The sequence below is a fragment of the Lissotriton vulgaris genome, chromosome 5, assembly GCF_964263255.1.
Source record: "Lissotriton vulgaris chromosome 5, aLisVul1.2, whole genome shotgun sequence".
Lineage (NCBI taxonomy): Eukaryota > Metazoa > Chordata > Amphibia > Caudata > Salamandridae > Lissotriton > Lissotriton vulgaris.
The window spans coordinates 1,459,143,913-1,459,288,091 of NC_141693.1; positions in this window are offsets into that span (position 1 = coordinate 1,459,143,913).

Below are 144,179 nucleotides of genomic sequence, written 5' to 3' on the forward strand. Positions count from 1 at the left end.
TATACCTATGCATTTGCGTCATGATTGAGTGACAAAATCACCCTTAAATCGTAGTTTTCGTCTTGAACCCTCGGGTTCCATTTTGTGAGCGGCATCCATCTTGTGGTTGCCCTTACATAGTCAAAATGACCAAGACCGAATTCAATCTGAAAGGACACGTACACCTTTGCTGACTCCTCTGTGACCTGGGCGAGCTGACTCCACTGCCTCCAGCCAAACCTGTTCGGGCATTACCCAACCCAATGGCCGAGCGTGATTAGCATCAAGGCACAACATGTCATAAACCATTCACTGCATACAAGCAATGGCTAATCACACACACACCTGTCTCTGTTTCTTCTTTATGGCTAGTTTTACAAGGAGGAGGTGCCCGATTTTATTGGGGGTTCATCGCTATCTGATGGAAGTTCTGGGCCTTGCTGGGTAATCTATCACGAACTGGACAAACAAAAATATGGGCTTGCCAACATGACTCTGCTTTTTCTTTGTTGTGAAAATATGTATATGACCAAACTGTAAAACTAGGAATGCTTGCCTGAAGTGTAATATTGTGTATAAAAAGAGAAGGCTGGTTCTGTAAAAACGAACAGTCTCCTGAGAATATACACACCGTGCTGTTGTACTTCTAGGACGCTTGTTACTTGTTTGCAGCCAATAAACTCGATCCTTGACATCACCTAGAAGACTCTGTGTTTCTGTGGTCCAAAACAGGAAGGACTCAAGAGGTCTTTGGGTGTTCCCCCCTGGCACGGCCGGGTCCCTAAAAACCCGGTACCTCAGTTGGCGCCCAACTCGGGGCGGTATCAAGCGGTGTCGGTTCAAGCCAGATGTTCGTGAGGAGCTTTGTGTGAAAATTCCAGAGGACGGCCAGCCACTTCAGCGACCCCTGTATGTCGACGTGGTTCCGAGGGTCTTTGCTGCTTATCCCCGTGTCCCGACGGCTACGAAGGACTGCTGCCCTGACTATCGCCCTGTTTTGGACCCATTGATGCTTGGTAGAGCGAAACGATAGACGAGTCTTCTAGTGATGTCATCGATCATCAATACTTCAGTTAAGTATAAGTGGAGCGTCTCCCAGTCCTTAGTTTGATTCTTAGTTTTGGTATCCTTGAGATACGCTTTGATTTGGAACTTGCAAGCGCCAAAGCCGAGGAACTCGTGTATTCACGAGACTATCGTATTCGATAATCCTTTGAAGTTTGAAGCTAGACTAGAGAGCGAAGATGCTTGGTCTTAGCAGACTTGGAAACTTGTTTTGTCTTGGTTGTAATAGGGACTCCCGATTGGAGGATTCATGTCCGGTTCCTCCGATTGGAACTCCAACATATGAGCTCTATGTGAAGCATGGCGTAGGCCCTATCAGGTATAATGAAGTGTGGATCCGATACACCTCAAATGATGGTGTTTTAAAATGGCCTCAATATGGTAGCTTTGACACAGAGATTTTAGATAATCTAGAGGTGAAACTGTTCAAGAAGAAAGCCCGGCCGGCGATGTTTGACTCCTTTCGCCTGTGGCGCAAAGAAGTCAAACAGAAGGAAATGAAATTAGCAAAGAAAAATAAACGAGGTATGTCAATGGTACAAGCTGCCATTGCATTCAGGGATAAAGAGGAAGAGCAAGAGAGTGAAAAAACGCTTAGAAGTAGGAAGTTAGCAGTAGACAAATGCTACCCAGTGTTGGCACATAAAGGACAAGGATCAAAAGAAACACCTGAGAAGGATACTTTAATGTCTCATCTACTGAGTTCTCCACCTCCATATGCGCAAAGTGCTACAGCACCGCAACAACCTTTGGTTGTACAACCCCCTATTGTTGGACAACAGGTCCTAATACAAGCACCAGCTCCTCTTCAGCTGGTTTCTACTCCTCCAGCGCAACCCTCTCAAGGGCTGCCGCCTTTGCTACATACACCATCTGCTTTTTCTACGACTTCGCCTACTGCTCCAACTGTTTATCCTAATACTCTTTCTGCTACTGCCTCGACTTCTACTTTACATCAGCCTGTCTTTTCTGACGCATCTGCCTTTCCGCCAGCTTCTCCTTCTGTTCGACAGAGAGTGGCAAATACTGTCACTGGTCTTTTCTCGTATCGGTATCAATAGGAGACTAGCTCTAGAATGGATTAATCTGACACGGTTATGGTAGATTAATATTAGTTATGTAGCGACTCAGTATTTTGCCGGGTGGCAATGGCACCTCGTGGGTGTCTTTTGAAAGCCCTCACCCACCAACCTAGTTGGTGGCATGCTTCATCATCGGGCCCACCCAGTGACACCTAGCGTGTCCCGGGTGTGCTTCGACGCCTGATTACAGCGGAGCAGGTATGTCACTGTGTGTGCGGTGTGAGGTGCTAAGGTAAGTGAAGTTAAAACGGCTTGGCAGGTGGTCCCTGGGGTGAGGATACTTTATTAAAAGGGCCTCTGCCAGCGGTTAAAAATAAGGCTGTGGGACGTTAGAGGCGGGTTACGACCTCCTACGTCCTTGAGTAGTCAACATGTTTCAGCCAGTGCCTTATATTAATCTGGCTTTCATCAGGACAATAAATATGTGTGGGTTAAAATTAGGGGTTGTGTAGTGTAGTCTATGTGTCTACACGCCCTAAAGTGTATCTAGCTGTGAGATGGGGGATTCCCTTCTCAAGATCACGCTTTCAATGCTTGTTGGTAGCTCCAAGGTTATTGAAGTGGCAGGGTGAAGCCAGGATTTCTGGCCAGCACCAGCGTGGGACCTGTTGTGCCTCCTTCGCAGAACTGGTCTTTTCTCACCTTTCTTTGGGTCGCCTAAGACGACCCCTAACACAGAACGTAGACAGTTGCGGAGTCGACTGCCTGACTATCAAGAGAGAGAAGTACTGAATGAGTTAGCGCGTAAATGGGTTACCAATACTGTAAAGTATGACGTTCAGTCCGTCATGGAAGTCTTCCGTCAGTGGGAAGCATCCACACAGAGATATGTTTTTGAACAAATGTGTATATTCCTGTCTGAAGATTTGGAGGAACTTGATCGAGAATACGACATGAATGAATTATTCCGTGTGCAATTCAAGTTCGCAGAAGGCATGATTGTGGGTGCCGATGTTGAACAAGCAATTGAGATGTTATTGTCTTATAGGAGTAAGGGAAGCAATTCCCGATCACTGTCTGAGCATGACATGCCAGGTAGGAAAAAGGCGCAACAGTATCCCATGAGAGAGGTTCCTCCAGTTTGGGGGGAAGGTGATGCAAATGCGAATCCAGCAATTCCGCTGCATTTCCAGCGAGTATGGGTACATGTCCCTTGGAAAAGATCTGAGGTTTTGGCTCTAAAGCAGACATTGCCTGATCCCCGTAAAAATCCTGCAGGATATTATAAGGAATTATCACAGACTGCCAGCTCCTGTATCATGAATCTAGCCAATGTAGACATGTTGTTTGGAAATGTTGTTCCACAGCCTCTATGGGGAAAGATCCGTCATGCAGATCATGACCAAGAGTTAGGTGATACATTGGTTAATATTGCTGCTGCTGATGCTAGACAAGTTGGTGGCTCTAAGCCCGAGCCTTTAGTAGCAGAGCTTCCTGGTAGAATTATCACGTATATGAAGACTTTAATGCCCGAATTGCGTGTGAATTGGGACAAGTTGTCTGCATGCAAGCAGAAGAAAGATGAGAATGTGTCTGACTTTTTCACGAGGTTTGAAGAGACTTTCGTCGATCATAGTGGTCAGGATATGGCTACAGAGGGTGGCCAAAGATTGTTTGTTGACAAGTTTGTACATAATTTGCTTCCTGAACTATGTAATAAATTGAAGGATTCCGAGAGTGCTTGGGCTGTTTCCACGTCAGCCAGATTTTAGCTACAGCCCAGTACTATGAGAATAGACGCAAAGATGAGCTAGAGAAGGCAGATAAAAAGACTAAAGAATTGAAAACTAAAGTCCTTCTCCAGCAAGCTTATCCACCTCGTACTGCTAGTCAGCACGATTATAAGCAACCTCAGCAGTATTCGAGAAACTCGCAAAGAAACGAGTCTTCTCAACAGCGTTTACCGTATGGTCCGAATCAGTGTGCGTATTGCAAGGAAGAGGGTCATTTCAAGAATAGTTGTCCGGCTTTGTTACGACGTATGAATGGTGTTTCTGGTGCAAAAGGTAGAGGTGTTCAACAAGCTCCTAGAGGTAGGGGCCGTGGAAATTTCCCCCAGAACGCTCGTCCCTTTCCGCCTCAGAATTCTATGAACAGCTTTGACCAACAGAATAATGCGTCTTCTAGGACAGCTCAGTACTATGCTGATGACTACTAGGCAGAGAACGAGAATGAGGGTAATGATTGCTAGGACAGCCATGGACAAAGAGAGGAAGTTGTTTCAGTTCCAGTAGATCAGAATGGACCTTATGTTGAGGTGATTACATCAGGTGTGTCAGAGCCTTTTCTGTTGGATACTGGTGCTACAAAGAGTTCTATTATGCACTCAAAACTTCCTGGTGCACCTTTGTCTGGCGAAATGAATGTTTCAGTAGGTTTTTCTGGCGCCCCGGTTAGGAACCCGATCTCTAGTCCTATGTCCCTTTCTGTTGGGCCATGTGAATTAGAAGTACCCCTCATTCTTACAACAGGTTGTGGTGAAAACTTGTTGGGATTGGATCTGTTAAAGAGATTATATGCGATTTTGTACTGTTCTCCTTCGGGAGTACAACTTACCCTAGCTAAGAAAGTGGTTTCTCCAATGTATTTGTCAAGGGAAAATATTCCAACAGAATTGTCTTCTCTTCCAGATAAACTTTGGGCTACTGGTTCTAATGATGTGGGTCTTTTGGAAATAGCGCCCTATGTAATAGCATTGAGAGCCAATGTTAGATTGCCACGTATTCCCCAATACAAGATCTCTAGCGAAGGTGAAAAGGCGTTGTTAGCAATTATTTATGATCTGATTAAGAAAGATGTAATTGATGAGACAACAGGGAACATCTGTAATAGTCCTGTTCTGCCGGGTTTAAAGCGTACTGATCCTTCCCAACCACCTGTCTATAGGTTCGTGATTGATCTTAGAGAAGTGAACAAGATTGTTGTGCGACAGTTTCCAGTTGTTCCTGATATCACTGCCTTATTGACTATGGTTCCAGCGTCAGCCACTTGGTTCTCGGTGATTGACTTGAAGAATGCTTTTCTTCAGCATCCCGATTGCCGAGGAGAGCAGAGATATTTTAGGCTTCAATTTAGGAGGCCAAAGTTTCCGCTTCAAACACGCTCCTCAGGGCTACTGTGAAAGTCCATCGATATTCAGTCAGGCTCTGAAATCACAGCTTGACACGATTGTTCTACCTGATGGTGCGACCCTTATTTAGTACGTCGATGATTTGCTGGTTGCTGCAGATACTGAGGAGATTTGCAAGCAAGCCACTTTGTCATTGTTGCGTCATTTATGTGATATGAAGCACAAAGTCTCTCTTTCGAAATTACAATTTTGTCGAAAAGAAGTGACCTACTTAGGTCACATCTTATCGAAGGAGGGAAGGAAGCTGACCCCAGAGAGAATTAAGGCAATTGCAAAATTGAGTGTCCCAAGGACACCGAGAGAAGTGCGTGCTTTCTTGGGCATTACATCATATTGCAGACAATGGATACCAAATTTCTCCTTGTTGGCCAAACCTTTGGTGGCGTTAACTTGTAAGGATACACCAAAACCCATTCCGTGGTCTGAAGAGTGTCAGAAAAGCTTTCACGAATTGCGTGATGCATTGTGTTCGGCTCCTGTGTTGGGTACCCCCGACTACAGTAAGCCTTTTACGTTGTATGTCCACGAGAAGGAAGGTTGTGCATTATCAGTCCTGACACAGTCTTTTGGGGACAAACAGCGTCCATGCGTTCATTCAGCAACTTAAGATCCGGTAGCTAAGGCATTGCCAAGTTGCTTGAGGGCCACTGCGACAGCAGCTGTCTGTATTCGACAGTCTGCTGGGTTAGTAATGAATAAAACCCTAATAGTCATGGTCCCACATGCAGTAGACATTTTGCTAAACAGAACAAGGACACAGCACTTAACTAGTGCTCGACTGTCAAGTTATGAGCTGACACTACCAGTGAGTCATGTACACATAAAGAGGTGTGATACACTCAACCCAGCCACGCTATTGCCCATTCCAGCAGAGACAGATGAGGTCGAAAAACATGACTGCTGTTTTAGGACAGAAGAAGAGACAAAAGGGAGAGTAGACTTGCAGGACACTCCTCTTCCTAAATGTAATGATACCTTATGGGTTGATGGTTCGTGTTTCAAGCTACCAAATGGTGATACGACTGCAGCATATGCTGTGACAACATTGCATACGATTGTTGAAGCTGCACGTATCCCACACAATTCTGTGCAAGCAGCACAGTTGATTGCACTCACAAGAGCATGTGTGTTGGCCAAAGGAAAGCGAGTGAATGTGTACACGGACAGCCAATACGCCTTTGGCATGCCTCACAGTTTTGGACGATTGTGGCCTGAACGTGGGTTCCTGACTTCGCATGGTACAAAGATCCAACATGGTCAGCTAGTAAATGAGCTTCTCGAGTCACTGACCTTGCCACTACAATTTGCGATTGTGAAATTCAGTGCACACAAAAAGGTGACGGATGATGTTGGTCGTGGGAATGCATTTGCAGATGAAGTTGCAAAAGAAACTGCAAGGAATGTGATGAGTCGAATGTATGTTACAGGCCCTGCAAGATGGATTGGTTCTGGGAATGTGTGAGGACACGATTGAGAGTGTGAAGTCTATCCAATCCGAAGCCACAGAGAAAGAGGTGAATGAATGGAGAGAAAGTAAGGGTAAATTGGATGCGAATGGTTGTTGGATTCAATTGTCAGAGCATCAGAGATGGCTGTTACCCGATGCGTATGTGTTTGCAGTGGTGACAATGGCTCATGGAATGGCTCACATCAGTGTGAAAGGGATCTGTAAGTTGGTGGCTCCAGTATGGCAGAGTAGTGGAATCCCTAAATGTGCAGAGAACGTGGTCAAGAACTGTATGGTGTGTCTGAAGTACAATCCTGGTAAGGGAACTCCAACTCCAGCTGGTCATTTTGCGCCTCCAACGTATCAGTTCGAGGTTTTGCAGCTAGATTTCATCCACATGGAAAGGTGCAACAATCGGAAATACATACTCGTTGTTGTTTGTGCCTTTTCCAGGTGGGTGGAGGCGTATCCCCTTAAGGACAATACTGCCTTATCCACAGCTAAAGCCCTTGTCAAAGAATGGTCTGGAGTGATAATGGGAGTGAATTCGTGGGATGAGTGATGAAGAGAGTGTGTGAAGGGCTAGGCATACACCAGAAGTTCCATGCTGCAAATCACCCCCAATCAGCTGGATTAGTAGAGTGCTATAACGGCACTCTAAAGTTGAAACTAGCCAAGATTCAAGCAAGCACAGGTCTTAAATGGGCTGACGCCCTGCCTTTGGCGCTCCTATCTACAAGAATGACTGTTCACTCTAGAGTGGGACTTAGTCCGCATGAAATTGTGTTCGGCCGCCCGGCCAACATATGGGGAGTGCCAAGGCCCACAAGGTTCAGTGAAATTGAGCATCCTGTACTGCTTGACTATTTGCACGAATTGACGACTAAATTGCGTGTTTTACACCAACAGATCCACAGTTCTTCACCACCAGCGTCTGATGATCCAGGCCACGTGATTGAACCTGGCACCTGGGTCCTGGTGCGCAACTTCCAGCGAACCAAGAACGAGCAGCCTCGCTGGTCCAGACCCTTCCAAGTGTTGCTGGCTACCCGCTCTGCAGTACGTGTCCATGGCAAGAAGAACTGGGTGCACGGCGCCCACGGCAAGAGGGTTCCGTTACCCCTTCCTTATGACCGGTGGGTCCAGGAGGGAATTGCTGACTCTGAAACTGAGACTGTGCCTCGCTTCTTACCCTTCAGTGATGCACGTTTGAAAGGAACTACTTCTGAAAAGGAAAGCGATAACATTCTGCAAGGATCTGTGCCACCGTCAATGCAATTGGACACTACTGAGCCTGAACTCCTGTTTCAAGACCACACAGCTCCTGGTCGAAACCGCTATAACTTGAGGCCAAGACCTATGACTATGGACAAATAAAAAACGCTTTTTCTTTTTGATTGTGCAGCTCTCTCATCCAGGAAACTTGCTCATTTTTGATTTTCGAACCGCCATCCGGTTCTGCTGCTAGGGTCGCGGTTGCCACAGTCTTTGGAGTGCAGCTGGAGACGGTTAGGTCGACAGTTCTTTTGGTTCAAGGGAGTTACCCTGGATTGACAGAAGCACTCCTTAGCAGAATCAATCTCCCACCGCGGGCAGCAACTTAGAGGATGGAGTTTCTCAAGATGGAGAAACCTGCCAGATCAACGAACTTTGAAACGAGAATATGCCCTGTGATGGCAAAAACACGATTTTTAATAATATGCATTTTCATGTTTTGTAGTATAATGATGTTTTTGGTGGGCTATACTTTATTCACCTTTCAAGTATCATTTGCACACACCACACAGCCAACACCTCCTCCTACAGTTTCCCCGCACTCTTTTCACCCTTTGCCTGAACACGAGTCTGCCAGAAGATTAGAATTCAAAAATAACTAATTCGTCCAGCTCCTACACCAGCACCAGGTTGTAATGAACACAACAAATTGTTGGGTATGTGGACTTATGCCACACACGACAGACAAGGGTATCCCATATTTTGTCCTGCCATTTAGCTACTATGGTTCTCTGTGGGCATTTCAAACCATGTTCCTATTCGCCATAGAACCATAGCCCCCGCGTCCCACGGGAAGAAACTCGAGCAACAAGGCACTAGTGGCAGAAATCAGAAATATGAGCAGAGATATCGACACGTAACAAACGATTCCCAAAGACGAATTTAAGGCATACAGTAGATGGAATATATATAACTAAATATGGAATTTCCTTGAGTGAGAGCCAACGAGCAAAGAAATCCTCCCCAATCTGGATAGTACCCCACCAAGGTCACCTATGTCTGCAGGAAAATGGCAAAAACCCCAGAGCTCAGCTAGGGAAGAGTGTCTGTACCGAAACTTATGTCTTCTCCTCTCAGACATCTCCTTCATTCTTAGCAGCTAAGGGTACCTACTTCGTCTGCCATGATAGAGCATACACATGGTTGCCCCCTGACTTTTCGGGCACATGTTTTATCTTGTTCCTACTGCCACCCACCTACACAGCCGAGGCAGATTACCATCGGACAAGGACAGTTAGGGGTGTTGTGAGTAAAGATGACACTGCGGAACAGGAGTTTGGACATTTCACGAAGGGTTTTCTGCCGTTTTGGGGGCCTATGGTGAACAGCAGGAACATTCGCCAATTGACGAGGGTAGTTGAATCCGTCGTGATTGAAACGGCTGGTGCCCTTAGTAACTTGACTGCGCAGCTCCAGTCGGACCGCCTTATGACTCTTCAGAACAGGGTTGCCCTAGATGTCATACTTGCAGACCGTGGTGGGGTATGTAAAGTGATCCAATCCAGTTGCTGCATTTTTATCCCAGATAATGCTCCGACAGTATACCAGGCCATCTCCAAACTGCATAAGATCTCTGAATCCATTCACGTGGATAAAGGGGACTGGTCCTTGCTGGGGTGGTTCTTGGAACTGATATCTGCCTGGGGATGGAAAATTCTGATATTCATTGGGATGGTCTTAGCCATTCTGTTTGTATTCTGCCTGTGTGTACAGTGCACTCCTGCAATATGTGACCTCTGTGCTACATCATGTGTAAGGAAGCCTGTATAGAGAGATGAACTCAGTAACAGGATGATGCTACAACAGCATCTCAATGACTTCATGAATACTGACCTGGACTCAGATTAGCATGAGTATGGGTTATTGCCTATATAAGGGCAAAAGGAGGGTCTGTGGTACTGAAAATTCTGGACCCCGCTATTGTATGGTACCGAAGCTCTACACTCGTGTCAGAAAATATCATCATACCATGACGAATTTGGTATCGGCAGACCGGTAATGATTGGGACATTATACCTATGCATTTGCGTCATGATTGAGAGACAAAATCACCCTTAAATCGTAGTTTTCGTCTTGAACCCTCGGGTTCCATTTTGTGAGCGGCATCCATCTTGTGGTTGCCCTTACATAGTCAAAATGACCAAGGCCAAATTCGATCTGAAAGGACACGTACACCTTTGCTGACTCCTCTGTGACCTGGGCGAGCTGACTCCACTGCCTCCAGCCAAACTTGTTCGGGCAGTCCCCAACCCAATGGCCGAGCGAGATTAGCATCAAGGCACAACATGTCATAAACCATTCACTGCATACAAGCAATGGCTAATCACACACACACCTGTCTCTGTTTCTTCTTTATGGCTAGTTTTACAAGGAGGAGGTGCCCGATTTTATTAGGGGTTCATCGATATCTGATGGAAGTTCTGGGCCTTGCTGGGTAATCTATCACGAACTGGACAAACGAAAATATGGGCCTGCCATCATGTCTCTGCTTTTTCTTTGTTGTGAAAATATGTATATGACCAAACTGTAAAACTAGGAATTCTTGCCTGAAGTGTAATATTGTGTATAAAAAGAGAAGGCTGGTTCTGTAAAAACGAACAGTCTCCTGAGAATATACACACCGTGCTGTTGTACTTCTAGGACGCTTGTTACTTGGTTGCAGCCAATAAACTCGATCCTTGACATCACCTAGAAGACTCTGTGTTTCTGTGGTCCTAAACAGGAAGGACTCAAGAGATCTTTGGGTGTTCCCCCCCTGGCACCGCCGGGTCCCTAAAAACCCGGTACCTCACTCAATGGGGTCACAAATTGCATGCCTCATCAATATTCATGAGGCACTCGCAATTTGCGACCCCATTGAGAATGGCTGGCCCTCCCAGGTATGGTGACCTGCTGGGCTCAGCAGACCTCCATGTCTGGCACTGCTTTAAAATAAAGCAGTTTTTTTTAAATGCCGCTCGTTTTCCTTAAAGGAAAACGGGATGCATTTAAAAAATAATAATGCAACGTTTTTGTTTAATTTTTTTACGGGAAGGTAATGGTCCCTGGGACCACTGCCTGTTCCTAAAAAATATTTTCCCCTGCATTTGCAAAGGCGAAGGGATTTCCTGAAGACCCTTTCCCAATTGTGACTGCATTACCACCTTCTTGAAGAGGGCGGTAAATTGCAAGTCTTTTGCGACCGCAATTGCGGTTGCAAAACATTCATACATGGGGTTGAGAGTCATAATTAGGAAGGGACACCCATTGAACGCCCCATCTTATTTGCGAGTCACACATCCTATTTAGCGAGTCGCAAATAAGTTGCGACTTGCTAAATAGGGTTTGTACATGGCCCTGTAGGTTTTTGCATTAGCAAACGGGTTGCAAACCTGTTTGCGCTGGCAGAAACAGATTGTACATCTGACCCCTAGTACCTTATCCTGCTTACTCCTTAACTGCAGTTCAGCAGTGAGACATGCCACTGAACTAGCTGAAACTATACTTGAAGATGGAATCAACAATGCATGTCTTACGGAAACCTGACGCAACTAACATTCTACTGAGATGGGACAGGCCAGGACAAACTGGGGGTGGGCTAGAGATCATCCACAAAGATGAAATTCAGCTGAACACAATAGAACCGTTGAGATTTTTGACCTTCCAATACCTTGTAGTCATGATTACAAAAAAAGCCACCACTCCCATGAAACTCCATAAGAAAAGCATTCTCCAACAGATAATGTGTTTCTTAAAGGTTTTCCTTTTCCCCTATACATTCCAGTCGCACTTCTGTGTGTTTCTACTTTAATTAGGGGAAAGTAGGCCTTTGGTAGGGATCCCGTCTCACTCTAAACCCCTTTGTGCAGTAACTTTATAATATGTTGACATGTTTCAATCTCCTATGCGTATTGGACCCCTCTGTCTGAAAGTCACAGGGCAGAGTTAAGTGTCTTCATGTTGACAACATTTCTTGTTGTAAGCAGTACTCTTTACTGAACATCCTAGATGGCTGTCTGCCATAGTCTAACAAAGTAGTTCCGTAGCTATATTCTTGCTGTACTCTTTGCTCTACAATTTTCAAACAGCAGCATACTAGTCGTTAAAATCAAAGTTGGTAAAGCTGTTGTATCTTGTACAATTTAAGTCAATCACTTCTGCTAGGATTTAAGCATGCTAAAAATTCTTTACACCTGAACAAATCATCTGTACATTGAAGCGACAACACAACATGCATGTTTTCATGCGTGTGACATGCACGCCCTTCTCTCCCTCCCACCCTTATTTTCCAAGTTGCAGACACGAATTTGCTTTTTTTTCTTAGCACTTACATCACTCAAACCAGGTCCTTTCTTTAGTCCAACTCCTACCCCGAAAGAAAGTTTAGGAGTGTCCAGTCACTGGAAGTCCCCTTTCTGCTTGGGCCGGTCATGTTCACAGGGCGGTACCGCAACTAATGTCTAGTTAGGCAGTACAGCAAGTACGATATATTCTCCCTGCAGAAGAAAAGAAATCCCCCCTGCAGTTGCAAGGAAGTGATATAATTCGTAGACTATTTTCGACGAGCTTCCGCACCTATTTAAAGACTGGCCTTTAAGGACTCCACCCCTTCCCCTTCTGCCACAACTTCTGCGAACGTTCCCCCCGGCAGAACAGGTTTTACTCGTGCGTAACCTTAATGCTCCTGATACTGACTCTAGACATGCAGAAGGTTTCGGGAGTTGGTGTCTCAGCAATGTCAGTGTATGTGTTTTGCTTAAAGACTTTTGTAAAAATGCAACATGCCAGGAAAACAAGCGAAGAACCACATGTGTTCAAGAGGGAATACGTCTATCCGAACTTTCAGATGTCTCCTCCCTGAATGAATGGTGTACTCTTCTATAAAATGTAAATCCAACACGAAGCTAGTGAATCCATTGGAGGTCTACACTTAGGCAAAATACAAGAATGTCGTGTGGCAAGTGAGAGTAAGGGTTGCGTTCTCAGATAATTAATTTGTAAATCGCCAATGACCATACCACCAACTGCAGCATCCTCTTTCTCCTACGCTCCACATGTTCTCAGGTATCATTGTCCTGTCTTTGTCTGCCACCATGGCAAGTCCATGGGATCTCTCCCACTGTGAACGTGACAAATTATCCTCAATGTCATTTTCCTCCCCTGACAGATGCTTTGCTCTCAAGGCAACATCATGCTTCAAACAGCACAGCATGAATACTTGGAGCAGCTTAAGTGCCTGTTCATCCCTTGAGGAATGCCTGCTTACCATGTGTACGACTGACATGCTATCCACTCTGAATAATACCTTGGTGTTACCTCTGGGTAAACCACTTTTCAACACTGTACTCGTGTGGCGGGGATGACGAAGAACGGACATATGAGAGCACAGAATTAGAGACTTGTGACCCACTCATAGGGCTAGATGTAGGTAGGAAAGATTTACCGATTTTAAATTACCGAATTTTACCGATTCGGTAATTTAAAATCGGTAAATCTATGGGTCTGACATGTAGGTATTCCAGATGTGCTGGAATACCGAATCGGTAATGCCCATTCATTCCTATGGGCTTTGAAGCCCATAGGAATGAATGGGCATTACCGATTCGGTATTTACCGAATCGGTAAATACCGATTCATACAAGGGTTCAGGGGGTGTCACTTTGACACCCTCTGGCACCCCCAAAACAGGTACAGGTGCCATGTGGCAGGCAGACCTGCCCTAAGGGCAGGTCTGCCTGTCACATGGCATAGGTGTGCATGCACACATGTGCATGCACACCGGAATCGGTATTTTACCATCAAATTGCATTTGATGGTAAAATACCGATTCGTTAAGGCTCCGGGGACTCTGAAGAGTCCCACCTACATATGGGTGGCTCCGAATCGGTAAATTTACCGATTACTTATTTTACCGAATCAGTAAAATAATGCCCCCTACATACCATTCGCCTATTTACCGATCGGTAACGGCCGAAAATACCCATTTTCGTCCGTTACCGACCGACGTACATCGGGCCCTTAGAATTTAGTTTGGCTGATACTATATCCGCTATTAATGCAGTCAAACATGGCAAAAACCCCGGGCCGAGATAGAATACCGGGCGATCTCTGGAAACATGAGAACCTTTCATGGGCCACGTTTATTAATTTACTGAGCAATGAGATTTTAAGAGGAGCCCCAATTCCGGAGACCTGGCGGGGCACAGAAATTGTAACGATTTTTAAGAAGGGAGACAGATACAATCCATCGCACTACAGACCTATTAGTCTGATAGATGTGCTCCAAAACATTTTCTCCCAACAACTGTTAAGTAAGTTGAATATGTGGATCGAGGAAAATTCTATTTTTACAAAATACCAGGCAGGTTTTAGAGCTAGAATTAGCACGGTGGACCAGTTTTTCAGATTTTTATGCTTAATCTGGAAATACATTAACATAAGGAATTCCCACTTATATGTCGCTTTTGTGGATCTTAGGGCGGCCTTTGATCTGGTCCCGAGGGGGAAATTATGGAAATCATTAAGGGTCATGGGTGTCCCAGGGGACATCCTCTACCACCTAATCAGGCTGCATGAAGGAAACTATGCAAGAGTAAGGTGGGAACCCAATGGAGAGTTAACAGAGAGAATAGGCATAAAAGAGGTGTTAGGCAAGGTTGTGTTATGGTGCCAACCCTCTTCTCTCTATATGTAAATGACATCCCAGACACCCTCTAGGGCTGCGAGCATGACTCTCCCAAGCTGTGTGGTCAAGCCGTTCCGGCATTATTATTTGCGGATGACACGATTTTAATTTCACAGACCCCTAAAGGCCTACAAAACCAGTTGAATAAATTTCAGTCATATTGTATGGACAAATGCCTTGAAATTAATTCTTCTAAACCAAGGTTATGGCGATCAGCCCTCATAAAGGTTTTAATAAAACATTTAGAGTAAATAATGAAAAGATTGAACATGTCCAAAATTTTAAATATCTGGGTATCACCCTTGACACTAAAATGAATTGGAAGCCACAAATAGAAAAATCGAGGCTATTATTAACACAAATCCAAGCCCCCATAATTAGGAAGCACAAGAATAGCTTAGTCAGAGCAGTCTCACCAGCAATTGAGCTATTTAAGTACAAAGCTCAATTGGCTACTTTGTACGGGGCAGAATTATGGGGCCATGTAGGCAGAGATACCTACTCTGTACAAGAGAACAGCTTTTTTAGACAACTCCTAGCTGTTCCAGGTTGTACTCCCCTAATTCCCCTATTTTGGGATTTAAACATACGTCATTCAGATGATCATACCTCTCTACGCCCATTGCTATACTGGGTCCGCCTGGGGTCTACTGATGAGTTAGCGGACTACAGGGAAGCACTAAAGGAAATAATGCAAATAAAGAATGTTACCCGGCTGGCATGGTTAGTGCACATTGAAAATTGGTTTTTAAAATTGGGCCTGTACAACCTCTGGACAGATAATGATTCTCTTACTAACCTTTCTAAAAAAATGTTGAAAGCAAGGTATTGGGAATATATCCACAGTTGTATATTACATAATTCTAATATTGGAAGACTGACCCTCAAATTCTTTGATGGTAAAACTGAAAGTAAATTTGAATGCTTCATGGACGAAATTCTGCCAGCAATGGCAAAATCACTTTACCTAAAGTATCGCTATGGCGTCTGCAAATTAAATCTAGAACATCCAAGTGGGCGGGTGACAAGGGGCCCATAGTAAATCCCAAACCTTATATGTGCGAACTGTGTGATACAGGCACTAGGGAAGACGAGGCTCATGTCTTATTTTTCTGTCCTGCATATCTGCAAGCTAGGAAAAAGTGGATTAAACCCATCTGCCTCCTTTTAGGCTTTCGGAAAATTAAAGATGGGGAAAGTGTTCAAGGGGGACACATCACAGACTATAGTATTTAGCCTGAGCCGCTTTCTCCTTGCTGTGGCAATAGTCAGGAAAAGATATGGACTAAAAATATAATAGGACAGTACCAACAAGAAATGAATTGGTTTTAACTTAACCCACGGAATGGTAATAGGTCAAGCAGAAGGTCGTCTATAAAAGTCACCCTTACAAATTTAAGTTTTAAATTCTCCTTGTATAATGTTCACAGACTGTGATGATTCGGATAATTATTTACCGTACTACCTCTACTACACTAGTTCCTGGTATCTTTTAAGTCTTTTTAGATTGTATTTATTTATATATATATTTTTAAAAGATGTATTACCTCAATAGATGAATTCACATTGTCTCTGTAAGATTTTCCATCCTGACCAAATTTTGTGCCCTAGAAACCTAACCCCTAACTGTACAGATATTTTATGTACGTTTGAACTAAGGTTACTTTTCATTGGTACCTTATCTTATTTTACAATGAATGTATAAATATGTACTGCATTCTTTTATGGTTATCTTAACCGAAATAAAGAAAGAAATAAAGAAAGAAAGAATAATACCTTTCTGTGTGCCAGCTCCTGTCCCCACAACGTCACAGTGACAACTAATAGTAAGAAATCCAGGCAAGCTATACTCCTGGCCCTCTGCTTCCATGCTGCCTGCCACTCTTCTGTGCACCACCCGCCCTGCCAGTAAAGCCCAAATGTGATTACTCCAGATGCATCTGAATATATCTGCACATGCCACTCCTAGTCCTGTGGACTAACCATGGGAATACCATTGAAATCATGCAGGAATCTGTGCCACAATCGCAGGTCCTCACTCGGACCTGCAGATAAACGCATGTGATGATGAGGCAAGGACAGCCCTGCCAAAGACATGCCCATTCGGATACAGGAAGTTCTACCCGTCCCGACTACCCTACACACAAAATTAAAATGTCCCAGCAAGTCTTACACCTCTTTGACCATCACCTTCGGTTTGTCCAGCATTGCACCCCATAGCAATTGCATTTGCCCCATCTTGTCCATGGGAGGAGTGCTTCTATAAATTTGGAATCCAGTTCAATGCCGAGAAACTAGCCCCACAGTTATTTCTGGAGCCAGCGATACCCTGATGTCACCCATGAGCTCTTGAAAAAAACTGTTGCTGACAGTCCACAGAACCGGGCAGTTCCACTGAAAGAAGTCGTCCAGATAGGGGGTTACTGTCCTTTTCCCCATGTGTGAGGTAAAACCCCACTGTAAGAAAGAGCTAAACCATTCAAACAGTGCACAGGATATCACACAGCCCATGGAAAATGGAGTATCCACAAACCATTGACCTTCAAACTGTATGCCTAGCATGTAAACATCCTCTGGATGAACTGGCAACAGCCGGCAGGCTGACTTTATGTCACACTTCGCTCTGAGTGTGCCCCTTCCGATCTGTTCCACCAATGCCATTGCCACATCAAGTGAGAAATATGACACAGAGGTCACCTCACCTGGATTAAAGCATTTAACTGAGTTCCCCTCCAGCCATGATAAGTGCTCTATGAGACTGAAATGTCCCAGCTCTTTTTCTCTACCACCTTGATCGAGGATTCAATTAAATTGGGCCTAGGGTATTGGTTAAACGATCCTGCCATTCTACCCTCCTGCACCTCCTTTGCCAGTTTCTCCCTCACAACTTGTCTATGGGTCACAACAGATTTAAAGGTGTCAGCCCACCTTGTGACTCTAGGGCCCCTGTACCCCAAATCAAACCCCTCCCAGAAACTGTTACTCAATAACTTGGCATCCTGTCTGTTCTGAAATCCCATCAACAACACTTCAAGCCGGTCACCCTAATTGACGTATGAGCCTTTGTCCATATTGTCATGTGTCTCCTGTCCTCCTCAGTTTGCCGCTGCTAGGTTACCCTGCTGCCTGTTTTATTCCCCTGTGATACTCGTTCCACTATCTTGGTTGATTAGCCTCTGTGGTTCCTCCCGCCCCATAGCACTGGACCATGGAATGTTGCCCCGCAACTTTGAACATTTATGTTTGAACTTGCAGTAGTCCCAAGTACATGATCCTTTATTAAAGTCCCTGCACATCCCCATTTTATCTCCCTGTGTCCTGGCCGAGGTACCCACACCCCACGGGAGGGACAGGGCAGAAGGGGATGATACACCAATGATTATCCACTCATGTATGTTGTTTTGCCGAACTTCACTGACCCTATTGTCTGCTGAAATAGGCCAGTGTCAATCTCCCCCCACTTCGCCTCTGTGTCCCATGCCATCTGTGCAATAAACTCCTCATCCTAATGTGCCCATGCACACACCCCCAATGAGATGTGCGCCCTGCGGAATACGCTAAAATATTTAAATAGGGATTCACACTGCTCGGGTACTTCTTGCAATAAACACTTGCGAAAATGAGAAAGGCTGCCATCCAGTTCAGTTCTCAGTTCTTCTAGGCAACTCAACTTCCTCCTCTTTTGACCCTTGCTTGGCCCTCAATTCTCTGTGGAGGAGCTTCAGTATTTCTACATATTCCCCCTTCCATAGTTTTTCCTTCCTTGCTACCATTGAATGCGCAGCCAGTGGCTTTGCTCACCCCCTTATATGGCAATATCAGGAAATGTATTTCTTTACTTTCTTTCATTTTTGTCTTATTCTGATTGTCTGTCCCTTCCATTTCCACTCCAGTGTCCTTCTATTGCTGCTATGTTTTCCACTTTCTCTTCTAGGCCCTTTAGGGGTACTGTACCTACCACTGCTTTGGCGTTGTCAACCTGTACCTGCATCCTTCATGTTTTGCCCTTTATGCAAAGGAACATCCCTCACTTCTTTGTCACCCCTGCCGTCACCCTCATGGAGACCCTGCCCTGTTGCTGTGCTATTGTCCCTGTTGATACCAGCACCCTTACCTGACATCAAGGTCGACCTCCTCCGTGGATCCAGCTAATCAACCATTTGTGAAGGGGCTCCACCAGCCGAGTCCATCTGACATGTCACCGGTCCGTTGTGATGCTCCTGTAATGAGCTTCAAACAAGTGCATAATGTGAGCCACCTTGTGCACCATTCGCCCACCACCTCTCTTCATCGTCCTGCATATCGTCCACAATTTCCCCTTCTTATATGCTTGCCTCATCATAGTCCAGTTGCTCCTGTTCCACCCCAAGTTCTTCTGGCCCTAGGGCCCCATAGCCTGCCTCTCCTCACCAGAGACCTCCCCACCGTTAAACCGTGCCGGGCATAGATCCTGAACAGGGGGCTTCATGCCACGCACCTCCCCACCCTCCATCCCCCCCTCCCTTTCCTCCAGACACTCCTCATCACTGCATTTCAGGGCTGCCTCAATTAATTCTCATGCCAGACCCTCTACGTATTGCTGGGCCCCTTCCCCTGGCAAGGGCACCCCATTCCACTTGCTCTCTACAGCCCATGTTTCACTCCCACCCACACCTCTCCAGCCCCTGATAGTGCTTTTGGGGCCTTCTCTAGCCACGCCCCTGTATCCAGAGATACCAGGGCCACACCACCTTAGTGACATCTGCCCACCTCTTCCTCTGCCCCCATCCCCTGCTCCCTCCATAACCACAACTTTAAAGGGTGCTTGCTGATCTTTGACCACCCCCCAGTCTGCTGCCCAGAGGCAAGCAGCTCATTCCTCTCCATCACCACACCCTCCTCCTTCCAATACTATCCAAAACATTCTCTCTCTCAAATCCCCTCCTTGGCCTCCATCTCCTCCTGCACTGCCTCTAGTTTAAGGGCCATGGCACTGGCAGTGCCTGAGGCATTCCCCTGCTGTCCCGGCTAGGCCTTGGCCCCACCCACCTCCCCCCTCTAAAGGCCAGTGAGGGAACAATCAATGGGCCGTTCCCAGTGTGTGAGCCACATGCGAGCCACATGATGCTCCTCTTGGGACCGCTTTCCTACTCATGCAGCAGCCCATCCCCATTACCTGTACATTATTGAATGTGCCACGTAGATTCTTTGATGTATATCTCCTTTTATTAGATCATCACACCAATGGGAATTCACAGCCAGCCGACACGTGTTTCGTTATAGGTCTATACAATTCTAGACACTATAACTCTTCAGGGCTCAATGGCTGGATCTCTATCTGTAAGGGCCCTAGTCCGGTGATAATTCCAACCCGGCAGGGTAACCTATTAGTAGGAGGATGACGGCGTAGTAGTTCCGTTAGAACAGTTCAAATCACACTGTAAAGAGGAGACGCCAAATTTCAGCATATCTGTGCCATCAACAAATCCATGGTCCAAATCGTGGAGTAAAAGAAATTCTTCACAGCACACCACATGGGTACGTGTGGTGTCCAAGTTCTGGGTAGAATCACCCTTGATGTAACTCGCGTCCCCGACCCAGCCTTCTGGGTCGGGGACGCGAGTTACATCGAGGGTGATTCTACCCAGAACTTGGACACCACACGTACCCATGTGGTGTGCTGTGAAGAATTTCTTTTACTCCACGATTTGGACCTGTGCAGCCAGGGCCGGACTCCCTTTCTCATACTCTTGCATTTCCCAGGTGAGCAGCCGGCTAAGGCGCTCCTTTAAGAGTAGGATGGGCTGCAAGTGATCCACCTCTACCCCAGCGCCCCATTCCACTTGCAGTTCCTGCGGTTTGTTGCTGCTTTAAAAAGTGTTGCTGGGTCTGAATTTGGTTTCCAGCACTGCCCTGTGTGGTGCTGTATCAGTATTCAATGAAGGATATTAAAGGAAATGAGAGTAGCATTGGCTTCAATGCTTATGCTCTATGTACTGCTGCCCAGGCAGCACTGCCACTCATGAGTCTGCCTGGCTCTTTCTGCACAACAACTCACTCACGTCTAACCTAGGAGTCATGTGCATTTCATGGAAATAATACCAATTAGTGAATCAGTCTTAGAAGTCCTGCCAAAAAGAATCGCACAGACAAAGCTGGCTCGGTGCCATGTCTACAACCCGCCATTGCAGCACTGAAAGCTATTAATGAAACAGCAAGCCAGCAAGCCTGGAAAGCCAGGGATAAACAGTTGCGGTATACATGAATATTCTTGCAACAATTCCAATGGGGTGTCGGCCCATATATTTATACCTGTATGGAATGGGGAGTCTGTTCCCTCCCTAACAGCATTCTGCCAAGATGTGCCCTACAGCTTCTTTGGAGTGGGAGCTTAGTAAATGTGACACAGCAACTTCATTATGCAAGCCTGTGTGAGGCATCTTTTCTCCTTCAGACCCTCTCGTGCCTACCTATTGTTAGGCTATACCTCAGACCCTGGTTGGAGAAACAGCATTTATAGGACAAGAAATAGGACAGCATTTATAGGACAAGAAATGCGCTGCTTGAAGGACAAGAAATGCGCTGCTTATAGGACAAGAAATGCGCTGCTTGAAGTCTCTGATATTATCAGGGAATCAGTGGATAGGGGCGAGGAGGCCATGTTGGTCCTCCTCGACCTATCCGCTGCTTTTGATACTGTCTCCCACAAAATACTTACCTCCCGCCTACAGCAGCTAGGGGTCGGTGGGACAGTGCTGGCCTGGATTATTTCTTTCCTGTCTAGCCGTTCCCAAAGGGTTACGATGCACCCTTTTGAATCCGAAGACAAACCCCTCCTGTGTGGAGTGCCCCAGGGCTCTGCCTTGAGCCCTCTACTGTTTAATGCTTATGTGGCTCCTCTGGCCAAGGTAGTTGAATCCTGTGGCATCAGGGTGGTCTCCTACGCTGACGATACTCAGCTTATCTTTTCCTTTCGAGACCATTCTGACTCCCTCTTCTCCAACTTTAGAAACTGCCTTGGTAACATATGCTCCTGGATGTCAGCCAATCACCTTGCCCTTAACACCGACAAAACCGAGGTTCTCTTTTTCAGAAAAAAATCCCCCCCCCTGCAACTTTCTGGTGGCCTACCATTCTGAATCCCCCACCCTCTCCCGTGAAGGCAGCTCGTAACCTGGGCTTCATTTTTGACAACTCTTTGTCCGGAAATGCCCAAGTTAACAAAGTGGTAGGGGCCTGTTTCTCTAAACTTCGCATGATCAGAAAAATCTTCCCCTTCCTCCCTCTATCCTCACGCAAAACTGTAGTCCAGGCCCTTATCATCACCCATCTAGACTATGCTAATAGTCTATATGCAGGTGCCCCGCACTATCTTATTGACCGCCTGCAAATAGTCCAAAAAGCGGGCAGGCCGGCTCATCGGTAACATCCCTGCCCGTACTTCAGTCAGAGCCTACCGAGAAGAACTTCATTGGCTTCCCATTTCACGACGCATAGACTTTAAAATTCTGATCCTGACATTTCGGGCTATCCATGGTACTGGCCCACTTTATCTGAAAGAGCGTCTCAAGATCTCTGTTTCAGCCAGACATCTCAGATCCAATAACCTTCGTCTTCTGTTGGTTCCTAGATTCAGGCTTTCTCGGACTGGCGGCAGATCTTTCACCGTCACTGCCGCCAAGCTCTGGAATAGCCTCCCCCTTGACCTCAGGTTCTGCGAATCTGAGCCAGCCTTTCGCCGCAAACTCAAGACCTGGCTGTTCACTAGGCGGTAGGACTTGGAACTGTCAACTCCTCACCGTTTCCCATTTTCTCTGTGAGATATGATCTTGGTTACTCCTCATGGGGACAGTTATGTAATCTTAGCGCCGGGACACCTCCTTCGGAGGTAGCTGCGCGCTCTATAAGCTCCATAAATAAATAAATAAATAAATAAATAAATAAATAAATAAATAAATTCCCTATAGTTCCTGTTCATGAAAAAGGTGCACATTGTATACTATAGAACTCAAGCATCACAGGCTTGAGGGCGACTTCCAGCCTTCCAGCGGTCCCGGTCACGGTGTCTTGCTCTGGATGGCTGCTCCCCCTGGGCACTGCCGTCCTGGCTGTGCCTTCCATCGCCTTGGTTGAAGTGGTGGGACGCTTCGGAATATTCATGCCCTCTCTGCCCTCTGAGCGGGGGCTTGTCGGTCGGGTCCATCTTTTCTCTCCCCACGCCTCAGGGAGAGAATGGAGATCAAGTTCTCTTTTAGGGAGTGTAAAACATAGTAATCCCACATTAACTGGCCACACCCTAACAGATAATAATCGTTTCTGTGATTGGATCACTACACTTAGTGGACAAATGGACTCCCCATGCCCAGTAAACTCACTCGTCTTAAATATGGAATTAGGCGAAGTTAGAACACTGGAACGGAGGTGGTGCCAAAACTATGAGAACGATGACCATATCATCTATAAAGCAGCTCGGAGGCGGTATCATGCCTCGATTAAACTTGCAAAAAAAAACTAATATTCAGAGGCTATATCCTCCGCTAGTAATAGACAGAAGGAGATTTTCAGGATTGTAAATAGCTTTAGTAATCCCAGAATGCTTTCGCAGGAAATTCCACCTTCCTTGACCCTCTGTAATTCCATCGCTAATTACTTTGAGCAAAAATTTCCTAGACATCATTAAGGATTTTCCCCAACCGGTGCCTCTCCCTATGGATGGGCTGATTGGGGAGAATTCTGGGACTGCCAGTTTTAAAGCGTTTTGTCCCATTAGCCTAGAAGAGTCTCGCCTGGCCATTTTATCAAGCACCTTTTGATCCCTGTCCCCGGATGTTTCTACGAGCTTTGGTGGATGACTTGAATCCCATCATTAATGCGATTATTAATTCATCATTGTCCTCCGCAGAAATCCCTAGGGAATGGAAACTTGCAGCGGTGAAGCCTTTACAGAAAAAACCTTTAGCTGACCCGAAAATTCTCTCGAACCTCCGTCTCATTTCATTACTACCGGTATTATTCAAACTGACGGAAGCCTTTGCAAATAAACAGCTCACTAAGTTCTTAGAGGACAATGATATACTGCACACCAACCAGACAGGGTTCAGGGCCAAGCACTCAACAGAATCTGCCCTCCTGTTTACGGCTGAGACCCTGTGGGCTGCCATTGTTCAGGGGAAGAAAGCCGTCCTGATTTTACTAGATTTATCAGCGGATTTTGATACGGTCTCGCACCCTATACTAATTGACCGCCTAGTAAAATCAGGGTTAGGAGGAGCAGTGCTGGCGTGGCTGAAGAATTTTCCTAGTCAAAGGCGTCAAGTCACTGTACTGGGAGAGTTCTGTTCTGAGGAGAAGGCTATCATGACAGGGGTGCCGCAGGGCTCTAGTTTGAGCCCTGTACTTTTTAACTTATAATGGTCCCCCTGATTGAACTAATTTCTTCTTTTCAGATCAGTACAATATCATACGCTGATGATACTCAGCTTATCCTAGTACTGGATAGAGAGTCGCCCGGATCTGCAGAAAATCTTAAAAATTGCCTGGCTTCCACATTTGATTGGATGAGGAGTAATCATCTCAAATGTAACTCGGGCAAAACCGAAATGTTGCCATTCGGGCATCAAAACCTGTTCTCACCCAAACATTGGTGGCCGGAAGATACTGAAGCTCCCCCCCAATACCATTTCCACCACCCGTAATTTGGGCATTAAGTTTGATGTCTCCCTGTCATTTAAACGACAGGCGGTGATGGTGGCTGGTACCTATTTTAACATTATTAGAGGCCTTAGAAAGTTTTTTGACTTCCTTCCTCTGACAGAAGGAGCTGAGGATCATTCAAAGTGAGCATAGAATGCCAGTTAAAGCACTCATTCAGGAGGTGCCAACTAGTTGGAACTCAACTTATTACATGCTTGAATGTCTGTTTGAGCAGTACAGACCAATCAATGAATATGTAATGAAAAGAGGGGATGCTGCTGTGAAAGGCTTGATCATTGAGATGGACAAATGGGGCCTAGTTAAATGCCTGACCAAGATGCTACTTCCTTTCGAGCTTTTCACACGTGAAGTCAGCAAGGAGGACTGTACTATGGGCCAAGCTATTCCATTGTTGCACATGCTACAGGAACAGCTAAAGAGGGTGTCTGCAATGTACACAGGTGTGGAGGAAAAAAAGAAGCATATGAGTTGGTGGAGAGATTAACCCTTTGCTTATCTGAAAATTCAAGGGTGCAGACTGGCATTGTGTCATCCTACCATTACATTTCTGCCACAATTCTGGATACACGGTACAAACAAGTACTGCACACATTGTTTCCATTTTAGAAGGCAATGTTACCAAGTTCAATACTGGGATAGCTGCGGAAGTCAGTCGCTTAGAGCAAGAACAACTGGGAACTAGAGGCCTGCTACTCCACGGGACAACAACTACTGCGGTGCAGCCGGTGTCAAGTTCAACTTGCAAATTCCGCAAGTGGAATGGTTGGCTCACAGCAGTCAAAACCACCAAAAACACCAAGAACAACATCAACAACAACAAGAACAGGAGCATCAGCCCCACCAAAATCGGCAATGGAATGGTTTTTACAGCAAGGGCTTGTTAGGTCTAGGGGTGGGTGGAATTTGCATAGTCGCGCTACGCAAAGCTCCATGAAAAGGAAGAAAATCTCCACGAGCATGCGCAGAGTTCCGGGAACACGCGGAATTGCTTGTTTCACCCGTCTGCAAAGGCTTTTTTCCTGTTCACGAATGCTGTTTGTGTGCTCATGGGGAAATATCTTGCGAACACGCATTTTGAAAGCGCGAACAAGCAAAAAGTTCCCAGAAGCCGCGGATCGTGGAATTTCTGGCAATTCCGCGTTCTCTGCCGAGTTTGAATTACCCACATTCCGCAAATTCCGCAAGTGGAACGGAATTTACCACCCAGGCCTAGCTAGGTCCAGTGCTGAGGCAAAGGCAAAAGAGGCAGAGCAAAGCAGATCACACCTGAACATTGAGCAGATAATCCAGGCCTATCTGGATGACCCAACATAGGTCTACATTGATCAAGACCCATTGGTGTAATGGTATGGGAAAAGGCGCCAATGGACAGTGCTCAGCAGGCTGGCGATAAACTATCTGGCTTGCCCTGTCGCAAGTGTCTCTTCTGAACATTTTTTTGGTGCTGCTGGTGTCCTTCAGACGGTGAGAAGGACAAGTCCCTCGCCCCAAAGCGTAGAGAGGTTAACCATGATCAAAATGAATCAGCACTTTATACCACTGGATTACACCATACTGAAGTAGTACAGCAGAAAGATGATGAGTGTGATTTAGGTCATGGAAGTAGTGTGTTAGATGACCTAATTCTGGGTGAACCACCAGAGTTTGAGGATGAGCTCTACTTCTCTGACAACTAGGATTTTTTACTTGTTACTTTCTTTCTTGCTTATCTACTTTTATTACTTGTGTGTGTTTGAATCACAAGAAATCCATCGCCACCGTCTTACTCTTATATTGCTGGATTGGAGTTGCAACTGTGTGCAGTCAGTGAAGAAGTAGGTCCACTCCTCCGAGTCCTGCACCAGTAAACTGCTGACTCACCTTAAATCCATTTTACTCAAGCCCGTCATTGTATGGAGAAAAGTACAAGAAATGTGTGCCTGCCTCGTCGAGTCCCTCCAAAGAACCTGACTATAGATACCCTCCTTTCCGAGCAGAGAGGGACTGCCCCTTAGGACAGGTAAATTATTGCATCCATTAGAGTCTGACTCTGAGTGATTGGTATTTGTGTTGTTGCTGTGCAGGAAGGCTACTAGAATAATCTACACACAAAATGTGACTCAATTCAATGTTTCCCTTCTTGTTGTTTAAACCTTTCGGTGTGTCAGATGACTCCCGGCCCTCCGACGTCACAGTGGGTGTGTGAGGAGGATGGCCAGGGGCCGTCCGAACCACGCCCATCCATTATTTCACCCGCACCGCAGTGGAATTTGCGCCGCATTCAACGGGTTAATAACAAAATTGTACCACTGCAGGCCAAACCATTGCATTTTTGATTCTGGAATCTGGACTCACTTGGTACACTACAGAGTTGGACACCGTGATGACCATACTATTCTCGAGGTCAGTCAGTAGGATCGGAGATGATTGATGGAATAACTCGGGCGTTTCATGAAGTGGCCTAAAAGGTAAACAAGTCAACAACAACCACACCAGACCTACATGTCTGTGTATTGGTGGAGGCAAGTGTAGGGGAATGACTGACAGCAGTGCATTGATTTAATTAGTTAATTTGGAAAATGCTATGTTGCTGTATATGTGTGGTCAGTGCTGTCTGGCTCAAACTCCAAGCTCAGTGGAGGTTGGGTGGGCCCCGTGGGCCTGCTTTGTCCTGTTTTTGTTGTGGGTTAATGCTGGAAACAGAGGAGACATGATTTAGCCATGCCGCCTCTGAAAGTGTTCTTGTTGCATTCCTCCTTAATTTATGCATTTTATCTTTATTTTTCTCCTTAATTTTTCAATATCCCTTTTCTTTTTCCATCTACACTTACAGGTCAGCCTTTACCCTGTTCTATACTAGGAAAAATAACTCACAATCTCCTTTCCAATCCACATCCGGCAGGCAGGCAGTGGCACCCAAGATTGACTGACAGAGCGTCTATGGAAGGAAAGAAGGACCAAGAGGAATGCTGAGATGCAACTCCCAACAGACCATAACATAGTTAATAAAGGCATCATCATCTTTTCATTTTATTCATTTTTTCTCTTCAATCATTATGAAATGAGTATGTTGTTGTTTATTATGTTTGCTTATATCTTTGACCCCTACTGCTATTTTTTAATTTGCTTTGCTACCTTTACTAGTGTAACAGAACATAAAATATATGTCATTTGGGCCTCGTTGGGGGTAGACAGGCAAGGCAATTGCATAATGATAATAATACTTAATAATATACGGCTGCCCTGTACAAGTAGTCTAGTACTACTCATCATTCATGAACCATCAAGTCATCATCATGCATGCATTTCCTTTTTCTCCCTTAACAGATTTCTGATGGTCTTCTGCCAAGATTATGTGTTTTCCATGTGTAGTGTTTTTCTTTGGCAAACCTTTCCCTCAAATAGCCCTTCCCAACCATTCAACAAACCATAACCCTCTTTCCCCGAGCTGTGTGATTTATATTGAGGTATGACTAAGCCCAGCTCACCCCCTTAGTAGCTTGGCACAAGCAGCCAGGCTTATCTCCAAGACAGAAGACTTCAGTATGTGCAACCACACTCACAGTAACCCCATGATGTCATCACAAATAGACTCCACACGAGTAGTGATAAAATGAGTATAATCTTTATATAAGCAATTATCCGATACCACACAGTACAAAATCAACACATAAGTATGGGTAGTATTCTTTCCAGTGGTTTGGTAGGTTCTAATCCCAACCACCGCTTCTAACCAACAGTTAAGCTCACTTCTAACCATTTCCCAAAACGTTAGGCAAGTCGTATTGCAAGAATCACACGCGTTGCAAAACGAAACCATACTGCAATGCGTAACGATATTCTCTTATACTGTGCAAGAGAGAAACAATGCCATACGTAGCACCACAGTCATGTACTATGCAAGTGAAGGAATAATGCAATACGTATCACCACCAGCATTCCCTGTACCAGGAAGAAACAAAGCAATGCATCACGCTACAATCCTAAACAGTGCAACGAAGAAATAATACACTGGGCCACGTTATACTCAGATACTGTGCACTGAAGAAATAATGCAATGCGTCACATTACAATCAGGTAATATGCAAGGGAGAAATAACGCAGTGCGTAACGCATCAAGCATAAAGTTTGTCAGGCACCAATGAGGTCAGGCGTCATACGACAATGTGATAGTTCGTTAGCAGCAATAATGCATAGTGTAATACAACAGTTTTACCTGCTCCGTTAACAGTACCCCCGATGTGGATCAAATGATGACTCAAAAAGTACTGCTTCCCTCTCCAGCCCCAGTACTGCCCCGTCTTGGGTCAGCACGGGCCGAGATCCGAGCTACAGCAACGGCTCGTGCAGCTGATTGAAGCGGGAGACAAAGAGAGTGTCCATCCGGGCCCACACCCCACCCCAGGTGTTGATTCACCTTACCTGGGGGGCGCAATCTGACTCCTCCCCCCAGCGTCAGCAACTTGGGCCTTAATCCAGATCTACGTCATGGGCTGCGGTGGACTCGGGCCGGCTGCTAAGTTCTTCCGTGGCTGCCGGTCCGGCTGCCGGTCCGGCCCGCTGCTGATTGACTCCAAGGGCCCCAATGATTTCCCCTTCACTCCGGCAGACTCAGTCCACACCAAGACCCGCCCTCAGCACTGTGGAGACTTTACTTCAATTTGGTGCACACCCTAACCAGGCACTCCTCACCAGCACCTCAAGTTGCACATCGGCATTCACACCACGTGTCTGAGACTCGCCACTTCTCTGGTGCTCACAACAATCCCGCACTCTTCACCAATGCACCGCTTGCACCTCAATACGCACCCTGCACTTTCAAGCCTCTCCTCTTCTCCCGGTGCACACCACGACAAGGCGCTCCTCACCAACACCTTGGCCTGCACCAATGACACGCATGCAGCACGTCAGAGACTCCGCTTACTCCTGCGTGCCCACGATCACAAGCCACAACTTCTGAGGGTCTCAAGCTGCAAAAGCACGTGCACACCATGTTGCATTGAACTTCTCCAGAAACTTTTATGGTCCTGTATTTTCAAACAGGGAGCCATCTCACCTCGGGCCCTTGGGGTTACAAGACAAAGCACAAAGCACAGTCTTCTTCAAGCAGGGGGACCCAGCTCCTCCAGCACAGTCCCAACAGCCTCTCTCCTGGTTAGAACAGCAAACTACAGACCAGCCCAAGATCACAAAGCAAGGACTGGTCTTTCCACAGCAGTCTCTTCAGTGGCTCGTTCTTTAGAAAAGGTTCATCTCGACCCAGAATGGGTCCAAGCCTTTTCAGCCTCAATCCATTTCTGTTACATTCCAACGTTCAGGGGCTTCAGCTCTCATAGTTCATGGGTGTTTTCCTCCCAGTGTCACTTCTCTCCCTTTGATGCTGTTGGTCTGGAAGCTTAATCACTCAGCAGGAGATGGGTCAATTAGTTTATAGCACCAGCTCAGGCCTTTTCACCTCACAGGCTACTCCTCCCCTACTCTCCAGATGCAGGGCAGCCTGGTGCCATCTCAAGCCCTCCCGGGGTCAAGACCTCTTCCAGCTCCTCTCACCTCTCGGTTCCAGACAGACAATCCACATGTTAGATACACATAGAAATGCTCAGAGCACAGAACTCTGCCAATTTCTAAAAGAGTGGTTTACAAACACACAGTGAGAAAACCACCTTCCCAGAAAGATGCATTATGACACTGTGAGTCCATACATACTAAACTTCACCTCTCCATTATAAACTGACAGGAAACTAGGCTAACAAGCTGAGCACCCAGCCTCCTCTATTCTGTCCTATGGGCAGAAAGGTCTTTCAGCAGAGAAAAACAAAATGTAGAGTTTTTCACTGTAAGAACGTAACACAAACCTCAGTTTATGTCTGCCTTTTACCTACACTGCACCCTGCCCAGGGGTTACCTGGTTCCTACCACTGGGGTGCCCCATGTGTATTGAAAAGGGAAAGTCAGGTCTGACAAGTGGTTGCACTTGTCAGAACTACATGCTAACTTAGCACTCTGCGCGTAGGCCCTACACTGAAGGCCTGAGTTACCTTCTCTGCGCACCCTTGCATTACGAGCCCTTGCACACACAGTGCACATCACTAGGGACTTTTACTAGTAAGGCAAACATACCACTCATGGCCAACCAATAACCATTACATTTTGCATAGAGAACTCCTGTACTTTGTACTTTGACACTGATCAGCATCTAAATTGGCATCTCAAGGTCAGGAAAACGGTCTAGGGGAAGGCACAAAGTTTGGGGAACTTTAACCAAAAAGGCCAAGTCCTGCATATATATGTATATATATATATATATAAATATATATATATATATATATATATATATATATATATATGTATGTGTATATATATATATGTATGTATTACCTACTGGCGGTCGCCAGTAGGTATATATAGTTAGGATTTTTTCCCTATGGGATTTTTGAAAATTCTATGTCTAATAACTTTGGCGTTTGTGGACGGAATTGGCTGAAATTTTCTGGAAAATGGCACATTTTGTTTCTGAGCAGCCCCTGAAAATTTGGGGGGGCCGAGAAAAAAGGGGGGTCCCATGTTAATTTCCATAGGGCGGTTGGCCTCACTTTTAGCTCGAACGGCTGAATGGATTTGCACGAAACTTGGCAAAATTGTAGGGACTGTTAGCCCGATGTGCCTTTGCTAGGTCTCAATATATGTGCTCAGGGGGATTTTGAGACATTAACGTTCAAAAAAAGATATGTATCTGTAACAGCGCTCCGGGCAGCGTTCCGGTTCGCGTACTTTTCGCGCAACGGAGCTTTGCGATGCGAAGCTGATTGGCTCTTCGGTGTCTGTCAACATTCTAAACAGTCCGGAGCGGCCGCCATCTTGTCTCTCGGTAGGATCGAGAGACAAGAGGAGGCCAAAACAAAGGGGGAAATTACCATAAGAGGGCATAGTAGATCCTCGTTGACCCCCTAGGTTTTATGTGGAGGTTTTAAAAGGGCCCAGCAGGGCAAAAAAAAAAAAATAATAATTTTTTGCGTGGGGAGCGGCCGGTTCGCGAACCGGAAAGCGTTCTGGGCAGCGTACTATAAGGAAAAAAGAATGATAGACTTTTCAAATACTGTATGTTAATTGATTGTTGGTTTTGTTGATTATTTTTTATTTTATTTTTTTTTAAGCAATTTTTATTATTGTGATTGTGTTTCATAATTTAATAAACTTTCTAACATTTCACTGTCAGAAATGTCATTATTTTCATTGAACATAGTTTGTAGTCTCTGAGGGTGTAAAATGTCCTCATTTTTAAGGAGGTCATCTACTGCTTCCACACATTGCAGTAGTTCTTGGTCCCAAGTTTCATTCATAAATTCAATTTCATTTGGATCAATGATTTCTTGGCTGCTCTCTTGCAGGACAATTTGAAATTCAACTTTCTGTTCGCCTTCCATTTTGCCTGAAATTTGGATAAAAAAATATATATTAGTAGAGATAGGGCACTGCTGGGATTAATTTTAGATAGGCAGTTTTTATCAGTGAATTTATCTTTTGGCAGTGTATAGTATCAGAGTGGAAGTAGGAATATAAAAAAGTGTATGTGATTTAACGTAAGTAAATTCATAATTATACAAGAGAAGCCTAACTCCATCCATAACTATAACAGAGAAGTCTATCTAAATCTATAACTACTACAGAGGGATAGTATATAACTATCGGAAAAAGTTTACCATATTAATTTATAGTGTACAATATACTTCAGTTTTAAAAATAACAACTTACCTTTACAAACAAGTCGAAGTGTTTAGTGATAATTCAATTGAAATGTACAACAAGAAGTAGCAGTCAAAATGGCTGTGTTTCCTTCTCTTCCTTTATATATATTCAGGTATATAACCAATCAAATGTCAGGTAATAAAAGTAGAAAATGAAAGTAACATTTTCATTGGTTGTCAATTCCAACACTTCAGATGTGTTTTGTGAAGTAATTTACCTCATGGTATTTAGAGAGGTCTACAGGCTAAATGGCTAAATGGAATTTCAATCAAATTTGTGAAAATGAAAGGGATTGTTATGTAGTATGAGCTAATCTATATTTGGTGAGAGTGTCTCTAGTCGTTTTTCTGTAAATTACTTTCCCACCTTTTTTTTGGACCGCTTCCCGGGAAGCGGTCCGGTTCGCGAACCAGCAGCGTTACGGGAGTCCACCATTTTGTGTTTCGGTCGAATTAAGATACAAGATGGAGGGCAAATAATGTTCAGAATGGGTAGAAGGGGGCACGGTACAAGTATCTTGACCTCCTAGGTTTTCTGAGGGTGGCTGAGGAGGCCCATATGTGCGGGCAAAACATTTTTTTTTTTGAAAATTTGCGCAGTTAGCTTCCGGTTCGCGTACCGGGTAGCGCTCCGGGGAGCGTAGTTTGTTGAAATTTAGAGAAAAAAGTTAGAGTAAAATAATAATTGTGAGTGATCAGATGTAGGGTAGCTCTGAGAAGAGCTTTTGGGTTTATGGTACATTTTGGTACTTATAAGTAGGTACCAATGCACAGTCTTAAATTCAAAATGAAAATTCTGTTGCCCTCATCTGAGAAGTGAACGCCATCTCCTCTGTAGATATCTTGCATGCAGTAACGCAAGTTATTGTTGTACATGGAGCCCATTCCATGGTCTCTCATGTAAGCTGAAACAGATTTGTTTACATGCTTCCTCGACTTCTCAATTTGTGGAGAAAATTGGTTGGACCACCTCCATTTCTGTCTTTGGCATATATTTGAATATACCAAGGCAGTTTGAGGAAAAAGTGCCATTAATTGCTCAAAGGTGTCCTTTAAAAGCATTTCTAGACCTACCCCACTCAAAGTGCCCAAATCATTACCTCCACAGTGCACAATTAACAGGTCAGGTTTTGGCAAATGCCTAAAGGTTTTCACCAATGGTATCAATTGGTGACATTTTAATCCTCTTTGGCCCAACCACTTAAGTTCCACATCTTGTAAATTGAGGTTATGTAAATTTCTGTTCTCAGCATACCTTTGAGCCCAGTAGATGTAACTATGTCCAACAATCCAGACATAAAACATGGTGAGAGAAGGTTGTGCTGCAGTCAGATGAAGTGTGGTAATGAAAGGGCAGTTGAAACAGTAGGAGTTTGTAAAGAAAAAACTGTGGATTTCCAGTGCTAATGATTCATTAGCAGTGATTGGTGCATTTCCATTTCTGAAAACAGAAAGTTAGGGTGCATGGATGTGTTCTTTGAAAGATGTAATTTGAATGGTCAAGGAAAAAACATTTAATGAAAGATTGCACTGGATACGCAGGTGCACTGAGAGTTCAGAGTTCAATTGAAACATTGTTGTGTGAACTTGCAAACATGAGAGGTCTTTCAGGAGGTGGTTGCTAAGCAAAAAAGGCAGGGAGGGCAGAGGGGGGAAGGGTTTTGATTTGAAAAAAGTGAGGGAAGAGTTATGATTGGCTAATATGAGAGATATGTGTAATGAATATCAGCATTTCTGTGCTTTCTATAGCTGCAGCCTCTGGAGTGCATCCTCTTTGTTCTGCTGAAGACAATTTGGTGTATTTCTGAGACTGTTTTGAAACTCAAAAAGTATTTGCTAAGGTGAGAAAAGATTTATTTAATTTAGATAGAGAATAGTATAATTTAAGGAGAAAATGATGAAGAAAGCTGTGTTTTTAAAATGTTGCTTTGTCTCAAGTGATATACAAATAGATTTTGTTTCTTTGAGAAATTGTAAATGCATATTCTGTGTTGAAATCTTGCATGCAGTAACGCAAGTTATTGTTGTACATGGAGCCCATTCCATGGTCTCTCATGTAAGCTGAAACAGATATGTTGTGTTTAAAAACGATTTTTGAAAACAATTACATTTCTGGATATGTTCTGCTAGAGCTTCATAGGTTGTTTGGGCCATATTTATAAGGCATTTGAGTGTCTCTGATGTTATTTTTCCCATTTTAATTGAAGAGCTTTCTCCATGGGGCAAGTTTCTTGTAAATATGCTCCCACCTGTGCTTGGCAAATTTAGATTTTGATTATGGGAGTTACATAGCCATGTTAAAAATGACCCAAAAATGGTGCAAGGGCAATCAAAAAAACGCTTTCATGTGTCTTAAGGACATTTTTAGTCATTTCCTCTTGAATGTAGGTATACAATTGATTTATATGTTGTGTTTAAAAACGATTTTTTGAAAACAATGACATTTCTGGATATGTACTGGTAGAGGTTCATAGGTTGTTTGGGCCATATTTATAAGGCATTTGAGTGTCTCTGATGTTATTTTTCCCATTTTAATTGAAGAGCTTTCTCCATGGGGGCAAGTTTCTTGTAAATATGCTCTCATCTGTGCTTGGCAAATTTAGATTTTGATTATGGGAGTTACATAGCCATGTTAAAAATGACCCAAAAATGGTGCAAGGGCAATAAAAAAACGCTTTTATGTGTCTTAAGGACGTTTTTAGTTATTTCCTCTTGAATGTAGGTATACAATTGATTTATATGTTGAGTTTTAAAACGTTTTTTGAAATCGATTACATTTCTGGATATGTACTGCTAGAGCTTCATAGGTTGTTTGGGGCATATTTATAAGGCATTTGAGTGTCTATGATGTTATTTTTCCCATTTTAATTGAAGAGCTTTCTCCATGGGGCAAGTTTCTTGTAAATATGCTCCCACCTGTGCTTGGCAAATTTAGTTTTTGATTATGGGAGTTACATAGCCATGTTAAAAATGACCCAAAAATGGTGCAAGGGCAATCAAAAAACGCTTTCATGTGTCTTAAGGACATTTTAAGTCATTTCCTCTTGAATGTTGGTATTCAATTGATTTATATGTTGTGTTTTAAAACTTTTTTTGAAATCAATTACATTTCTGGATATGTACTGCTAGAGCTTCATAGGTTGTTTGGGGCATATTTATAAGGCATTTGAGTGTCTATGATGTTATTTATCCCATTTAAATTGAAGAGCATTCTCCATGGGGCAAGTTTCTTGTAAATATGCTCCCACCTGTGCTTGGCAAATTTAGATTTTGATTATGGGAGTTACATAGCCATGTTAAAAATGACCCAAAAATGGTGCAAGGGCAATCAAAAAACGCTTTCATGTGTCTTAAGGACATTTAAAGTCAATGAGGAAACACAGGTGATGTAATTCTGAAATGAGGAAAAGAAACTCCACATTTTTCAATTACATCACTAGTGTTTCCTAAGTTTATGAATGACATTGTGCAGATGAAGTTTAGGTCTGACCACAGATTCAAAAGAGGTCTGCCCTTTGTTCAAGAGTGAAGTGGACATGACTTACTTCATTGGTAGGACTTCACATGTATTATCTCCTTTGTTTTCTTCAACAAGCGAAAATCTCATCTGCAACCGTGTGTTGGCCTCACCTCAAACAAACAAAACAGGTGATGGACCGAATGTGGATCAATGTCACACATTCACCCCAGTCCAAAGATCTGGGCCCAAACAAACCTCTAGATAGGCCACACCTTATCGTCATCCTAAATCAATCATTTAAAATGTTAGGGAGAGATTTATGATAGGTGTATGCCTGTTTTGTACCACTGTGCGTCACTTTTGTGACGCAGTGGTGGTGCAAAAGATTTGCTATGTTAAATAATAAGTAGGGTGTAAAGTTTTTGATGACTGTTATTCATTTACTGTTTGGTAATAGTTGTTAATAACATTTTTTTTTATATTTTATCACAGATTCAACTGCAGATCATTTCAAAATTTGAAAATGCCAACTAAGAATCGAATTAGAAAGGCTAGAAAACGTCAAAGACAGCAAGTTCAGCTATTACTGCAGCAGTCCTCTCCCAAAAAAACTTGTCAAATCACCAAGAAAGCTCCGGGTAAGACCACAAAATCATTCATAAGAAATATTTGTAGTAAAAAAAAGTATTTCTACAGAAAATGTTTCAGTCCAGAAAAAGAGAAGCAATTTAAATGGAAAGGAAAGACCAATCAAAAATGTTACTGCTAGAGCAAGAGATAACTCTGTGCATGATAGTAGAAGGAAACAACAGTTTAGGGACATTCGAAAACGAATGTTCCGCAACAGGATAATAGTTAATTTATTAAAAAATATTAAGAAAGGCCAACAGAAAGTGGCATTTTATAAGAAAAAGAAAAATGTAGAGAAAATTATTGATCATGCTTTTGAAATTAAGCGAAAGTTATTTATTTTGGTAATCAATAGAATTAGGAAACTAAACAAGGTAATTTCTGATTTCAAATCAAATAGTAGATGGAAGAGAGTAGTTAATCGAAGTAATTTTTGTGAAGTTTTTTCCGGAGAATGGATGCATAGTTCAAGTTGTGAGGCATTTTTTAATGAGGAGAGTTATTTTCAGGATAATGATTTGGTGCTTGCAGTTGACACCAGTGGTCGAGCTTATGAAGTGAAGGATGGTTGTCCAGTTGAAAAAGAAAAACTTGTGACAACAGAGATAGAAGAGGTGTTAGGTAATGAGGTTTTAGAAAGACGTCCTAAAGGTCCTGTGTACATTTGGAAGTGTAGTTCTATTTGCAGTGTGCGACAGGATTCCATCAATTTGCTTTGTGATTTTGTACGGACATTTAATAAGAAAAGTTTGAAGCAGAAAATGAAGTTGTTGCAAGAATTAGATCCTTGCAGAGTGAGATAAGTGACAGGTTTGCGTGGTCATTCACTGGCTTGTCTTTCCAGGAGAGTATGCCAGAGTGTTTTTCATCATTTCAGGATGCTAGCAGTGCATCATAATAAAGTGAGGAAATTAGTCAGAATGTTGTATTATGCTAAGAGTCCAGCAATTATGCTTAAACAATTATGTGCTGCTCTTTTGCATGGTTCTGAAATAGATGTCAAGAATATTTGTGAAGAAATTGAGTTTTGTTACTTTGGAAGTAAAGATGAGAATGTTCAAATTGACCCAGAAGTAGAGGGTAATGTTGAAGATAATGTACAGGTTTCCAGTACAGATAATTTTCAGAAGGAAATTGCCATGTTTCAGGTGAAATCAAGTGAGAGGCCTAATTTCTCTTGTGTGTGTTGTCGACGCACTTATTATAAGAATCAGATTAAGTTAGTGGATTTATATGCAAAAAGTGAAAGGGAAAATAATAGTGAATGGAAGGATTTCGCAACATACTTGATGGTAGAAAATTGTTTTGATTTGGGATCGGATCAACGTGTGTGTACTTATTGTTGTAACAAATTAAACTAAAAACAGATGCCTGCTAGGGCGGTTCATAATAATCTGGAATTGGTTGAGATTCCTTCTGAATTGAAGGATTTAAATACTTATAAATCTATTTTGATTCAAAGTATCCATCCCTTTCAGGCTATTGTAAGAATGGAGCCAAAGACAGGGAAGTTGCCTCCATCAGATTTACAGAGAGGATTAAAGGGAAGAGTTGTTTATTTGCCTCTAGATTTGAACAAAAACATTAACACAATTGGAGTAGAAAAAGTGGAAGAGGAACCTCTGGTTATCTTAGTTAATGGGGTTCCGACAAAGAATAAGAAAATATGGCAAGATTTAGTGGATGTTAGGAAAGTCAAAAAGGCAACATTGTATTTGAAAAAAAATAATAAGTACTATAAGAATGTATATGTTGCAGAAGAGGAAGTAAGTGATGAAGACGATAGTTTGTGTGCTGGCCAAATTGAGAAAGTAGAAGCCTCTAAAAGTGAAGAAATATATGAACATTATAGTGTTCATCCTTTGCATTCCAAGGAAGTCATGGGGAATGCTATTGAGTTGTTTCAAATGAAACAAGCCAAAGGGAGTCCAATCAGTGTTTGGGAGGAAAGTTTGGAAGCTCGGTGTTTCCCACAGCTATTTCCAACAGGTCAAGGAGGAAGATATGATGAGCGACCACATCAAATTCCTGCTTCTGAATACCGGACTTTACGTTTGTATGCAGAAGATCCTAGGTTTCGTCAATGCATTCCCTATTTGTTTCATCTCCTGTTTGAAAGCGATCTGTCTGGACTGTCATATGCAGTGAACCACATCTTGAAAAGTGGTATACAGATGCGAAACATCTCGGCAAGTGACTTTATGCATAAAGTCAATGTCCAAGACAGTATTTTGGATTCTCACCTAATTAATCTCATGGCGTGTCAGCGTGGTACTAATGAGTACTGGTACCGTCGTCATGGTGATTTAAAATGTATGCTGAGGAACTTAGGAACTCCGACATGGTTCCTCACTCTGAGCTGTGCCGAGTATGGCTGGGAAGACTTACTTGAATTTCTACGAGAGGCAAATGGAAACATTGAAAACATTGAATTCAAGACACCCGGAGAACTGTGTTCTTTGGATCCAGTGAATGTATGCAGGTACTTCAATCATAGATTTGAAGCTATGATGTCTTTTATCATGAATAAGAAGAATCCACCTCTTGGAGAGGTGTTGGATTTCTTCTGGAGAAAGGAGTACCAAGCAAGAGGTGCTCCTCATATACATATGCTGCTGTGGATCAAGGATGCACCTAAATTTGGAACAGATCCGGATGACTTAGTGATGAGTTTCATAGAACAGTATTCTACGTGTGCTGTTCCAAACGCAACGGAGAAGAAAAGCCTAAGAGAACAAGTTCTACGTTTCCAAAGCCATCATTGTGGAAAGTACTGTCGTCGTAAATTCAGAAACAAGGACAAGTTCTACACCAAATGTCGTTTCAACTTTCCACGACCGGTGATTTCTAAAGGAAGAGTGAACAGTTTGATGTCTTCTCTGCGACATAATGTGACGAGGAAATCACCCAAAAAAACATACAATTTGAAAAGGAACGAAGAGTCCAAGTACATCAACGATTACAACCCAGTGATTTTGTCCATGTGGAATGCTAACATGGATATACAGTTCGTGGCTGACAACTGTATGGCTGTGGCTCGGTATGTCACATCTTACATCACCAAAAAAGAAAAGACAGAATTGAAGGATATGTGGGAGGACATTTCCCATGAAAAGAGCCTCAGTAAGAAGTTGTACAGTTTCAGTCTGAAGATGTTGTCGCATCGAGAAATTGGAGCTTATGAATGTTCTGACCGGTTGTCTTCAGCAAGTCTTTATGCCAAATCCAGGAGTATCGTTTGGGCGAGTCTTGGTCTTGCTGCAACGCGTAATCGAGTTCTGAAACCTGTGCGGGAAATTGAGTATTTGGCGGAAAAGGAGCCAAACAGTACCGATATTTTGAAGACCAACATGTTGGATACATATTATCCAAATCGAAGCAGTCACCTTGAGAATGTTTGTTTGTATGAGGTTCTACAAAATTACATATTCAAGAGGAACATCAAAGAAGATATTGAGAAAGGAGTGTATGCTGTAATTGGAAGTGAGGGATGTCTGGTCAAGCAAAGAAAATGCCAATTAGTAAACCATCGAAAATTGAGTGGCGAATCTCCAGAAAAAAAGGAGTTTTTCTATTTATCACTTTTGCAACTTTTCAAGCCTTGGCGTGCAGAAGAGGAACTGCTTGGAGATTTCCTGTGTTACGAAGACTCTTTCACTGCCGCCAAGGAGACCATAGAATGTCCTGCTTTTCCCAAATATCAAGAAATGTTGACTTTGGAAATTGAGCAGGAAGCAACGATTGCAGCCGAGATTGCCAGAGACAGTTCTCAGGACAGTCAGAGTTCTGTTTCATTGAGTCAGGATCCACTAGGAGGACCTATTATCGAAAATGAAGCTGCCACTGCTATGAATGAAGTGGAAAGAGCCATGGCACATGCTCAGGAGGATGCGGTTAACTTAGAAGACTTGGAAAAACAACTCAACGTTGAGCAGAGGAAAATATATGACGAAGTTACCAAGCAAATTGATCATGGATTAAGTCATGAGAAGAAAGAGTGCTCATGTACGTCGTTGAAGCCTGTCCGACTGTACGTGAGTGGAGAAGCGGGAACTGGAAAAAGTTTCCTTATTAAAGCAATTTCTTGTTATTTGCAGGAAAGGACTCATCGCTGTCTTGTGTTGTTACCGCTCCAACTGGACTGGCAGCACATAACATTAAAGGTATTACTTTGCATCGTCTACTGATGCTGCCAGTGGAGCATGACAACAAAATACAATACCACAAGTTATCTGGAGATGCTTGTTGTGAAATTTCAAGAGTCTTGAGGAAAATGAAACTTCTTATCATTGATGAAGTAAGCATGGTTTCCAATGTCATGCTTGCCTTTGTGCATTTGAGAATGCAAGAAGTTCTTAAAACTGAGTATGATGTGTTATTTGGTGGCAAACACATCATTGTTTTCGGAGATCTTCTGCAGCTGACACCAGTAAAAGGACAACCTGTGTTCAAAATACTCACGCATAAAGATACCAGGAAGTGCCTAGGGAGCATTGGCAACGTCAATATATGGTTAAACTTCAATTATGCTGAACTGCATGAAAATATGCGTCAGGCAAAGGATGAAGATTACAAGAATATTCTACAAGATATTAGAATTGGAAAAGTGACCGAGAATGGGAAAGAAGCTTTAAATGCACGATTACTGTCAAATTTATATCCAGAACAAGACGTTGTGCCTGAGAATATTTTTCAGAAAATTACTGAGAAGAATTCCGGAATATGTTTGATGCCAACTCTTGCAGAATGTGCCATCTTCAACAACAAAATGTTGCATTTAGAAAAGCAAGAGATTGTGAAACTGGAAGCTATTGACAGAATAGAGCATATGGGATCAACAATTATTTTGTCTGAGAATTTGAAATCAAATTTGGATGCATTAGAGAAAACAATATCTAAAACAGCGGGTTTTGAAAAGACTTTGAATGTGTGTTTAAATTGCCGAATCATTTTGAGAAGGAATTTACATGTTGAAAGAGGTCTGGTAAATGGATCAATGGGTAATGTTGTTGATTTTGAGAAATACAGAAGTAGAGATGGAATTGAATTTTTAAAAATTAAATTTGATGGCATTGAGGAAGTACAGCTAATTGGTCGTTGTTCTGCTAGGTTTTTGCTTGTTAAAGACTTATATGTTCGCCGTAAGCAGTTTCCTGTTTGCTTGGCATATGCGGTGACAATCCATAAATCGCAAGGTTTAAGTGTAGATAGTGCATTGGTGAATATTGGCAGTTCTGTGTTCAAGGAGGGTATGGCATATGTGGCATTGTCACGAGTTAGAACTTTATCGGGATTGTACTTGATTGACTGTGATGTCACAAACATTTGTGCGGATCTAGATTGTGTTAAGGAATACAATAGGTTAAGAAGAGAGTATGCGCCACATTTGCCTCAATATCCTTTGTTTGAGAAACGTGTGGTAGGCCGGAAACGAAGAAATATTAGTAATAGTAGGGAGGTTGTAGCAAAAAGCCCAAAAGTCGATGAACCGAAAATTGTAAGCAGAAAGAAAATGGATTCTGTTGAAGATGTTGTCGGTTTTCAATTTGAAAACAGTTCTGGTGTCAACTGCTATGCAAATGTAGTGGTTAATGTTCTCTTTTCACTAGAGACTTTAAAAGAACAGATTGTGTTAAATTCGGAACGAAGTTTATGCTGTTTGTTGAATTCTGTGTTAGAGAAATGTAGCACTGATCGAACAAAAGTAGAAAGTGTGTCTGAAGTTCGTTATCTGTTAGACGAATGTTCAGGTCAAACAGACTTCTCTGAAAATAATCAGCAGGACTGTCAGGAGTTTTTAATGTATATGCTTGATGTATTGCAAGATGAGGGTGTAGATGTAGATCACCTGTTTGGGCTTTCTTATCAATGGCAGCATGACTGCGAGAACTGTGGGGTATCAAGTACATCTAGTGTAGACTCAGAAAGATTTATATATTTAACTTTGCCAGACAGTAAATCAGTGTCCTTTAATAAGCTAGTAAAAGCAGCTGATCACAACATGGAGTGTAGCCAATGTAAATCTGAAATGATGTCAACATTATTTATACGAAGATATGGCCAGTATGTCATTTTAATGTTCCAACGATGTAGGCCTGATGGAACAAAATTGACAACTTTAATAAAAAAAATTGTTGCTTCGCAGTTGTCAATATCAGGAAGGACTTTTGTAACTGTAGCAATAATCTATCATGACGGTCCTTCAACAACATCAGGACATTACACAGCTTATTTAAAGTCCAGAAACGGCTGGTCATTCTGCAACGATTCTGTTATAACTTTCAAAAAAAAATTGCCGTATGACCATAAAAATTCTTACCTGGTGTTTTTAAAACCAAAATTTTAGGGAAAGAATCTCGGGATGTGCTCTGAGGAATTTCAAGAGGTTCATGGAGTAGAGGGAATGTAAGTCTGCAATGCTGTCTAGATTATTGGTCCAAAATTTTGATTATAATGTCATTTTAAAAATCCAACTATATAAACCTGATGCAAGTAAGTCTGCTTCATAGTAAGCAGTATCAGTGTGATAGGAAAAGTAGAACATGAGTGAGCAAGAAGAGTAAGATATTAGTAGTCCAGGATTGTGAAAGTAATCTTAAACGTTTTCTTTCTGAAAGTTGCGAAAATAGAAAATGACGGGATTTGGTTACAAGAATTCCAAAAGTTGTAAATCGCTCTAACATGATTTGGCCATGTGGAAACATGTATGTAACATATTTTTCAAAACGATGGAGGTTTTCTTTCAGAAAGTGGCGGGCTGAAAATATTAATAGCACAAAGGAGTGTAAGGTATTCATAGGACATCCTTCGACGTCATGGAAAGTAAGTTAATTTTTATGAGTTTTGAATTCAGATTTCTTATGTTGTATGGGTTTTTTAAACACAATCATTTTGATTGTGTTTTTTTCCCCCGCTGTTACATGATGAATACCTTCAAGTCACTGTTTTAGTGAAATTTGATACATTCTGAGAACAGCAAAAATAAACCATTTAACATGTATAATTAATTCTCTACTTTTTGTACTTATGATATACATCTAGAAATGTGAGGTAGATATGGAGAAACTGAGGCTTCTGTAAGTGTCAAAGTTAATGCTTACAGTACTGCACTTCTGGGTACTGTTTTTTTTTTAAACCTGAATAGGCCTCACCTCAAACAAACCTCTGGAAAGGACACATCTTATTTGCATCCTGAAACAATTATTTAAAAAGTTAGAGACAATTTTATGATGGCTTTACATCTCTTTTGCGCTGCCATTGCATCACTATTGTGAGACATCAGCAGTGCAAAAGATGCACCATGTTCCAAAATAGGCCTCACTTCATCAGCATCAAGATACTGTTTGTTTAAAATATATATCTTTAGGACTGTGTAGGGGACGTAGAGAAGCAGAGGCTTCTGTAAATGTCAAAGTTGTTGAAAAACTGTTTATTCTTGAACCTTTTCCCTTGTCTTTTCTAATTTTTAAATACATGTTTTAATATTTTTGAAATGTTTGTTCTCTCTTTCACAGATTGAAAGTATGAAAAAAGAATTGAAAAAGTTAACAAGAATTATAAGGTAAATGTTTTCTACTCTTTTCGTTACATTTCAATCACATTCACCTACTATAGGGCTTCAGACTATAGAGCTTTAAACAAAGATTATTTAAATGTGCAAATTTGGAGCTGTGCCCGTGGGTTTTGGTTCAATACACAAGTGTATTGACCTAAAATGCGTGTGCACATTACCAAATCGCCGTCTGTTTCCTCAGGCGTACTCCTCACACACCTTTGAAGTGAAGTTTAGCTTCACTATAAACGCCCCGGCTGCTTTACCTTCTCATTCTACTGTCCCCGCTTCGTCCCCTCTCCTTTCTGCCGTGTGCATTTCTCCTCTCCCCCCCTCACAGTAACGTCACTCACACACGCAACGCCATTCACACACGCAACGCCATTCACACACGCAATGCCACTCACACACACAACGCCACCCACGCACACAACGTCACTCACACACACTACGCCATTCACACACGCAATTCATCCACGCAATGCCACTAATCCACGCAATACCACTCATCCACGCAACATCAATAATCCACACAACGCCAATTATCCACGCAATGCCTCTCATCCACACAACGCCACTCATCCATTTGCAAAACCAAAAGAACAAACTCTTCTATTGTGAAACCTATTGCATTTTCAATGCTTGATTCTTTCACTTCCTTATGTATTTTGTTTTCCACAATTATATCCTCTTCCTTCTTTTCTTAGGTAAATAAATCTATTAAACACCATTTCTGGTTTAGTCCCTATAGCTGTCTTTCTTTTAACATTACTCTCTGTTTTCTTCCCTTGTACTTATTCCTTTTTTTTTTTTTTTTTTAAATTGGGGTTAGCTCCCGGTTCGCGAACCGGCGAGCGAACCGGAAAGCAAACTAAAAAAAAACAGCTTGCCAGAGTGTTACACTGTAACGGGGTCGGGTTGGGCTGCCAAGAGGAATGGTGGATTCCTGATTGTACCCCTTCTTCTTCACAGACTTCAACTACGAGGGGGGGCCTGGGACGCGGAACCACCCGATGAATCGTCCACAGTTCCCTTTAAGTGGGCGTATGAGGACTTCCCGGAGGATACGCCTACCTCTGACGTCGACGATCCTGGATGGCTGAAAACGGGGGAAGCCCTGTACGCGGCGTGTGACGTCACCAGCGCACCGAGAGACGGAGGACGCGAGGAGAACCGAGCGGGTGAAGAAGACGAGAGAGAAAACGGAAGGCGAAAAGAAGAAGGAGAGCCAGGAGGCCAACGTCCCTGTGTTCCGCCGTGCCACGCTCCCGAGGGAGGAGTGTGGCTCAGCCAGGTACGGCGGCGTTGGGCGGCTTGGGTGGGGAGAAAGAGTTCCCCGTGTGAATAGCGTTAAAACCCCTGTGTGTACCTTCCCTCTGTGTTTCACGTTCCCTTTTGCTAAATCCAGTTACCTACCCGGTTTTCTCCTCACTCGCTTCCCCTCCCCCGTTACAGCACAGAGTCACTAGCGTGTTTGTACGATACACCGATGTCCCTCACTACCACGGGTTCCCCTGGGTGCTGAAGCTTGTCAGATAAAAAGACTAACGGCGTCCCTCTGTCCATTTCCTTTCTTACATGTGGACTTATCGGGGAGAGCAACCCCAGAGACGGGGACCTTACTAGAGTGACGACAACCGGCTTCTTTCCAAGAAGACATCACTCCTCCTACATTCATCTCTGAATAGCGGGACTTTTTCCTATCACCTGCCCTGTGTGCCCCGAAGACCTCCACCACGGATAAGATAGAGTTTGCGAGGGAAAGACTAACTTTCCGCACAAGACGCACTTTGAAAATAAAACCTAGTTTAAAGAGATATACGGGTCTAGTGTCTGTTGAGCCAGAGTTTGTTACCACCGCAAGCGTTCCCAATCTCCCTGCCCAGACTACATTGGTGTCAGAAGTGGGATTGCGCCCCTCCACTCAAACAGCAGACATGGAACAGGTGGTGCAACAACTCATTGAAGGCCAACAGAAATTGGAATGGGCTATCAGCCAACAAATGTCGGCTGCGGACGCTGACAGGGACATGTTTAAAAATTCCATTACAGCCCAACTCGAGGGATTACACAAGGTAGCACAGAACCCCGGGGTACCGCCCACAACAGAGCGAAGGGGATTTGGGCCCCATCCGTCCGGAATGCAGTTGCAGAAATACGTGCCAGGGGAGGATCCCGACGCGTTTCTACTAAACTTTGAACGAGCAGCCAGAGCATGTGGTTGGCCCGAGGAGAAATGGCCATTCTTTTTGGCACCACTACTGTCAGGTGAAGCACAAGCCGCATACCAAGTGGCCAACCACGCGGGAGTAACTCCGTATGCGACCATTAAAGCAGTCATCCTAGACCATTTGGGGTTGGACGCAGAGGCATATAGACTGCGTTTTCGAAAAGAAAAAGGGGTAGCAGGGGAACATCCCAAGACATTATACTTGAGGTTAAAAATGGCCACCGACAAGTGGTTGAAGCCTGAAAGTAGGAGCAAAGAGGAAGTCATGTCCAGCATATACCTGGAACAGTTCATGGAAGCCTTGCCCTATGGCACTCAGAGATGGCTCAGACAACATTCAGGCCTCACCGCTGAACAGGCCATAGAGATGGCTTCGAACTACAATAGAGCGATGCCCCGAGCCTTGCCATGGGATATGGACAAAGGCAACAAAGGACCTATGGGGGTGGCAAAACCGGAAAAAAAAAAAAACCAGCACCAGAACAGTGGAAACCTCGCCCCATAAGATATGAGCCCCCCACCCAAAGAGGTCCTCAGTGTTTTGACTGTGGAGAGTGGGGCCACATAGCTAGAATGTGTCCCCGGAAAAGATCAACCGAGGAGCCTATGGAGGTCGGATACATACCAAAGGCCGTGATGTACACAGCGGAGATGGGACCTTCCTTCTACGCAAGGGTAATAGTGAACAGTAAATGCATAAAAGCCCTCCTAGACTCCGGTTGCAAACAATCTGTCATAAAAAAACTACACGTACTGCCCTCTCAGGTGGGTCCTGACCTGAAAGTACACATTAGATGTGTACATGGTGACGTGAAACCGTACCCAGTAGCTCATCTTACTCTTAAGCCCTTGGGTGGTGAACCCTGCAGAGTGAAGGTAGGGGTGGTGGAGTCATTACCTGAAGACCTAATCTTGGGGTTAGATAATCCTGATTTTTTGAATCTCTTCCGCAAGCAGTTAGAACTACCTAGAGAAGCATTGTTGTCCACTGAACCCTGGGAGACAGACCGGAGTTTTAAGTTTGCCCAGAGTAATGACCCTACGCTCCTGAATGCATGGGAAGCAGCCCATATCAATGAAACCACACCTTCTCCTGGGTATCCCAGATTCAAGATCATTAATGATCTGTTGTATAGGGAAGGGAAAGCAGGTGATTCCCCACAGCTAGTAGTACCAAAGGACTTTAGAGACCAAATTCTGTTCTATGCCCACACCCACCTAACGGCGGGTCATAGCGGGGCTGAGAAGACCCTACAAAACATCACAAGGCTGTTCTTTTGGCCTGGCATTTATAAAACCTCCGAAGAGTATTGTAGACAGTGTGAGGTATGCCAAAAGAAAAACATGAGTAGACCCCCGGCAGTACCTCTCCAACCACTACCCATCATAGGCAACCCTTTCGAAAGGGTGGGCATGGACCTCATTGGCCCCCTACCCCGTACCTCCAGAGGACACACCTATGCCCTTGTTATCGTCGATTATAACACCAGATTTCCTGAAGCTTTTGCTCTTAGTGCTCCGACAACCAGGAATGTGGCAGATAAATTGATCAAATTGTTTTCAAGGGTTGGGTTTCCAAGAGAGATCCTCACGGATCAGGGGACCCCCTTTGTGTCTAAAATGATGGCCGAGGTTTGTAAAACTCTAGAACTGAAACACATACGCACCTCGGCGTATCATCCACAAACGGATGGGTTGGTTGAGAGATACAACCGCACTCTCAAATCCACATTAAAGAAAATGTTGGCAGCCGAAAACAAAGACTGGGACAAGTTGTTACCGTTGGCCCTCTACGTGCTGCGGGCCCAAGTACAGAGCAGCTTGGGGTACTCCCCGTTTGAGTTGTTATATGGCCGCCAACCTAGGTCACTATTAGAGATCACGAAGGACCCTGGGAAAAAGAAGGGGAGGTGGAACAAAGATCACTATTAGAGTATACCAATCAGTTGAGATCCCGGCTGGGTAAACTCAGGGACCTGGCATACTCCAACTTGGAAAGATCCCAGGTGAATCAGAAACACCAGTACGACAAAGGCAAGAAATGGCGGGTGTTGAACAAGGGGGACTGGGCACTAGTGCTTCTTCCTTCATCAAGCCAAAAGTTCAAAAGTGAGTGGAAGGGACCCTACCTGGTCATAGAAACCATAGGCAAAACTACCTATCGACTTCAAATCACACCGGGAAGACAACAAACTTTCCATATCAATCTCTTAAAAAAATGGATAGGTCCCCCACCTAAAGCAGCAAACTTCACATTGCCATCGAGGAGTGAAGGATCTACCCTCGATAAACTACCTCTCAATCCTGAACTAACAGACATTGAAAAGGAAGAACTAGCACAAACTTTACAACAGTTCGCTCCAATGTTTTCAGATGTGCCAGGTCGCACTCATTTAGCCGAGCACTGTATAGAAACTGAACCCGGCAAGGTAGTGAAGCAAAGGGCCTACCGCATTCCGGCGGCCAGGAGAGCCGACGTAAAAAAGGAGGTACTGGACATGCTACAGTTAGGGGTTATTCGGCCCTCACACAGCAACTGGGCGTCCCCCATAGTGATGGTGCCAAAACCGGACGGGTCCACCCGGTTTTGTATGGATTTTCGCGCCCTAAATGCCATCTCTTCCTTTGATGCCTTCCCGATTCCACGAGTTGATGAACTCATAGAGAGAATCGGAGAGGCCAGATATATCACAACTCTGGACTTAACTAAGGGGTACCGGCAAGTGCCCCTGCGTGAAACGGACAGGCACAAAACAGCGTTTGCCACGGATGATGGTTTGTTTGAGTTTACAGTGTTACCTTTCGGGTTACACGGAGCCCCAGCAACTTTTCAGAGACTTATGAACACTGTATTAGCTCCCCACACCAAGTATAGCTCCGTGTACCTCGATGATATAGTCATCTTTAGTAAGACCTGGAAGGAGCATCTTGTCCATTTCACCAACATCTTACGGGCCCTACAAAATGCGGGCCTACATGTAAATGCAAAAAAATCGAGGGCTGCTTTTCCTAGGGTAAAGTATTTGGGATTCATGTTGGGCGAGGGGGTCATCGCTCCTCAGGAGGAGAAAATTAAAGCAATCACCAACACCACCTTCCCAACCACAAAAAAAGAATTGCGTGCATTCCTAGGTCTGATAGGATATTACCGACGGTTCATCATGAACTTTGCAGAGACCGCGGCTCCCTTGACAGACCTTCTAAAGAACAATTCCAAAAACAACCTGGGGAAGAACCCTTCCACAGACGCCTGCTTAGCCTTTGAGCGATTGAAAACAGCGATCACATCCAGTCCTGTGTTGATACCTCCGGACTTTAACAAGCCCTTCTCCCTGGCAACTGATGCCTCTGACGTGGGGATTGGGGCGGTGCTGTCGCAAGCGGGGAATGACGGGTTGGAACACCCCATTCTCTTCATCAGTCGAAAACTGCATCCTAGAGAATGTAAATACCCCACGATTGAAAAGGAGTGCCTGGCGATCCGATGGTCAGTAGACAAATTAAGGTATTACCTGGAGGGCAAGCCGTTTACACTGTTCTCGGACCATGCTCCGCTACAGTGGATGCAGAGGACCATGTCACAAAACGCCAGGGTATTGAGGTGGTTTCTGTTCTTGCAACCCTTCTCGTTCACCCTAGTCCATAGGAAAGGCGTACACAACGGCAATGCAGACTTCCTATCAAGAACTCCCATTCTCCCCGATCGGGAGAATCCTAGGGGGGAGCAGTGTAACGGGGTCGGGTTGGGCTGCCAAGAGGAATGGTGGATTCCTGATTGTACCCCTTCTTCTTCACAGACTTCAACTACGAGGGGGGCCTGGGACGCGGAACCACCCGATGAATCGTCCACAGTTCCCTTTAAGTGGGCGTATGAGGACTTCCCGGAGGATACGCCTACCTCTGACGTCGACGATCCTGGATGGCTGAAAACGGGGGAAGCCCTGTACGCGGCGTGTGACGTCACCAGCGCACCGAGAGACGGAGGACGCGAGGAGAACCGAGCGGGAGAAGAAGACGAGAGAGAAAACGGAAGGCAAAAAGAAGAAGGAGAGCCAGGAGGCCAACGTCCCTGTGTTCCGCCGTGCCACGCTCCCGAGGGAGGAGTGTGGCTCAGCCAGGGCGGCGTTGGGCGGCTTGGGTGGGGAGAAAGAGTTCCCCGTGTGAATAGCGTTAAAACCCCTGTGTGTACCTTCCCTCTGTGTTTCACGTTCCCTTTTGCTAAATCCAGTTACCTACCCGGTTTTCTCCTCACTCGCTTCCCCTCCCCCGTTACAGCACAGAGTCACTAGCGTGTTTGTACGATACACCGATGTCCCTCACTACCACGGGTTCCCCTGGGTGCTGAAGCTTGTCAGATAAAAAGACTAACGGCGTCCCTCTGTCCATTTCCTTTCTTACATGTGGACTTATCGGGGAGAGCAACGCCAGAGACGGGGACCTTACTAGAGTGACGACAACCGGCTTCTTTCCAAGAAGACATCACTCCTCCTACATTCATCTCTGAATAGCGGGACTTTTTCCTATCACCTGCCCTGTGTGCCCCGAAGACCTCCACCACGGATAAGATAGAGTTTGCGAGGGAAAGACTAACATTCCGCACAAGACGCACTTTGAAAATAAAACCTAGTTTAAAGAGATATACGGGTCTAGTGTCTGTTGAGCCAGAGTTTGTTACCACCGCAAGCGTTCCCAATCTCCCTGCCCAGACTACATACACTTTCTAGCAATTTTTGTAAAAAGGGGAGGTAGTTCTGAAAAGAACTTTTTTTTTAATGTTTTTATTGTTTTATATTTTGTTTTCCTTTTTTGAACATTATTAGTTTTTTTTGTATTTTTTGAACACTTTTTTGTTTTTTTTGTTTTTTTTCAAAGGGAAAGAACAAAAAGAGGCATTGAAAAGGGCTCAACAGGAGCAAAAAAAAAAATTAAAACTTGGGGCGTTCAGAGCATCGGTGTTTCTCGAATGCTAAATTAATTGATTTCACACTCATATTTGCGCATGAAATTAATGTCCCACAATATAAGCAAGTAAGCTTCATATGGACAACATTTTTTTGAATATTTGGCACGGTTTCGTTTGCCTCTGCAACTGTGAGAGAAATATCAGTAGATGTTCTGGCCACCGAAGTTGGGGGGTTCTCCTGTAGTTCAAGCATCTCTGCCCGACTATAATTTAATGGATGCCACCTCTGCATATGTCGGTGCATCGTGTAGTTTCCATAGCTGTACTTTTTATCAGGGCCCCTTGATAATTTATCTTTGCATATAAGGCACGTAGCATATCGTGCATTGACTTTTTTCTCTCCTGGTGGAATGGAAAAAAATTGCCAAATAAAGCTATTTTTGTGATGAGATACCCGGGGTAACTCTTTGATAAATCGTGGTGCCTCATCTTCCTCTCCCTCTTCTGGATCCTCCTCCTCCTCCTCTGGGTTTCCTTGAAACTGTGCAGGTGGTCCTCTCTTCCTATGAGGAGATGGTGGTGGTGGTGGTGGGGGTGCACCAGCTGAAGCTACTATTGAAGCCATTTTTTAATCAGAGCAAATGATCAGGTCTTCCTTTCTCAAAGTTGAAAGTCAAAGTGAGAAAAAAGGTGGGGGCTTTCATCATTTGTGAAAAAAAATAGTTCTAAACCAATGAAAAGTGTTATTTTTAGGTCACATGACCTAGTCTTACATCATTAGGAAACCAAAAGTGAAATGAACCAATGAAAACTTTTATACACAAGTCACATGACCTGTTCCGCTCACGTTACGCGGTGCGCGCCGCGCCCCGGATCGCTTCCGGTTCGCGGTCCGGAGCACTTCCGGGAGCGCCAACGCGGCGCGTCATAAGACGCATTACGCGACAACGTGATATGTCGCGTTTCCGCGACGCGTCACGATGTTGATTTCTGATGCGGTAGTTGCGCAAACGGAACGTTTACAGGTTAGCGGACCGGGTCGCGGCATCAAATTGAGCTAACGGAAAGCTTCACGGTTCGCGAACCAGGAGCGAACCCAAAACATATTTTTTAAAAAATTAATCATAAACATATAAAATATAATTTGGGATATAAAGAAAAAGACATTTTACAGCTACAGATATTAGCTTTTAAAAAACCATTAAAATTCACTGAAAAAACCATAGGTTATAGACCATATATAGTTAGGAATTAGCATTTACAAAACCATATTTTACTCACACAAAACCATTGAAATTTCATATATAGTTAGTTGCCCTAACTATATATCGCGCACCCGCAATCCACTGCTGATGATGTCACATATTACATCATTCATGACATGGTCAGTGACATCACTGATGACATCACTGATGACATCTCAAATGACATCACTGATGACATCACTGATGATATCATCCAGTGACTGTATGTTGCAGTAAAGTAAAAATATGTCTTACATATTGAAGAATGAGTGGATGTTTAAGTGTCTGGATGAAGGATTTAGTAGGTGCATGACTGACTGTATGAGTGAGTGATTAAATGTGTCTCACTGAGTGCATGGGTTAGTGACTAAACTGTCTTAATTTGTGCATCATTATGTCTGTTGTTCTGTAACCTGCTGCATGTGTTGATCAGTAGCTATATGAGTAACTATATGGGTTATTGATTGGTTGCCCAAGTATTTGTATGGGAGACTGAGTGTGTGTGTGAGTGGCTGGGAGGTGTATGACTCTGTGCATAGATGTGTGAGCAATTGATTCACTAGATGTGTGGGTTCAAAAGTGCATGTGGAATCAGCTGTATGGGCGGTTGACTGTGTGCATGAGTGTATTGGTGAGTGAATGGATATCTCAGTGCTACATGTCAAAGTAAGTACATATGTAAAACACAGTACATGTGAGAGTTGACATATATAAATAACTGTGCATTAGAGCCAGTGAATGTGTGAGTGGCTGTATGGATCATTGTGAACTTTTATTAGGGATTATATAAGAGAGTAAATATGTGTTAGTATATGTTTGAATAAGTAAGGTGTGTATAACTGTATAGTTGAGGAAATGGAGGTGTGATTGATTCTTTGCATGACTGACTAGGTGTGTGAATAACTCCATGGATGAGTGACAGTCTGTGAGTGTCTGTTTACACTGAGTGTATCTAAGGTTATATTAGAGTCTGAAGAGGTTCATCGTATTATCACATGAATGATGTCATCAGTGATGTGATCAGTAATGTCAAATGAGATTTCATCAGTGATGTCATCAGTGATGTCATTTGAGATGTCATCAGTGATGTCACTGACCATGTCATGAATGATGTAATATGTGACATCATCAGCAGTGGATTGCGGGTGCGCGATATATAGTTAGGGCAACTAACTATATATGAAATTTCAATGGTTTTGTGTGAGTAAAATATGGTTTTGTAAATGCTAATTCCTAACTATATATGGTCTATAACCTATGTTTTTTTCAGTGAATATATATATATATATATATATATATATATATATAAATATATATATATGTATATATATATATATATATATATATATATATATATATATTACCTACTGGCAGTCGCCAGTAGGTAGTTATAGTTAGGATTTTTTTCAATGCAAAATCTCAAAATTCTATTTGGAATAACTTTGGCGCCGGTTGACGAATCTGCCTCAAAATTTCCTCAAATTTGCCTCGCTGCGCTCCTGTCCATCCCTGAAAGTTGGGGGGGGATTCGTCAAGCGGGGGCTGAGATAAAAGGGAGGTCCCAAAACGCATTTTCCCCATGTTAATTTCCATAGGGCGGTCGATTTCACTTTTAGCCCGAACAGCTGAATGGATTTACACCAAACTTGGCAAAATTGTATTGACTGGTAGCCCGATGTGCCTTTGCTATGTCTCAAGATATGTGCTCCAGTGGATTTTGAGTAATTTAGGTTAAAAAAAATATATATATCTGTAAGCGCGCCCCGGTACGCGCTCCGGGGAGCTCTCCGGGCGCGCTACGTGACTTGCGCACGGAAAGCTGATTAGCTTTTGGGTGTCTGTAAACATTCCAAACGGCCGCCATCTTGTGTCTCGGTATGATCGAGACACAAGATGTGGCAAAAACAAAGGGGGAAAAGACCATTAGGGGGCAGAGTAGACCCCCCTGACCCCCTAGGTTTCATGTGGGGGCTATAAAAGGGCCCCGCGGGGCAAAAAAAAATAGTTATTTTTTTCGATTTGCGCGGGGGGAGCGCCCGGTACGCGCACCGGGGAGCGCACCGGGGAGCGCACCAGGGAGAAAAGAGAATAGCAGAATTTTAAAATGTAAGTCATTTTATATAAATGGGAGGTAGTTCTGAAAAGAACTTTTTTTTATTCTTTTTGTTGTTTTTTATTTTTTTGGGGGGTTTTTAAACATTTTTTTCTTTTTTTGGTTTTTCTGAAAAGTTTTTATTTTTTTGTATTTTTTAAGGGGAGAAACAAAAAACAGGCATTTCAAAAGGGCTCAACAGGAGAAAAAAAAAAGTGCAACAAATTAATATCTACTTTGGCACTTGTGGTTTTCCCAAGCACGATTAATAAGAGTGATGCATTGCTCATCATAGCAAATCGTTTGACCACAAAATTTACAAACCATTTTAAAATTTGTAAAGTTGGTTTGTATGATGGAGCATGTCTCCCTAACTTCCGGTCCTGATGGGGTGGAAACAGTAGTTTGGGAGGTGCTGGCAGAAGATTGGACAGGGTTTTTGGCCAGTTCCCTGACCTCTGCCCTAGCATAGTTATTGGGATGCTTTCTAAGCATATGCCTAATCATTGTGTGGTTGCCGAAGGAGTATTTCTTGTTGGGATTCCCCCTTGACAGCTCCTGATGACAGATTTGGCAAGTTGCTTTAGGTGCATTTGCTTTTTTTTTGTCACTCAGGATAGAAAACAATTGCCATATGATGTGCTCTTTTGGCTTGTAGGTTATGTTTTCCTCTCAGACGAATCTACTCTCCTCTTTGTCCTCATCCTCCTCCTGTTCTTGATCTCCACCACTGTGAAGTTGTGGAGGTCCTTGTGGTGCTGGTGGTGGTGGTGGTCCAGAAGATCCAGCAGCTGCAGCTAATGTAGCCATTTTCGACAGATATAAGTAAAGGTCTTCCTCTCTCAAAGCAAAAAGGTAGAATAAGGAAAAAAGGTGTGGGCTTTCATCATTTGGAAAAAAAAAATATCCTGAACCAATGAAAAGTGTTAATTTTAGGTCACATGACCAGGGGTTTCATCATTATGAAACCAAAAGTGTTATGAACCAATGAAAAGTGTTATTTTTAGGTCATATGACCCAACGCGCTTACTCTACGCGCCCCGGGCGCGTCCCGGGGCGCGCCCCGGGTCGCGTCACGTAAGCGCGTCGGAAGATTACGTTGCACGATCGTATTCGCTCGAGTGTTTCCGGGTGCGCTTACGCCGTGCGTATCACGCGGATGCGGCTACGCGATACGTCACGATCATGTTTTTGTTCGCGAAAATGGCGCTTACGGGACGCTTTCCGTTGCGCTCCCCGGGTCGCGCACCGAGAGCGCTCCGATGCAAAAAAAATAAAAAATAAAAAATGTTCTAAAAAAAATATTTGAAAAATTGAAGGGACTGGTAGCCTGATGAGCCTTTGCTATGTCTCAAGATATATGCTCATGTGGTTTTTAAGAAAATTAACTTAAAAAAAATATATATTGGGACACATTGGGCTATGTTAGAGCCCAAATGTAGCCCAATGTAGCCCAATGTAGACCAATGTACTTATAAAGTGAGACTTATAGATAGGAATTAGCATATAAAAAATCTATTAAATTCACTGAAAAAAACAGAGGTTTCACACCAGTTATAGTTAGGAATTAGCATTTAAAAAACCTATTAAATTCACTGAAAAAACCATAGGTTTCACACCAGTTATAGTTAGCTGGAAATTTTACTGACATAAAACCATTGAAATTCCATGTTATAGTTAGTTGGACTCACTATAACTTGCGCGTGTAATGCACTGCTGATGACATCACATATTACATCACTCATGACATGATCAGAGACATCACTCATGACATCACTGATGACACCATCCTTATGACAGAGTGACAGACCTCCTTTCACTGTAAAGTAACCCTTGAAACATATATTCAAAAATAGAAACTAACATTTTCCCAAAAAGTGGTGATACCCATACCAGTTACAACAACCAATTCAGTAATACCACCATCTATATACACATCCACTCATTCACCAACAGTTCTTCATAGTCACTCATACATATATTCACTCATCATATGTAGTGAAACACCTATACATCCTATTACACACCGACAGTCATCCAAAAGTTACTCACACACATAATCACACATGGAAATAAACTATTGAGCATCCATTAATTTGCATATACAGCTATACACACACTACCACCTTACTTCTAAGGAAACTTACACATACTTACTCTCTTAAACAATCACTTATAGAAACACATACTTATTTAAACAGGAACTCTTACAATCTCTCACTCTCACATATACTCACTTTTATACATCAATACTCACATATACTAGATTAAAACATATGTCGTTACTGATAAAGACAATAGTGAGACAGTCATTCACTCACTAACACACACATATCCACACTCATCCACCCATTCAGTCCTGCCTATATGCTGTCTTCAAAACACATACAAACAGTGAGTCAGTCACCAACCCATGCAGCCACTTATACACAAAGTGAAACACTGATACATACATTTCAATAATTAAACATTACTCGCTAAAATATGTATTCACTAAGATACACTTAATAAGCCAGTTAACCAATCAATTGTTTTAAAAAAAACATCCAATTAGACTCTTATTTAAACATTTATTCTTCCATCGACCTTTACATATACATATATAACACATATTTATTTATCAGAAAGACACACATTCACTGGATGGTGTCATCAGTGATGTCATGAGTGATGTCACTGACCATGTTGTGAGTGATGTAATATGTGACGTCATCAGCAGTGCATTACACGCGCAATTTATAGTGAGTCCAACTAACTATAACGTGGAATTTCAATGGTTTTATGTCAGTAAAACTTCCAGCTAACTATAACTGGTGTGAAACCTATGGTTTTTTCAGTGAATACATATATATATATATATATGCCTGGCCGCGGAGAGAGCACCATCGCCTGCTGTTCTGTAATGGTGAGCGGCAGGATGAAGCTCATAGCATCCAAACCTTTGGCTGTACAAAGAGCGCAGGACTCGTCATTTAATTACAGCGCGCTAAAGCACAACAAGCAGCCTACTTAAGGTATGAAATCAGGCATCATGTACCCAAGACGATCAATGTGTTTGCATCACCATGGACTACAAATCCCATAATTCCAGCCAAATAGGACACATGCTTGTCCACGGATTTGCCTGATAGAAAGTGTCCATAAAACAGGTGACGAACATTAAGAATCTACTGGAAGCAGCCCCTGAAGACGGGGGGAGTCCCCCAGAAACGCGTCGGGCATACTATTCCATGCAACGTGGTGAAGCGCACTGAGACATTCCAGCCCGGAGGGGAGAGCCCTGCAGTGTGCCTCTCATGTCACAGGCATCTTGTATAAACATTTCTACGCGGCTGCCTGGCCACGGAGAGAGCACCATCGCCTGCTGTTCTGTAATGGTGAGCGGCAGGATGAAGCTCATAGCATCCAAACCTTTGGCTGTACAAAGAGCGCAGGACTCGTCATTTAATTACAGCGCGCTAAAGCACAACAAGCAGCCTACTTAAGGTATGAAATCAAGCATCATGTACCCAAGACGATCGATGTGTTTGCATCACCATGGACTACAAATCCCATAATTCCAGCCAAATAGGACACATGCTTGTCCACGGATTTGCCTGATAGAAAGTGTCCATAAAACAGGTGACGAACATTAAGAATCTACTGGAAGCAGCCCCTGAAGACGGGGGGAGTCCCCCAGAAACGCGTCGGGCATACTATTCCATGCAACGTGGTAAAGCGCACTGAGACATTCCAGCCCGGAGGGGAGAGCCCTGCAGTGTGCCTCTCATGTCACAGGCATCTTGTATAAACATTTCTACGCGGCTGCCTGGCCGCGGAGAGAGCACCATCGCCTGCTGTTCTGTAATGGTGAGCGGCAGGATGAAGCTCATAGCATCCAAACCTTTGGCTGTACAAAGAGCGCAGGACTCGTCATTTAATTACAGCGCGCTAAAGCACAACAAGCAGCCTACTTAAGGTATGAAATCAAGCATCATGTACCCAAGACGATCGATGTGTTTGCATCACCATGGACTACAAATCCCATAATTCCAGCCAAATAGGACACATGCTTGTCCACGGATTTGCCTGATAGAAAGTGTCCATAAAACAGGTGACAAACATTAAGAATCTACTGGAAGCAGCCCCTGAAGACGGGGGGAGTCCCCCAGAAACGCGTCGGGCATACTATTCCATGCAACGTGGTGAAGCGCACTGAGACATTCCAGCCCGGAGGGGAGAGCCCTGCAGTGTGCCTCTCATGTCACAGGCATCTTGTATAAACATTTCTACGCGGCTGCCTGGCCGCGGAGAGAGCACCATCGCCTGCTGTTCTGTAATGGTGAGCGGCAGGATGAAGCTCATAGCATCCAAACCTTTGGCTGTACAAAGAGCACAGGACTCGTCATTTAATTACAGCGCGCTAAAGCACAACAAGCAGCCTACTTAAGGTATGAAATCAAGCATCATGTACCCAAGACGATCGATGTGTTTGCATCACCATGGACTACAAATCCCATAATTCCAGCCAAATAGGACACATGCTTGTCCACGGATTTGCCTGATAGAAAGTGTCCATAAAACAGGTGACGAACATTAAGAATCTACTGGAAGCAGCCCCTGAAGACGGGGGGAGTCCCCCAGAAACGCGTCGGGCATACTATTCCATGCAACGTGGTGAAGCGCACTGAGACATTCCAGCCCGGAGGGGAGAGCCCTGCAGTGTGCCTCTCATGTCACAGGCATCTTGTATAAACATTTCTACCCGGCTGCCTGGCCGCGGAGAGAGCACCATCGCCTGCTGTTTTGTAATGGTGAGCGGCAGGATGAAGCTCATAGCATCCAAACCTTTGGCTGTACAAAGAGCACAGGACTCGTCATTTAATTACAGCGCGCTAAAGCACAACAAGCAGCCTACTTAAGGTATGAAATCAAGCATCATGTACCCAAGACGATCGATGTGTTTGCATCACCATGGACTACAAATCCCATAATTCCAGCCAAATAGGACACATGCTTGTCCACGGATTTGCCTGATAGAAAGTGTCCATAAAACAGGTGACAAACATTAAGAATCTACTGGAAGCAGCCCCTGAGGACGGGGGGAGTCCCCCAGAAACGCGTCGGGCATACTATTCCATGCAACGTGGTGAAGCGCACTGAGACATTCCAGCCCGGAGGGGAGAGCCCTGCAGTGTGCCTCTCATGTCACAGGCATCTTGTATAAACATTTCTACGCGGCTGCCTGGCCGCGGAGAGAGCACCATCGCCTGCTGTTCTGTAATGGTGAGCGGCAGGATGAAGCTCATAGCATCCAAACCTTTGGCTGTACAAAGAGCACAGGACTCGTCATTTAATTACAGCGCGCTAAAGCACAACAAGCAGCCTACTTAAGGTATGAAATCAAGCATCATGTACCCAAGACGATCGATGTGTTTGCATCACCATGGACTACAAATCCCATAATTCCAGCCAAATAGAACACATGCTTGTCCACGGATTTGCCTGATAGAAAGTGTCCATAAAACAGGTGACAAACATTAAGAATCTACTGGAAGCAGCCCCTGAAGACGGGGGGAGTCCCCCAGAAACGCGTCGGGCATACTATTCCATGCAACGTGGTGAAGCGCACTGAGACATTCCAGCCCGGAGGGGAGAGCCCTGCAGTGTGCCTCTCATGTCACAGGCATCTTGTATAAACATTTCTACGCGGCTGCCTGGCCGCGGAGAGAGCACCATCGCCTGCTGTTCTGTAATGGTGAGCGGCAGGATGAAGCTCATAGCATCCAAACCTTTGGCTGTACAAAGAGCACAGGACTCGTCATTTAATTACAGCGCGCTAAAGCACAACAAGCAGCCTACTTAAGGTATGAAATCAAGCATCATGTACCCAAGACGATCGATGTGTTTGCATCACCATGGACTACAAATCCCATAATTCCAGCCAAATAGGACACATGCTTGTCCACGGATTTGCCTGATAGAAAGTGTCCATAAAACAGGTGACAAACATTAAGAATCTACTGGAAGCAGCCCCTGAAGACGGGGGGAGTCCCCCAGAAACGCGTCGGGCATACTATTCCATGCAACGTGGTGAAGCGCACTGAGACATTCCAGCCCGGAGGGGAGAGCCCTGCAGTGTGCCTCTCATGTCACAGGCATCTTGTATAAACATTTCTACGCGGCTGCCTGGCCGCGGAGAGAGCACCATCGCCTGCTGTTCTGTAATGGTGAGCGGCAGGATGAAGCTCATAGCATCCAAACCTTTGGCTGTACAAAGAGCACAGGACTCGTCATTTAATTACAGCGCGCTAAAGCACAACAAGCAGCCTACTTAAGGTATGAAATCAAGCATCATGTACCCAAGACGATCGATGTGTTTGCATCACCATGGACTACAAATCCCATAATTCCAGCCAAATAGGACACATGCTTGTCCACGGATTTGCCTGATAGAAAGTGTCCATAAAACAGGTGACAAACATTAAGAATCTACTGGAAGCAGCCCCTGAAGACGGGGGGAGTCCCCCAGAAACGCGTCGGGCATACTATTCCATGCAACGTGGTGAAGCGCACTGAGACATTCCAGCCCGGAGGGGAGAGCCCTGCAGTGTGCCTCTCATGTCACAGGCATCTTGTATAAACATTTCTACGCGGCTGCCTGGCCACGGAGAGAGCACCATCGCCTGCTGTTCTGTAATGGTGAGCGGCAGGATGAAGCTCATAGCATCCAAACCTTTGGCTGTACAAAGAGCGCAGGACTCGTCATTTAATTACAGCGCGCTAAAGCACAACAAGCAGCCTACTTAAGGTATGAAATCAAGCATCATGTACCCAAGACGATCGATGTGTTTGCATCACCATGGACTACAAATCCCATAATTCCAGCCAAATAGGACACATGCTTGTCCACGGATTTGCCTGATAGAAAGTGTCCATAAAACAGGTGACGAACATTAAGAATCTACTGGAAGCAGCCCCTGAAGACGGGGGGAGTCCCCCAGAAACGCGTCGGGCATACTATTCCATGCAACGTGGTGAAGCGCACTGAGACATTCCAGCCCGGAGGGGAGAGCCCTGCAGTGTGCCTCTCATGTCACAGGCATCTTGTATAAACATTTCTACGCGGCTGCCTGGCCGCGGAGAGAGCACCATCGCCTGCTGTTCTGTAATGGTGAGCGGCAGGATGAAGCTCATAGCATCCAAACCTTTGGCTGTACAAAGAGCACAGGACTCGTCATTTAATTACAGCGCGCTAAAGCACAACAAGCAGCCTACTTAAGGTATGAAATCAAGCATCATGTACCCAAGACGATCGATGTGTTTGCATCACCATGGACTACAAATCCCATAATTCCAGCCAAATAGGACACATGCTTGTCCACGGATTTGCCTGATAGAAAGTGTCCATAAAACAGGTGACAAACATTAAGAATCTACTGGAAGCAGCCCCTGAGGACGGGGGGAGTCCCCCAGAAACGCGTCGGGCATACTATTCCATGCAACGTGGTGAAGCGCACTGAGACATTCCAGCCCGGAGGGGAGAGCCCTGCAGTGTGCCTCTCATGTCACAGGCATCTTGTATAAACATTTCTACGCGGCTGCCTGGCCGCGGAGAGAGCACCATCGCCTGCTGTTCTGTAATGGTGAGCGGCAGGATGAAGCTCATAGCATCCAAACCTTTGGCTGTACAAAGAGCACAGGACTCGTCATTTAATTACAGCGCGCTAAAGCACAACAAGCAGCCTACTTAAGGTATGAAATCAAGCATCATGTACCCAAGACGATCGATGTGTTTGCATCACCATGGACTACAAATCCCATAATTCCAGCCAAATAGGACACATGCTTGTCCACGGATTTGCCTGATAGAAAGTGTCCATAAAACAGGTGACAAACATTAAGAATCTACTGGAAGCAGCCCCTGAAGACGGGGGGAGTCCCCCAGAAACGCGTCGGGCATACTATTCCATGCAACGTGGTGAAGCGCACTGAGACATTCCAGCCCGGAGGGGAGAGCCCTGCAGTGTGCCTCTCATGTCACAGGCATCTTGTATAAACATTTCTACGTGGCTGCCTGGCCGCGGAGAGAGCACCATCGCCTGCTGTTCTGTAATGGTGAGCGGCAGGATGAAGCTCATAGCATCCAAACCTTTGGCTGTACAAAGAGCACAGGACTCGTCATTTAATTACAGCGCGCTAAAGCACAACAAGCAGCCTACTTAAGGTATGAAATCAAGCATCATGTACCCAAGACGATCGATGTGTTTGCATCACCATGGACTACAAATCCCATAATTCTAGCCAAATAGGACACATGCTTGTCCACGGATTTGCCTGATAGAAAGTGTCCATAAAACAGGTGACAAACATTAAGAATCTACTGGAAGCAGCCCCTGAGGACGGGGGGAGTCCCCCAGAAACGCGTCGGGCATACTATTCCATGCAACGTGGTGAAGCGCACTGAGACATTCCAGCCCGGAGGGGAGAGCCCTGCAGTGTGCCTCTCATGTCACAGGCATCTTGTATAAACATTTCTACGCGGCTGCCTGGCCGCGGAGAGAGCACCATCGCCTGCTGTTCTGTAATGGTGAGCGGCAGGATGAAGCTCATAGCATCCAAACCTTTGGCTGTACAAAGAGCACAGGACTCGTCATTTAATTACAGCGCGCTAAAGCACAACAAGCAGCCTACTTAAGGTATGAAATCAAGCATCATGTACCCAAGACGATCGATGTGTTTGCATCACCATGGACTACAAATCCCATAATTCCAGCCAAATAGGACACATGCTTGTCCACGGATTTGCCTGATAGAAAGTGTCCATAAAACAGGTGACAAACATTAAGAATCTACTGGAAGCAGCCCCTGAAGACGGGGGGAGTCCCCCAGAAACGCGTCGGGCATACTATTCCATGCAACGTGGTGAAGCGCACTGAGACATTCCAGCCCGGAGGGGAGAGCCCTGCAGTGTGCCTCTCATGTCACAGGCATCTTGTATAAACATTTCTACGTGGCTGCCTGGCCGCGGAGAGAGCACCATCGCCTGCTGTTCTGTAATGGTGAGCGGCAGGATGAAGCTCATAGCATCCAAACCTTTGGCTGTACAAAGAGCACAGGACTCGTCATTTAATTACAGCGCGCTAAAGCACAACAAGCAGCCTACTTAAGGTATGAAATCAAGCATCATGTACCCAAGACGATCGATGTGTTTGCATCACCATGGACTACAAATCCCATAATTCCAGCCAAATAGGACACATGCTTGTCCACGGATTTGCCTGATAGAAAGTGTCCATAAAACAGGTGACAAACATTAAGAATCTACTGGAAGCAGCCCCTGAAGACGGGGGGAGTCCCCCAGAAACGGGTTGGGCATACTATTCCATGCAATGTGGTGAAGCGCACTGAGACATTCCAGCCCGGAGGGGAGAGCCCTGCAGTGTGCCTCTCATGTCACAGGCATCTTGTATAAACATTTCTACGCGGCTGCCTGGCCGCGGAGAGAGCACCATCGCCTGCTGTTCTGTAATGGTGAGCGGCAGGATGAAGCTCATAGCATCCAAACCTTTGGCTGTACAAAGAGCACAGGACTCGTCATTTAATTACAGCGCGCTAAAGCACAACAAGCAGCCTACTTAAGGTATGAAATCAAGCATCATGTACCCAAGACGATCGATGTGTTTGCATCACCATGGACTACAAATCCCATAATTCCAGCCAAATAGGACACATGCTTGTCCACGGATTTGCCTGATAGAAAGTGTCCATAAAACAGGTGACAAACATTAAGAATCTACTGGAAGCAGCCCCTGAAGACGGGGGGAGTCCCCCAGAAACGCGTCGGGCATACTATTCCATGCAACGTGGTGAAGCGCACTGAGACATTCCAGCCCGGAGGGGAGAGCCCTGCAGTGTGCCTCTCATGTCACAAGCATCTTGTATAAACATTTCTACGCGGCTGCCTGGCCACGGAGAGAGCACCATCGCCTGCTGTTCTGTAATGGTGAGCGGCAGGATGAAGCTCATAGCATCCAAACCTTTGGCTGTACAAAGAGCGCAGGACTCGTCATTTAATTACAGCGCGCTAAAGCACAACAAGCAGCCTACTTAAGGTATGAAATCAAGCATCATGTACCCAAGACGATCGATGTGTTTGCATCACCATGGACTACAAATCCCATAATTCCAGCCAAATAGGACACATGCTTGTCCACGGATTTGCCTGATAGAAAGTGTCCATAAAACAGATGACGAACATTAAGAATCTACTGGAAGCAGCCCCTGAAGACGGGGGGAGTCCCCCAGAAACGCGTCGGGCATACTATTCCATGCAACGTGGTGAAGCGCACTGAGACATTCCAGCCCGGAGGGGAGAGCCCTGCAGTGTGCCTCTCATGTCACAGGCATCTTGTATAAACATTTCTACCCGGCTGCCTGGCCGCGGAGAGAGCACCATCGCCTGCTGTTCTGTAATGGTGAGCGGCAGGATGAAGCTCATAGCATCCAAACCTTTGGCTGTACAAAGAGCACAGGACTCGTCATTTAATTACAGCGCGCTAAAGCACAACAAGCAGCCTACTTAAGGTATGAAATCAAGCATCATGTACCCAAGACGATCGATGTGTTTGCATCACCATGGACTACAAATCCCATAATTCCAGCCAAATAGGACACATGCTTGTCCACGGATTTGCCTGATAGAAAGTGTCCATAAAACAGGTGACAAACATTAAGAATCTACTGGAAGCAGCCCTTGAGGACGGGGGGAGTCCCCCAGAAACGCGTCGGGCATACTATTCCATGCAACGTGGTGAAGCGCACTGAGACATTCCAGCCCGGAGGGGAGAGCCCTGCAGTGTGCCTCTCATGTCACAGGCATCTTGTATAAACATTTCTACGCGGCTGCCTGGCCGCGGAGAGAGCACCATCGCCTGCTGTTCTGTAATGGTGAGCGGCAGGATGAAGCTCATAGCATCCAAACCTTTGGCTGTACAAAGAGCACAGGACTCGTCATTTAATTACAGCGCGCTAAAGCACAACAAGCAGCCTACTTAAGGTATGAAATCAAGCATCATGTACCCAAGACGATCGATGTGTTTGCATCACCATGGACTACAAATCCCATAATTCCAGCCAAATAGGACACATGCTTGTCCACGGATTTGCCTGATAGAAAGTGTCCATAAAACAGGTGACAAACATTAAGAATCTACTGGAAGCAGCCCCTGAAGACGGGGGGAGTCCCCCAGAAACGCGTCGGGCATACTATTCCATGCAACGTGGTGAAGCGCACTGAGACATTCCAGCCCGGAGGGGAGAGCCCTGCAGTGTGCCTCTCATGTCACAGGCATCTTGTATAAACATTTCTACGCGGCTGCCTGGCCGCGGAGAGAGCACCATCGCCTGCTGTTCTGTAATGGTGAGCGGCAGGATGAAGCTCATAGCATCCAAACCTTTGGCTGTACAAAGAGCACAGGACTCGTCATTTAATTACAGCGCGCTAAAGCACAACAAGCAGCCTACTTAAGGTATGAAATCAAGCATCATGTACCCAAGACGATCGATGTGTTTGCATCACCATGGACTACAAATCCCATAATTCCAGCCAAATAGGACACATGCTTGTCCACGGATTTGCCTGATAGAAAGTGTCCATAAAACAGGTGACAAACATTAAGAATCTACTGGAAGCAGCCCCTGAAGACGGGGGGAGTCCCCCAGAAACGCGTCGGGCATACTATTCCATGCAACGTGGTGAAGCGCACTGAGACATTCCAGCCCGGAGGGGAGAGCCCTGCAGTGTGCCTCTCATGTCACAGGCATCTTGTATAAACATTTCTACGCGGCTGCCTGGCCGCGGAGAGAGCACCATCGCCTGCTGTTCTGTAATGGTGAGCGGCAGGATGAAGCTCATAGCATCCAAACCTTTGGCTGTACAAAGAGCACAGGACTCGTCATTTAATTACAGCGCGCTAAAGCACAACAAGCAGCCTACTTAAGGTATGAAATCAAGCATCATGTACCCAAGACGATCGATGTGTTTGCATCACCATGGACTACAAATCCCATAATTCCAGCCAAATAGGACACATGCTTGTCCACGGATTTGCCTGATAGAAAGTGTCCATAAAACAGGTGACAAACATTAAGAATCTACTGGAAGCAGCCCCTGAAGACGGGGGGAGTCCCCCAGAAACGCGTCGGGCATACTATTCCATGCAACGTGGTGAAGCGCACTGAGACATTCCAGCCCGGAGGGGAGAGCCCTGCAGTGTGCCTCTCATGTCACAGGCATCTTGTATAAACATATATATATATATATATATATATATATATATATATATATATATATATATATATATATATATATATATATATATATATATATATATATATATATATATATATATATATATATATACACTGATGAAGGCTTACGCCGAAACGCGTCTGTGCGTTTTTCCCTCACAATAAACCCTTCCTTGACTCATAACCCTCCTTGAGTGCTGCACTTTTTAAACGAATTTGTGAAAAGTTCGAGCGCAATATATATATATATATATATATATATATATATACAGCAACTGCGGTCCTCCACAACGCCGCCACCAGGAAAGCAGGGACAGGAAAGACCACGCAAATCCAAACGTTATAATCGGCAAAGATTTATTTAAAAGAGAGTCACCAAATCTGACGCGTTTCGGGCGTCCGCCCTTGCTCACGGATCGTCAGGCAATTGACCAAACACCATTTAAATACGTTTTTTTTGCACTTTTTTTTGTCTCATTGCATTTATTTTCTCCCAAACAGCTACACCATGTGATAGGTAGAAAGCAAGGACATACTACAAACTATAGACATATATAGTCTGTTTTCCAAACATTTGTAATTGAATCAAGAACCTCATCAATGTGTAGAGTATATTAGTTTCAAATAACATATCTAAAGATCAAAATAGAGTCCATATTATTTATAACCCACTAATACTGGATTATAAAATATTTACATCCTGCTAAAAATATAAATGGGAATAGGTTGTTATAAAAGCATAAATGCTCTGGCCGACAAGAATACTGTTCATGTAAATACAGATTTCAAATGTGCAAACCTTGCTTTATACACAATAGTGCAAATTATGCAAGTAAAGTGCAAATATAGACTGTGCAAATGACGCAAGGGGATATGTGCAAAATTGCATAGATATAAAATCAACTACATATTAAAACGTTGTTGATAACCCAATGTACAAAATTGACATGGTAAAATCAAGCAATAATAAAAGCACTGTAAAATTCATGACAGTATCTTTTGGTATCTCTGCATTAATGCAATAACAGCCACAGACATACTCACACCAGTGATGGAATATTTAAAATCCTTAGTATCAAAGGACTCAGACATAGTGGTGAATGAAAGCATAAAAACCCACACGATGAGTGATATTGGGGCTGGGAAAACAGAACCAAGTCTAATGTCAGAGTGTCTATGTCCTATGAAAAGGTGCAAACAATAAAAATAAAACCTATTTCCAAGAGATGAAAAAAGAAACCATTTGTGTAAAAAACATATGATGTAAATCAAAAGTGTAATATTAAGGCAAGATTCATAAAATGTAATCGGCAAGAGAGGCAGAAAAAGACGAAGCATTTCAACTGAAATATGAATTGATAAAGGGAAGAATATAATGGTTATAAAAATACATGTAAATCTTCTGTAGTATGCAACCAATTGGGGAATCTACTGTCTAATTCTAAGATCAACTGTGATTCCAACCTCCTAAGCATTTTATCTCTGTCACCACCTCTGCGTGGTTTTGGAACTGAGGCGATGACATAGTATTCCAGGCACTGCAAGTTGTTATTATGAATGGCTTTAAAATGCCTGGCCACTGGGTATCTGCCATCATTGTTACCGATGGCACATAAATGCTGGGGGGGCCTGGCATGCACCTGTAGCCTGGTGCTGCCCACATATCTGAGGCCACAGGTGCATGTCAGGACGTAGACAGCAAAATCAGTCTTACAGTTAAATGAACCCTTGATGTTTATCATAACTGGACTGAATGGTGTTGAATATGAGTGGTGTTTTTCCCAAATTTACAAGCCCTACAAGTAGAGGAACGTTTAAATCCCGGCCAGGATTTCAACCATTCTTCCTTTTTCTCAAGCTCAGGGAATTCATGAATGATTTGAGATCTAAGGGAGGGTCCCCTCAGCTAGGTAATAGTAGGGCTATCTGGAAGCCTGGGTGCCAGGACTAAATCAGTTTTTAGAACAGGCCATCTCTGTTTCATGATGGATTTGATCTGTCTGGCCTATTTACTGTAGCTGGTAATCTATATATATATATATATATATATATATATATATATATATATATATATATATATATATTATAGCTAGGATTACTTCAATAGGGAAATCGCAACATTCTATTGGGAATAACCTTGGCGCCGGTTGAGGAATCTGCCTGAAAATGTCCTCAAATTTGCCTCGCGGCGCTCCGGTCCTTGCCTGAAAGTTTGGGGGGGATTCGTGAAGCGGGGCCCGAGAAAAAAGGTCCCAAAATGTGTTTTCCCCATGTTAATTTCCATAGGGCGGTCAACCTCACTTTTAGCCCGGACGGCTGAATGGGTTTTAACGAAACATGGCAAAATTGTAAGGACTGGTAGCCCAATGTGCCTTTGCTATGTCTCAAGATATGTGCTCCAGTGGATTTTGAGTAATTTAGGTTCAAAAAAATATATATATCTATAAGCGCGACCCGGTATGCGCACCGGGGCGCTCACCAGCGTGCTACGCGAGTTCGCGCGCGGAAAGCTGATTGGCTCGCGGGTGTCTGTAAACATTCCAAAGAGTCCGGAGCGGCCGCCATCTTGTGTCTCGGTAGGATCGAGACACAAGAGGTGGCAAAAACAAACAGGGGAATGACCAAAAGAGGGCAGGATAGACCCCCACTGACCCCCTAGGTTTGATGTGGGGGCCATAAAAGGGCCTGCAGGGAAAAAAAAAATATATTTTTTTTTTCGATTTGCGCGGGGGGAGCACCCGGTACGCGCACCGCGGAGCGTACCGGGGAGCGTACCCTGGAGAAAAAAGAATGACAGAGTTTTTTTAAAATGTAGGGTTGTTTTATAAATTGGAGGTAGTACTAAAAAGAACTGTTTTTTTATTCTTTTTGTTGTTTTATATTTTTTTTATTGTTTTTTTGAACATTTTTTACTTTTTTTGGCTTTTCTGAACAGTTTTATATTTTTTTTGTATTTTTTATGGGAAGAAAAAAAAACAGGGAATTATAAACGGCTCAACTGGAGCAAAAAAAAACAGGAACAATATTAGGGTTTCCTCAGGCACTTGTGGTTATCACCAGCAATGTTGATGAGGGTAATACTCTTCACACCATAAGTTATTGTTTTGCCACAATATATGCAAACAAATTTTTAATCACCAAACTTAGTTTGAATGTTTGGAACCATCTGACTTGCCTCTGGACCCGATGGACTGGGTTCTTTGGTTGTTGAGGTGCTGGCAGACGATTGTGGAAGGTTTCTGCACAGTTCTCTCACCTCTGCTGCAGAATAGTTATTGGGGTGCAATTGTTGCATGTGCCGAATCATTGTGTGATTCCCAAATGAATATTTTTTTGCAGGGTTCCCCCTGCATAGTACAGCGCCACAGATGAGACAAGTCACCTTTGCAGCATTTACCTTCTTTGCACCCCTTGGGATTTCAAAAAACTCCCATATAAAGTGCTCCTTAGGTTTATATGGGGCATTGTCTTCAGGCAGGAAATGCCTTCTCTGCCTTCTCTCCTCCTCCTCCTCCTCCTCCTCCTCTTTTTCTTGACCACCAATGTGATGTTGTGGTGGTCCTTGTGGTGATGGTGGTGGTGGTGCAGATGCTCCAGCTGCTGCTGCTACTGTAGCCATTTCTCTAACAATAGAAGCAGGTCTTCCTCACTTAAACAACAAAGTGAGAATGAGGAAAAAAGGTGGGGGCTTTCATCATTTGGAAAACAAAACTGTTCTGAACCAATGAAAAGTGTTATTTTCAGGGTACATGACCCGGGCTTTCATCATTTGGAAACCAAAAGTGTTCTGAACCAATAAAAAGTGTTATTTTCAGGTCACATGACCTGACGCGCTTACGCTACGCGCCCCGGGGCGCCCCCATGGGCGCGTAGCGTAAGCGCGTCAGGGCGCTCCCTGGGGCACTTACGTAGCGCGATTGTATGTGCTCCGACGCTTCCGGGTGCACTTACGCCGTGCGTCATAACACGCATCACGCGGCTACGCGATACGTTACTATGATGTTTTTGTTCGCGGCAATAGCGCTAACGGGGCGCTCACCGGTACGCGCCCCGGGAGCGTTCCGGGGCAAAAAAAACAAATATATATATATATATATATATATATATATATATATATATATATATATATATATATATATATATATATATATATATATATATATATATATATATATATATATATATATGTATATATATATATATATATACATAATAAAAATAGTATTACATAAATATACAATATCAAATTCATTATATAAAATATTACATTTCATACCGAAAGAGATTTGCTATTAAAAAACCTATGAAATTCACTGAAAAAACCATAGGTTTCACACCAGTTATAGTTAGAAATTAGCATTTTAAAAAACCTATTAAATTCACTGAAAAAAACATAGGTTTCACACCAGTTATAGTTAGCTGGAAATTTTACTGACATAAAACCATCGAAATTCCCAGGTTATAGTTAGTTGGACTCACTATAACTTGCGCGTGCAATGCACTGCTGATGACGTCACATATTACATCACTCATGACATGCAGTGACAGCAGTAAATTCAGTATCTAGTTAAAATCGGTATATACATGTCTACTCATTTTGCTACTGTATTATTGTCAAACATGCAAAAGCAGTTGAAATGCATGATAAAAATAGCAGAGCAATTGATAAAAACATGTAAAAACTAGTACACGAGTAAATTCAGTATCTAGTTAAGATCAGTATATACATGTCTACTCATTTTGCTACTGTATTTTTGCCAAACATGCAAATAGTTCAACCTGGACAAATGTGGTGAGTATGGCTCATCTTACAACTAGAAATGAACCCATTCTCTTCTCTCCTCCACATTATTTTTTAATGTCCGATTCGCCTAAGTCAGTCATTGCAACTGTTGAAAAAGATACAGCCCATGTGGGCTGTATTAACTGTGCAAATAGCCATAAAGTGCAATGTATATGTGCAAACTACACAAATAAATACCAGCACGCTAATATCAAAACCAAGTGTAAAATTACTTATAAAATAAGTGTCACATCTAATACCAAAAATACACAAACATATTAAAAAAAAAAAAATTCAATTGGTTGGAAGAGCAGCAAAAATGTCTTTTAGGTACGTCAGCAATAGATTTCTATACTTTCCAGCAATATTTACAAGCAGGTAAAAAAGTCTTCACTAGAGTTCATACCATTGGGGATCTTGCAATCGAACAGTATTATATGGCGTGTCTCCAATTTACGTAGGAGTGCTTCCTGATCACCACCTCTTCTAAGCGGGGGAACTGTATCGATTAAAAAATCTTTCAACCCATCTGGATTTTTGTTGTGAACCTCCTCCAAATGTCTTGCAACCGGGTACGCGGTGTCGCCGTTGGTAATGGCTCGGAGGTGCTGGAGTATCCTCTTATGTCCTGGTAGTTTGGTGCTGCCCACATATCGTAGGCCGCACGGACCCTCCAGCACATACACCCCATACTCGGTTTTGCAAGTCAATTTGGATAGGATACGCACTGGTTTGTCACTCAGGGGGATCGAGTACTCGCTTCTGTTGATACCATTTTTGCATGCCTTGCAAACCGAGCACTTCAGAAACCCCCTACTGCCAGATAGCCAGTTTCCTGCTATTTTGACTTCAGGACTATTCGAGACCAAACTGTCACGCATCGATCTAGCCTTTCTAAATGTGATGCTAGGAGGGGTCTGTAGCTGAGCTCCCAGGACATTGTCACTGGAGATCAAAGGCCAATATTTTCCTATAATTTTACATATGGCCTAATGTTGCCTGCTATATGTCAGAATTATTCTGGTCTCATCTTGAGATGTAGGAGAAGTTGGTGTGAGCAGATGATCTAATTGAACCCTTCCCACAGTGTTCGCTCGACACATGGCTTTCTCCACAATCTCTGATTGATATCCCCTCCTCAAAAACCTAGCCCTACACTCATTCTGGGCTATGCTGCAATCACGGTCCAATCTACATATCCTTCTGATACGCAGAATCTCACCATATGGGATGCTGCGTATCAGATGGGCTGGATGATGGCTAGATGCGTGGAGCACGGCATTGCCAGCAGTCGGCTTCCTGAATAGTCTAGTGTGTAATTCCAGGTTATGAACGTAAATCTCCACATCCAAAAAACATATCGAGGTACGACTCATCTGACTAGTGAAGTTGAAGGTGTTAAAATTCAGGTCACTGATAAATGCAGAAGCCTCTTCCTCAGAACCATTCCAAATAATCAGGAGGTCGTCAATATAGTGGAGCAATTTGACGACCTTGGTGGCAAAAATGTGTGGGTAAGATGGCATGAAGACCTGTTCCTCCCAGCAGCCCATATGCAGACAGGCATAACTGGGAGAAAAACAGGCCCCCATAGCCACCCCCCTTACCTGATGGAAAAACTGTTTGGAAAATAGGAAATAGCTGTTGTGCAGACATAGATCAATCATATCTAGAAGCATTCTACTATGATCATTAAGGCAGATAGGTCTACTGTTGAGGTAGTGCTGTACTGCTTTATGTCCATCCCTATGGTGTATCGATGTATAAAGGGAGGAGACATCCAGTGAGATCAGCATGTAACCAGGTTGCCAGTGTACATCCCTCAATTTTTTGGAGCAAGTCTCCGGTGTCATGAACAAATGATGGTAAGTTCCTGACATATTCTTGGAGAAAGAAGTCAACATCTTTGCTTGTTTTTTCCTGGATACTTCTGCATGCTGATATTATAGGGCGACCTGGAGGTTTACAACTGTCTTTGTGAATCTTCGGGATGAAATATGCCACCGGCATCACAGGGTTCACAACTTTGAGGAACTTGTGCTCATCCAATGAAACAAGACCAAGACTTCTCCATGCCATTAATTTACCAGATGTCATGTTTCAAGCCTGCTTGACATCACACATGTTGGTTCTTCTATAACAGTCTTGATCATTGAGCTGACCCCAAGCCTCTTACATGTATAGGGTCTTAGGCCACAATACCACGTTGCCACCCTTATCTGATTGGCTGATGATGATGTTTGCGTTACCTTGTAGTTTTTTAATCAATTGGTGGTATGCGGCCTCACAATAATGTTTGTTTTTGATTTTTATCTGTTTAAGAAAGAGTTTCTTTAGCTCTAGAGAGACTTTATCTTGGAAAAGATCAATATTGTCTTTCAACATGAGGGGGCAGAACGTGGATCTTGGTTTGGATGGCGTTACAGCTGTGACAATATTTAGGCCGTGTCTATGCACAGTCCTGATGTTGCTGACTCTGACTGGATATGATGAACCATCTGCGACAACTCTGAAGCACCTATAGGTTGTGAGGGTAACACTATTGGAACATCTGGTCCCGCAGGCAAACTAGATTTGGAGGTTTTGTTGGACGCATGTTATTTGCGTATTTGAAGAGGTCAATTTTTGTAGTGGCATAATCAAAATTACTGGGCGGACTATATGATAAACCTAATGCCAGAATTTCCATCTCATTTCTGGTTAGCTTTGTACTGGTTAGGTTAATCACAGTGTTGCTGTCGGCCTGATCAATGTTCGACGCCGTTTTACATTGTTTTTTTCTTTTTCGCAATTTGATTGCTGCCGCTGTTTGCGTTGTTTGCAACAGCGGCGCCTGGCCCTACACTTCCAGTTGCGGTTTTGCTTGCATTCGCATTGAGTACACCTGACCGTAAGTTCTGTTTTCTGTCCTGGCGTACCGCATCCAACTCTTGGGCCACTGGCGTAACAAACCTTGAGGGGGCCTACCTGCAGGCCAGCTCGGGGGCCCCCCTCCAGGCTCAATCAGGAGCCCTGCAGCCAGAGTGCTGTGCTGATGGGGCCACCTGGAGCTCGAGGCCCCCCCCGCACCGCAGGGGCTGCGGGGCCTGTGTTACAGCCCTGTCTTGGCCCAGTGTAAATTCGCGAAACCCCGACTTCTGTGAGCGTATTTGCTCGTTGTCGGATTCGCTATCTGCGTCTGCATCTGCGTCTGTGATCTCAGACGAAGTTCCTGGTACTTCATTATTCGCCTGACCAATTGCTGGTGGTAACGTTGCACTACTTTTTCCACTTTTAAAACTGTCATATTTTTTGGCAAATGTAAATATTTGACCGGTTCATAATCTAGCCGGTCACGCTGGAATTGATAGGTTTTATGTTTTTATATTATTGCCTCTTCACGCTGAAGGCGAAGTTTGATCTCTTCCCCATACTTCGTTGTTGTGGCGCTCATAGGAAGCTTTTTGATCTCAGTATTTATGTTGTCAATTTCTTTTTGCAATGCGACTCGGTCGCTGTCAGCATACTTTACTAAGATCTCCACAAGACGTCTAGAGGACGCAAGATTGGCCTCCTCCCAGTCAGATAACATCTGGAGATCAGGGTTTTCATATGAAGGAGCCAGCATCATCCTGAGACCCCGCGGAATTCGCCCCACCTCCAAATATCTTGTTAGGGAGCAATGCTCCCACCATTTAGCTTGTTCTGATTTACGGGCTTTTAAACAGTTCCTTGACCTTAGGCTGCGGGTCCTGCTGGCTTTTATCAATCACTGTCAGAATACTTTCCTCGGCCGGGGAATCTGCAAACATATCTAATGCCGCTTCTTCGTGGCTTTTCAGCGTATATATATATATATATATATATATATATATATATATATATATATATATATATATATATATATATATATATAGCCTTGAAACGAGTCAACACGAAGTAATGAATATCGGAACATTAAGACAAGCTGCATTTCAATGCCGAATGGTGAGAGCGCTGTTGTGTGCCTTCTCAAATTCTTATGGGCACCTTTGTTTCAAAAATACTGACACAGCAGCCCAGCCATGGGGAGGAGCACCATCGAGAAATCAAGAGAGGCTGTGGAGTGAAACTTCGTCACACTGTACAACAAAGCGCTGCAGATGCACACTGAGCCCCTCTTTAATGCTCTGATACCTACTAAGGACAGTACAATGCTTTTAATTTATAAATATGCATCAACCTACTAAGAAATATAATTATGCTCACATGAGGGACTATACATCCCATAATGCACCAGAAAGGACATTGCACTAAGCACAGCCCACTGAGGCTAATATTGGAAATAAAAGATGCCGCAATGTGAGCTAATGATGTAATGTTTATTCAGCAGCCCTGGAATAAGAAGAGGAATGGAACCTCTAAACTCGCAAAGTACTGAATATCGCAACATTACGACAAGCTGCATTTCAATGCCGAATAGTGAGTGCGCTGTTGTGTACCTTCACAAATGCTTACGGGCACCTTTGTTAAAAACAAAATTTATATATATATATATATATATATATATATATATATATTCACTGAAAAAACCATAGGTTTCACACATGTTATAGTTAGCTGGACATTTCACTCATACAAAACCATTGAAATTCCCCCGTTATAGTTAGTTCAGCTAACTATAACTCGCGCGCCCGCAATCCACTGTTGGTGACGTCACATATTACATCACTCATGACATGGTCAGTGACATCACTCATGACATCACTGATGACATCTCAAATGACATCACTGATGACATTATCCTTGTGATAGAGTGGCAGACCTCCTCTCACCCTGATATAACGTTTGATACACACATTGAAAAATAGAAACTACATTTTTCAAAGCAATGGAGATACCAATACCATTTAGATATCCCTATAACCTATAGTATTTGTTAAGTAAAATTTAAAATCACGTGCATACTTTTTATAGTAAAAAGAACTTTACAGTAGTGTTTTTTTTACTTATAATTATACCTCCTGGTTTTATGGTATTTATTTTTTGGACATTTCCATCTATATTTATCCATCATTTTTAAAAAAATAATTGTATATCTATTTACACAGATATATTTCGGATTTTGTAAAAAATAATCTGAAATTAGTATATTTCCACATTTATTTTACTGATAAATATGCACTCATGGCTGAGTTTTCACTCATGTAAACACTCTTAGATGATAAACTATAAACAATCTTCATATTAAAATGTGCAACTTTTATTATACGAGAATATATATTGCTATTTAAGAATCTTTTCTAAAAGTCTTTTATTGATTTGACCCTTTTACTTTTAGAGCGACAGACCTATTGCCCCACTACTCATCATTGACAGCCTTTACAAACGCTCAAAAAATAACCCAATTTCCGTATTCATGCACAATTTAAAATAAATACAAAAAGGAAAATAAATATTTTTCTGTTTGTATTAATCTGTAAACATCAGTAAAAACATAAATCAAGCAGCCCTACTTATAATTTAAGAATATTTTCAACTTAATTAGCAGTAATTAACAAGCGCCAGCACACCTTTCCGAGGGTAGGTTTCCAATTTACAAATGCAAGAATTTTTTTAATTAAGAAGCATAGTAATAACAAATATTAATCCGTTTTTTTCTTCTAATGTTAATGATATTTTTTTATGTCTTCTATTTAGATGTTTTTAATCATGAAAATGCAAAGAACGCAGGTTACCAAGTAACACTTTTTTAACCCTCTAAGGTATGTTGATAATAATATCTTATACGTGTTACTATGGAAATCGAAACCTTTACAGCTTCACAGTTTGTAACTTTTCCCAACACGTGCAGAAGTAAAACAGTTAAAACGTGAGTACGTGTAAACTGTGAAACGTGACCTCTAAATAGGCAGAGCCATATCTTCCTTCCATTTTCGCGAGTTATTTCTTAGACGCCAATCTGTGATGAGGGTTCCGATTTCTAACATCGGATTTTTTTTTTGCATCAACAAACATATTCTGGAGTTGTAAGTTGTTTCAATATGGCATAGGCATAGTACTTAGTTATAATTTGTGGCTATTTGTCAATATTTTAACATTTATATCGTGAAAAATGTTTTTTGCATGTTTTTCGCTTTTCTCTGTAACATCAGTAGCTTGTTTTTAGAAACAGATAGATTACAACAAACATTGCTCCTTTTCTGGCTCCTTTCAGCTTATATATTGTGACTTTTTATATTATAATATTGACACTGTACTTCGCTTGAGAGGAGTTGGTGACCCGTCGACCAAACCCTAATCTTTTACAATCAACCTCACCATCTTCCACTTGTTATTGTGTTTTCACCTAGAGATCATATCTTGTTAATATGTATATTATAACATTAACAGTTATGGTGATCTCAATGGAGTTCATGATCCGTCATCACAAAGAGTAACAATATGTAAGCAACGTTACCGGCTTCCAGTTTTCAGTCTGTTTCCCCCTTGTGATCATGTACTGTGAAAATATATACATATTATATTTCTCACCATCATGACCTAAGAGGAGTTTATGACCTGTCGCCACGAAGATCAAACTTTTTCACCTCCTGGAGAAAAGAAGTTCAGTAAATAATTACCGCTCGAAAGTATTTCATTTAGGATGTTCTTTTACATACATAACTTTATTTTCCTTTTCTTCTTACTGTAACAATGGTATCAATCTTTATATTGTAATAGATTGTCCTATTGTTACAGAAGAGGAATATGAGATTTTTCTGCACCATCTGTAATATAGCTTTCAAATAATAAAACGTACTTGATCAGATATTTTTTCAAGAAACATATTTTACGAAACTGCAGAATAAAAAATATAGCTATCATGCATAGTTTGTTACTTTAAATATTTAATAAACCCTATATTTCTGAATGTTATTTTCTAATTTCTATTCTTATTTGCGGTTCCTATTCACCTTCTCCCTAAAGAATATATAGGACCAGTACTATATATTATAGGAGTAACATCCTATATATTCTTTAGTGAGTATGTGATTTGTTAGTGGAACAGTGTGCAACCTCTAAGCACAAAGACAGAACATTCCTGAATTCTACAGAATACAAATTTGAAAAATAATAATGTATACATTTCTATGTAATATGAAGTCACTTGTATTTAACAGTTTTTTAGTTGTTCTCTTGCTCTCAGATAATGCAGTGCGAGAGTGTTTGTTGTAGCACTTCTATTCTACTTTATCTAAAAGTAACTGATGCCCTCTTACATTATCAAGAATGTGGGGCAACACTTTTACAAACTGTAGCAGAAAAAAGAAGGATATAGCCACGCTTAACTGATATTTTATGAAATTCCATTTTTAATTGTCACCCCTTTCATATATACAGCAACAGTTTCTGAAGAAAGTTGTATTTGCTTAATAAAAACTGTTTCAAACCTAGACTGAATTTTTTGCTGCGCAACCGCACCACCCCATCAGAAAAGTAAACTCCACATTATAAGTAAAAAGTACTCCTAAGAAGTATGTCACCCGCAAACTTGATTAAAAAAAAGCGCAATACACTGTCATTTTTCCACCGTGATTTATACACCACATGTCAATTATATAAATTGCCCATGAAACATATAAAAACATTTTTTTCCCTCATAATCCCTCTCCACTACCTTATGGGCACTGTACAGAGTTAATAGTGTTCCTAACCTGCCCTCTACTACTTTCTTTCCCCATACTCCTTTGGAAGTGTGTCACAATATCACTGACAACAGTCAACCGTTCCCACCCAATAAGGAGCAAACTTGTGCTCGGAACACTTTAGCCAATACAATGTCCATGTTGATCTGCACAGGATGAAGGAATGACTGCCAAAACGTATACTTTTAATACTTCATAGCCAATGAACATTAAGCTTCCTAAAGTGCCGCTTGGAGCACGTTACCCTAATGCTCCCCGTACAGGAAGGAATCGCTAACAACTCTTTTCCACTGACTTCTTCTACGACTAACGGTTCCTATGAAAAAAAATATAAATCTCCAACACAGTAACTATTTCAATTAGCAACATATTGTGGTGAACTTCTAATCTCTGTGCTCACATAAGTGTTCCATGAACTGTTACTATGGTAACAGGCAGAAAGCCGTTTGAAAGTAGCGTTGAAAGGTACTGGCTGTACAAAAACTGTTATATTTACCCTGGATCCTCTACAAGACAGAGAGGAAAGCAAAGTAAAACAAAACACTGTGTACCAGATTTACAACCCCCTTGCGCCACCTTCGAATCCACGGCCCCACCCCACCCCTCCTACAAAATTAAAAGTGGGTGGAAGTCAATGACGCCCCTCAAACCCCGGGAACAACCCCCCCGTAGACTTCTGTATTGTGTGACAGGGGCTCGTTGGACCTCCGCCAGGTGCCCTCGAGAGCCCTGGAGACCGCCACCCCCAGAGCCAGTTCCTGCAGTGTCCCGGGGTGCCTATATCCCAGACACTGGAATTTGCTATGAGAGGGCGGAAGTCTTGCGGCTCACGCCCTCACCTAGCAAACTTAGTTTGAACTTTGAAAGACACAGCAGTGAAATCTGTTCTCCAAAATCCAAACAAAATTGCATTTCCACAGGAAACTTACCATTTCCTCATGTGTTAAAGCAATGCCAGCTCCAGAAGGACACGAGGAGTCGGCGGGACCATGGGGGCATTGTATGCTCCGTCTTTTTTATCGGTAGGGTAAGGTGTGTTGTGACATATGCACTGAATGGGTGTGATGTGGGTGTATACCAGCCATGAGGGAGTGTGCGTGTCATTCTGACAACTAGACCTGGAACTAAGAAATCACTACAATGGAAATCTGGGCCAGGTAGTGTTGTCGTGTTTTCCTGGTAGCGTAAGCGGAGTGGGCAGTACTAAAGTATTCAGTCTCGATTGATTTACCACCTCCCCCGGGGCTTTTAAATGTTGGGAGGGGGGCTGTGCGGCTCCAGGACACAGCAGGAGCTGGTCCTTGGGCGTGGCAGTCTCCAGGGCCTTCGAGAGCTCTGGGCATAGGGTCACGCAGTCTGCCTCACACAATACACTAAAAGAGAAGAGAAAGTGATGAGATATTATTTCTGACGTGTTTAAGCTTCAGAGCCTGGATAATCATTAGATGGGGTTTTGCAGTGAAGTGCTTACTTATTCTGGAAGAAGTCTTTTAGGGTCTTCAAAGATATCTGTTTTGCTCGTATGTTAAAAACAGAAACTTTCAACACCTCTTTTTTTTTATTTGAATTTTGAAAAAAAATTAATTGGCTGTTGTGTACTTACGTCTACCTTCCTGATGCTAATTTTGATAGGCTTTCTTAATTGTATGTGATGTTACAATACACTCACCATGTATGTAGCCCATTTTGTGATACACTTTATTTTACTATGCGTTTTAAAAACTAGGGGGCACATTAGGATGGCGGGCGGGCTTTGCCCGCCCGCCACCCTAGCGGAAATCGGGACCGGACGCCTAAAGGGCGGGGGTCCCGACATTCCCATTAGCATGCGCCCGCCACAGTGGCGGGTGCATTCCTCAATTTAACATTGTGGCGGGCGGTGCTCACTGCACCGCTCGCCACAATGTTAGGAAACAAAAGCACGCCTTTGCACAATCGAAGCGGCAGACACCGCGCGGTGCCTGCCTCTTGATTATGCAAAGGCAGGGGGGTACCACAGGTGCCATCCCCGTGTGCCCCCCCCTCTGGCCTTCACTCTGGGGGCCCACAGGGAGCCGATAGAGTGAACACCGCATGCCTTTCTGAGGCGGCATTGCCGCCACGGAAAGGCATTGAACAAAGCCCATTGTAATATTGCGGGCGGTGTCTAACAGATACCGCCTCCATGTTACTCATTTTCCGCCCCGGCCGCAAGGCGACCGGGGCGGAAAACAGGCCGGCGGTATTTTGCACCGCCACCTTCCCCTCCGCCATCCTAATATGGCAGGGGGGATTTGAGCTTGCGATGTTGGGCGGTTTGCAAACCGCCCGACATCGTAATGGATCCCTAGTTGTGGTAGAGTGTTTTTAACGTAAAATGTATACTCTACTTACGAGTTTGTTGACTGTAAAAGTATTTAAAAATATTATTATAATTTCTATTCTATCATAATTGTGCTGACTTTTCTCCTTTAGCGTGGAGTACTATGCTCTTTTATAAAATGTATAATTCTTCAAACCATCCTTGAAAGAAAAATGCTCATGTTTTCAAAATATTTTTATTGGGTCTTTTATATTCATCATATAGGTGAAATGCAAAAATTATTTTACATTCATTGGTATCCCCCGTTGGACCACATTTTGTTTATTTTATCATAAGCACTCATTCCTTTTTTATTTTTATTTTATTTATTTTTTATTTGTATGTTCACAGCAACACATTAGTACAGCATGAGAGTTAAAACCAAGATATTATATAAGCAGTATACATAATAAGGCATTAGACAACCTGAACCATGTAATTATATCATTACAATACATAAGACAATTAATAGCCAGTGTAAATCCATTATTAACAAAAATTGTTCATTCTTATATCCATTCTCAATCATCATAGTAATCGGAGACGGAACCCCATTTTTCATACCCATCTTATTTTTTCTCCTTGATCCACTAATTGAGAAAAGCCCCCACTCCTGTTTATATAAGCTGTACATTCTTGCTTGCCATTGTTGATAGTCAGGAGGCTTTTCCTGAAGCCACTCACTAGCTATACATAATCGTGCCACTGTCATAGAAAAGAAAATAAAGTGGTGGTGTGGGTATAAGCTCTCCAAGGAGCTATTTATGGGTATTTTCCCCAAGAGCATCATAGCAGGTGTAATAGTTAAAGGGATATTAATGACTAACGAAATTAACTTTTCATTTCCTCCTATAAAGCAATTGCCGTCATATCCCTCGCCCCACTTGGCCATGCGTTCGGGTGTAATATAAATCAAACTTCGTCTTAAAAAATTGGGCTTTTAAATTCGCAGACATTAATGACTCCTTTGACAGCATAAGTAGATCTTCCACCACTATATCTGAATCTCCTAGAGTGTTAGCCCACTTTGCCCTTACTTTCTCAAGATCATCTGTTTTTTCCCTTAATAATATCTGATACAAAAACCCTATTTTAAACTGTTTATTAATCCCTTCTATTACTTTGTTAATTTGCAAAGTTAACTTCTGTCTAAAGAACAAATCCTGTATTTGCAGAAATTAAAAAAAATAAGCTTTAGGAAAAGAAAACTGTTCCCTTAACTCATCAAATGATTTACACGTGCCATCTTCCAAACAAATATCCCCCAGGCACCTCACCCCTTTCCTCTGCCAGTTTGTGACATTCCATCTGAAAATATCGTAGGCAGTATCCTAGATGCTTTGAAGAGTGTATAGTACGATAATTTCCCTATATCCATTATTCTGGCAAGCCATCTCCGGACCTTATATGCACCCAGCAAAACCTTGAAGCGAGTGCGTTTATAATAGCTTCCGTCTATTTCAATAAATAGACTCTGCTTCGCACATGACCCTAGTACAATTTCAAAGATAGATGGGTAGTTGGACGTATGATCAACTGTCTCCCCTGTAAGCAGTATCCTCATTTTCAATAAAAAACAAGTCACATAGTAAAGAAAATAATCCGGGACCGCCAACACCCCCCTCTTTAGTGGTAGCGTCATATACTTCATCGCCCGCCTTGGCTAAATTTGCAGCATGAGGATTGCAGGGCCTGTATCCTGTATTTAGGGAATTCCAAAGGTATCGACCTGAACAAGTATAAAACCTTAGGTAGGACATTCATTTTAAAAATGTTAGTAAGACCAATAGTGATAAAATACAGTCGTTCCCACCTATCAAGAGACGTCTTAATTTTAACAAACAAAGCTGGATGATTAGCACTCATTTCTTATGTTCACATTATATAAGTGTTGCCCCATCATCTTTTTATAAATGGTTGGGCTTTTTTTACTTTCAGATAAAGTAGAATAGAAGTGCTACGACAAACACTCCCTCACTACTTCATCTTTCTTTTTGTATGTACATTTCATGTCATAATTACTTGCGAAGATAATCCTCCTATTCTTCACGAGTGAAAATTCGAAAAAGCACTACTTAATGTAAATACTTTTAGTCCAATTTCACTCTAGAAGATAAAGAGTTTTGATTTTAAGACATTTTTCAATCATGAAGAAATACTTGCATACTAAAAAGATATCTTCGTTGAAAGTCATTCGACTCCAATTGAAGGATCATAAAGTTGTATATAAATTAAAATATACATTAACAATACGATCCCTCTGTGGACATGAAAGATAAATTAAAGTTTATGACATCGCTCCTAATCAATACTTTGCACGTACTAATTTGTTAAATAACCTATATTTCCATTCAGTTATTTTCCTCTATTTGATATTCTTTCCTTCCTCCGTAGATATTCATCCAACACCTCAGGAAAGTACATACGGTTTTATGTATTTTTAAATATACATTACCAATATGTACTCTCAGAGGAAATGAAAGATAATGTGAGGATGTTTTCTGCAGTTCCGAATCATTCCTTTGCTCATAGTTTCTTCGCCCGTATTGATTTTCTGAAACAAAATTAATCATCCCACATGTGTGGTTTATATACTTTTTGGTTACATAATAGTCTATGGGATCAATTTATTGCTCCTCCCACTATTAACGGTACAAAAGGGGGTTAAATCACGTTTTTCAGTTGACAGGTGTTCTCATTTGCACTGTTTTAGCGTGTCACATGTTTATGTAAATGTGCTCTTTCCATACTATTTAACTTTCGTATAATTTCAAAAATGCTTTATTTAAACTCGTTTTTATTATTAAAGTATTTCTCTAGGTTACTTTTTTTTTAATGGGAGTATTAACATTAATCCCCCTTTCTTTTTCGACTAATTATTCTAGTAACTTCCCTTTTTTAAAAACTTTTTTTTATTTCTCTTTATTACCATATATTTGTGTAATCATTCACTCAGTAAGCATGTACTCATGCAGTGAGGCAGGCTTTAGGCAATGCAGTGATTCAAAGTGCAATGTATTATGCATGTAGTGGTGTAATAACCTTTACATTTATGCTTGAGGACTACAATTCCCCACTCACTATATATACACCAGGGGTCTCCAACTAGTAGCTCGGGAGCTACTGGTAGCTCACCAGCATCCTATGAGTAGCTCTCAAAAGTGAAGCTAAACAAAACCAATAACAGGGCCATATTATCAAGAAAGGGCGATACATTATCGCCGCTTTTATGTGCGCTTAGAACTCCTCATTTCACTACCTTTAAGAGCTACAGACAGCCAAAGCAATGACAGGGCCTGTTAAAAACACTCAAACTGTGGTGGCGTATGAATTAATCAATTAGGGATGTCTAGAGATCACTATTCAACTGTGAGGGTTTCCAGGTGCTGGGGGAGTATGTGGGGGGGATTTGTGCAGCTTCGGTCATTCGAAAAGGCGGGTGTTATGACTCTTCCTAAATGCTTTCAGTGTAGGGGTTCATCTGAGTGGGAGTTCTTTCCAGGTCTTGGCCATCATGTACGAGAACGGTGTGCATGTTGTCTGATTATGTGAATACAGAGGATTTCAGAGAAGGCCTGATCAGAAGAGTGGGCCCCCCTCTGGGCCCAGCCATTATAAATAAAAACATTCACCCTGGGAGTTAGCCCCCCCGGGGACTAATTAACAAGAGAGCGGGCATCGTTTTTTTTCTTTTTCACTGCGTACACGTACCCTACGAGTGTACTGCGACTTTTTAAAAAATAAACATTTTCCTTGGTGGTCTTTGTGGGACCCCCTGAGCAGGCCTAGGGGCTCAGGGTGCTTCTACCCTCCCCCCCCCTTTGCGTGTTTTTCGTGTTTCTTTTGCTGCTTAGATGGCTGTCAACACTTCCTGGTTTTGAGTGTTGACAGACAGTCGATGGGCAATTAGCATGCAGCTCGTGCTTATAATGGTACTCATACTATCCTCGGTCAGTACGCATACGGTAGTTCGTCTATAGATATATCTATGAATTTACTTTTGATTTTCTCAGAAACTACTGAACAAATTTACACCATTTAAAAAAAAGCATAATCTGTGAACCAAACTCTACCGTTTTGCCAAATTTGGTGTAATTCTGTTCATCAGTTCGGGCTGTAGCCTCACTTAAAGGTCTCTATGGAAAATTGCGTGGGGAAAACATGTTTTGGGACCCCCTCTTTTTCTCGGCCCCCGCTTCACCAATCACCCCTTTCAGGGAAGGAGCGGAGCGGACCGCCCCATCTTGTTGGAGAATTTCGCGAAGATTCCTCAACCGGCGCAAAGTTTTTCCAAATAGAATGTTGCGGATTTCCTATGCAAACTAGGTCCTAACTATAACTACCTACTGGCGACCGCCAGTAGGTAATATATATATATATATATATATATCCAACACGTGACTCCTCTGATCTCTCGGTGTCTCAGCAATCACGCAGCACACCAGCAAACAGGTAGGAGACGGACCACAGCACATCAGCAGAGTTGTTTTTATTTGAACAACAGAAAGCAGCTACGCGTTTCTGGCAAGTTGTGCCCTTGTTCACGCTGCAACTAGTACATCAAACTCAATGCTATTTTATATGCTAATTACACATAGTGACCAGCCCCTCACAGTGACATAGTGAGTCATGTGACTTAATAGAAATAAACAACATACTTCCACAGTAAAGTGACCATGTATCCAATGGAACATTCCCAAAAGACAGAAAAACATCACTGGTTAAATCCAGATATCGATAAACATGATTCATAAATTCTCACCGGTTAAATCCATTATGGCATTCATGTATCTCATAGAACCTATGTATAATAGAAAAAATTCCCTTACTTCAACAACAGATAAACATCTGTTTAGTAATAAACAATAACAGGGAAATTCTAATATATACAATTAAGGCATATGGGTATATCCGTCAATGTACTAGTGGTCGTATGGAAAAGTGCTAAGTGAGTAAAGTGCAACATTTGTAAAAAGTGCATGAGAAAGAAAAGCTAAAGCCGCTAAAGTGCAATACCAGTCATTATATCAAGTACGATAAGCAAATATATATTGACAGATGGATAAATAGTGGGTTTTAGATTACCCTATCATTTCATGAGTATATGTCACGTACTTTAATAATAATAAATAGTATAAATAGTTAAAATGGAAGGAACCTAGGACCATATACAAAATTTGGGTTTAAGATAATAATATGTCGATATCTAATGACCTTTCAATTTCATAGGTCTACCTATACACAATTCTAAACATCATGTTTACAACCCACATTAATTCACATATGCTTATTTACAAAGTTCGCCTCCATTGTCCTATTAATTAATCATATATGTACAAGAATAGAAAAATAGGAAAATAGAAAAATAGAAAAACAGTAGCAAAACGGTATCAAAATCGTGTCAACATCTTCAACAAAGTGGAAAAGTAGAAAATTACAAAAGTACAAAAGTGCAAAACTCCTCATATAAATACATATGTATACATGTATACAACATAGATCAATATATACACATAAATATATATATATATATATATATATATTCACTAAAAAAACCATAGGTTTTAGGCCTTATATAGTTAGGAATTAACATATAAAAAACCATTGAAATTCCTCCTATATAGTTAGCTGGACATTTTATTGACATAAAACCCAATGAAATTCCATATATAGTCAGTTGCAATAACTATATATCGCGCACCCGCAATCCACTGCTGATGATGTCACATATTACATCATTCATGACATGGTCAGTGACATCACTGATGACATCACTGATGACATCATCCAGTGACTGTGTGTTTCTGTAAAGTTTAAATATGTTTTACATATTGAAGAATGAGTGGATGTATAAGTGTCTGGATGAAGGATTTAGTAGGTGCGTGACTGACTGAGCGAGTGAATGAATGTGTCTTACTGAATGCATGGGTTAATGACTAAACTGTCTGAAAGTGTGCATCAATATGTCTGTTGTTGTGCAAGCTGCTGCATGTGTTGATCAGTAGCTATATGAGTGGCTATATAGCTTATTGATTGGTTGCCCAAGTTTTTGTATGGAAGACTGAGTGTGTGTGTAACTGGCTGGGAGGCGAGTGACTCTGTGCAGATCAATGTGTACTTGTATCAGTAATTGTATAAGAGAGTAAGTATGTGTTAGTATATGTTTGAAAAAGTAAGGTGTTCTGTGTTTAACTGTATAGATGAGGAAATCGAAGTGTGATTGATTCTTTACAGGACTGACTAGGTGTGTGAGTAACTCCATAGATGATTGGCAGTGTGTGAGTGTCTGCATAGGTGTATGAGTGCATATGACAGTGTTGTAATTATGAGTGACTGTATGTACGAGTGATTGTATGGGTGAATGAGTGAATGTGTGCGTAGACGTAGGAATCAGTGAGTGCGTATGTAGTAACTGGTATTGGTGTGTCATGATGTCATCAGTGATGTCATTTGAGATGTCATCAGTTATGTCATCAGTGATGTCATTTGAGATGTCATCAGTGATGTCACTGACCATGTCATGAATGATGTAATATGTGACATCATCAGCAGTGGATTGCGGGTGAGCGATATATAGTTATTGCAACTAACTATATATGGAATTTCATTGGGTTTTATGTCAATAAAATGTCCAGCTAACTATATAGGAGGAATTTCAATGGTTTTTTATATGTTAATTCCCAACTATATAAGGCCTAAAACCTATGTTTTTTTTAGTTAATTTCATTGGTTTTTTTAAAGGCTAATTCCTAACTATATATAGTGTATAACCTTTGTTTTTTTCAGTGAATTTCATTGGTTTTTTAAATGCTAATATATATATATGTATATATTTTTTTTTATCATTGGTTTTTTAAAGGCTAATTCCTAACTATATATAGTGTATAACCTTTGGTTTTTTCAGTGAATATATATATATATATATATATATATATATATATATTTTTTTTATCATTGGTTTTTAAAGGCTAATTCCTAACTATATATAGTGTACAACCTTTGGTTTTTTCAGTGAATTTCATTGGTTTTTTAAATGCTAATATATATATATATATATATATATATATATATATATATATATATATATATATATATATATATATATATATTTTTATCATTGGTTTTTAAAAGGCTAATTCCTGACTATATATAGTGTATAACCTATGGTTTTTTCAGTGAATATATATATATATATTTTATATATTTATTTTGCCCTTTGTTATTAATTCTTAGGGGTTAGTACTTCACCCAGGGAGGAATGTGAGCTTGTTTATTGATCTGTAAAGGGAGGGTGCTCCTTGAAGTGACAGACTACCTGTGGGTAGTAGCAGAGGCGTTTTGCGCTTTTGTGATTTCTTCCATCTAAACTAGCAATCACAACATTTCGGCTGTTTCCAGGCAGCTGTCTGGGATGAGAGGGGTCCGTGGTTGGTGTCAAGGCTCCCCCAGCTTTAAAACAGAAAATCAACCCCGTGGCATGGATTTCACATTGATTTGCGTTATTAGGGGGGAAATATCTTAATCCTTAAGGTAAAATTATGTAATGCTTATTATAGTGCCATGTTCAAAAGGCATGAAATAAGTTACCTTTCCGATTTCTTTGTATACATAAGTCATGGCTTATGAGTCGTTAAGATACTAGTCCATGCTTAAATAAACCATTTAATTAATAATATCCAAACAATAATCAAAAGCGTGAGTGACTTATCGAAGATCATTTTCTCAAAGCAGTGGAGGTAAAATAATTGTAGAGTTGAGTAAGTCAGTAGCGTGTCATAGGTGGTTAAAAAAGGGAGCAACCATGGGTAAAACTTTAGTGTGGGGTTTATATATGTTTCACCAGTCCGTTAGCGAAGTTATATGTGCAGACTGTGACACAGTGGAAATTCAAATTTATCGTGTGGGATGCGAGGCGAGAGATATAAATTATGAATAAATTCATAAAAGGGTGCTCTATAGTCGAAAGGGTAATAATGGAGCAGCAGGATTTGAAAGTAAAATCAATGTGCGAAGAGTGTTGATGGACGAACTATAAACTTCAAATTAGATGAACTTTTATTAAAACGAGACCTACAGTAATTTAATGCATGCGTTTTGAAGACAGGCAAGGTATGTACATAAAGAAAGTGTGTGTAGTTATTGTCAGGAAGGGCGACGCGTCATGTTGAAGGTGGGTGAACAACGCACGTTTGGAAATGCTGTGTTCATCAGCACTTACTGCGACTGGCACAGGTGCTGTTGTGAAGATGCGAACAGAAACAGGCCTTGTTTGTGTCCTAGCGCAGTTCCAGTCCTGCGGTCATCATTTATTACCACAAGCTGCCTCTCCCCGGTGGCGTGTGCTGTTTGTTACCTGGCTGAGTGTTCGCGGTCTGTCTTGGTGTGCTCTGTGCAGGGGAGGGGGAGTGTGCGCGGCATGCTCCGGGCAGCGACTCGGCAGTTCCAGTCTGGGAGGCGAATGCGTCGCTCTGCAGCTGCTGCTGTGCCAGGAAGTGCTCGGACTTCGCCGCTGCTGGCTCGCTCTGTGCTATAGACCGAAGCTCACCTGGCTGGATCTCTCTCGGCAGACGTACGGTGTAATGGCATGACATAGCGGGTGCCTAGGTGCCCCCCACCCCACGGACAGCCTCCTGCACAATCAACCAGGCCGCCGTCTTCTTTCTTCTCCCCTCGTGACGGGGGGCGGGTATTCCCGGCCGGCCGCGCTGGGATTGGCCGGCCGGCCCCAGCACTTCCGGGTCGCCACGGGCAGCGCGGCGGCCCGATTTTAGGCAGGCAGGCGGAGACAAAAACGAGGTGGGCACTTAGCCGCTTCTCTTGCGAATGGGAGGGCTCCCTCCCATCACGGGAGCCCTGCAGAGTCAGCCGCCATCATCCTTCTTCCCCCTTGCGGCGGGGGCGGACATTTCCAGCCGGCCACGCAGCACTTCCGGGTCGCCGCGGGCAGCGCGGCGGCCCAATTTCAGGCAGGCAGGCGGGGACAGTGCGCGCACGCGTGCGCGCTTATAGATATATAATTGGATTTAAATGCAATTTTCTCAGAAAATACTGGACGGATTTACACCATTTAAAGAAAAGCGTAATCTGCGAACCAGTCTCTTCCATTTTACCAAATTTCAAATAATTCCGTTCAGCCGTTCGGGCTGTAGCCGAGTCTAAAGGTCCTATGGAAATTAACATGGGGAAAACACGTTTTGGGACCCCCCTTTTTTCTCAGCCCCCACTTGACGAATCCCCCCCAAATTTTCAGGGAAGGAGCGGAGCAGAGCGAGCCATCTTTTTTTAGAAATTTGCGAAGATTCATCAACCAGGGCCAAAGTTATTCCCAATAGAATGTTGGGGATTTCCTATGGTAGCCAATCCTAACTATATATACCTACTGGCTATCGCCAGTAGGTAATATATATATATATATATATATATATATATATATATATATATATATATATACATATATATATATATACATATATATATATATATAAATACATATATATATATATATATGTATATATATATATATGTATTTATATATATATATATATATATTCCAACAACGATTTCCAAAGAAAACAAATAAAGCCGCCACTCCAGTCACTCGTAGTTGTGTTGACCAAAGTTAATTTATTCTTGAATCCATTTCAGTATATGACACAGCAAAACCAACGCGTTTCGTTAGCTCCTTCTACCTTGTTCACGGTTGCTAACCACTGTTTGCTGATTGTTATTTAAAAAAGGAGATCCCACCCACGATAATCACATGATTAACCTCGTTCCTGTCACCATGATAGGAGTTCCGGGATTTGTAGTTACTATTAAACATTATCCCCACAGTTATTTACATTCTACTTTTGATTATTGACATTAATTTCATGTGCAATAAGTGTGTTTGGAGTGATTACAATTGATTTACTATTTGATTCACGCACTCACAATGATACATTTGAAAGTGGGAGATGTTTAAAACAATGTCCTCACACATCTCATTTCCTTACCGCCCTCCAGTGGGCCTACGTGATCCTTTGTATCCTTTCAAAGGCGCATATATTCTGTTTAGTTAATTTTGACTATGTGGGATGTGGGATAAATATTTGCGGAGTAAATTGAGAAGTCAATCTGTTGTTATATGTGTATGTACAGTTCTTCTGACTGTTTCAGTCCAAAAGGAGTCATTGTGCGAAAGTTCAAAATGTGGCGCGACTCTTTTTGTCGCAACAGATTTTCTCGATGGTCACCTCTTTCTGACAAAGACATTGTTTCCAATCAAAAGAATTTGAGCAATTTCCAGTTGCCATTATGATGTGTCTCCATGTGCTTGGCCACTGCGTTTCCTCTGTCTTTATTTACTGTGGCCCGCACATCTTCCAATATGCGTTTTTTTAATTCACAAATTGTGCTCCCTATATAGCGGAGCTGGCAAGGACATTCTATCATGTAGATGGTGTAATGGCTCTTACATGTTATTAATTCTCTTATTTTCCACACTTTTTTGTTTGCCATAGTTATTTCTTTGGTTGGTTTAGCAATTTCACACACTTTGCAGTAGTAACATTTCGTGAATCCTGTTGTTTGTAACCACGTTGTTTTTTTCTTTTTAGTGATGAAGTGGCTATGCACTAGTTGGTCTTTTAAGTTTTTTGCTCGATTGTATGTTACCACTGGATGTTCCCCCATTTGTTGTCCTATTATTGGGTCTAGTTGCAGAATTCTCCAATTTTTTCTCAGTATTTGTGTGATCTTTTTCGATTCCTGACTGTAATCTAGGATTAATCTGATTGGTTCATCTGAATTGCTTAGTTCTTCTTTGGGTTTCAAACACTCCGACCTTTGTTTCTGGTTCGCTCTCTCCCAACATTTGTCAATCATTTTTTTACCATATTTCCTTTTTTGAAAAGGTTTGATGGTTGCTGCACTGTGCTTTTCCCATTCCTCTTTCTCACTACAGATAAGTTTTATCCGGAGGAATTCTCCGTATGGGATACTTGTGATTACAGCAGGTTGATGGAAGCTGGTAGCTTCCAAAGTGGCATTTGTTGATGTTGCCTTTCGGTGTAAAGTTGTTTCCACCCGATTATCCTTCACATACACCTCTGTATCCAGGAAGGTTATTCTGTCTTTGCTTTTCACAAATGTGAATTGTAAACCTGGAGTGCTTTTGTTTAAGACATCAAAGTATTGTTGAAATTCTCTTTCACTCCCCTTCCATACAATGAATAGATTGTCTATAAATCTTTTCCAGGTGACTATGTGATGGGTGAAGATTAAGTTTTCTCTGCTCCATGCCACCTCCTCCTCCCACCAGCCCATCGCTATGCAAGCATAGCTTGGGCTGAAGAAAAAGCCCATAGCAGCTCCATTTCGTTGACGGTATATTTGATCACCAAAGAGGAAGATGTTATTAGTCAATACTATGGAGATCATTTCCATTATCATTTCATTGTGATCTTTGTAATGTACGTTGCGTTCTTTTAAGTAGTATTGACAAGCCCGCACACCTAGATCATTGTCAATATTCGTATATAAAGAGATCACATCCATTGATATTAGTAGGTACTGATCTTGCCACTTCAAATTTGTTAACATGCAAAGGAATTCCGTGGTGTCTTTGATGTACGATCTCAATTTTCCACGTATGGTTTCAGACAGTAGTCAATGAAATTGGCCATCGGTTCCAGCAGTGACCCCTTCGCCGACACAATTGGTCTCCCTGGTGGTTTCGTAGAGTCCTTATGTATTTCCGGCAGAAAATACATAGTCGCCGTGCGTGGGAAATCTACGCTTAGATATTTTTTCTCCTCGTAGTCAATTAGGTTTTTTCTTACCCAATTCATACATTTTTGATCAATTTCTCTTTTGATTCTGTCAAGAGGATTATTTTGTAGATTTTCGTAATAGAGGGGGTTTGTCAATAGACTCATTGCTTCTGTAGTGTATAGTTCTCTGTCCCATAACACTACGTTTCCCCCTTTGTCTGCCATTTTAATTTCCATCCCTTGGTCATTGACTAGAGAGGATAAAGCTTCCCGTTCTTGGGGGGATAAATTATCTTTGCAGTTTGTTTTGGTAATTTTGTATAGTTCACGTATTACCGCCTCTTGGAATATATCAATTTTGTTGCCTAGTGTTAATTGTGGGTAGAACTTGGATTTGGCTTTTTTATAGCTTATTCCAGCCCCCAACTGGGATACCACAGTCTCCAATTGTATTTCCTGATCATCCTCGACCTCCATGTTTATCAAGGCTAGATAGCCTTCCGCATCTTTTGCACATAGTTTAGAAGTCGGATTCAAGGGTGCTTTTTCAACTTTAAGTTTGTTTTTTTCTTTCCATGAAGTGTCTAGCCAATTTGATTTTACGTATATACAAGTAAAAGTCAATTCTTGTTTGTGCCATGTCCATTCTTTGCGTGGGGCAAAAATTGATGCCTCTTTTTAGTAATGATATTTCAGATGGTGTTATATCCCATTTGGATAAATTTATTACTTGTAATTCTTCATTCATTTGCCTCGTCTCTGTTTCATACCTCTCGTTTCTGTACCAATCTTTTTGTGTGGAGTGCTTCCTTCTCCAACCTCTTCTTGTTGTTGACTTTTTTGCCTTTGTTGCCATGGTTTCGCTCTTCCTCTTCCACGTCCGTGTTGCTGTCTTTGCGCCCCCTGATCCTGTTCCCATTGGCGTTGTTGGAGAACGAGGCGCATATCCCCTAAAAAAATCCTCCTGGCGTCATCCATTGTTGGATCTTCTTCAGTTAACTCATCGGACGTGAGTGACGATACGCTAGTCAAAGATTTTGTTGCTATTCCTAGATGTTTTTCAAAAGGATCAAATTTGCGTGCAAAGGTGAAGATTCTTCCCTCTGAATAATCATTGGCATCCCTCACAAATTTATTGTGTTTTCTTTGTCTTACAGTTTCTTCATGTTTGTCTATTTGTTTCTCTAAGTCTTCCTTGAATTTGGTAATTTCTGGATTGAGCTTAAATGTTTCCATTTCTTTTTCTACCTCTTTTAGTTGTTCCTTTATTTTATCCAAGGCAATCTTGATATGTTTCACTAGTATCTTTATTAATCCTAGGGATGAGTTAAGTGTAAATTCGCCCCATTCCTGTAATAAATCATTTGTAGCGTCTTGTTGGCTGGGCATCAACATGATCTTTAGTCCTCTCGGGACTCTTTCTGCTTCCAAATATTTCTGCAAAGAAATTAGTTCCCAAGATTTGTTGATCTCTTTTTTGTTTAACTTTTCCCACAATCTTATTTTGCTTTTGGTGTCGTTTTTTCCGGTGTCATCACGTTTCTTTTGAACTTTCTCCATGTTTTCTTTTTCAAACATATTAGACAAGTGTTCTTTTCTTTTGGCTTCTCTTTTCTCCATTTCATAAACTGTGTTTTGATCTGTTGAATGGAATTATTTAATACTTGTTTTTGTCTACTGGTGACTGTTGTTTTTCAAACTGGTACTGAAAATGTTTTTCACATCGTGTATGTAGCACTTTAGGCAAAGCCGCCTTTCTTGTCTTGCTCCGCCTGCAATTTATCACGTCTGCCACATTTCCCCAGTGAAAACAACCGCCTAACCAAACGGCTTTCTATTAAGCCTCCAATTCTTTGTAAGTACGTTTGCAATGCGAAATGAGCCGATACTGCGGAAAAAGGAAAGGAACCCTTCTTACCTCGGAAGCAGTCTCCGGGCAGTGTGGGTGTGCTTTCACTCCGCTCCGGCTCTCCAAACACTTCGGATTTAATCAACAGCGTTCGGTGAGCACCCACGGGAGTAATCAATTTCAACGAGCTGGTTTCAAGGTCTCCGTCTATGGCGCTTCTCAGTGGGTGCATGGCTTTCTGCGGTTGAACCAAACCGCTTTCTATTCCAACAACGATTTCCGAAGAAAACAAATAAAGCCGCCACTCCAGTCACTCGTAGTTGTGTAGACAAAGTTAATTTATTCTTGAATCCATTTCAGCATATGACACAGCAAAACCGACGCGTTTCGTTAGCTCCTTCTACTTTGTTCACGGTTGCTAACCACTGTTTGCTGATTGTTATTTAAAAAAGGAGATCCCACCCACGATAATCACGTGATTAACCTCGTTCCTGTCACCATGATAGGAATTCTGGGATTTGTAGTTACTATTAAACATTATCCCCACAGTTATTTACATTCTACTTTTGATTATTGACATTCATTTCATGTGCAATAAGTGTGTTTGGAGTGATTACAATTGATTTACTATTTGATTCACACACTCACAATGATACATTTGAAAATGGGAGATGTTTAAAACAATGTCCTCACACATCTCATTTCCTTACATATATAAAAATATATATATTTCCACCAATCTTTAGCGCGTCCAAGCAGTTTGAGACGGCGGGCATACGGCTGGTCGCTACCCCCATAATATATATATCCAATAGTTTTCACGCCACAGAATGCCGCTGTACATGGAAAAATCTGCACTCAGGGATTTCAACAAAGAATAGAATTTAATGACTGATGTGTTTCAACATAAACGGTCTTTGTTAAAGTCATCAGACACCCAGAAGTGCTACATTTTCAAAACATTCTGAACCCAGTAAACATAGAAAACATACTGTCAGGGGTTTCATGGTTACATGACGTCTGTTAAAACTCGACCATGCACTTCATTTTTGCCAGCAAAATTAAATGTGTATTCATAATTTAAAATAAGAAATAAAACAGTTTTAAAAGTCACTCTCATTACTGATAATTGCATATTTGTAAGAATACATATTCATACACGACATATTTTCTTGATGCTTGTATTAGGGTAGTTGGACATCCACACGCCAGCTATAGTACCTTATCTGCACTGTGTTTGGACTGAACTGTAAGAAAATCTTCAAAGAAGAAATAATGAATAAGGAAAAATAAAGAAGAAACAATATATCTACTTACTGAAGAAGAGTTTTATTGATATGGACTTTTATTTATGCTAGCTGTGCTCAGGTTGGAAACTGTATATCCAGTGATATCAGTATGAAGTCCTCTTCCCACTCCACATCTTGAATTTTCATGAGGAAGTCTTTTGTGTCTCATATATAACTGGGCAGACTGTTGACCAACTCACGTAAGGAGTGGTCTACATATTTGGATATATGTTCCACTACACTACCCCTGGATGACACAATAGGTCTCCCTGGTGGATTAGTAGGGTCCTTATGTATTTTGGGCAAAAGATACAGGACATGGAGTATAGGATGATCATTCTTTAAATATCTATACTCCTCCCATTCCAAAAGCCCCATGTCTTTCCACATTGTGAGTTTGTCCCAGATATCTATTACGCTCTCATTGTATATCTCATGGGAAATTGGCTGTTAAGATTTCCCATCTGTGAGTTGTCGTTGGGCCTCTTCAATGTAGGAGTCCCTATCCATGATGACAACATTGCCAACCTTATCTGCAGGGCGGATGACAATGTTGTCATCTCCATGAGTGTTTTAAGTGCATTTCTTTCTCTTACCGTCAAGTTATTGCTACGACTACTTCCTCTGTTCTTTTTGTGCCAATAGGCACTTAATGCTTTGCTAACACTCTCATGGAAAGTGTCTAGTGAATCATGGGCGAGTGGTGGCAGATACGTGGACTTAGGCTTAAAGTTGGACAGAGCACAATCATCAGTAATGAATTCTGCGTTATGCAAAATGTGTGTCTCGCTGTCAGGAAAATCTGGCTGGTCACTAGAGCTCCTTGTGTTGTCATTTCATTCCTGCTCCAATTGAATTATATTCACAATAGTCTCTACATCTCCTATGGTAAAATCATCTCTGTCTTTTGAGTTTATGCCACTTTCTTAGTTTTAACTTACCGGTAAACTTAAACAAATCAATCCTAGATTTTGTGTAGTTAAAAGGCATAGAAGGGCATAAAGACAGTCCCAAACATAATATCATATTCTGAGAATCAGTTATTGTCTTACTGGATAGATTGACGATTGTCTCATTCACCATTGTCATATCCATTACCGGCCCTTTCTGGTACGCGCCCTGCTGTTTCCTCTGGCGCCCCTTGCTTTGCCTCCTCTCCCATCTTTGCCAAAGTCTTTTTCCTCTGTTGCCAAGTTTCCCCTTCTTCTGCCAAAGCCTCGTCCACTTTGTCCTCTCATCGTTAGTGCCGGAGTGTCCTTCATCATCTGTCTGCTCCGGAATTCACCTGTTGTGTAGTATTTTCAGTATTCGCACTTCCTTCGGTGGATACATCCGGTTTGATTTCACTTGTGCTGGACGCACTAGGTTGTTGACTTTAATTATTTTTATCCTTCTCCATGTTTCGCGTCTCAGTCTCAGAGTAAGGATGGTCATATTTGCGACTGAAGGTCAAAATCCTCCCACATTCGTAGTCATTGTAGTCTATCAATCAATCAATCAATCAAGCATGACACTTGTATAGTGCGCTACTCACCCGAAGGGTCTCAAGGCGCTGGGGTGGGGAAGGGTACGTTACTGCTCGAAGAGCCAGGTCTTGAGTTGCTTCCTGAGGGAGAGATGGTCCTGGGCTAGCCAGAGGTGGATGGGGAGGGAGTTCCATGTCTTGGCTGCCAGGTAGGAGAAGGATCTTCCACCGGCGGTGGCTCTGCGGAGGCGTGGAACGGCGGCGAGGGCGAGGCTGGTCGACCGTAGCTGGAGGGTGGGCGTGTAGAACGTCTGGCGGTTGTTGAGGTACTTGGGGCCCAGGTCGTGGAGAGCCTTGTGTGCGTGGGTGAGGAGTCTGAACGTGATCCTCTTGCTGACGGGGAGCCAGTGTAGGTCTCTCAGGTGGTCGGAGATGTGGCTGTGTCGGGGGATGTCCAGGACGAGTCATGCGGAGGCGTTCTGGATGTGTTGGAGTCTTTTCTGAAGTTTGGCTGTGGTTCCGGCGTAGAGGGTGTTTCCGTAGTCCAGTCGGCTGGTGACGAGCACCTGGGTGACCGTATTCCTGGTTTCGGTGGGGATCCATCAGAAGATCTTTCGGAGCATGCGCAGGGTGTTGAAGCACGATGATGAGACGGCGTTGACTTGTCTGGTCATCGAGAGGGAGGAATCCAGGATGAAGCCCAGGTTACGTGCGTGGTCCGTTGGTTTGGGAGTGGTGCCCAGGGCAGGGGGCCACCAGGAGTCATCCCAGACAAAGGGAGATGATTAGGATAAGAACTTCCCTCTTGTCTGAGTTCAGTTTCAGGCAGCTGTTCTTCATCCACTCGGCGACGTCTTTCATCCCTTTGTGTAGGCTGGCTCTGGCGGTGGCTGGGTCGTTGGTGAGGGAGAGGATCAGCTGTGTGTCGCCGGCGTTGGAGATGATGTTGAGGTTGTGTTTGCGTGCGATGGCTGCAAGGGGGCTCATGTAGACGTTGAAGAGGGTGGGTCTGAGTGATAATCCCTGTGGTACGCCGCAGATGACTTCGGTGGCCTTGGATCTGAATGGGGGAGGCGGACTCTCTGGGTTCTTCCGGCGAGGAACGAGATGATCCACTCCAGTGCCTTCTCTTGGATTCCGATGTTGCTGAGGCGTTGCACTAGGGAGCGGTGGCAGACAGTGTCTAACGCTGCAGAGAGGTCCTGGAGGATGAGGGCCGCTTTTTCCCCGTTGTCGAGCAGGGATCTGATGTCGTCAGTGGCTGCGATGAGGGCGGTCTCGGTGCTGTGATTGGCGCGGAAGCCGGATTGCGAGTGGTCGAGGGATCCGTTCGTCTCGAGGAAGGCGGCAAGCTGTCTGTTGACGGTCTTCTCGATGACTTTGGCAGGAAAAGGGAGGAGCGAGATGGGGCGGAAGTTCTTGAGGTCAGTGGGGTCCGCTGATGGTTTCTTCAGGAGGGCGCTGAGCTCGGCGTGCTTCCAGCTTTCCGGGAAGGTGGTGGTGTTGAAGGAGGCGTTGATGATGTCCCAGAGATGGGGTGCGATGATGGAGTCGGCCTTGTTGAAGACGTGGTGGGGGCAGGGGTCGGTTGGGGATCTGGAGTGGATGTGTCCATTGTGCGGGTGGTGTCTTTAGTGCTGACCGGGGTCCAGGCTCAGAGGGTGGTGGTGGGGGGCGTAGGTTTGGTGGTTGGGTGCGCGGTTGTTGCGCCGAAGCTGTTGTGTATTTTGGCGATCTTGCGGTGGAAGAACGAGGCGAGAGAGTCACAGAGGTCTTGCAAGGGAGTGATTTTGTTATTTCCGGCGCTGGGGTTGGAGACCTCTTTGACGATGCTGAAGAGTTCCTTGCTGTTGTGGGCGTTGTTGTCCTGTCATTCTTTGAATGCTGTCTTGTTGGTGGTGCGGATCAGCTGGTGGTGTTTGCAGGTGGCATGCTTGAGGGCAGTCATGTTGTCTGTGGTTTGGTTGTTGCGCCAGGCTTTCTCGAGGGTGCAGCAGTTTTTCTTGGAGTTCTTGAGTTCGTCGGTGAACCAAGAGGCTTTCTTGCTGCTGTGTTTGCTGGGAGGGGTATTCAGTGGTGTGGGGTCGTCTGCGCAGTTGGTGATCCATTGTGTGAGGTTGCTGGCTGCTTCGTTGGGGTCCGTTGTGCTGGCGGGAGGGTTCTGTCTGAGGGAGGTGGTGAGCTGGTCGGCGGTGATCTTGTTCCAGTTCCTGCGAGGAGCCTGTTGTGGGTGGTGGTGGGTGGTGTTTTTTCTGAAGCTGAAGTGGACGCAGCTGTGGTCAGTCCAATGAAGTCCGGTGGAGTGGCTGAAGGAGATGTACTTGCTGGAGGAGAAGACTGGGTCCAGCGTGTGGCCGGCGTAGTGGGTGGGGGTGTTCACCAGTTGCTTGAGCCCGAGGTTGGCTAGGTTGTCCAGCAGGGTGGTGGTGTTGCTGTCCTTGTTGTTCTCCAGGTGGAAGTTGAGGTCCCCTAGGAGGATGTAGTCAGCGAAGGGGAGGGCGTGCGGGCTGATGAAGTCTGTGATGTCTTCGCTGAATTGTGCGCGTGGTCCCGGGGGTCTGTAGAGCCTCTGAGTGTGGTCTTGTGGTCGGTGTGTATCTGGAAGTGGAGGTGTTCGGCGGCGGGTCAAGGTGTCGTCGGAGCTGGTCGTGATGCGAATGGTGTTCCTGTGGACGATGGCGATGCCTCCTCCAGTCTGGTTGACGCGGTCCCTCCGGGTGATCTTGTATCCGTCCGTGATGGCGATGCCGATGTCGGGCGCTGAGGAGGCGTTCATCCAGGTTTCCGTTAGGAAGGCGACGTCTGGTGATGTTGTGTCGAGCAGGTTCCAAAGTTCGACGGCGTGTCTGTGGATGGAGCGGGTGTTGAGCAGGATGCACTTGAGGTGGTTGCTGCTGGTGCTTGGCTTGGTGGGTGCGGTGCAGGTCCGGAGGCAGGTGTATTTACAGGCTTGGCAGGTGAAGGGTCCGTGGGTGCGCCTCAGGTGGCGTGGTAGCAGGTGGGGGTTCGGCCGGCGTTGAGTGCATTGAGGGTGGCAGCGTCGTAGGCCAGTTGTGTGGCCAGGCATCGGCGGGGGCCAGGGGTCCTGGCGCTGGGCGCGGTCCAGGCATGGACGGGCGTAGATGGGCTTGCCTTTGGCGCGCCATCGATGCACCCGCCTGCGCGTGAACGCTGGGTGTGAACCCTGCGCGTGCGCGCGGACTCCGCCATAAATGGCGTTGTGGAAGGGGTAGGTGGGAGGGAAGAGCAGCTGGGAGGCGGGAGCGGGGTGGCGCAGGGAGGGGATCGGGGTACAAAAGGCAAAAGTGGGGGCGGGGCCGCAGGGGAGCAGTGGGAGGGAGCGGGCTGGGCGAGAAAAGACGGCGAGAACAAAACAAAAACAAGCACTGGTAGCGAGCAGGTAGAGGCAGGTAGGGAGACCGGGCACACTCACGGAGAGCCGCACGGCGGGTGGAGCGACCGTCACCAACCAGGGTCAGGTCAGGTCATGAACATGCTTGTATTTGAACAGTTTAAAATTGTATTTTGTACATTACAAGATATCTGCCGCAGCCTTTTGAAAATACAAGGTTAGATTGCAGTCCTATGTTTTTGTTTATGAACACAGGGAACTTCGGTAAAGACCGCCAGTAGGTAGTTATAGTTAGGATTGTTTTCCATAGGAAATCCTCAACATTCAATTTGGAATAACTTTGGCCCTGGTTGAAGAATCTTAGCGAATTTCTCAAAGAAGATGGCTCGGTCCGCTGCACTCCTTCCCTGAAGGTTTGGGGGGGATTGGTAAAGTGGGGGCTGAGATATAAGGGGGGTCCCAAAACGTGTTTTCTGCATGTTATTTTCCATAGGACTTTTAGACTCGGCTACAGGTCGAACGGCTGAATGGATTTATTTGGCAAAACTGTAGAGTCCGGTTCGCAGATTACGCTTTTTTTGGAATGGTGTAAATCTGTTCAGTAGTTGTTGAGAAAACTAAAGTTAAAGTCAATTATATATCTATAGGCGCGCACGCGTGCGCGCACTCAAGCGGCTGCGCGTGAGCGGATTTTTTTTTTGCTGCGTGACGTCTGTTAACGTTCGATTCGAAGGAAATCAGGAAGTTTTGTCCGACATTTTGTCACTGCGAGTAAATATATTGTTCATTTCAAAGCGTTGAAACATGGAAAGGGGAGAAGGTAGAGATTGTCTTGCTGCGTAGGTTTTCTCGGGGTGTGCAGTAAGGCCCTTAAACGCGAAAAGATATAATTTTTTTCCGAAAAAAAATACGGGGTGCGCGCACCCGGTCGCGCACACCTATTTACAAGAGTGTGAAAATGGAGATAAATTAGAAGTTTGAGTGCTTAGATATAAGGTGGCTCTGAAAAGAGCCCTTGTGTTAATTGAGTGTTTTCTGCATTTATAAGTAAGTACCGATGCAGAGCCTGATGTTGCAGAGGAAGATTCTGTTTCCCTCATTCGTGAAATGAACACCGTCTCTCCTATAGACGTCTTGCATGTGGTATCGCAAGTTGTTGTGGTAAATAGAACCCATGCTATAATCTCTGAGGAACGCAGAAACAGATTTATTTACATGTCTCCTTGCTTTCTCAAATTGTGCACAATGTTGATTGGACCAATTCCATTTCTGTCTTTGGCATATATTGGAATATACCAAGGCAGATCGAGGAAAAAGTGTCATCAATTGTCGAAAGGTGTCTTTTAGAAGCATTTCCAGACCTACCCCAGTGATTGTGCCTAGATCGTTCCCACCACAGTGCACAATTATAAGGTCTGGTTCTGGGAGATGCATAAAAGTTTTCACCAATGGAATCAATTGGTGACATTTCAATCCTCTTTTGGCAATCCATGTTATGTGTACATTTGGTAAGCCGAGGTTGCAAATTCGTCTGCTTACTGCATATTTTTCACTCCAGTGAATATAACTGTGTCCTATTAGCCAGACCTTCATTTTCAAGGGATTTGTAGTCGTCCTCCGATCGGTTCTGGAAGTGGAATGGTAGTTAGAAGTTGAAATTCTAAATAAAGAAAAAGGAAGAGGCTGGGTGTGGTTAAAAAACATAAAAATGATTGGTTGATTGTAATAAGTGGAGATTGAAGAGTACGTTGCATGTTAATGTTTATGTTAAATGAAAAGTACTATTGGGTGTGAAAAAAAAAGACATGTAACAGAGCTGTGGATTGGCAGGTGTTTCTGGAGGGAAAACAGTCTTCTTAGTTTGCTGTAGAACGTTGAGACATGAACTTTTGACCTGTGCCTTCAGCAAGGTGCAGAATGAGGTGTAACCATGGAAACAGCCGGAGATGGCAGTTGGTGATGGGTTCACTCTTTGGTGCCTCTGCATCTGACTCTGTACTGTGGTGGCAGGCGGAGAACTGTTTGTTATTGTGGAGATGAAAGGGTGATAAGGAGAGAAATACGTCATAGCGTCTGGCCTGTAGAAGCGTGGGAGCAGTGATTAACTCTGAGTGAAGCGGAACTGTGGCGGTGCTTGTTAACAGTAAAAAAAAATTTTTAACAGTGGTATAACTGTCTGTACGGTGCGCGACCTACTAAGAAAGAGTTCACGGGCCGAAAATTGGCTTGCAGGTTCTAGTATCAGTAAGTGAGGTTGAGAAAAGAAAACATTCAGGACTTTATTTATGAAGGCCTTGCGCCACCGGTGCGTCACTTTTTCCCATTTTAAAAAATGAGGCACCGGCGGCGGAAGGTCTTCATAAATAAGGTCCTCAGTGACTACAGTTAAGGTTATGTGGAACCCATGAATAGTTTTTCAATATGAAATCATTTCAGTTGAGATTATGGATTAAAAGAGAAACCGTGAATATTTGAAATGTTTATTTAGAAATGTACTGTTTTAAAGGTAAATCATTATGTAATATGAGTACAGAAATTGCAAAAAACACAGTAATTGGTATTGTCAGTAGTACATGGAATACAAACGCTATAGTTGAAGAAAAATGAATATAGTTGGAAAAAAAACATTGTACACTCTTATAAGGAAGTATATCATATTTTAATAAATGGAAGAAGGTCTCTGGCCTTTCAGTTAGGGAACGATATATGAAAATGCAAGTGGTTATACATCATTACTTTATCAATCAGCTGTCTACATGCGAAGCACTATCAAGTTTGTGTTATGTCAGTGTGTGAGGGGAAAAAAAAGGCGCCAAAAGCGATAAAATGGTGAGAGGTGCATGTATGTAATCTGTTGGATGCTGCGCAAATCACTATTGAGGAGAACTACTGTATTGAGATATCTTTTGAAGGTTGCAGTATTGCATTTGAAATACAGCACAAGTAATAATGGAAATATTGTTGAAAGAACATATATTTCTGTAAAGTATTTTAAAAACATAATTTTATAGGAAATTAAAGGAGTAGAGGCGTGTGAGGCGGAAATAAGCAGTTGAGATGCGAAATGGCGTTTACAGTTATAAAAAACTCGTTTAAAATTTACACATTAATTAGGGCACATGTAGCATATATTAGCGAGTTTTGCATCGAGTACGTTTGAAATAACCGTAGATAAGATATGCAATAGAGTTGTTGAGATTAGACTGTAAAAAAATAAAGTTGAAAATCGAGTAGCTGAAGAAACAAATGTAGTCCACATAAAACACCAAAATTTAACCAGCACGAAATCATAATGTCCACTGTTAGTAAAGCCAATAGGTCTGTTCTTCAAAAGAAAATATGGAAAAGAACGTGAAGAATATAGGGAAGCAAAAGGAAATGAGGACGTCAATGGCTTGTATAAGAGTTATTGAAGCATTGTTTAGGCAAAATAGGTAGCTTCTGCTTCTAACAGGAAACCACTGTTATCATTTGAAAGTATGTCAGCTATCCAATGGAAAAGAGTAAAGCAGTACTCATGATCTGTTAAAATCGGAGCCTCTTTTATTATCAGAGGGCAGCTCGGTGGGTTTTCGATGTAGTTCTCTGTTAGGAAAGAGTTAACCGTCCATTGTGTAGGCAAAATAGGTAGCAACTGCTTCTAACAGGAAATCATTGTTATCATCTGAAAACATGTCAGCCATCCAATTGAGAAGAGGAAATGAGCATTCATGATCTGTCATTATTGGAGCGTCTTTTACCATCAGAGGGCAGCTCGGTGGGTTTTCGATGTAGCTCTCTGTTAGGAAATCTTGCGCCGCTGCGAATATATTCCAATGACCCAGAACTCCTTGTATCGCTGCAAAGGCCATAAACCCTCCGTTGTAACAAAGCTGTTCATGATCAAGTAACGGATTCATGAGGTGATTGTAATATGGCTGAGATACCCGCCACCCCCTCTCAACACAATCCCCAAATGAGGGAAACCGGAAACAGTTCTTGAAGTTTTTGGAAGTGGGAGGGAGTGACCCTCCCGGCCGTATTTATTAAAACAAAAAATTAAAACATTTAAACATTAATGTACAATTTCATACCACACTGCGATGTTTGGCTAACCTTAACAGATTCTCTAATACAGAGGTTCTCCTAGCCGATCTAACATCCTACAAAACATTTACTTGAAATATTGAAATTGTACATCCTAACGTTTAAGGGCCAACGGCAAGGTCGTAACCGGTGTCAAGATCCCTAACCAGACATACCCCGCCCACTTGGGAGGGGCGACAGCACTGAGGCGTACTCACGTGCAACTACTACAATTTCCCTTGTCTTGACGGGGGCACTTATCAACTCGACGCCAGTTAAAGGTCGTTCGAAGACTCGTGTGAGGTATCTAGAAGGTATCGTAGACCTCCCCCCAACCCCACACAACTTACCGCATCTGCCGTCGCAGATGTCACTGGCCCCGGGAAATTCCCCAGGAGGGGGCTGTAACCCCTCCTACACAGGAAGGGGCCTTGACCGCCTTTCCTCTTCTTCCGGCGACCCATCCTTAGAAGGGACCGCCTCCCCGTTGAGGGGCCAAAGGCCACCTCCCCCGAGCGCTCCCATCCGTGTTGGGTGACGCCCACTCATAGGGATCTTCCAATTAGTGCTCACCGATCATGACCTTACCGCCTACCGACTGAAATAAATACGACAAGTACTAACTAAACGAAACTACATTGGCCACTATGACCGAAAAACCTGTGTCTAAATGGACCTTAAATCCGACATTCTTTAATCATCAACTTGTAACATTATACCAATCTTTATTACACATCAAATATCAACATAACACCAAAACAACCTGAAAAGAAATAGATTAACTGATCAACTTTATTAAAACAACTAGCTGTCCTCAGGGGCTGGTGGGTGGGTCAAAATTGGCTCTTCGTTCCGTCTCGAGCTCACGTGCAGCGGGGAGGTGCAGCTTCAGAGCACAGGAACAAGAGGATGTCTTCTGGTCTTGCGTCTCTTTTTATCCATCTTCAGGGCAGGCGTAAACCCGCCCCTGCCTGCCCCGAGGGCGTGGCCGGCGGCGTCCGTGTCTAGGCCAGCCCACTCAAGGGCGGGAAAAAGCGCGCCCCGGCTACGCCGCTTCGGGCATACCAGCCGAGACGCGCCTCCCGCCCAAAAATGGCTTCCCGGGGGGATCGAGGCACTCTGCCATACGTTCGGGGGGACCGAGTGGTCGCCCCTTTCCATATGGCTGAGATACCCGCCACCCCCTCTCAACACAATCTCCAAATGAGGGAAACCGGAAACAGTTCTTGAAGTTTTTGGAAGTGGGAGGGAGTGACCCTCCCGGCCGTATTTATTAAAACAAAAAATTAAAACATTTAAACATTAATGTACAATTTCATACCACACTGCGATGTTTGGCTAACCTTAACAGATTCTCTAATACAGAGGTTCTCCTAGCCGATCTAACATCCTACAAAACATTTACTTGAAATATTGAAATTGTACATCCTAACGTTTAAGGGCCAACGGCAAGGTCGTAACCGGTGTCAAGATCCCTAACCAGACATACCCCGCCCACTTGGGAGGGGCGACAGCACTGAGGCGTACTCACGTGCAACTACTACAATTTCCCTTGTCTTGACGGGGGCACTTATCAACTCGACGCCAGTTAAAGGTCGTTCGAAGACTCGTGTGAGGTATCTAGAAGGTATCGTAGACCTCCCCCCAACCCCACACAACTTACCGCATCTGCCGTCGCAGATGTCACTGGCCCCGGGAAATTCCCCAGGAGGGGGCTGTAACCCCTCCTACACAGGAAGGGGCCTTGACCGCCTTTCCTCTTCTTCCGGCGACCCATCCTTAGAAGGGACCGCCTCCCCGTTGAGGGGCCAAAGGCCACCTCCCCCGAGCGCTCCCATCCGTGTTGGGTGACGCCCACTCATAGGGATCTTCCAATTAGTGCTCACCGATCATGACCTTACCGCCACAGGCCGGATAGTTGACCGGCTATCCGGACCCCCCAAAAAACTCCTACCTAAAGGTCATGTTTCAAAGATTTCAACCATGCTAAGAGGTCCCCTAAGAACAACTCATTCCCCACCCAAGACAAATGCACACCATCCCCCGAATACATCCTGTCATCATCAATACAGCTATGAGAAATAGAATGCAATGTCCTGGAACGGAACAACCTACTCACTTTATTGTTAAGCTTTCTAACAGAGTGATTAAAAGCAGGTATAGAGATAGCCCCCCGCCACGCCTTTCGTGGAATCAAATGGGACCATGCAATTGTGCACCCCGGAACTCTCCTCGCCAACCAACTTACAGTGGAAAGCATTGCCTCCAGGAGTAGTCGTCTACCGATGGTGACCAAATCATTGCCCCCAACATGCACTATTACTATAGACGGCGGTGACCTTGTCCGCCCTAACAAACCCTCAAAGAATGTTTGAAACTGGTCAATACAGAGACCGCCCCTTCCGTAGAAGGACATCCTGTACCCGTATTCCCCAGCTACGTGAATCATGTCACCTGCTTTGAATACGTCCGCGGCACGCCTCACGTATGAGTGGCCCACGACCCACACCTCCTTTTTCACAGCCGGTGATGTCTGACCGCTGGCCCGGTGTAGGGTCGACTGCATAGTCCGCCCCGCCTCGTAGGCTTGCGTAACTGAAACCAAACAAAAAACAAGAAGCGTGAGTACAAGTACATAATTACAGCTTCACAACATGTGCAACCGCACATATCTTTTATAATAATTGGAGGACCAACGCCCCATTCGTTTCACTTGCTCAACATCAAGACCCCTGGCTGTAGCTTCCGTAGCAGCCCCTATCCGAAAGGAATGGGTCCCAAATTCGCCCGGGTTCAAGCCCGCAGCGGCAACTGACATCGCAAGCACCCGCTGAAACTGAAATTTCGTCAGTGGGGTGGCGTCCGCGTGTCTTAACAAAGTCCCCGCCCATGATGCCACCCTTCGTGCTAGGTAATCCTCTAAACACTTTACCGGACATATGGAGGACCCAGGAATCCTGCGTACGACGACGCAGTCACCCATCCCATCTTGGTCAGTCTTAGACTTTACAAAGGAGACAGTCATCGTTTCTCCCCTGATCTGAACATGTTCCCGGCACAAACCCCCCGCCACATCCAGTTTGTTCCTTGCAACTAATTCGCTTACTCGCATTGCTCCGTGAAATGCTAGCGTAAACGCGGCTCGGAACAGCACTGCCTCAAACTGAGATGAACATGTGGCAGGAAGTGTAGCCAACAACTGGGACAATCTATCCAAACCTATCGGGCGCCTTTCATCTACTCTGCGACCCTCAAGGCGTTGCCACCCACGCAGCGCTTTCTGTACAACGAAAGACGCTGTTGGGTCCTGGATAGCGTGTGCTCTGGCAATAAAGGAAATGGCAGCACGATGCCTCTGGGCCGTAGCCACCGATTTCCCAGCCCTACGTAAGGACATCAGGAAATTCACCACCCATTCCTCATGACCCCAAAGTTGCTCTCTATCACTCCCCAAAAAGGCTAAATAGGCCCGAAACGCCCCTTCATATGCCTTCCTCGTCCTTGGTGCTAGACTCTCTCCCACGAGGTGACGAAGTTCGGGGCACCGAGAGACCAGAGAGCTTCGGTAAAGGGTGCCGGCTCCGGGTCCGCTGAGGGAAGGAAACCCGAAAAAGCCTGCATTTGAAAACGAGACAGTGCGTCAGCTGCCTGATTCATCACCCCTGGCACATGTTTTGCTCTGAATAGCACGTTCAATTGCATACATAGTAACACAATTTCTTTAAGCAGTCTTAAGATCAGTTTACAACGTGCTGCCTGACTATTGATGCACTCGACCACGGTCATATTGTCCGACCAAAATATGACCGAGTGATTTTTGAACCCATCGGGCCATGTTCTCAAGGCCACCAAGATGGGAAACAGTTCGAGGAAAGCAATATTACTCGTCAGACCCCTCTCATGCCACCAAGTCGGCCATCTTTGTGCCGACCATTTCGTGCCGAAAATGGCGCCAAAACCTATGCTTCCCGCAGAATCTGTCCATAGCCCCAGCTCCTCAGAAGACACGGCTGGTTCATTCCAGACGATTCTACCATTGAAATCCGCCAAGAATGCTAACCAAATACGCATGTCCTGGCGGATCTCGGCCGATAGTCTCGTGCGATGATGGCCTTCTTTAAGGCCGACCATGGCTTGGGCAATTGAACGGGAAAAGGGGCGGGCCATTGGTATTACCCTCAGGGCAAAATTCAACTGTCCCACCACCTGCTGTAATTGTTGCAGCGTAACTTTTGATGCATTTATACACAGTTGCAGCGCAGCCCTGAACTTCAACACTTTCTCGGCTGGCAAACAGAAACACCCCTCAATGGAGTCCAACTCGATCCCCAGAAACTCGAGGCAAGTCGTAGGACCCACTGTTTTACCCGGCGCCAATGGCACACCTAACTGTTTCATCAACACACAAAATTCGGCCAAGGCCCGGCCACATTCAAGACCCCCGGCTGCCCCAAGAAATAAGAAATCATCAAGGTAGTGCATTACATCTTGGAAACCCGTTTTCTTTGTGAAAACCCATTGTAGAAAACTACTGAATTTCTCGAAATAAGCACAGGATATAGAACACCCCATTGGCATACACCTATCCATGTAATAACAACCCTGAAACATGAAACCTAGGAGACGCTGGTCGTCTGGGTGTACCGGGAGCAATCGGAACGCTGACTCGATATCTGATTTCGCCATCAGCGCCCCGGGCCCCAGGCGATTCAACATGGCTACGGCCTCATCGAAGGATGCGTACCGCACCGAACACACTTCTGGATCGATTGCCTCATTTACGGAAAGACCTCGTGGAGCTGATAAATTATGAATTAGTCGGAACTCTCCAGGGTCTTTCTTGGGGACTACCCCTAAGGGAGAACAAACAAAATTCTGGACTGGGGGTAGACTAAACGGGCCAGCGACCCGACCTCGAGTCACCTCTTTCCGGATCTTATCCCGTACTACGGTTGTATGCTGCAAGACGGAAAGTTGGTTTTTACACTTATCCACACCCTGAAAGTCCCCTACCGGGATGCGGAAACCATACGAAAAACCGTTTCGCAGCACCCCAGCAGAAGTACGATCCGGGTAATCACTGAGCCAAGGGATCATTGCCAGGGTATCAATGGGAGTGGGTAAAGGCGCCCCTCGGACTATATTAGACCTGTTTGGCACCTCCTCTCCCCCCGTTATCACCCGTTCTGGCTCTGCACGAGGTCTCAGGATGGGACAACCCACAACTACTACATTCATGTTTGAATTTACACGATCCCTGCGGTCTCGTACATTTTCCTCTGTTGTAATTAAAACAGAAACCCTTCCTTCCGGTATTGCCGGTAGGTTTCGAGTGATCGTCGGCCCCCGAACCTGATCGAAAGGGCGTCCCCGCATATTGTCGGGAGGATTCACCCACATTACTTCCTACCAACGGCATTTTTAACATCCCTGACTCCTTCATTTTATCCCAGGTCAAGGCATCATAACAATCCCAGGTTAAACTTTTATTATGCTCCTTTTCCTTTCTGAACATATTATCATAACAAAACCAATGATTACCCTGGTGCGATGTCGAGTACCCCATGATTCGTGATTGGTAGATTGGGAACTCGGAAAGCAACTCAGGCCTACGTTCCCCCAGGATTGATGTAAAGATTCCCCAGGCATTGCCCCAATTGGCGATATTCTCATTCACCTTAAAGGCGGCCATCTTTGCGCGCCAAACACTCGGATGCATGAGGTCCTTCTGACTCTTTACATGCTCCACCTCATAATGATCAACAAGTAACGAAAAAATGTTCACATACTCCCCCGCCCAAATCTTCTCCTTAATTGCCAAAGGAACATGTTGCCCCAACTTTTCTCTCCGAGAGGGTGTTGACTCATCCCTCGCGATCGGCAATGGCCGCTTACCTGCACCTGACGCTGCCTCTGTGGTCGCAACCGTCCCTGGTGTCTTGTCCTCCACTGCAGCCGGCACGGGCACCTTGGCTGCTTCCCGTTTCTCACGCAATTGCTTAATCAGCTCCTGCGCTTCGACAGCCGTGGCGCCCTCGTTACCTTTTCCCAACCACGCTGTCAATTGTGCTGCCAACTCGGGCGGCATATCATCCTCGGACACGGGGGTGATCGGATTCCCCTCCTCTGGCACGGGAGTTGGAGCCTCGAGCGGAGCACTGGGACCGGGGATCTCCTCTCCCGTTGCCCCCCTCCTGGGCCTCTTGTTTTTCCCTCCCGGGGCTGCTCCCGCCAAAGGACGTTTTGGACCCCTTTCCTCATTCTTGTCCACCCGCTTCTTTAGCTCGGACATCTCTTTCATGATAACACGCAGCATCTGGTCGGTATTCATGCGCTTTCCAACCTTCTTCGGCATTCTCCAACAAAGTAACTGAAAAACAAACAAGAACGATTAAAACGCTCAAAATTGGCTCTTCGTTCCGTCTCGAGCTCACGTGCAGCGGGGAGGTGCAGCTTCAGAGCACAGGAACAAGAGGATGTCTTCTGGTCTTGCGTCTCTTTTTATCCATCTTCAGGGCGGGCGTAAACCCGCCCCTGCCTGCCCCGAGGGCGTGGCCGGCGGCGTCCGTGTCTAGGCCAGCCCACTCAAGGGCGGGAAAAAGCGCGCCCCGGCTACGCCGCTTCGGGCATACCAGCCGAGACGCGCCTCCCGCCCAAAAATGGCTTCCCGGGGGGATCGAGGCACTCTGCCATACATTCGGGGGGACCGAGTGGTCGCCCCTTTCCATTCGCTTCAGGAGGTACCAAATTGCAGAGACATAAATCCAGGGCCCACGTGAAATCACAGCTCAGGCAATGAAATACAGGCTGCACACAGGTGAAATACGAATATCGAAATGATAATCGATATGAAGTATTCAAAGTTGAGAGTGCTAAGGTGCCGTAGTAGAGAAGCATTCTCTGTCGAAATAGTTCTAAGTGGTCCGGCTCATTTGTGAAGGCAGGAGGGACATCCATTTTGAATTTCCCAAGATGGTAAAGGAAACGGCGCAGCACTGCCGGTTGTATAGCAACTCCACAGAATTAGGTCGCCGGCTATGCAGTGGAGAGGAGCAGAATGACTTGATACATTTTCTAGGAGTCTAGTCACTTAAATATTGCTTAGTAGTTATCAAAAAAGTAGCCTGTCTTGAAGTGGAGGATGCGTTAAAAAATAAGGGAGTCATTTGAGCAAGTTGTAAAGCAAGGTCAATTTTTTTTACATCAATGCTGTTTTCTGTGAATGTTAGCTAAGTGAAAGATATGTGTGTGAGCAGATGCTACGTTCAGTTTTAAATGTGACAATGGAGCTCTTGTTCATGTCTTCCGATTCAAGTTCGGTATTCGCTGCCAAATGCAAATATCAAGAAACGCATGCGTGGGGTAGATAGTCTGCATTCTTAAAGGAAAGCAAATGGAGGGTTATTTTTACCGCGTTAGCATTGTCGTTTAAAAAGTTACAGTGATTTTCATTATATGTTAAGAAAGTATCACTGATGAAGTTTGAAAATAAATCCTTATAAATAACAGGGACTGGTGTATTTTAGAAAAGGTGTGTATCATTACATGAATTGTAAAAAAAAAAAATGTAATTGAAAGTGTATGGTTTGAAAATGAAATGTAGAGGTTTATAGTTCACGTTTTGAAAGCGGTTCTAGAGGGTCAGATACATGATAGATTTATAAAAAATAGAACATCTTTTTCAATAGTATTATGGAAAAATATGTGTCTTTATGTACTATTTAGATTATCTGCCTGTTGCCTATTCTTTGAGTTCTAGTAATCCTGTGTCTTATAAGTTTTCCAGGGGCGGTTTGAGGTTCATGGTGGGCTTGGGCAGGGAGGGTAGGTTGGGGGTTTGTAATAGGGGGTCCGGGTGGGGTGGAGTGCGGAGTTTAGTGAAGAGTGAGGGGGGCGGGGGGTTAGGGTGTTTGGTAATGGAGCAGAGTCAGAGAACGCCAAATTTCTGTTATGGGGTGCCACGGAAATATGTATCCATTCTCAGAGGTTTATTATATTAAGGATATATATTAACATGGTGGCTCTTGTGGTTTTGTGGTTCTGTGCATGTGTATAATGCTGGCCCTGTAGTTTTTGTCTATGGACCTCATTACGACACAGGGGAGCCACGTTGCACAGTTGGAGATCAGAGACTTAGGAAATAAAACTTTATAATTGTAAGGGCTCTAAGCGATACAAATCGCCCGTTCTCGGTGTAAAAAATATCACCGCTATTGGTGGTATTTTCTACGGTGTTAGTGCTCGAAGGAAAATAGTAATATATATGTGAAAGAAAATTCTGTAACAGGCTCAGCATTTCACATTATCGCGTGAAAACAAAAGTTGTTCTCACATAGCAATAAGTCTCTTATAATTAAGGGACGGAGTGTATATAGTGCTATTTACTACACTGCTATGTGAACGATGTCGAATGTTTCATAAGAGGAGGCTTTAAAAGTTTTTCTATAAACTGGTTTTCCAGGGAAGTGGGTGGAGTGTTCTGTGTAAATTGTAGAATAGAAACTAGTAAGAACTAATTGGAAGTGTTGTTCTAAAGTCACATGACTTCACATGCGTGTGTCGCTGCCTCTACGCGATAGGTGGGTGCGCGCACCCGTTCGCGCACTAAAAGAAAGCGGCGAGAAAATATCAGCTAATATGCTCTTGGAGCTCGTTTTGGTACAAAGAGTTAATTCTGAAAAGAACTTTTTTTTTTTTTTGTGGAAACAAGTGTTATGATGCTTTTGATTTCTTAAAGTTGCTACAACATTTTTCAGTATGTCATACTATCCAAATAAAGTGAAGAAATTTAACTTTTCTTGGAGCATTTATGACTCTCAATTTTGTGTTTAATTAGAATAAAGCTTTGCTCTCCGTATACAAGAAGTTTTCCACAGTTCTTGCATTTCATGTGTACGTTCGTCAGATATGGTTTCAAGTCCATCTCAGCACTCGATGGAGATACAGGTCGTTCTGCAGAAGATGTGCTGGTCACTTCTGATGGTAATAGCGTGGCCTCCGTTTTTCTAGTCAAAGGTGGTCGCTCATTTCCTTTAGATTCGGAAGATGAATGCGGAACGGTAGCCATTGCAGCAAAGTCTTCGGGAAGATGTTCGACGTTGTTCTCTATTGAGAGTAGAAAAGAAAGTGATGGAAGTGGGTGGAGTGCTGCGTGTAAATTCCAGAATAGAAAGTACCAACTACCAATTGCAAGTGTTGTTTTCAAGTCACATGACTTTACATGCGCTTCTCAGGATGTGTAGGCGGTGACACTATCTAGTTACGAACGTGATTTGGAAGTAGCGATGTTCTTTAGTGAAGTTTAAAAACGTGAAAAGAAGTGAATTCAAACACATACGGATTTCACATATTTTTAGAGCTCGATTTAAGTATACAATTATTAAATTATAAAACCTTTTATATTTTTTAAAAAAAATATTAAGGTGTGTACAATCAGTCACGCACGAACGATTAAAAAAAATTCGGCTCCATTTAATTAAAAGGTTTGTATGACAAAAAAAAGCCTAGGTTCAGTGTCTTAACGTACTATAAGATCTTTCATTGGTCTATGAAGAAATTCATTAGGTTTAAATTGGAAAGCTTTCATGAAATATATAGGTGGGTGCGTGCACTCAGTTGTGCACGTAAGATTGGTATGTCGATATTTATTTCAGGTATATCTTTCATACTTAGGAACTAGCATTCAAAAAACCTATGAAATTCACTGAAAAAACCATAGGTTTTACACACGTTATAGTTAGGAAATAGCATTTGAAAAACCTATGAAATTCACTGAAAAAACCCTAGGTTTTACACACGTTATAGTTAGGAAGTAGCATTTAAAAAACCTATGAAATTCACTGAAAAAACCATAGGTTTGACACATGTTATAGTTAGCTGGACATTTTACTCATATAAAACCAATGAAATTCCCCGTTATAGTTACTTCAGCTAACTATAACTCGCGCGCTGCAATGCACTGCTGATGACTTCACATATTACATCACTCATGACATGGTCAGTGACATCACTCATGACATCACTAATGACATCTCAAATGACATCACTGATGACATCATCCTTGTGGAAGAGTGGCAGACCTTCACTCACCCTAATATAATCTTTATTACACACACTCAAAAAGTAGAAAATAACAATTTCAATACAATAGCCATACCAATGCCACTTAAAACACACCTATTTAGTAATTCGAAGATCTATATACACAACCACTTATTCATCAACAGATATATACAGTCAATCATATATTATATACAGTCACTCAGATATGTATTCAGTCATCATATGTTCTTATACACTGATACATCCTGATCATCCTGTTACACACCGACACTCAACCATAGAGTTATTCACACATAAGTTATATGTACTAGTTTAAAACATATGTACTTACTCACAAATACACTATTAAAACAGTTATTCATTCACTTAGACAGTCATATATACACTCATACAGAAAAAAAACAAATAATAACCTATATGCCTTTTACCACACAAACTCACTCACCCATACAGTCTAGCATATATGCTGCCTACAACACATACAAACAGTAAGTCACTCATTCATGCATCTATGCACTACATAAGATCTCCCAACGAAGCATATTGACACTTACACACTCAGACACTCCAACTAATAATCAAACAAATAATAACCTATATAGACATTATGTATCACTCATATAGCTACTCACCAACACATGCAGCCATTTACATAGAAACTGAGAGACAGATACAGATATGTATATATTTAAACATTACTCATTAGTCCATGTACTCATCAAGATATACTTAATCAGTCAGTAATACAATCTATTTTTCAGCTATTTATACACGTATATGCTCAATTCTTCTTCCATTAACCTTCAAATATACATATATAAAACATATTTAATTTTCAGTACTAACCCATTCTCTGGATGATGTCATCAGTGATGTCATGAGTGATGTCACTGACCATGTCATGAGTGATGTAATATGTGAAGTCATCAGCAGTGCATTGCGGGCGCGCGAGTTATAGTTAGCTGAAGTAACTATAACGGGGAATTTCATTGGTTTTATATGAGTAAAATGTCCAGCTAACTATAACATGTGTCAAACCTATGGTTTTTTCAGTGAATTTCATAGGTTTTTTAAATGCTACTTCCTAACTATAACGTGTGTAAAACCTAGGGTTTTTTCAGTGAATATATATATATATATATATATATATATATATATATATATATATATATATATATATATATATATATATATATATATATATATATACATACAATTAATATATATATATTAATTGATTATGAGGAAAAGAAATATCTGGTTGGGGATTTTCCAAGATTAGAGAAGATGTATTTTCTACCTAAAGAATCCACGAAACCACCAGGGAGGCAGATAGTATCAGCGAAGGGTTCACTTTTAGAACCAATGGCCAACTTCATTGTGGAAAAACTGGAATCTTACATTAAGGACACAACAGACTTTTTGGGAATCCAGCAAAATCTCACTTGGCAAAATAATTACCTCTTGATAACCATGGACGTAATCGCCCTCTATACCAACATTGATTACATCATGGGTCTAAATGCTTGCCAATATTTCTTAAAGGAAAGAAATATTCACTACAAAGAACATAACAATATGTTACTGTGCATGATTTCCCTAGTTTTGACAAATAACATATTCCTCTTTGGAGATCAAATGTATCGTCAACAAACTAGAGCTGCAATGGCCTTTCCTTCAGCCCAAGCTACGCGTGCGTAGTTATGGGCTGGTGGGAACAAGAGGTAGCTTGGAACAGCAACAATGAGTGCTTTACCAAACATACAGTGACCTGGAAAAGGTTTATAGATGATCTTTTCATTGTTTGGAGTGGAAGTGAGACGGATTTCCAGCAATACTTTGAAACTTTGAACACGAGTACTCTAGGTTTAAAATTTAGCTATGAACAGAGTAAGAGCAAGGTAGTATTCCTGGATACGGAAGTGTATGTGAAAGACCATTGCGTGGAGATACCCTTACATCGAAAAGCGACAGCAACCGATGCAACTCTGGAGGCAACAAGCTTCCATCAATCATCATTGATCTCAAGTATCCCCTATGGGGAATTCCTCCGTCTGCAAAGAATCTGCAGTGAGGAAAATGAATGGATGAAACACAGCGCAGGAACAATAAAGCGCTTCGAGCAAAGGAGATATGGCAAGAAAATGATAAATAACTGTTGGAAAAGAGCAAATGATAAAACAAGAAGGGAGTGCCTCATGCCAAAAAATGAGGACAACAGCTCAAAAGAGGAACCCATAAGGCTAATTTTGGACTACAGTCAAGAGTCCAGAAATATACCACAAGTGATGAAAAAATTGGAAAATTCTGCAGTTGGAGTTGGAGAAAAAATGGGGACACATTCAATAATAACGTACAGGAGAGCCAGAAATTTGAAAGACCAGCTGGTCCACAGCCATTTTAGAAATAAAAATGTGAAACCAACTTGGCTGAAAACTAAGGGATTCATAAAGTGCCATAACTGTAAAGTTTGTGAGATCGCCAAACCTACAAAAGAAACAAAAATGGCAAACAATAAAGTCTGGCAGATAAAAGAACTGATTACATGTAAGAGTCAGTATACAATTCACATTATAGAGTGCCCCTGCAAGTTAAAATATGTAGGGAGCACTATATGTGAAGTAAAGAAACGAATACTTGAACATGTTCGTGCTACAGTAAACAAAGTCAGGAACAACGCAGCAGCAAAACATATGGAAACTCACCACAATGGCAATTGGAAACTTTTAACGTTTTTTGGGATAGAAACATTGCCTTCATCTGAAAGAGGTGGCCTCCGAGAAAAAAATCTTACGTCAAAAGGAGTTGCGTCATATTCTGAACTTCCGCACCATGACACCTTTCGGACTGAATCAGTTGGAAGAACTGTATATACATTTGTGAATTTTAAAAAATTGCCTTTATTTCTCTTTTCTCTTTGGAGTATGAATGCAATAAGGAGGAAAAGACTGAGCATAAAATATGTGCCCACTGGAGGGCTTGATTGATGAACAACAAATGAACACTATCGGTAAAGATAATAGTAATAACCCATCAAGGGACATAAAGAAAATCTTTATTGAGATTTGTTGTAGAAATCATATGTACAACATGTGTTCAGTTGAAAATCAATATTCAGTAAATAACCGGTATAACATGAATAATGGTGTTCCTTTCCCCATTTAAGAAATAATATGTTGCAAACTTATGATGAATTGTTGCATTCATAATGAGTTAGGTCACATCGGAAGTGAGAGGACTACAGAGCCCACAATCCTCTGGTGTAGCCTTTCCCTTTTTCGTGACAAACAGGAAGCTGGGTAACTGCGGCTTCCTGTAGAGAAATGTTTTTAAACTGTGTGTGATTATTTGTTTAATTAACCGTGAACAAGGTAGATGCAGCTACCGAAATGCGTTGGTTAAGTCTGTGCCAAAGACTAAAATGGATTTAAGAATAAATTAACTTTCAGGAACAAAATGACTGGAGTTGCAGCTTAATTGTCTTGTTGTTCGAGACGTTGTTGGAATTGTAGCCGTTTGGTTCAACTGCGAGAGCCACGCACCTGCCAAACAGCGCCAAACCGGGGAGAAAAGGAACCATCCAGTGCGAATATATATATATATATATTTATATATATATATATATATTACCTACTGGTGGTCGCCAGAAGGTAGTTATAGTTAGGACCTAGTTTCCATTGGAATAGCTTTTTTGTTTTGCTTATAACTTTGGCGTTGTTTGATGAATCTTCATGGAATTCTCAAAACTAATTTTTTGTTGATATCAGCTCCTATGTTGAAAGATTGGGGTGATTCGTCAAGTGGGGGCCAAGAAAAAAGGGGGTCCCAAAACGTGTTTCCTCCATGTTCATTTCCATAGGAAACTTTAGACAAAGCTACAGGATGAATGGGTGAGTAGAATAACCCCATAAAGCATGCTTTTGTTTATTTAGTGTAAATCCATTCAGTAGTTTTTAAGAAATATCAAAATTTACAGATATCGATATTTGAGAATTCTGCCATCTGATTTGCTGAGGCATTACGAGCACGAGCTTGCTGCTGAATGGCTGTGAGCGCTACCAGCGGTTGCAACTAGGAAGTGTTGGCCGCCATTTTGCGATTCCGTTGAAGAGAGTAAGTGGAATAAAAAAAGGCGAAAAAAGTGGGAAAGAGGAGAATAGGAGCACTGTAACCTCTGTGGCAAGTTTAGGGCGTTGTATATATAGGGGGTGCTTGCAAAGTATTCACCCCAATCGGTGTGAAAGTGCTGGGCTACGGAAATTTAGTGAGGTATTGCATAGAGTCTGATGCTGGTAAGGTGAGTTGGGGTGGGACTCGAGGATTAAAGTGTGAGCCCAAACTGTGCATCTTATGCTGTGAAGTCATGTGCTATGGCCGCTGCACTACACCTGTGGAAGTACTATCAGTAAGTTTATATACCTTCTAGGATGAACTATTGACTCTTACTGGTCTGAAAGTCCTACGGTACGGAAAATATGTGAGGTTCTGTCTAGAGTATCATGCTGCTAGGGGGAGGTACTGCCGGACTCGGGGATGAAAGCGTGAGCCTAAACTGTGCGTCATTTGCTGTGAACTCATGTGCTCTGTCCGCTGTGCCAAATCTGTCCTAGTAGTGTCAGCATGTAGTTATACCTACTCGGAGGAACTTTTGTTTTGAACAGTGTAACTTGTGTATGTGCTTAGAGGGTGTTATATAGGGAGTGCAAAGGTAAATTAGCTCATATCAAATGAATTTGGTATTTCTAAAGTGGAAAGCAATGATTCCTACGGGTCTGATGGTGCTCGGGGCATAAGTTGAGGCGCTACTGGAGTTGGGGATAAAGCTGATGAACTACTGACCCCTATTGTGAACTTTTAAGCTGCATGTGTCGTTAAAATCTCGAAAAAATGTTGCAAAAGTATATTGTTAGGTTAAAAAAAAATTATGAACTTTTAACCTGCTGGTGTCGTAGATGGTTCTAGAAAGTCTGTTGATAAAATAGGTTGAACTTGTGACATGTATGTGGCGCGGAATATTAAGTAGCTTTTCATATGGAAAATTAAAAATGAACCAATGGAGATAAGTTTTGGAGTGTCGTTGAAGGAATGACGTATTCTAATTTGTTCTTTACATAAATTTATGTGTGGGGGACAGAGAAATTGTGCTATTACTGGTTCCATTCTTGCTGAAATCGGTGCTTTACATGTACTATGTGACAAAGAAAGAATTGTATGCATGTGTGACATTTGAAATCTCCATACCAACTACAAAGGTGAGTTAGAAATGAACACGGTGTGTTATGTGTTCCGTAGTAGTGATTAAGTATTGGAGGTGATGTTTTTAGGTTTGAAAGTATTTTTTATTTCAAAATAATATTGTGTTAGTAAAGTGTGGTGTTTGATATTCGTTATAAAATATTCATAAAGTTTGACCTGTTGTTAAATAAGTACTTTACATATGTTTGGAATTTTTCACAAAGGAGAAGTGTAGTTTGTCATCTTTAAAGGACTACATGGTTTTGAAAATGAGGTACAGCGTTAATTTGGGTTTGTAGTGTATTCGGGCCAGATAAACAAAATGTTGCATGTTTGCAAATTATACTTTTTGTGAAAATAGTGGGGTGGTGGTTGGAGATGTATGTGCTATTAAGTTAAAAGCGATAAAACAAAACCCAGAAATGTTATGTGGACAGGTTGTGCTCTCATTTTTGACACTGAGAGGTAGATTTTAATGTAAGTCGAGGTAGGTTGTTGTACTGTGCGGCCGTCTAGTGTGTTTGGAGATTATATGGAGAAGAGCTAGAGATGGTCAAAGTGATACGTTCCTTTTATATGTACGCATAGTTTGAATCATTTGATGATAGGTTGAGATATAATATGAAATTTGTTTCTGGTTTGTATTTTTTTGTAGTTTCTGACTAGTGAATAATAAAAAGGTAGATATACTAAAATATATGGTAGTAAACATATTGATGATTGTCTTTTCTTATTGAATAAAAGTGGTTGGGGAGTGCTTCTTTAGAAGAGATGTTTTATAAATGTGTGATAGATAAAAAAGAAATGAAAATGTGCGGTATATTTTCGGTATGACTTTGTTGACATTAGGGAACTACATGTAATTATAAGTGATACTATTTGTTAGACTGTGCGCCTGTGGTGGATATACGTAGGTGCTGAAGTGGTCCAGGTTTTACTGGTGCTCAGCTTCACTATCCCTTTTGAGACACTCGTCAATTTCATTTCATTTAATGTCTTTAATATAGATACAGTAAAGGGACAGTATATCAAAAGTTTGGGAATTAGAACTTTGTTTACTCTCCCCATCCCCTGCTATACAATCTACGGAGTGTTTAAATGATTTTAGTAATATATAGATGTCTAGCTAGTAAAGGTGGTGTAGTACCACTGGGCCCATTTATAAACTGTGCTATGGGATGGTTTATGTTTTACCCGCCAATTTGCATTTTTGAATACTTTTTGCTGATAAATGTTCCGGCAGACACCTGTTAAAATTAACGTCGTAAATTGGTATAGTGGCACTACTGGGAATAGTAGGGGTTTTTGTTTGATTTCGTACGGTTAAGCAAGGGCGGGGGTGGGTGTGGGGGAGGTGGGTATGTTGGTGATTAAAACACAAAATTGATTTCTGTGCCGATGTTGAGCTACTAAAGGTTATGTAGTACCACTGGGAGCACTTATAAAGCGTCCTATGGCATGGTATATGTTTTACCCGCAAATTTGCATGTTTTAATACGTTTTGCTGATGAGCATTTCGGGAGACACCTGTTGACATTAAGTCTATGTGTGGCTATAGTGGCGCTAACAGGAGTGTTGGGGCTTGTTGTTTGATTTCGTACGGTTAAGCAAGAGCAGGGGTGGGGGTGGGAGAGGTGGGTATGTTTCTGATTATAACACGGATATTTGTAACATGAACATGTGTAGCTAGTAAAGGTAATCTAGTGCCACTGGACCAGTTCAAAATGCTATGGGATGGCTTATGTTTTACTCGCCAATTCGCATATTTGAATACTTTTTGTTGATAAATGTTCCGGCACACACCTGTTAAAATTAACCCTGTGTATGGTATAGTGGCGCGACTAGGAATGGTGGGGGGTTCGTTTTGATTTCGTATGGTTAAGCAAGGGCAGGGGTGGGTGTGGGGGAGGTGGGAATGTTGGTCATTAAAACACAGAATTTAGTAACGTGCAAATGTCGACCTCTAAAGGTGACATAGTACCACTGGGAAAACTTATAAAATGCCCTATGGCAAGGTGTATGTTTTACCCGCAAATTTGCATGTTTTATTACGCTTTGCTGATGAGCGTTCCGGCAGACAGTTGTTGAAATTAAGTTCCTGTATTGCTATAGTGGCTCTACTAGGTTTGTTGGGGCTCTTTCTTTGATTTTATAAGGTTAATGAAGGATGGGGAAGAGGGTGGTGTAGTGGCAGTGTGCCCCATTTATGAATCGCTTTATGGTATGGTATATGTTTTTCTGGCAAATGCACATGTTTTTTTTTCACCTTTTGGTGATGAGTGTTCCAGCATATAGCTACACATATTACACAACATTTCTGTGGATAACAAATCTTTGTGCTGATAGACACACTTGTACTGTTGTAGAAGGCTGCCAGTGTTGATGGCAAATTATGAATCTTGGCACCATTGTAGATTTCAATGGTAGCTTAGACTATTTCTTTGTTACTATGGTGTAGTCAGGGTTTTAAGTGGGAAAAAAGTGGGGGTGCTCTAAAAGGGGGGCAAACCTCCTAAAGGGGTGTGGGCTATGCAAGTATGGGTGTGGTCTAAATCAAGCTAAGTAGCATTGTGTGCTCTAGAAAACCCCCTCCAATTATCCTACGTCCGTAAAAAACATTCTTTAAAGGATTTCTCTTCTTTCTACAACGTGGCTCACTTAGCATGATGTCTCAAGTTCTCACTAGTGAGCAAAATGAGCATGAGTACATCGATGTGCATGCTCTCACTGCAGTGTAATAAAAAAACAAAAAGAATTGACTATCTTTGCGAGGGCTGAACATAGAGCCGATAGAGACCCGTTTGGAGGTTCCTTGAAAATAAGTGCTGGTCCTTAGACCTGGCTCTAATTAAAGCCCAGCATCCATCCATCCTAAGCACTGCGCTATGCAACCATATTTTAATTGATGCATGCATTCCTACTTATATACATACATACAACTGTTCCTGCACTTATCTTAAGCATCTATGAGCCCACTCGCCTAAGGTAAGCATTGTGCCATCCATACAGTCATACGCCTATATATCTGTAGATACATCTGTCCCAGAACCAATCCTAACCATCTTTCAGCCCAGCCATCTATCCTAAGTACTGGTCCATGCATTCATGTATCCTTCCATCCTTACATTGATACATCCATCCATCTACCTATCCATTCATCCATTTGGCCATGCATCCACTCGTCATTTATTCAACTATCTATCCTTATTTCCGTGCACCCTCCACCCCCATCCTAAATACGGCGTATTATACTCATCCATCCAGCCTCTTAAGCGGTCAAAAAGGCAGGCCATAAGCATTGGCAGGCAGAAGTTTCTTATAAAGAACAACAAAGCTTTGAGTTGCTCTTTGTCGAGCATAGTTCACCACCCTTCTCTGGTGGTGTTTTAAACAAAGGTTCATCTAGCGAAAGAAATTTAAAGGAGCTTTTTAGTGTAAGACGTTATTTAGAAACATAACGTTTTGTCCAGTTGTATATAGGAACACCGTTTTAAAGTTGTCATGACTCACAGATATTGAATACCTGTACTTCTTTTGTTTGAGAGAGTATACCAGAGAGCTAATTTGGGATGGTGAGAACCTGCAGGTCTACATTTCCATGTGAAGCACAGGATAGGAATATAAAAGGAATTGCAAACCTTTTATCTTCATATTAAGGAGGGGGTGTGAGAACTAAGTGAGTCAGGCAAAGCGTGTGTTTTCGTAGCACTAAAACAAGACAGTGTGTAAGGTCAGAGTAGGGTCGTGCTGAATTTGCCTGCTTGTGGTCGTTTGCAGAGGCGCAACCAGAGCAAAATTTCGAGGGAGCCTAATTCTTTCAGCAATAGGCAGAGTGGGGATATAGGGGCTGTAAAAAGGGGTGAACAGAAACAGAGCCTCGTTTACAAAAAAATGGCCTTTTGAAGACCTGTGAAGTACTCTGTGTGTGCACCCGGTAACCTGTGAGAACCTGTCTCAGAGAGTCCGGGGCAATTGGCTTTGAGTTCCTGGTGGTCTGTCTGCTATTCACCCTACAATGATGTTGCTCCTGCGTTGCAAAAAGAGAAGGAAAATCCTGAGAGAAAATGGCTCTCTTTAAAGGATTTCCCTTCTCCTTCAATGTGACTTACCTGGTATGATATCTGCACTTCTCAGTAGTGAGCAATGTGCATGCTCCTACAGTCTCACTGCAGTGCAGTAAAAAAAATGAACTACCTTTGCGAGGCCCAATAATAGAGCCCCATAAGGACCCCTTTTTTAGGCCCCCCAGAATAAAGTGCTGGTGCTCATACCCCCACAGACAGCCCCCCCCCCAATTAAAGCCATTGGTGTAGTGTGATGTTTGCAAAGTTGTAGATACAAATGTTAGGCTAATAATATTGGTAATATTTGTGTGTGCCTTTTGGTTGATAATATCATCCTAAGTACATAGATTACAATTTTTAAAAATACTGTCTATAAAGTTGTCTGCGGTGGGTTGCAGAGAGAGTGATGTGGGATGGTTGGGTGCGCGGAGAGGTAAAAAGTATGAGGTAGTGCAGTTACATAGAAATTGTAAAGGTGTCTGTAAATTAATATATAAATAAATACATTCTTGCTGTATGTTCTATGGCACAACTTGTCACCCTATTGCTCCCCTGTCATGTTCTGTTATTTTGCAGCACTGGTTCTGGAAGTTGTTAGTAGACGTTTTGTAATTGTATGTTATTATTTTAACATTATGAACAGATGTAAAAAATAATTAAATCAATTTTTTTGTTTTTCAAAAAATTGTTTCGTTTGGATTAAAATTTTCAAATGCCTAGTAGAAGTAGAAAAAAAGAAAAGAGAAGAAAAATGTATATTTGATCAAAAAGAAAGATCTTGAATTAGAGAAAAATGTGAGTAGTACAGAAACAGTTCGTTCTAGTAAAAGTACTGGAAAATATGTGAAAAAAATATTACAAACATTTAATGAAAAAAACATCACGCAAAGCAAAAAGGAGAATTTTTCAAGTAAGGTGAAGCAGACTTCAAATTCAAATACCAGGAAAAGAAGGCATGATAAAGAAACAGTATCTGTTACTCAGAGACAAAAGCAATTTCAAGAAATTCGTCGGAGACTTTTTCGATCTAGAGTGATACAGATTTAATGAAAACATGCTGCAAATATAAAAGGAAAGTTTTGCAATGCAAAGAGAAGGACATAGACATGAAAGTATAGTGGATACTGCTTTCAATTTAAAACAGAAGTTATTTATTCGGATTTTGTAGAGAATTAAAACTAATGGATAAACTAGTAAAAATGTTGAAAGACAAAAGTAGAAAAAATAGACTTGTGAACAGAACCAACTTTTGCTAAATCTTTAGTGGACATTGGAAACATACTTCTACTAGTGAGCCTTTTTTTAATGAGAAAGCTACTTCCAGAATAATAGTTAACATTTGCAGTTGATACTGGAGGGCGTTGCTACGAGGAAAGAAGGAAATAGTTGGTAAAAGTGCAGAAGAGTTAATAGCTGAAGAAGTGCAAGGGAAACATCCACAAGCTCCTGTGTATAAGTGGGGTTGTAGTAGAATTTGTAGTATTCACAAGAATCTATTGATATAATGCCAAATTTGCTACAAGAATATACACGGAAATGTATTAAACTGAAGATCAAGGGGGTCATTAGGATGACGGGCGGACTTAGTCAGCCCGCCATCCTATCGGATTACAGGAATGCCCGACATAAAGGCGGGGGTCCCGTAGGGGGTATTAGGATGCGCCCGCCACAGTGGCGGGCACATTCTAAATTTTTAATATTGTGGCGGGCGGTGCTCTCAGCACCGCCCACCACAATGATAAAAATGCATGTAATGCATTTGCATACACAAAGCGGCAGGTGCCGCGCGGTGCCTGCCGCATTGTGTATGTAAATACGGGGGGATACCACAGGTACCCCCCATGTGCACCCCACCTCACCTTCACCATGGGGGCCCGCAGGGGGCCCCCAAGGTAAAGACCACCTTCCTTTCCGTGGCAGCATTGCCGCCACGGAAATGCATCTCACAAAGCCCATACTAATATGGATAGCGGTGTTTGATAGACACCGCCACCATATTAAACCTTGCGACCGCGGCGGAAAAGCGGCAGACAGTGTTTCTGTCCGCCGCGGTCTCCCCCGCCTTTGTAATATGGGTGGCGGGCAGGTGGCGGGTGGGCAAGGATGTCTGGTGGATCGCCAACGCCATGAGGGCAGTAGCGATCCGCCAGACATCCTAATGGGCCCCTCAGTTGTTACAAGGACTAGATCCATGTCATGTAAAAAAATATACTGAGAAGTATGGCCACTCTCTGGCTTATCTTTCAAGAAATAGTTGTAAAAGTATTTTTCATCAGTTGAAGATGTTAGCAGTACAACATTCAGAAATGAGGAACTTTGTAAGAAAACTAGTACGTAAAAAGTCCTGCATTATGTTTAAGTGAACTGAATACCTGTCTTTTATATGGTTCTTTATAAGGTGTTCAAAAAAAGTCTAATGATATTGAAATGCGATATTTTGGTTCAGAAGAGCAGTCCATAGAAAGTGAAAGTTTGACAATTATAGATGTTGGAGGAGAGGGGAAAGTGATTAGTACTGATCAGTTTGAAGAAGAAATTGGAACGTTTGATGTAGTGTGCGCTAAAATACCACACTATGTTTGTGTTTGTTGTCAACATACTCATTATAAAAGTCAGACTAGGAATGTTGATTTGTATTTGAAAATTGAAAAGGAGAACAATGGTAAGTGGGTAGAATTTGCAACTTATTTGTTGGTGGAGGGTCGTTTTGAGTTAGGCAGTGATCAACATATATGTAAATATTGTTACAACAAATTAGAAGAGAACAAAATGCCTGCTAGAGCAGTACATAATAAGTTAGAATTAGTAGCAGTCAGTCAGTCAGTCCCAAAGTCTTTATTTCAATTTAAAATCACAAAAGACAGAACAATAATACATAGGGGTGAAATGTATAAAAAGTTAAACATATTATAACATAAAAATACCTTATACAATATCATAGTTGATACTCCTTAATAATTCATAGTTATATATTAAATAACTTAAAACTGATAAAATACACTCCGTCAAAAACTGTCACCTAAGATGACCAGGATTCCATAATTCTGCCTACAAACCACTTTAATTTCATTCGGTGCTGGTACAATGATTTGCAAAGTGCAATGTACAATTGCCCTACTAGGGAGCAAAAAACAATTAACTAAGGCTCCTCTCTGTAGAACGAATCACCCACACCCAGCCTAAATACTTAGCGACGGCGATCACTATGGACTAATTGGTAGACATTGGGGCAAAATAAACATTTGCTGCTATTCGCGGTACGCCATTTGCAACTAAATACATTAGTGGGTAGAGAGCCCACCCTGAACTGATGGTGCAGTTTCCTATCTTTAGGGATAGTAATTAAATCCCAGTACTCTTCAAGTTCCACTTCATGCTTTATCTCAAGAAAGTCTCTGGATATTAAGGGACCAGTTAGGGCAGCAAACTGATTCATAACTAGCGAGTTCCAATATGCTGATTTAAAATCACTCTTTGCTGGAAAAACACTGTCAGCAGGGGATGCCCATAAACTGCTCATCCCCATCTCACAAAGAGTGACTTTTACTTGCCTTAGCCACAGAATGTTGCTTATGCCTTCGGCCTCCCTGGCTTCTAAAAGAGCCTGAGCATAGTGGCAAAGCTCCGGGGTGACCCAGAGCCTTCTCTAGTAGGCCACTGGCCTAAAGTGAGCCACATCCTTAATTGAGTAACAACCCAGATATAAAAATAGGGGTAGTAGTGGGGTGGACTGTGAAAGGCCAATAAATGACCTCAAAAATTTGTTTTTAGCGTTCACTAAAGGGTCTAGATTGGCAAAACCGCACAGTTCAGCCCCATACAAAATCGAGGCTCTAATTTTTAGGGAATATATTTTTAATGCAGGAGCGATTGGTTTAGTGTATGATGATCGCTGCTCCTTTAACAGGGCACCTGAAAGTTGGGCATGCTTGACAGAGAGCAGATCTATCTGTGGCTTCCAACTAAGTTTGCTGTCAAATGTTACTCCAAGGTAAGTAACATTCTGTGTCTGTTCCAGAGTACCTTCCTTCATTTCAACTCTACCCATGATGCACCTATGTTTGTGTAGGACCATATATTTTGTTTTAGCTACATTCACTACAAGATCGTGGTCCTGGCAGAACTTCTTGAATGTCTCAATGGCACACTGTAGCCACTTTCGAGTCTTGGAGAGTACAAGGGTGTCATCAGCAAACATAAGCAACAGGATCCAGGATCCCTGCTAGAGTGGGAGCATCCGTGGGATAATTTTGAAAGTACTGGACCACCAAAATAATATGTAAAGAAAAGAGGGTTGGTGCAAGGACACACCCCTGTTGAACCCCCTTCTCTGAAGGGCACCATAGGGTAGTGCTCCCCTGCGCATCCCATGCCACCTGTGCATTGTTGGCATCATGTAACATGACCAGGAAGGCTAGAATAAATAATGGTATGCCTAGTTTAAAAAAAGACTTTCACATTTTAGAGCGGGTACAATGTCAAAAGCCGACTTGAGGTCGACAAAGGCTGCATATATAGTGCCCCTTCCTAACACTACAGTACGCCAGTAGATCAAAAAACAACCTGAACACCTGGTCAATAGTGCTGGTACAAGAGCGGAAACTCACCTGGAGTGGAGACAGAATGTCATGCTCCTCAATCCAGGCCTGGATTTGGCTCAGAACCAGCCTAGCCGAAACTTTTTGTATGTAATCAATAAGGCTTATTGGCCTATAGTTGCCTGGTTGAGAACGATCCCCTTTCTTATAGATAGGGAGTATTTCTGCTCCTGCCCATGTACCTGGCATGGGCACTCCACTTTCTATGGAATTCACAAGGATCTGAATATAAGTTACCCAGTTAGGTACATCATGGAGGAACAGATCCGCGGGGATGCAATGGGGCCCTGTCGCCCTGCCTCTTGGGACTGAGAGTAGTGTGCTTTCCACCTCTTTCTTGGTGAAAAACAGGATGGAAGTAGGAGGTGCTAAATCGAATGAATCATGAGCCTCCTCAGGAAGTTCAAACTGGGCTTTGAAGTGCAAAACCCACTGGTCTGGAGCTACATGATTCACTGGCACTCTTTTTTGTTGCACCACTGCCCCATTTCACCAAATGCCAGAAGGTAATCATGCTTCTCCCCGAGCATGCCTTATGCAACTCAACCCAGTGCTGCTCATCCCAGTCCCTTTTATCTTGATATTGGGCCGCCTTATATACTGCCCTAGCCCTACGTATATCGTCCCCATTCCTTGACCTGACTGCCCTTGCCAGGGTCGACAGGCCGTTTGGCACGAGTAATCATACCAGGTGGTCGCCTTAAAGCGAGAGTGTTTCAGGGATTTTTTTAGTTTTGGTAATAAAAAAACCTTTAAGCAGGTCAAACAATTCCCCATGGACCTGCATGATAATTACATTAATCTCTGCTTGAGTAGCACATGACTGGAGCGTACCCAGTACGCTAACCACCAAATGAGTCATTTGCTTTAGGTGCTCTTCTTTTTTCATCACATTTGACCATTTAACTCTCCTGGCATCATTGGTCAAATATGCCTCCACGTGGTCAATTAGTGATGCCGGACTAGCACCAAGGGGAGTCCATGCAGGATGCAAGGAAAGCACTAACGGGTTATGATCCCTCTCGGTACATTCACAGACCACCATATCAATTAAGTTGGACCAAAATTCCTTATTTAGCAGGATAACATTAATATGACTACTACGCACCCCAGTATTAAAGGTATGCATACCCTGCTTATCTGAAACTGTTCTCCTGTTGTTGGCCCTAACTCCCTGTTCCCTACAAAACGCCTTTAGTTGGAGAACAGACCCTGTCCATTTTTTAATTGGAGGCAGATCCAGAGGTGGAATAAACCACTCAGCATTCTCCTCTGTACTGAGATTTACATAGGTACGGTCCAGGTGTTCAAAAGTAAAATTAAAATCACCAGCTATTATCAAATTGTTATCACCTCTATGTTCTGTTAAGAACGCATCTAAAAGATCAACAGTGGGAGAAGCTTTCCCCCCTTGCACATCCCTTGCATAAACATTATTAAGTAACAAATCAGGTACTTTTACCTGCTGAATCCTAATTATTAGAATGTCCTTGCTATCGATATGCAACTCTTCCACCCTATAGCAGTTAGCCTGTCTGACCAAGGTTGTGAGCCCCCCCTTGGTCTTCCTCTCTGGCCCCCCAATGCTCTGTTTGAAAAGCTTAAATAGCCCTGGCGATGTACATGGTCTTTAGCCCAGGTTTCTTGAAAATTCAGTATGTCGTAGTCCTCAATAAAGATGGAGCAGTCTACTGAGACAGTTTTTGAGAAGAGCCCTGCTATGTTCCAAGAAGCTAGTTTGAGTTCTACAGCGGGGCCAAGATTATAACTGCTACACAGAGGGTGACATATACTAATTGCTTCAGCTAAACCAGTGACCCCTACATGAAGGGGGATACCAGCAGATGTCAAACCATATTCCCCTGCCTCATCCAGCCTAATTACAGCCTGGGCATGATCACATATGTGGCTAATTGTATAGTTGATAGGAGGTCTCCTAAGTTGTTGAAGCCTGTTACACATCCACCCTCACCCAACGCATCTAAAGGAGGAAAAACTGTATTATTACTCACAATTAAACCAAGTCAATCTATAACCTCCAGGTTAGAAAATAGCTCAAATCTGTTGTGTGTGGGAACCACATAGTCATAGGGGCCTAGAGCCAGGTCTACGTCCCTAAGACCCGCCCTTCCTCTTACGTGGGCTGGAAAATTACGATTGATGAAAAATAGCGGCAAGATGTTAATATTGTCCTTGCTTCCGTGCCCGGACCCTGCCCTAACCAAAATAGTTTGGAACAGGCCGGGGGTCCCAAAACTTATGACCACGCTGTCTCCTCTAAGAGCTATTGAAGATTTCCCAACCCAGGGAATTCTGCGTATCGTTTTGAAATCGCTGAATAGAGCGCTACCCACCCCAGTTCTAGAATTCAACAGATGAAGTGCTTTATCCTTAAGTGATGACCAATGTTCATCCCCACCTAAAGGGAGTACTGGCACATTCAGTAGAATAACTGTATATGGTGTGGCTTCAGGAGGGAGATGAAGAGACATACTAATACTCTCTGCCATTCCTTGTAGCAATACCGGGGCTTGGCGACCTACTAGTTCCCCTCCTTGCGATATGTTATCAGTAGTTGAATGTGTACTCTGTGGGTTTATCATAAGAGCCCTCTCTTTATTGTGGGGGGGGGGCAACCATCCACATTAGTAGAAATTCTAGTTTCAGTCATACTTTCTTGACCAGCTATGTTGGATCTCACTGGCACACCCTCACTCACTAAGTGGGGTGAGGAAAGAAGATGCCAGTCTCATGTCTATACCAGACAGCTTTAGTAATAGTGGAGCAAGCATGGCCATGAATTTTTCTTCGAACTTTGTTAAGAGAGCAGCCTCAAAAGTATGCCTGGGGCCGAAACAACCTGAGGCCACCCTCACTGCCCGGGGCTGACACTTTCCGTTTCGCCATTTTACATGCCTGGTGCGTGGTTTTGGGCAAGCTACGTGCATTTCTCTTTTTTGTTATTGGCTTCCCCACCTAGAACCTGTCTGGGCCTCTCGTGGCGGGTAAGTACCTTTTCCGGGCGTGTTGGCGGTAATGATGGAGTACTATCTGCAACATAAGACCCATTGAACTGATGCTCTTGGGTGATAGAACTCACTGGGAATGTACAGTCAGTTAGTGTACCCAATTCTGATGAACGCAAAAGAGATGGTGCGGTAGCTTTGGAGGGGACACTGTGTGGATCTAGTGAGAGTCACCTTTCGGTTAGCTCGATTTCATGGATTAGAACTGACTCTGCCTGTGTCAAGAAAGCATCAACTGTCCCTGCAACTCCTGGCCCCCCTCCCCCTTACGCTTAATCTTGCTCATACTTTCAGAGTAGCAGCACACAATAGCACTACTGGTGTGTATTTAGAGTAAAAAAATAAAACGCTAACCAGTTTTTGGAGGGGCTGAAGAAAAACGGGTGGCCCAGCTCAGTCTCTGACGGACTCAGACGTGCCTGCCTTTGGCCCGGGCACGCCCACGCTTTTCCCTCACCTCCTGGTGGCGCCGTGTGGGGCACCGTAAGGGGCCATGGGAGAGGTAGTTCTCATGCTGCATGAACTCTCCTCCACAATCCCTGGTCAGGCTATGGTGGCGGCAAACAGAGCTGGCATCAAGCAGGCAAAGGTATGTTCTTTAGGTTTGTCTTGCTGAAAAGAAAGGGAGGTGGTTTTCTGTTCTGTAAAGCCAAGGTAGAGAAACAAGACTTCTTGCCAGGGTGCCTGCCCAGTAGGTAGTGGGTAGTGGGTACTCACTGGAACCCCTTGCCCAACAGAGAATTAGTAGCTATTCTGGAGGAACTGGCAGAATTGAATACATTTGAGTCTGTTCTAATTCAATCTGTTCATCCTTTTCAAACTATAATTCAGATGAAGCCTAAAACAGGTAAAGTGCCACCAACAGACTTGCAAAGAGGGTTGAAAGGAAGAGCGGTGTACTTATCTTTGGATTTTAAGAAGAATATTGAAACTATTGCTGGAGAGAAAGAGGAAAATGAGGCAGTAGTCATTCTATTAAATGGTGTACCAACGAATAGTCAGAAAATATGGCAGGAAATAGTGGATGTTAATAAAGTTGAAAAGGCTACTTTATATGGTATGGAGAACAATATTTATTACAAAACTGTAAATGTGGATGAACAGGTAATAAGTTTAGAAGATGAATCTGAAATTTCAAGTGGTCAAATAGAGAAGGACTGAAGAGATTCATGAACATTACACAATATGTCCTTTGCATTCAAAAGAGGTAATAGGAATCAGGATTGACTACATACATATATCAACTCGTATGCAGTGAATCATATACTTAAAGTTGGAGTTCAGCAATCTCTTGTTTCTGCGAAAGAATTTGTTGAGAAAGTTCAGGAAACAGATGAAAATTTAGATGCACAGTTAATCAATTTGATGGCTTGTCAACGTGGAACAAATGAGTATTGGTATTGTCGTCATGGAGACCTCAAGTGTATGTTACGGAACTTAGGTACACCAACATGGTTTGTCACACTTAGCTGTGCAGAGTATGCATGGGAAGATTTGCTTGAGTTTCTAAGAGAAGCAAATTCCAATATACGAATGTTGAAATTAAGACTTTTATTTGTTTATTGGAACCTGTAAATGTGTGCAGATGTTTTCAACATAGGTTTCAAGCTATGATGTCTTTTATCTGCAATAAAAAGACTCCACCTCTTGGAGAAGTTACTGATTTCTTTTGGAGAAATGATTATCAAGCAAGAGGTGCACCTCATAAACATACGCTGCTATGGATCAAGGATGCACTTAAATTTGGAAATGATTATGATGAAACAGTATTGTCTGTCTTTGAACAGTATGTGAAATGTGAGATTCAAAGAGAAGAAGGAGATAGAAGCTTGTGAGAGAAAGTTTTACGTTTCCAAAGTCACCGTTGTGGAAAGTATTGCAGAAGAAACTACAAGTCTAAAGGAAAATTTTACACCAAATGCCGGTTTGGTTTTCCCTATTCAGTAATTTCTGAAGGAAGAGTAAATTCTTTTTTGTCTTCTGTAAGGCACACAATAACTCCAAAGAATACCTACAACTTAAAAAGTTTAGAAGTGTCAAAGTATTTCGATGAATACAATTTCAGTCATTTTAAAAATGTGGAATGTGAACATGGACATTCAGTATGTTGCAGATAACTCAATTGCTGTTGCACGTTATGTTACATCGTACATAACAAATTCAGAAAAATAGAGATGCAACAAATGTGGCAAGAAATTGCACAAGAGAAGAGCCTTAGTAAAAAATCGTACAGCTTTACTTTGAAAATGCTTTCCATCTGAGAAATTGGATTGTATGAACGTTCAGACCGCTTGTGCTCTTCAAGTTTATATTCAAAGTAACGACCAATCATTTGGGTAAGTTTAGGTCTTGCCTGCAAATGAAATAGAGTGTTGAAATCATTTGAAGAAATTGAAGAATTAGCAGAAAATTAACCACACCGTACAGACATTCTTAAAACAAATATTTTAGACCAATAATATCCGAAAAAGAGTTGAGATCTGGAACAGCTATATCTGTATGAAGTACTTCAACATTACAGCTTCAAAAGAAATGTTAAACAGAATTTAAAAGAAGGAAACTATTCAGTAGTTGGATGTCATGGTTGTTTAGCAAAACATGCAAATGGTAATGTCATAAACCACAAGAAACCTAGTTGTGAAACTTCAGATAAGCTAGAATTTTACTATTTAGCACTTCTGCAACTGTTTACACCATGGCGTAGTGAAAGTGAATTACTTGGAGACTTTGACTGCTACAAAGATTCTTTTAATGCTTGTAAGGATAGCATTGCATGTACAATTTTTCATATATATTTAAAAAAGTTGAATGATGAAGTTGAACAGGAAAAGACTATTACAGCTGAAATAGCTCATGACAGTTCTCAAGATTGTCGAAGTAGTGGTCCATGTAGTGAAGATCCTCTTGGACAACCAATACTGGAAAATGAAGCAGCGATTGCTATGCATGAAGTTGAAATTACAATGCAGTACAGCAGGTCCGAAAAGTGAAACTGGGTCTTGATTTTATGACTGAGGATGTCAGAAGATAAAGTCTGTGATAAATTCTATGTACCCCCTCTGACCAGGTGCAACCAACTCTAGGTCCCAACTGTGGAACAGTGTCTTGATCCCACAATGGATGATGTTAGAACTGAATCTGAGAGTGGTAATGAAGGTACTCCCTTTGACCGGGTGCAACCAACTCTATGTTCCATTAGTGGAACAGTGTCCGATCCCACAATGGACGATGTTCAAAATTACATGCTGCTTGCTTTTCATGGAACTCCCTCCGTTGAGGTACATCTGACTCTGTGCTTCTGTAGCTAACTGCTGCACATGATTATTGGGCTTGATTGACTGTATTTGCTGGACTACACCGTGGTACACAAGGTCCGAACAGTGAAACAGGGTCTTGATTCTATGGTTGAGAATGTTAGTAGTTAAAGTCTGTGATAATTTCTGTGTACCCCCTTTGTCCAGGTGCAACCAACTGTAGGTCCCAACAGTGGAACGGTGTCTTGATCCCACAATGGACGGTGTTAGAACTGCATCGGAGAGTGGGGGTGAAAGTACTCCTTACGACCAGGTGCAACCTACTCTAGGTCGCAACAGTTGAACGGTGTCCTGATCCCACAATGGACAATGTCCAATATTACCTACTGCTTGCTTTCAAAGAACTCCCTCCGTTGAGGTGCATCATAGTCTGTGCTTACATAGCTAACATCTGTACAGGAATATTGGGCTTGGTTAAGTGTAGTTGGTGGACTAAACTGTGGTACAGCAGGTCCGAACACTGAAACGGCGTCTTGATTCTATGATTGAGGATATCAGAAGTTCTCAAGTCTGTGATTATTTCTGTGTGCCCCCTCTGATCTGGTGAAAGCAACTCCATGCTTTCGAATTCAACAATACGTGGCTGCGAGGTGGTAATGAATAGTGCCTCTGGCCTACACTGCGGTCAGCAGGGCTCACAATTTAGATCGAGTGGTGATTGTTTCATTACAGAATCCAGTAGTCAAGTAACTAGAACATCTATTGAAATATACACAATATCCTTTTTGTATTCTTGCTTGAAGAACTTTTTTAGATGACTTATAGGTTTACTACAATGACCAAATTCACCTTGTAAGTCCAATGGAACACTGACTAGTCTACACTGTGGACAGCAGAAACCTCTATTGAAATTGTTTTGATGTATTTATTGTAAAGTTTTCTGTAATTTATGTTGATGTATTTTGTGAAGAGGAAGTGAGAAAAAGTATTCATGGTTGTCTGTGTGAGTACTGCCTTCAATTAACGCAGTGCCACAAACCCGTAGGATATGAAATGCGCATCATTTAAATGTGGTGGATAGGATTGGCGTGCTGATTGAGCTTGGTAGATTGCGGATAGGGGACTGTAGTTTTCTCAAAACAAAAAAAATTATATACACATTTTTTGGGGAAGATATAAAACATTACATAATTTTTAAAGTTAAAAAAAGGATAATAGAGTTGCAAAATATAAAAAATAATTAGAAGAAATATAGGTTTTATAAATATTAAAATATGAAATTAACATTTAAAAAACCTTTGAAATTCACTGAAAAAAACACAGGTTTTACAGACGTTATAGTTAGGAATTAGCATTTAAAAAAACCTTAGAAATTCACTGAAAAAACCATAGGTTTCAGGGATGTTGTAGTTAGTTGGACATTTGACTCATATAAAACCAGAGAAATTCACCAGTTATAGTTAGTTGAGCTAACTATAACTCGAGCGCCCGCAATGCACTGCTGATGACGTTACATATTACATCACTCATGGCATGATCAGTGACATCATTGATGACTTCTCAAATGACATAACTGATGACATCATCCTTGTGATAATCTGATGCAAATACTGATGCTCTAATTTAAACTTTGAAACACCCACTCTAAAATACAGACTACTATTTTTGAAACCATACACACAACAATGACAGATAGTTCATAGCACCGACTATTTCCTAGGTCTAAAGACACATCTACTGACTTATACATACAGTTACTCATCAATACAGTACAATAATATGTACTGATACGCCTATACATTCAGTCACACTCCGCCTCTCATTCATAGAGTTACTCACACACCTAGTCAGTCATGCAAAGAATCATCACATACCAATTTACTCATGTATACAGTTATACACACCAACTCCATTATTTATACACATACCACATCACTCATTTATGCAGATACTAACACATACTTAATGTCTTATACAATCCCTGATAAAAGCAGACACTCATTTATACACACATTCTTCAAATAACTTACTCTTATGTATAGTCATTTATATATTCCAACACTCACATATACTGCCTTAAAACATATGTAGTTACTTACACATATACCACTGAGACATTCATTTACTCACCAACACATCCATGCACACACTAACTCACCCATACAGCCCTTCCCAGATGCAAATTTTGAATCCATACAACCAGTGAATCACCCACTCAGACATCTATGCAAAGAGTCACCGCCCCCCACAGGCAGCCACACAGACACTCAGGCACCCATACAGATACTCATTCAACAACTCAATAACCCATATAGACACTCATGTAGCTACTTACCAACCCATGCAGCCGCTTACACACCAAATGAGCGACTAATTCGGACTTTCACACAGTTTAGTCACTAACCCATGCATTCAGTAAGACACATTCAATCCTTTAATTATACAGTCAGTCACGCACCTACTAAATGATTCCTTCAGGCACTTGTAAATCCACTCATTCTTCAATACACCTTGGCATAGATATATATGAAAAATATTTTAACTTTCCAGAAACACAGATTCACTGGGTGATGTTATCAGTGATGTCATTTGAGATGTCATCAGTGATGTCATCAGTGATGTCACTGACCATGTCATGAGTGATGTAATATGTGACGTCATCAGCAGTGCATTGCGGGCGCGCGAGGTATAGTTAGCTCAACTAAATATAACTGGCAAATTTCTCTGGTTGTAAATAATGAGCCAAATGGCCAACTAACTATAACGTTCCTGAAACTTATGGTTTTTTCAGTGGAGATATATATCAGGCCAAAGACAGGGCTGCTCACTTCAGACATCTCCCTACATGTACGCTGCCTATGGCGGGCTTCCAGATTGTGAAATGGCATATCCCCATCAGATAACCAATGTTAGCGATGCAGTCCTGATAGTACGTACGGCCCCTCCAGCTCCACTGTGCTTAGGTTAATCCTTTGCTGCGAACCCCCTCGGGTCTTGTGGTGGTGCAAAGCAGTGGCCTGGGCTTGGCCACACATATTCTTGAAAAAGAGGTTGCCGTTCTGGTAGATCGCACTTGAAGGAGGTCAGGCCAAAGACAGGGCTGCTCACTTAGGACATCTCCCCACATGTACGCTGCCTATGCGTTTCGGGACTCCTCCCTTCCTCTGGCCAGCTTTAACACAAAATGAAAGGCAACAGAAAGTTTATAAGGAAGTCGCACCTTTATTTTTCTTAGTAAATACTGATATGAATCAGGTGAGTGAAACTGTAGCATGATGGGACTTGAAGTCCTGTTTTACATCTCCAAATGGGCGCTGACTTCTAGATTGTGAAATAGCATATCCTCGTGGGACAACCAATGTTACCGATGCAGTCCTGATAGTACGTACTGCCCCTCCATCTCCGCTGTGCATAGGTTATTCATTTGCTGCGGACCCTCTTGAGTCTCGTGTTGATGCGCAGCCATAGCCTGGGCTTGGCCACACATATTCTTGAAAAAGAGATTGCCGCTCCGGTGGATCGCACTCAACGGAGGTCAGGCCAAAGACAGGGCTGCTCACTTACGACATCTCATCACATGTACGCTGCCTACAGTGTTTTGGGACCACGCACCTCAGCAATCTCTGCAGGTTTCAGCAGGAGCTGTAGTGGCCGCAGCCCAAGATAAGGACAAGAGATTGAATTGCTGCGAAGTTGGTGCATCAGGAAAGCATATGCGCTAAGCAACATCCATATGCCCTGGGAAAAACGGTTGTTGGCCCTCAGAGCTGCACATGGCGATGAGCCATGCCTGGTAGCTAACTGAATAGGAGCAGGTCTGCAGAAGAGTCGCACCTGTACTACCGGTGAATCAGAGGTAGTGCAGGGCAAGAGGGGCGCAGCAGTTTTTTCTACAAGCACTGAAAGAAATACTTAAGAAAAAAGGACTGTTCATAAGTTGGCTTGAGCCTATTAAGGGTAAGGGACCCAAAAGGGATTGCTCCTGTCAAACCGAAAATCTGGAAAGGTGAAATAACCCTTAAAAAACTTGCATATAACGAACTGGGAGAAGAGGGTATGGGCATAACCCCGAACGAGAAAGGCATCCAAGATGTTACCTCTGGACATAAAAAAAACATCACAGAGCGAAACCCGCCCATCGGATTTAACCCAGCAGCAAGGTAGGCAGAGAGGGTTATAAGGAGTATCCTCGGTGACAAAATCAATCAGTTCAATTAAAGACTATGTAGGAAAACACTTTAAAGGGAAGGGGCTGATAGTCACAAAACTGTTTGTGGGTGAGACTCAGTTAGCTCCAACAACTGTGGTAACCCTGGCATCCCCAGAGCGAGTCACTTCTAATCAAACCTGTCTCTGTATATCTGGTTTATTCCTTGAACCAAGACTGTCCTCATCAGGAAGACTTTCTTCTTCCTCTTCGAGATTTAAAGTGTCTGAAGAAGAGGATGATGAGCGGGAAATGGTTGACGAGGGACTGTGTTACAAGGGACTCAATGGCAACCCGGTTGAGAGGATGGCGTGGAATTGTTCCAGGACAAAGCAAAGCTTCTCTCGGGACCCTCTCTTTTTCATTTGGAAGTAACTGGAACCTCTAGTACCTCAATGCTGGATGCAATGTAAATTTTGCAAAAGACCTTGCAAGGGTTACTTGAGGTATCTGTCATGAATAAAGAAGTTTTAAAATCTCAAAGGGACCAGTTTAACATTATGATTGGGGAATTGAAACAAATTAAAGATCTTATGCCCTCTTTAGTTAGACAAGTCGGTGGGAACCTCAAAGAGGAGGTTAGGACCCGAAAGGGAGGCGAGCCAACTGAGGCCTCTTCGCAGAACGAAGAGCCCAGTGTGTTTATTTTGCGGATCCCTATGAATTTAAAAAAAACGTGGGGAAAGGAGGAGTTTGAAGCAATGTATTCCTTGCCCAAGGTGGTGGTAGAATAAATCTAGAAAGGGTAAAACCCCACCACAGCAAGAGTTAGGAAAGGAAGGAATTGAAGAAGGGCAAAAGAGTGTTAGAAAGAACGAGAGGCCAGCCCAATAAAGAATATTGCCTTAGGAAAGAGAACAACAACTTGTAAGTTAGAATATGGTGAAGGGAGGGAAAAAGGTTCAGGAACTTCAAGGAGGAGGAAAACTAGTTCAAAGAAAGCCTGGGGAGAAAAGATAAAAGGGAAGGAAGAGGTCGTCAATAAGAGAAGAGGGGGAGTGAGAATTCAAGAAGGCATTAGTATCAACAGACCCTTTATAGAGGATGATATGGAATTTGATTTTCAAGGCAGAAGGGATTAGAACTTAATGGGGGACTTCCAAGAGCCGTAGAAAAAGGTAGACAGAACCTGTGGGTTTACTTGAAGGCAGTTGAGCAGGGTAAAGGAGGAGAAAGAGTGAGGAAACTAAACCCATTAAACCATTCACAATTCCTCTCTATCTAAATGCGTAAGCCTATGGAATATTGGCTTGGAGGATCCTAAAGAGGTAGGCTTTGTCATAGATAGTAAGGGGTTGGAAGTAACCAAGGTTTTAGTGTATTCTGTGTTAGTTAAGACAGCAATAACAAAAGCAGAACACATGTTAAATGAGGAAGGGTTTATGTTAGTTAAAAGGGTAGAATTGCAAGATCATAATAATGAGTGTGAGAATCCATTCCTTACAAACCATGCAGGGTTGGACCATAGACAGGTTAGGATGATCGAGGCCTGCTGGGATAAAAAAGAGGACATCAAAATCACAATAAGACACAGGGAAAGTGAGAGAATTGATGAAGGTTTACTAGCCGGTAAAGGATATAGAGCCCTAGCCTCTCCAGCTTATGAGGGAAGCAGGTCCCTGAATGAGATAGACTAGGTTTTTGGGTAGTCACGCCACCTGGCCACACTATCCTGGAATGTTAATGGCTATAATAGTTTGGTGAACCAGGAGAATTTTAAAAAGGTTATTGACAGTAATGATATTGTATGTTTGCAGGAGACCTGGCTGTGTCTCAAAACCCTAGTAACTGAGAGGTTTTTCCAACAAATGAAAGTTGCGAGTAGAAAATGCTTGGGTAGACCCTCAAGAGGACAATTGATGTTGGTCTCAACTAAGATTGCTAAGAAGGTGACACTGTTGGATGTAAAATGTAAGTGGGTAATAGGATGTAGAGTGCAGTTATTGAACCTCAATCCTCGATATGAAGGTATAATTATCTTAAATATATACATCCAGAGGGGGGATAAGCATGATTATAAGGCTGAAATGGAAAAACTAAAAGAAGATCTATCATCTGTTCCCAACAAGTATCAGAATGATGTTTTGTTGGTGTTGGGGGATTTCAACCTCAAGTTAAATCCTTACATGATCGACACATGGTGCAAGGAACTGCTGGCCTCGCACAAAATAAATGATGCTATATTTCCGAGGAGGGGCTTTGTCAGCAAAAGACATGGCCCTTGGACAACTGCTGGGTGCCATGTGTTTGGTCTCTGTGTACAGAAGATTGGACACAGATAGACCAGGAAAGCATACTTTTAAGCAAGGCCACCAACCCTGCCCAATAGAAGATGTGTATTTACATGCCTGGAATTTTGACCTAGTCAAGCACTTTGAAGTGGTAAGTACAGAAGGAGGTGATCATTATCCTCTGAGAACAGAAATTGTTGTGTCAGATGGAAAACGTAGAGATACCGTGCTACAGGTTCAGGTAAATTACCTTAGGCGCCTCACAACCCGTTTATTGGAAGAAAGTTTTAAAAAATTGCTAGCGGTCCAGCAGATGCTCCTGGTGGAGAATATCCTGCCAATATATATATATATGACATCACCTGGTTTTAAAATTCTATTAATAAACTAGTAGATTGTTTAAGAATAAATATTAAAGGTTGTAAGCCAGGGTGTGGGAAGAAAGGACATCCTCAAAGAAACGAGAAGAACTGGTTCGACGAAGAGTGTCGCAAAGCTAAAACGAGCATTAAACAATGTGAAGGAAGACTCAGGGTTAAGTATAATGTTGATATGTCCCTTAAACTCCAAAAGGAAAAGAGAATTTACAAAATATTAGTAAGGAACAAAACTAGATCTTATAAAGAGAGTTGCTGGGTTAAACTTCTAACTGCAATAGAATTCAAAGATATCAAATGCTACAGGAAATTAGTTCAAGAAAGCTCAGATACATTTCTGGGCTCTATGTCTTGTGAGGTACCAGAAGCAGATTGGGTCTCATACCTGGGTGAAATTTATGGAAACTGGAAAGATATAGGGCCAGATGTATTAAAGGGTTTTACCCATTCTGTGTCTATGGGAAAATGTGTTCTTACATATGGCCCATAGAGAGTTCATATGCAAAACTATGGCCAGGAGTGGGAGAAGAAATTAAGGTACATTTTTTGGGTAGCAATGTGAAACAAATATTGTCAAATTTAACTCTGACACGAGCTGTGGGCCCAGATAATCTCCCAGCAGTGATTATAAAAAATAGGCCTGAGTAGTGGGCAGATTTCTTCTCAAAAATGTTTTGGGTGGTACTGAACGCAGGCGTATTTCCAGAAAACCGGAGAGGTGCAGTTATAAGATCCATCCATAAGAAAGGAGACATAACAAGCCGGAAAAATTGTAGTCTAATTAATCTCTTAGATATAGGTGAAAAGCTTTTGCCAAAATAATTCTGGAGAGACTGAAAGAGTGGACATAAAGTAAACACGTGTTGCCTCTAGAACAGGGGGGTTTCAAGGAGGGTCACTCAACGATTGACAACAATTGAGCTCTGGTCCATCGCGCGGAAGTTTATTGAGCAGAGGAAGTTTGTTTTGCTGCTTTGTGGATTTCCGCACAGCATTTGACTTGGTGGACCGTGGGACACTGTGGGAGACGTTGATTGGCTTCAATATCCCTAAAGATTTACTTAGTTTGTTACAAGTATTACATACTCGCAATTGGGCGCAGATGATCTTTGACACAGAGGAAAGTCTATCTCAGAAGATTGAAATTGGCAATGGATAGCGACAGGGGTGTGTATTGGCCCCTCTCCTTTTTTCACTATTTATTGGGGACCTACCCTTGGTTCTAAGTAAAGAAAGGGGGCCAGCCCAAAGGTCGATGGGAGACACATCGCATGCCTTTTATATGGGGATGATTTGGTATTAATAGACCAAACTGAGATTGGGTTACAAAGAAAGTTGAATAGATTTAATGAATACTGTATGCTTAAAAAACCAATAGTTAACATGGATAAAACAAAGATACTAAAGATGGGAAGAAGAAGGAAATCAAGGTTTAACTGTTTTTTGGGCTCCACAAAATTAGAATTAGTGAATGAATACAGGTATCTGGGAATGTGGTTTCAGAAAAATCTGAACTGGGCCACCCACTTCGAAGCATTAAAGGTACGTACATCAGCTTCGGTTAGTGGTCAAAAGAACTTCAACAGAGTTTATGGGGAATGTCTGACAGACCAGTTTTAAAGGCCTATGTAGCCATGGTTCTACCCCAATTCCTTCATGGGGCGGAATTATTATATCTGAGTGGTAGATGTAGCTGGGATGTTGAGGAAGGAAAAGCCCTGAAAAACTTATTTTCGCTGCCTAAGACCTCAATAGTGCAGGCAGTGAGGCTCGAAACAGGTATTACTTCATGGAGCATAACAGCCTGTATGGCCGTAGTAAGATTTTAGCAGCATCAATGATTCGAAGGTGTAAATAAAGTTTCCCAATGGTGCAGAAACGAGATTTTGAAGAGTGATCTCTCATGGGCCAAAGGGGATAGAGACTGTATTATTAAAGCTGCGTCTCCAAATTAGCCCCTTGACATTACAAATTGAAGTTGAGAGGAGGGAACTTAGGTGCCTGGAAAAATAATTATCTCATGCTTAGGACCAGGAGTACCTCATTGGGAAAAAATTGGTATGCTTTATGGCCTTGTCGTGGCAAAATGCTGCTCATTTTCCCTATATTGATAGGTTGCTC